Source organism: Oncorhynchus gorbuscha, linkage group LG23, assembly GCF_021184085.1.
Source record: "Oncorhynchus gorbuscha isolate QuinsamMale2020 ecotype Even-year linkage group LG23, OgorEven_v1.0, whole genome shotgun sequence".
NCBI classification, from domain to species: domain Eukaryota; kingdom Metazoa; phylum Chordata; class Actinopteri; order Salmoniformes; family Salmonidae; genus Oncorhynchus; species Oncorhynchus gorbuscha.
The window spans coordinates 21,518,418-21,639,480 of record NC_060195.1 but is presented as its reverse complement, the minus strand read 5'-3'; the positions used below and the strand labels follow the sequence as shown (position 1 = coordinate 21,639,480).

Here is a 121,063-nt window from a genome sequence, read left to right as displayed (position 1 = left end):
TCTACATGATGTGACTTGTCGAACTGGATCTACTGAGCAAACAGTACCACAATATGTAGCTTAAATGAGGAACCATTTAGACATGTTGAGACATATTCAATTATACAGTTTGATGTTAGGGAATGTTTACATCAGTTCAAAGTACAGATTTAGGATCTTAATTTGAGCCAATTTGCTACAGCAGGAAAATAATCCTGCAGCAACAGGAAATGTGAATTATAATGGACATTTTTTGTTACAACAAATCAAGACTGAAATTTTAAGGTGGAAATAAACTTTAGAAGCCTTTTTAAACCTCGAATACACTACAGGTTTGCATTTCCTGCTGTAAAGGAAAATTCTAAGCAACAAGAGTGATCAAATGAAGATCCTACATCTAAAGTGAAAAATATATGAAGGATTTTTTTAAATTACTTGTCCAAAGAAACATGAAAGGTTTGTCAAACTGGCTAAACTCAGGAAATAGATTGTTTTTAGTTTCAGACAGAAACTCTGTTGTTCTGCTGGGATGGACATTAAAATCTCAAAGGCACTTACCCTTTGGGAAAGTCAAGAGCACATTGTTAGAACTGTCAGGTAAGTGCAGTTGAGTGTCAGACAGTAGAGGTCAAGATTTTTGCCTTCAGCAAAAATGGTAATCTTGCGTTAAGCATACTGAGATGTCAGATAGGATTTTTGCCTTTGAAGGCAAGTGACCAAAGGGCAAGTGCCTTTGAGATTTTAATGTCTATCCTGTCAGAAACTAAAAACACTCTACTGCCTGGGTATAGCCAGTTTCAAACTTTTTGCGTTTCTTTGGATGAGTAAATTTGGTATGTTTGCTAAGGGGATTGGTCAAAAGCAGGCAAAGCAGCAATCTCCTAAAATGGCAGAAAAATTTGCCCATCATAAATAAATTGATGTCTCAAAAGACAAAGTTGGCCACTGCAGGCCAAGTGAGGGCTTGCATCAATTAGAACTATCAAATCAAATTTATTTATATAGCCTTTCGTACATCAGCTGATATCTCAAAGTGTTGTACAGAAACCCAGCCTAAAACCCCAAACAGCAAGCAATGCAGGTGTAGAAGCACGGTGGTAGGAAAAACTCCCTAGAAAGGCCAAAACCTAGGAAGAAACCTAGAGAGGAACCAAGCTATGTGGGGTGGCCAGTCCTCTTCTGGCTGTGATTATAACAGATTATAGTTAGATTATAACAGAACATGGCCACGATGTTCAAATGTTCATAAATGACCAGCATGGTCAAATAATAATAATCACAGGCAGAACAGTTGAAACTGGAGCAGCAGCACGGCCAGGTGGACTGGGGACAGCAAGAAGTCATCATGCCAGTTAGTCATGAGGCATGGTCCTAGGGCTCAGGTCCTCTGAGAGAGTGAAAGAAAAAGAGAATTAGAGAGAGCATACTTAAATTCACACAGGACACCGGATAGGACAGGAGAAGTACTCCAGATATGACAAACTGACCCTAGGCCCCCGATACAAACTACTGCAGCATAAATACTGGAGGCTGAGACAGGAGGGGTCAAGAGACACTGTGGCCCCATCCGAGGACAGGGCCAAACAGGAAGGATATAACCCCACCCACTTTGCCAAAGCACAGCCCCCACACCACTAGAGGGATATCTTCAACCACCAACTTACCATCCTGAGACAAGGCTGAGTATAGCCCACAAAGATCTCCACCACGGCACAACCCAAGGGGCGCCAACCCAGACAGGAAGATTACATCAGTGACTCAACCCACTCAAGAGGGACAGCATGAAAGAACACCAGTAAGCCAGTGACTCAGCCCCTGTAATAGGGTTAGAGGCAGAGAATTCCAGTGGAAAGAGGGGAACCGGCCAGGCAGAGATTTTGGAATGAGATGTTCGATGAGCACCCGCTCGTCGAACATCTCATTCCAAAATCATGAGCGTTAATATGGATTTGGTCCCCCCCCTTGCTGCTGTAACAGCCTGCATTCTTCTGGGAAGGCTTTCCACTAGATGTTGGAACATTGCTGCGGGGATGTGTAATGCAGCATTCATCGTTGTATCCTTGACACACTTGAGTTGGTTAAAAAAAGCAATATCCCAAAATTGTGTGTTTAGTTCACTTCTGCTGCTCCTCAGGGACCTCTGATAGGACTGTCTATATCCTGATTGGCCTCCCAACTGACTGCTAACCTGATGATTAATCTACTATTGCCTGAGACACAGGAGACTGACCTGATGATTAATCTACTGCTGCCTGAGACACAGGAGACTGACCTGATGATTAATCTACTGCTGCCTGAGACACAGGAGACTGACCTGATGATTAATCTACTGCTGCCTGAGACACAGGAGACTGACCTGATGATTAATCTACTGCTGCCTGAGACACAGGAGACTGACCTGATGATTAATCTACTGCTGCCTGAGACACAGGAGACTGACCTGATGATTAATCTACTGCTGCCTGAGACACAGGAGACTGACCTGATGATTAATCTACTGCTGCCTGAGACACAGGAGACTGACCTGATGATTAATCTACTGCTGCCTGAGACACAGGAGACTGACCTGATGATTAATCTACTGCTGCCTGAGACACAGGAGACTGACCTGATGATTAATCTACTGCTGCCTGAGACACAGGAGACTGACCTGATGATTAATCTACTGCTGCCTGAGACACAGGAGACTGACCTGATGATTAATCTACTGCTGCCTGAGACACAGGAGACTGACCTGATGATTAATCTACTGCTGCCTGAGACACAGGAGACTGACCTGCCAGAGGACCTCACCCAAATACAGACAGTCCACAGCTGGTGCGTTTGACACTCACTCACTATATATATATAATACTGTTATCTCTTTTTTTAATCACTTGTGTGTACTGTAGGTGCTGGCCCAGATGTAAGCACAAGGAAAGGACACGTCAAAAATAACCAAAATATTGATGTGGTAAAGGAGCATCACCTTTCAGAGGAGAACGCTGTATAAACCCAGATTACTGTATTCTATCTTATGATATGCCGCTCTGACATTGTTTGTCCAAATACGTATATACATATTCTTAATTCCTTTACTTTAGATTTGTGTGTATTGTTAAATATTACTGCACTGTTGACGCTAGAAACACAAGCATTTCGCTACACCCGCAATAACATCTGCTAAACACGTGTATGTGACAAATAAAATAATTTGATTTTCTTACTGGAGCACCCATTGACTTCTATAGAATCTTCAGGTGGTGTCACAGGAACCCTCAGCCCACAGCATGACAGGAATCTATTGTTGAAGCATGTGGAGAATTAAAAAAAATAATTGTGTGTGCAAGTTTTAATTTGTAAAAATGACTTAACATGCTTGTTTGAGGATGAGCTTCTTCGCTCTTGGGGTGTATGAGGGTGCTGCATGTGTTCTCCATGGCCTTCACCAGTGGTATTCAAGGTGGGGGTTGGGTCATGGGGGAATTGCAGTGGGGTCACCACATAAAAACAATTTCATTGTTAGGGAACAAACAATTAAGAGTACAGATTATTGTATGGGAAATATGCTAACTTTTTTTGAGAAACAATTTATGATTTTAGTTGAGTCAATGTCTTTATTGGTACTTTTCATTTTTGATTAGAGAAATGAACATGTAAGGAATTGAAGGTTATTTGTTAATATAAAAATATAAATTTGACAAAGTTGAAGGTTCTGTCAATATATTTGGGCTGGGTTCACCAGAAGTTCCTGCCAAAAAAAATGGTCTCCTCGCTGAAAATGTTTAAATCTACAGTGCACCCCCCTCTGCTGGTGAGATGCAGACTAACTATGTTCATCGTTGAAGGCCTGTTAATCCTTTATGTGAATTTAAAACATTCCACAGAGGTTATCAGATATAGGAAAAATGAACTGCCCTTTGTCAGTATGATGGAGAAAACAGGATCCAGGTGAAAGAAGAAACCAAATGGTGTTACTGGGAAATCAAGAGGTTGGGGATCCCTAGAGTTAGATTTGAACTGGGATGGAGACATGAAGCTGTGGTTGTGGTTAAGACCAGGGTTGAACTGGGACGTAGACATGAAGCTGTGGTTGTGGTTAAGACCAGGGTTGAACTGGGACGTAGACATGAAGCTGTGGTTGTGGTTAAGACTAGGGTTGAACTGGGACGTAGACATGAAGCTGGGGTTGTGGTTAAGACTAGGGTTGAACTGGGACGTAGACATGAAGCTGTGGTTGTAGTTAAGACCAGGGTTGAACTGGGACGTAGACATGAAGCTGTGGTTGTGGTTAAGACTAGGGTTGAACTGGGACGTAGACATGAAGCTGTGGTTGTGGTTAAGACGGGTTGAACTGGGACGTAGACATGAAGCTGGGGTTGTGGTTAAGACTAGGGTTGAACTGGGACGTAGACATGAAGCTGTGGTTGTGGTTAAGACGGGTTGAACTGGGACGTAGACATGAAGCTGGGGTTGTGGTTAAGACCAGGGTTGAACTGGGACGTAGACATGAAGCTGTGGTTGTGGTTAAGACCAGGGTTGAACTGGGACGTAGACATGAAGCTGTGGTTGTGGTTAAGACGGGTTGAACTGGGACGTAGACATGAAGCTGGGTTTGTGGTTAAGACTAGGGTTGAACTGGGACGTAGACATGAAGCTGGGGTTGTGGTTAAGACTAGGGTTGAACTGGGATGTAGACATGAAGCTGGGGTTGTGGTTAAGACTAGGGTTGAACTGGGATGTAGACATGAAGCTGGGGTTGTGGTTAAGACTAGGGTTGAACTGGGATGTAGACATGAAGCTGGGGTTGTGGTTAAGACGGGTTGAACTGGGACGTAGACATGAAGCTGGGTTTGTGGTTAAGACTAGGGTTGAACTGGGACGTAGACATGAAGCTGGGGTTGTGGTTAAGACTAGGGTTGAACTGGGACGTAGACATGAAGCTGTGGTTGTGGTTAAGACGGGTTGAACTGGGACGTAGACATGAAGCTGGGGTTGTGGTTAAGACTAGGGTTGAACTGGGATGTAGACATGAAGCTGGGGTTGTGGTTAAGACTAGGGTTGAACTGGGATGTAGACATGAAGCTGGGGTTGTGGTTAAGACTAGGGTTGAACTGGGATGTAGACATGAAGCTGGGGTTGTGGTTAAGACTAGGGTTGAACTGGGACTTAGACATGGAGGATTATACTAGGATATGGACATGAAGCTAGGGTTAGGGTTATACTGGGATATGGACATGAAGCTAGGGTTAGGGTTATACTGGGATATGGACATGAAGCTAGGGTTAGGGTTATACTGGGATATGGACATGAAGCTAGGGTTAGGGTTTGTCAGGACCCGGTTACGAACCCGGGTCTCCGGAGTGAGTCACTTAATCAACTGAGCCACGAATAGTTGGCAGAACCCAGAAGATGAGGCAGACACAGCAGTACTTGAGACGGTGTATTTAATGAAGTAAAAAGTGAAGTTCATCAGGAAAACATGTAACTCCACAACCTCAAAAGGAATTCCACAAGAACAAAGGTAATCCTCCAAGACAAAAAGATAAATCCACAAGGTGGAAGGTATAGCACAAAAAGCCTCAGAAAATACTCAAAAACAAACAAACAAACAAACAAGAACAAAAAACAGAATTCCACAAGAGAGTCCACCGGGATCAACAAGAGTTCACAGAGAACTAGGGCTGGGTGCTAACATACAAACACAGAGCAAAGGACTGAGGAAAACAAAGGGTTTAAATACAATCAGGGGAAACGAGGCACAGGTGCAAATAATAATGGGGATCAAGGGAAAACAAAAGGTCAAAAGGCACAATGGGGGCATCTAGTGACCAAAAACCAGAACAACCCTGGCCAAATCCTGACAGGGTTATACTGGGATATGGACATGAAGCTAGGGTTATACTGGGATATGGACATGAAGCTAGGGTTAGGATTATACTGGGATATGCACATGAAGCTAGGGTTAGGGTTATACTGGGATATGGACATGAAGCTAGGGTTAGGGTTATACTGGGATATGGACATGAAGCTAGGGTTAGGATTATACTGGGATATGGACATGAAGCTAGGGTTAGGGTTATACTGGGATAATGACATGAAGCTAAGGTTAGGATTATACTGGGATATGGACATGAAGCTAGGGTTAGGGTTATACTGGGATATGGACATGAAGATAGGGTTATACTGGGATATGGACATTAAATCTGGATAAGAGCGTCTGCTAAATGACTTAAATGTAAATGTAAGATAGGGTTATACTGGGATATGGACATGAAGCTAGGGTTAGGGTTATACTGTGATATGGACATGAAGCTAGGGTTATACTGGGATATGGACATGAAGCTAGGGTTAGGGTTATACTGTGATATGGACATGAAGCTAGGGTTATACTGGGATATGGACATGAAGCTAGGGTTAGGGTTATACTGTGATATGGACATGAAGCTAGGGTTATACTGGGATATGGACATGAAGCTAGGGTTAGGATTACACTGGGATATGGACATGAAGTTACCGTTAGGGGTTGAAGTTAGGGTCGTCTTGCTTTACTTGCAGTCTTCTCTTTGTACTGAACTCTTGTTCACCTTTTCTTGGAAAAGTACGTGATTTTAGGGGCAGAGATGGCAATCAATGTCATCTGATCACTTATTGTGCTATCATATCAGCCTGCTGTTGGCACTTTCTTCCTGATGGGATATCAATCCAGGTGTAAGCCTGTTTTTCTCACCACAGCTGTGAAATTTATACTATTTCCATATGCTCTTTATATCAGTGCCCTTTAGAGAGGAAAATCCAGGAACATGTCCAAGAGAAACCTGAACCTAGTAAGGGAAACAATATGTCACGATACACTACCATGGCATCCTGCCAAAAAGGCCTATCTGGGAGGTATTTTAGTTCTCTTTTTTAATCTGGTTTGAATCTGGCATGGACAGACATTTCACCCACTCACGCTTTACATATCAGGGGTAATAACACCATACAAGTGACAGATATCATCTGTTAAACCTTCTAGACTGTCATAAATCTGTCATATTTGTACTGTAGAGAAAGTTTGGGCTTTTGCTTCACTGTTTTCCCTTCACTGAATTCACTCACCTACACTGTAAGGACTGACTTGTCTACACTGTAAGGTCTTATCTACACTGTAAGGACTGACTTATCTACACTGTAAGGGCTGACTTATCTACACTGTAAGGACTGACTTATCTACACTGTGAGGACATATCTACACTGTAAGGGCTGACTTATCTACACTGTAAGGACTGACTTATCTACACTGTAAGGACTGACTTATCTACACTGTGAGGACATATCTACACTGTAAGGGCTGACTTATCTACACTGTAAGGACTGACTTATCTACACTGTAAGGTCTTATCTACACTGTAAGGGCTGACTTATCTACACTGTAAGGACTGACTTATCTACACTGTAAGGACTGACTTATCTACACTGTAAGGACTGACTTATCTACACTGTAAGGACTGACTTATCTACACTGTAAGGTCTTATCTACACTGTAAGGGCTGACTTATCTAGACTGTAAGGACTGACTTATCTAGACTGTAAGGACTGGCTTATCTAGACTGTAAGGACTGGCTTATCTAGACTGTAAGGACTTATCTAGTCTGTAAGGGCTTATCGAGACTGTAAGGACTTATCTACACTGTAAGGACTTATCTACACTGTAAGGATTTATCTAGACTGTAAGGATTTATCTAGACTGTAAGGACTTATCTACACTGTAAGGACTTATCTACACTGTAAGTTCTGACTTATCTAGACTGTAAGGACTTATCTAGACTGTAAGGACTTATCTACACTGTAAGTTCTGACTTATCTAGACTGTAAGGACTTATCTAGACTGTAAGGACTTATCTACACTGTAAGGACTGACTTTGGTCTAATCCGGTTGTGTGGGCAGTCTCACGTCTGTCTGATGCTCCTCGGGCTCATGACAACTGATCGCTGGCCTAGGTCAGGTGCAGGACCAAAAGGGACCAGCGTGTTGTAATACCCAAACCAATAGGGTTGCTCATAGGCTGACTTCGACCCCCCAAAAGTCAAGAGAGGTAAGGTGAGTTATATATGATTACCTCCCTCATATATGCCCAAGAACCATAGGACACGCGTTGAGTGCTTGAGTCACACAGAGTAGCCAAACTTAACTTCACTAGATAATGTTGTATAGGTGACAATGCACTGGTTTAATATACTGGTTTCCAATAAACACAATTAAAATGGACGGATGGGGTGCCAACCATTTCTTTAGGACAGTAGAGCTAGAATAGATATAAAAGTAGTTAATTTGCATATTCTCAATAAGTTTAGGGGTTTTGTTCATGGACAGCTACAGAATCTATTTTATAGGCCCTATGCCTGAACAGTGGTATTTTTGTCTGGTTGGCTGGCATCAGCTGCACTGTACAACAAGAAACAACCTTTACTCAAGTTTATCTGCGAACAGCAGCCTGCAGGTGGCGTAATAACACCTTGGAGGCCCGCCTGAGGATTTCTCCAAGGATTTTACCTTGCCTGTTGGAGAAAGATCACCGGTACCTTGAAATTGGACTCCCTGTGCTCGCAAGGTAAGAAGGGGTTTACCTTCAATATACAATAGGCGATGGCACGAGTTTGAGCGCGGTGCAGTAGGGACAGGTGTCCCACGAGATCGAATCCTCGGTAACCGTTCTCTGTTAGATTAAATTATTAGCTCCCAATTTGTAGTCGAATACGATACAATTCGCCCCGGGTTAACCAGGGTTGAGACGTGGATGTCATTTCGATTAATTGGAGGAGTACGTTCGACATAAAACACCAGACAGGTACGTTGCCTTGACGAGGCTGGATAGAAAAAAATAGGAGCTGTGCAGCCTACTGTGGAATGTGTGCTATGTCTTCGTTACAGAACAAAGTCGTCTGCCTAGCTACCCTACTCGGATTTATGTATAAAACGGAATGGTGTCATGTTTGATGTTGTTCATGACTTAACGTTCACGACTTAGGACAACTCGACAATGGAGTCTTTTCTGCAGATAGCGCCGCACTCCCTGGCCATCGTATTGACTCGGATCGGCAAGGGTGATTCGACTGGTGTGTCTGAGAGCGACGAACTGCCGCGCCATCACACCGGCTATGAGATTTTTGCGGATTTTAAAGCTGAGAACACACAGCACGTTTGGAATCAAAGAATATCGGACGCCATATCGGACACGTTTTTCCTGGGCTGGATTGACGAGCACGTGCTGTTGATCCAGGGTAAAGAGGATCACCTGGAGGTTCTCAGAGAGGGATGGATGAGGAGGTCTCTCAATCCTCCGCGAGGGTTCCACATCAAATATTTAGGTAAGCAAAATGATGGCATTGTGTACTTTAAAACAATGCCATCAGCAATATCATTTTATGTCTATGTTGTTGTGTTGTTATTGTTGATGCTATGCGGCACACCAGCATCAATACAATGCAGGCACATCAGAAGTGGTGTTAACCACTGTTTTGCCATTTTGGGCTGCATTCAAAATCTTCAATGTTCGCTTTGCAACACTTTTAGACAATTAATGTAACATGCCTAAGCAGGAATATACTTTATCGGGCCAAGGGCTATTTCAACATCTACCGACAAGCAAACATGAACTAAACAGAGGTCTTGCCATAGGAACCATAGCAATGTATTTGATATGCTCTTAGTCAGCTGTTTAAAGACATTGAATACACCTCGGAGGAGGAGAGCGACTTGTCTCAGTTTATGAATAGAATCATGCATGCCAATCACTCTGGTGGTGTAAGCTTACACACCCAGGCCTCAATTACTCATCCTATACATCAGGGATGGGCAACTGGCACAGATCAATTTCCAATATACATTGAGCTCCAAAGGTATTGGGACAGTGACAATTTTGTTGTTGTTTTGGCTCTGTACTCCAGCAATTTGGATTTGAAATGATATAATGACTGAGTTTAAAGCGCAGACTGTCAGCTTTGATTTGAAGGTATTTTTTAACCAAATTGCGTGAAACATTTAGAAATTACTGCACTTTGTACATAGTCCCCCCATTTTAGGGGACCAAAAGTATTAGCACAAATTCACTTATGTGTATTAAAGTAGTCAAAAGTGACGTATTTGGTCCCATTTTCATAGCACACAATGACTACATCAAGCTTGTGACTCTACAAATGTGTTGGAGGCATTTGCTGTTGGTTTTGGTTATGTTTGAGATTATTTTGTGCCCAATAGAAATGAACCATAAACAATGTGTTGTCATCCTGGAGACACGTATTGTAAATAGAACTTAGGGCACCCAAAAAGCTAGGACCGCCTCTGATGTGTTGGTGTGGATGTGGGTACACAGACCCATGAGCCACTGGCCTCTCATGATGAGTTCAGGAGTTTGAGCGGATGTTGGTTAATTAGTTTAATGGCTCAGCACTACATTCTGCCAAAGTCACTTTGTAGGTTGGCTGTAGATACATGGGAAATATATATATTTTTACATTTAGCCTATAACATTGTTATTACCAATGTTGTATTTCTCCAGACTACATTTTAGTGCATTTTCTACAGTAGAGAATGAGTGCTTTATCACAAACATTCCTCCTTTTATTCTCTCCAATCAGAGCAGAAACATCACACACATCTCTTTATTCTAGACAGGCCGACAGGCATGTTTTCAAAGTAGCAATAGAGTAGTGTTTACATCACTTCAGACCTCCTATCTGGTGTAGCCGAAGCCTATGTGGTAGAAAAGAAAATGGGGGAAAAAGAGCCCTATATGAGAAGTGGGAAATGTAGGCTGCATACAGTACGTTCAGGAAGTATTCAGACCGCTTGACATTTGGTTACTTTAGAGCTTTATTCTCAAATGTATTTAACACAATAACCCATAATGATGAAGCAAAAATAGGCATTCAGACATTTTTGCAAATATATTAGAAAAAACCCCCCATTTAAATACAGTGGGGCAAAAAAGTATTTAGTCAGCCACCAATTGTGCAAGCTCTCCCACTTAAAAAGATGAGAGAGGCCTGTAATTTTCATCATAGGTACACTTCAAATATGACGGGACAAAATGAGAGAAAAAAAATCCAGAAAATCACATTGTAGGATTTTTAATGAATTTATTTGCAAATTATGGTGGAAAATAAGTATTTGGTCAATAGGTACGGGCTCTGGTTGGGCCTCTCAAGGACATTCAGAGACTTCTCCCGAAGCCATTCCTGCATTGTCTTGGCTGTGTGCTTAGGGTCGTTGTCCTGTTGGAAGGTGAACCGTCACCCCAGTCTGAGGTCCTGAGTGCTCTGGAGCACGTTTTTCATAAAGGGATCTCTCTGTACTTTGCTCCGTTCATCTTTGCCTCAATCCTGACTATATACCCAGTCCCTGCCGCTGAAAAAATCCCCACAGCATAATGCTGCCACCACCATGCTTCACTGTAGGGATGGTGCCATGTTTCCTTCAGACGTGACGCTTGGCTTTCAGGCCAAAGAGTACAACCTTGGTTTCATCAGATCAGAGAATATTGTTTCTCATGGTCTGAGAGTCCTTTAGATCCCTATTGGCAAACGGGCTGTCGTGTGCCTTTTACTGAGGAGTGGCTTCCGTCTGGCCAGTCTACCATAAAGGCCTGATTGGTGGAGTACTGCAGAGATGGGTGTCCTTTTGGAAGGACCTCCCATCTCCACAGAGGAACTCTGGATCTCTGTCAGTGACCATCAGGTTCTTGGTCACCTTGCTGACCAAGGGACTTCTCCCCCGATTGCGCAGTTTGGCCGCGCGGCCAGCTCTAGGAAGACTCTTGGTGCTTCCAAACTTCTTCCAGTTAAGAATGATGGAGGGCACTGTGTTCTTGGGGACCTTCAATGCTGCAGACATTTTTTGATACCCTTCCCCAGATCTGTGCCCTCGTCACAATCCTTTCTCGGAGCTCTACGGACAATTCCTTCGACCTCATGTCTTGGTTTTTGCTCTGACATGCACTGTCAACTGTGGGACCTTATATAGACAGGTGTGTGCCTTTCCAAATCATGTTCAATCACTTAAATTTACCACAGGTGGATTCCAATCAAGCTGTAGAAACATCTCAAGGATGATCAATGGAAACAGGATGCACCTGAGCTCAATTTCTAGTCACATATCAAAATGTTTGAATACTTATGTCAATACGATTGTTTTTTATACATATGCAAAAATTACAAAAACTGTTTTCTTTATTATGTGTAAATTGCTGAAAAAAAGTATATTTAATATATTTTAGAATAAGGCTGTAAAGTAACAAAAAGTGGAAAAAGTCAAGGGGTCTGAACACTTTCTAAAGGTACTGTATCTACCTAACTGTTAAACTCCACAATAGTGAAGTGTTGCCCTGATGTGTTTTTCAGTACCAGCTGCTGTAGACTCTCTCCTTTCTGTAGGATAAAAGTGGGTTGGGGTTGGAGCGGTAAGAGATGAAGAAGCATTGCTGCTGAATCACATTGCATCAAGGACTGTATTGTGTTTGAGTCCCAGTGCGGAACACTGCCAACCACAGTGCAGCACTTGGGTCATCATTGATATCGAGTCCCAACATTCTCTAAGTGTTTGCTCTCAACCACGTGACAATGTTCCTTCCTCGCTATTATCTTTCAGTTACTGTACTTGTGGTCTCTGGTCTTTTATAGGGCATCAAGGCCCAAGGAAGAGCCATGCACCCTCACAAACTGTTACAGACCTATATCCATCCTGCCCTGCCCATCTAAGGTCTTCGAAAGCCAAGTCAACAAACAGGTCACTGACTATCTCGAATCCCACCGTACCTTCTCCGCTGTGCAATCTAGTTTCCGAGCCGGTCACGGGTGCACCTCAGCCACGCTCAAGGTACTAAACGATATCATAACCGCCATCGATAAAAGACAGTACTGTGCAGCCGTCTTCATCGACCTTGCCAAGGCTTTCGACTCCGTCAATCACCATATTCTTATCGGCAGACTCAGTAGCCTCGGTTTTTCGGATGACTGCCTTGCCTGGTTCACCAATTACTTTGCAGACAGAGTTCAGTGTGTCAAATCGGAGGGCATGCTGTCCGGTCCTCTGGCAGTCTCTATGGGTGTGCCACAGGGTTCAATTCTCGGGCCGACTATTTTCTCTGTATATATCAATGATGTTGCTCTTGCTGCGGGCGATTCCCTGATCCACCTCTACGCAGACGACACCATTCTATATACTTCCGGCCCGTCCTTGGACACTGTGCTATCTAACCTCCAAATGAGCTTCAATGCCATACAACACTCCTTCCGTGGCCTCCAACTGCTCTTAAACGCTAGTAAAACCAAATGCATGCTTTTCAACTGTTCGCTGCCTGCACCCGCACGCCTGACCAGCATCACCACCCTGGATGGTTCCGACCTTGAATATGTGGACATCTATAAGTACCTAGGTGTCTGGCTAGACTGTAAACTCTCCTTCCAGACTCATATCAAACATCTCCAATCGAAAATCAAATCAAGAGTCTGCTTTCTATTCCGCAACAAAGCCTCCTTCACTCACGCCGCCAAACTTACCCTAGTAAAACTGACTATCCTACCGATCCTTGACTTCGGCGATGTCATCTACAAAATTGCTTCCAACACTCTACTCAGCAAACTGGATGCAGTTTATCACAGTGCCATCCGTTTTGTCACTAAATCACCTTATACCACCCACCACTGCAACTTGTATGCTCTAGTCGGCTGGCCCTCGCTACATATTAGTCGCCAGACCCACTGGCTCCAGATCATCTACAAGTCCATGCTAGGTAAAGCTCTGCCTTATCTCAGTTCACTGGTCACGATGGCAACACCCATCCGTAGCACGCGCTCCAGCAGGTGTATCTCACTGATCATCCCTAAAGCCAACACCTCATTTGGCCGCCTTTCGTTCCAGTTCTCTGCTGCCTGTGACTGGAACGAATTGCAAAAATCGCTGAAGTTGGAGACTTTTATCTCCCTCACCAACTTCAAACATCTGCTATCTGAGCAGCTAACCGATCGCTGCAGCTGTACATAGTCTATTGGTAAATAGCCCACCCATTTTCACCTACCTCATCCCCATACTGTTTTTATTTATTTACTTTTCTGCTCTTTTGCACACCAATATCTCTACCTGTACATGACCATCTGATCATTTATCACTCCAGTGTTAATCTGCAAAATTGTAATTATTCGCCTACCTCCTCATGCCTTTTTCACACAATGTATATAGACTCCCCTTTTTTCTACTGTGTTATTGACTTGTTAATTGTTTACTCCATGTGTAACTCTGTTGTCTGTTCACACTGCTATGCTTTATCTTGGCCAGGTCGCAGTTGCAAATGATAACTTGTTCCCAACTAGCCTACCTGGTTAAATAAAGGTGAAATAAAAAATAATAAAAACATCTGTGTTTGACTAGTAGTCAGGGGTAGGAGGAGGCAGAAAGGGGAACCCCCTCACCTACCAGGACACCCATCCTTTAAACTGTTCCTTCATCTAGTCTGCCTCATCCACCTATCGTAACATGAGGTCTCTAGAGCCTTTGTAGTTGTAATTTGTCTGAGGATAAAATTACACCGTTATCAAATTACCCACTCCTGTGACACACACGCATACATCTACACACCTATTCCCGCAACACAATTACCGGTAGTTGAATTCATCAGATAAAAAAAAGAAACACCCTTTGTTTCTCTACAAAGATGAGCAGAAGAACAGCCCAGCAGCATTGAGGTGATAATGTAGCGCTCTGGTACTGTTCTGTTCCTCTACCCTGGCTCTGGCTGCTGTGTGGGGGAGTCAGTGGTGTGTACCGTGTGGACTCTGTCTCTGCAGGCAGGAGGAGGGCGCTACGTGTCGCAGCTCCTCGTAAATCTCCTCTTCTCTCTCATCAGACCACTGTTTCCCTGCCAGCTGGGTTGGGCTCTCACCTCCAGGCAGGTTGTTTCCTGGCCTCTCTTTCTCCCCCCCCTCCTTCTCTCTCATCAGACCACTGTTTCCCTGCCAGCTGGGTTGGGCTCACACCTCCAGGCAGGTTGTTTCCTGGCCTCTCTCTCTCTCTCTCTCTCTCCCCCCCTTCTCTCTCATCAGACCACTGTTTCCCTGCCAGCTGGGTTGGGCTCACACCTCCAGGCAGGTTGTTTCCTGGCCTCTCTCTCTCATCAGACCACTGTTTCCCTGCCAGCTGGGTTTGGCTCACACCTCCAGGCAGGTTGTTTCCTGCCCCCCCCCCTTCTCTCTCATCAGACCACTGTTTCCCTGCCAGTTGGTTTAGGCTCACACCTCCAGGCAGGTTGTTTCCTGGGCTCTCTCTCTCACCCCCCCCCTTCTCTCTCATCAGACCACTGTTTCCCTGCCAGCTGGATTGGGCTCACACCTCCAGGCAGGTTGTTTCCTGGCCTCTCTCTCTCATCAGACCACTGTTTCCCAGCCAGCTGGGATGGGCTCTCACCTCCAGGCAGGTTGTTTCCTGGCCTCTCTCTCTCATCAGACCACTGTTTCCCTGCCAGCTGGGATGGGCTCTCACCTCCAGGCAGGTTGTTTCCTGGCCTCCCCCCTTCTCTCTCAACAGACCACTGTTTCCCTGCCAGCTGGGTTGGGCTCACACCTCCAGGCAGGTTGTTTCCTGGCCTCTCTCCCCCCTTCTCTCTCATCAGACCACTGTCTCCCTGCCAGCTGGGTTGGGCTCACACCTCCAGGCAGGTTGTTTCCTGGCCTCTCTCTCTTGCCCCCCCCCCCTTCTCTCTCTCTCAGACACACACGTGTGTACACACACACAAAGGCATTTGAGTTTTTCCCTTCATCATTCAGTACTTCACTTGGTAATGTTAAAAAGAATGGTAGCTTACCTTTTTACAACAACCTGGTTCAGTGCTGCCACCTAATGAGGTTGGACTGCCTGTGTAGTGCCTTCTTGTTTCAACAAATACAGTTGTATTTTATTTCAGAGAATTATTTGGCCATATGTTTTATTATTAACATAAGGGCCTAATGAACATAAGGCCTCGATATATGGCTCAGATTGAGTAGGTATCAACATGTCTTAGACTTAGAATCCAGACACAAAACAGGTGAGCAGGACGGGATAACGCTCTCTCTCCCTCCCCCTCTCTCGCTCTTGATCTCTCTTTCTCTGACTCTCTGAGAGAAAGGTGGATCAGACTCAGGTGTAGACAATGCCTGTGAGAGTCATTATGTTGTGGTCATGGGGTTCCTTTCTGATCTCTGAAGTATTTCCAGTGGGGAAGGCACTCAAATCCTTTAAGCAGGATCATCCCCCAGTAATACTGCTTTTGGATAGGGGCAATCCCATGGTAACAGAATTGCACCGAGACTCTTAAAATGTATGCCAAACAAAAACCATTGATTTAAAAGTTGAACAACTGAAAAATTAAAGGAGAGACACACACTCTAGCAGCTCAGATGCAATAATTGAATAACCCAATAACCAACATTTGGACATACAAGCTGTCCTCTTCAGGGTACAATGACAAACACTGCAGGGTGACTAGTTTATATAGTGTCAAAGGACACTAATCATGGCCGGGTGTGGCCTGATATCATTGGTTAATTCTCAGATGTAAAAATAACATACCAAAAACATGAATGGATAGCATACGATCATAGATACAATGTGGCTACAAAGGCCTACAAACATTTACAATGACAAAATCACAGGAATCACAAGAATGGCTTCAGATCAAAGTCTACGTTGAGACTGAAGGGACAATTTATTGTTAAAACGAGAGGCTGCCTGGATCTTTAATTTAAAGAGTCTTGCTCCCTTCAGTAAATGAGGCCCGACGGGAGCAAGAGTCTTTTTAAATTAAAGATCCAGACAGCATTGTACATTTTTGTAGGCCTATGGAGCCACATTGTATCTATGATCGTATGCTATCCATTCATGTTTTTGGTATGTTATTTTTACATCTAAGAATTAACCAATGATATTAGGCCACACCCGGCCATGATTACAGACACCTGTGTGTGTCACACATTTACTGGTAGAATTGTGCAGATGCAAAGTTTGGTAACAGAATTTCTATAAAATCTCCCTCAGTTTTTCATGTGTCCATGTTTCTGCTCCAAATGAAGATTCAACATGTCTGCAGGAACAATGGGGTGTCTGCTGTGACATGACACCTTGACTTAAACAACAACAACAACATTTGGTTATTGAACCATAAATGTATGGTTCTTCTTTGCATATTTGGGTATTATTCTACACACGGGGTATTATTCTACACACGGGGTATTATTCTACACACGGGGTATTATTCTACACACGGGGTATTATTTTACACACGGGGTATTATTCTACACACGGGGTATTATTCTACACACGGGGTATTATTCTACACACGGGGTATTATTCTACACACGGGGTATTATTCTACACACGGGGTATTATTCTACACACGGGGTATTATTCTACACACGGGGTATTATTCTACACACGGGGTATTATTCTACACACGGGGTATTATTCTACACACGGGGTATTATTCTACACACGGGGTATTATTCTACACACGGGGTATTATTTTACACACGGGGTATTATTCTACACACGGGGTATTATTTTACACACGGGGTATTATTCTACACACGGGGTATTATTTTACACACGGGGTATTATTCTACACACGGGGTATTATTTTACACACGGGGTATTATTTTACACACGGGGTATTATTCTACACACGGGGTATTATTTTACACACGGGGTATTATTCTACACACGGGGTATTATTCTACACACGGGGTATTATTTTACACACGGGGTATTATTCTACACACGGGGTATTATTCTACACACGGGGTATTATTCTACACACGGGGTATTATTTTACACACGGGGTATTATTTTACACACGGGGTATTATTCTACACACGGGGTATTATTCTACACACGGGGTATTATTCTACACACGGGGTATTATTCTACACACGGGGTATTATTTTACACACGGGGTATTATTCTACACACGGGGTATTATTTTAATTAGCTCTGCCCCCCAAACAAGACCATGTGGTTGGTCCGGACCGGACCAAATCCGAGCCAATCATAGACGTCTATGTTTCATGAGTTTGGACATTAAAGTACAGAACAGTAGAGCTCAGTAGAGTGTAGTACATCATACTTCAGTACATTATAGTGTACTCAACTCTTGCATACTCTACTGTGCTGTCCAAACTTGGGAACCCAACTGTTGGTGTGACTACTATGACTTCCCATTGTAGCCAGTTCAATTGCAGAAATTCCGTTACCAATAATTTTTTCGGAAGTACAATTTGGTAACAGAATTTAGTTTTAATCTCTTAATAATACAGAAACAATTGATATCAGTTAAAACACTAACATATTTTTAGGTCTACCTTGTGTTATCTTTCATTAACTTAAAAGATGCAGATTTTGGGTAACAGACTTTTAAGGCACAAGGCAATGTTTCTTAAGCTTACCGAAGGCAGAACAATGTATCCAAAACGTAATAAGTGTTGATATTAGTTGGCAGGGTTCTGTACTTCTACATCATTGTGTTTTGATGTATTTGCGGCAGTTTTGTCTGGTAAATGTTGTCTAAGTCCCCTTTTCCATCTGTTTGACCACAAATCAAAGCCTTTGCTTATTCCACATTTTTAGGATGTAAAATGGTTGCAAAATGTGTATATGCCTTAATTTCTCAAGAATATAGACTTAGCTTTCATTTGACACTCAATTTGACATGCTTCTATAAACACTTCACATGTTGGTGCTCATGGGTCCTTTTACATGGAAATGACCATAGTTGACTCCAGTTGTAATACACTGGAATAACATAAGTCACACATCCGGCGACATCCTGTGGATGAGCTAGCTAACTTCTCAGTAAATATTCAGCGCTTAGCCTTGAATGTGCAAAAACATTAGTTAACTTCAAGCATCGGGACATACAAGTACCATTCAGTGTATTTCTAACTGTGATGCTTGAGTTGTCATTGGATGTCACTGCAATTCTGACTGTATTTTGTTGGACTTGTCTTTTGAATGCTCTTCAGGTAGGTTTGTTATGGTAACGACGTAGCCTAAGAAATGCAACAAAAGGTAACATCATTGTAAATATTTGACTTTTAAGCCCTTCTTTGTCCACTAGGTGCCACAGTTGCATAGCGAAGAATACCACCCCACCATTTTAATGATGTCCTCTTTATGGTCCACATACCAGTATCTGGAGCTATTTCAAGAGATAAGACAGGGAATTCATTTTTATCCATAGACATTTTTAGACTGACATGAATAACCGATCTGGTGAGTAAATAAGTATGGCCTGAAGCACAGGAATCAGATGTTGTAACACACTGTAATATGCACGGCTCGTGCAGGTGTTTTTTCTGAATGATTCTGCTAGCCAGCTAGAATGAGGTAGGCTAGAGGGACACATACCATTTGGGGCTCTTTGTTACCTTCCCTACAACACATTTGTAAGGCAGCTCCCATCCTGTTGCCTATTTGCAAAGAGCATGTTTAGTCTTGTTGTGATCTCTTGTCAGGTTAAGTCTACTCAAACTGACGTGTTCTGGTCTAATTGCGTAGTTTCAAGGGGGTTCTAAAGACGGCACCTGAGAACCATTTACTTTGAGTAAACACTATACTATACCAGTGGTCACTGACCTTTTCTGATTGAACATCACTTTCTGATTTAAAATGCAAGCTGAGATATACCACTCAGATTTGTTTTTAAACATGACTTTAAAAAATGTAAGCATATGCAACATTAACTCATTAAAAACAGTTCCGTTTTCAATGAGGTTTGTGCAGTAGGCTATTGGCCCAATACATTATCACTGCGTATTGGCCATGCCTGGTTTGCCCTGCCAATGCTGTTCTTCTCAAATTATATTTTCAAATTTTAGGTGTATGATCACACTGGTAACAGATAATTTGTTCTATTACTTATGAGGCACAGCTGAGTCCGCATAATATTATTCATATTTGTATTTTTACAGGAAGTCCAGAATCCAGTTGCAGAGGGAGGTGTTTATTCCCAGGGTCCTTAGCTTAGTGATGAGCTTTGAGGGCACTTTGGTGTTGAACGCTGAGCTGTAATTGATGAATAGCATTCTCACGTAGGAGTTCCTTTTGACCAGGTGGGAAAGGGCAGTGTGGAGTGCAATAGACATCGCATCATCTGTGGATCTGTTGGGGCGGTATGCAAATTATGGAGTGGGTCTAGGGTTTCTGGGATAATGGTGTTGATGTGAGCCATGACCAGCCTTTCAAAGCACTTCTTGGCTACAGATGTGAGTGCTATGGATCGGTAGTCATTTAGGTAGGTTACCTTAGTGTTCTTGGGCACAGGGACTAAGGTGGTCTGCTTGAAACATGTTGTTATTACAGACTCAGTCAGGGACAGGTTGAAAATGTCAGTGAAGACACTTGCCAGTTGGTCAGCGCATGCTCGGAGTACACATCCTGGTAATCCTTCTGGCCCTGCGGCCTTGTGAATGTTGACCTGTTTAAAGGTCTTACTCACATCGGCTACGGAGAGCATGATCACACAGTCGTCTGGAACAGCTGATGCTCTCATGCATGTTTCTGTTTTGCTTGCCTCGACCCGAGCATAGAAGTAATTTAGCTTGTCTGGTAGGCTCATGTCACTGGGCAGCTCGCTGCTGTGCTTCCCTTTGTAGTCTGTAATAGTTTGCAAGACCTGCCACATCCGACGAGCGTCTGAGCCGGTGTAGTAGGACTCAAACTTTGTCCTGTATTGACGCTTTGGCTGTTTGATGGTTCGACTGAGGGCATAGCGGGTCACTGCGTACGGTCACTGTGGGGATGATGTGGTATAGAGGTTGACCGATTATGATTTTTCAACGCCGATACCGATAATGATTATTGGAGGACCAAAAAAAGCCAGTTCCGATTAATCGGCCAATTGTTTGTTTTTTATTTGTAATAATGACAATTACAACAATACTGAATGAACACTTATTTTAACTTTATATAATACATCAATAAAATCAATTTAGCCTCAAATAAATAATGAAACATGTTCAATTTGGTTTAAATAATGCAAAAACAAAGTGTTGGAGAAGTAAAAGTGCAATATGTGGCATGTAAGAAAGCTAACGTTTAAGTTCCTTGCTCAGAAAATGAGAACATGAAAGCTGGTGGTTCCTTTTAACATGAGTCTTCAATATTCCCAGGTAATAAGTTTTGGGTTGTAGTTATTATAGGAATTATAGGACTATTTCTCTCTATACCATTTGTATTTCATATACCTTTGACTATTGGATGTTCTTATAGGCACTTTAGTATTGCCAGTGTAACAGTATAGCTTCCATCCCTCTCCTCGCTCCTACCTGGGCTTGAACCAGCAACACAATGACAACAGCCACCACCGAAGCAGCGTTACCTATGCAGAGCAAGGGGAACAACTACTCCCAAGTCTCAGAGCGAGTGACGTTTGAAACGCTATTTGCGCGCAACTCGCTAGCCATTTCACATCGGTTACACCAGCCTAATCTCGGGAGTTTATAGGCTTGAAGTCATAAACAGCGCAATGCTTGAAGCACAGCGAAGAGCTGCTGGCAAAACGCACAAAAATGCTGTTTGAATGAATGCTTACGAGCCTGCTGGTGCCTATCACCGCTCAGTCAGACGGCTCTATCAAATCATAGACTTAATTATAACACACAGAAATACTAGCCGTAGGTCATTAATATGGTCGAATCCGGAAACTATCATCTCAAACAAAACATTTATTCTTTCAGTGAAATACAGAACCATTTCATATTAATAAGTCAAAATATTGCTGTTACATTGCACAACCTTCAATGTTATGTCATAATTACGTAAAATTCTGGCAAATTAGTTGGCAAAGAACCAGGCGGCCCAAACTGTTGCATATACCCTGACTCTGCGTGCAATGAACGCAAGAGAATTGACACAATTTCACCTGGTTAATATTGGCTGCTAAGATGGATTTCTTTTAGCTAAATATGCAAGTTAAAAACATATACTTGTGTATTGATTTTAAGAAAGGCATTGGTGTTTATGGTTTAGGTACACATTGGAGCAATGACAGTCCTTTTTCACGAATGCGCACCGCATCGATTATATGCAATGCAGGACACGCTAGATAAACTAATAATATCATCAACCATGTGTAGTTAACTAGTGATTATGATTGATTAGTAACTTACCTTGGCTTCTTACTGCATTCGCGTAACAGGCAGGCTCCTCGTGAGGCAGGTGGTTAGAGCGTTGGACTAGTTAACTGTAAGGTTGCAAGATTGAATCCCCGAGCTGACAAGGTTCAAATCTGTCGTTCTGCCCCTGAACAAGGCAGTTAACCCACTGTTCCTTGGCTGTCATTGAAAGTAAGAATGTGTTCTTATCTGACTTGCCTAGTTAAATAAAGGTGTCATTTTTTAATAAATACCAAAAGCGGCAAAATCAGCGTCCAAAAATACTAACTTCCGATTGTTATGAAAACTTGAAATCGGTCCTAATTAATCGGTCGACCTCTAATATGGTGTACTCCTCAATGCCATCGGAAGAATCCCGGAACATAATCCAGTCTGTGCTAGCAAAACAGTCCTGTAGCTTAGCATCTGAGTCATCTGACCACTTCTTTATTGACCAAGTCACTGGTGCTTATTGATTTAGTTTTCTTATAGTCTCAGCTGCATGACAGTAACAACCTTTTCATCAACCGTTTTTCTGCACATCCATTTTACCTTGCTATTAGTTACCAATCACATTGTAACACTTATAGAGCACCAGCTGAATAAACAGGCCTTTGTTACACCAGGATCAACTTAGCCAACCTACAATTATGGTGGAGGCCACTGTGTTCTTGGGGACCTTCAATGCTGCAGACATTTTTTGGTACCCTTCCCCAGATCTGTGTCTCGACACAATCCTGTTTCGGAGCTCTATGGACAATTCCTTCGACCTCATGGCTTGGGTTTTGCTCTGACATGCACTGTCAACTGTGGGACCTTATATAGACAGGTGTGTGCCTTTCTAAATCATGTCCAATCAATTGAATTTACCACAGGTGGACTCCAATCAAGTTGTAGAAACAACTCAAGGATGATCAATGGAAACATGATGCAGCTGAGCTCAATTCCTAGTCTCATAGCAAAGGGTCTGTCCCATAGCAAAGGGTCTGTCCCATAGCAAAGGGTCTGTCTCATAGCAAAGGGTCTGTCCCATAGCAAAGGGTCTGTCCCATAGCAAAGGGTCTGTCCCATAGCAAAGGGAATGTAAATAAGGTATTTCTGTTTTTTTATTTGTAATAAATGTGCAAAAATGTCAACTGTTTTCGCTTTGTCATTATGGGGTATTGTGTGTAAATGGAATATAATTCAATCCATTTTAGAATAAGGCTGTAACGTAACAACATTTGTCATTATGGGGTATTGTGTGTAAATGGAATATAATTCAATCCATTTTAGAATAAGGCTGTAACGTAACAACATTTGGAAACAGGGTAGGGGTCTAAATAAATTATTCTAAAATACGTATTTTCGGATTCTGTCTTGTAAGATCATAGTTCATTGGTTTTGAGCCTCTCCCAGAAAGATATGTTCTGTAATTTTTTTTCTCTGAATTGTCAGATAATTCCTGATAGTTTAAAGCAGCAATTAGTAGTTGAAACAATAACAAAGCGACTGTTTCAGTAACAGGCTGTGGTACGGGGCTGGGGAAATGGAGCCACCCTCAAATTCATAAACCGAACTATGGGTGTAAGGACTGACTATCCATGATATCAACATTATAGTTTCAACCATGTTTTTAGGTTAAAGTAAGTTTTAAGTTCCTCGTCATACACATCACGGACAACCTGAATTGGTCCACCCACACAGACAGCGTGGTGAAGAAGGCGCAGCAGCGCCTCTTCAACCTCAGGAAGCTGAAGAAATTCGGCTTGTCACCAAAAGTACTCACAAACTTTTACAGATGCACGATCGAGAGCATCCTGTCGGGCTGTATCACCGCCTGGTATGGCAACTGCTCCGCCCACAACCGTAAGGCTCTCGAGAGGGTAGTGAGGTCTGCACAACGCATCACCGGGGGCAAACTACCTGCCCTCCAGGACTCCTACACCACCCGTTGTTACAGGAAGGCCATAAAGACCATGAAGGACAACAACCACCCGAGCCTCTGACTGTTCACCCCGCTATCCTCCAGAAGGCGAGGTCAGTACAGGTGCATCAGCTTCTATCTCAAGGCCATCAGACTGTTAAACAGCCACCACTAACATTGAGTGGCTGCTGCCAATATACTGACTCAACTCCAGCCACTTTAATAATGGAAAAATGATTGATGTAAAAATGTATCACAAGCCACTTTAAACAATGCCACTTAATGTTTACATACCCTTCATTACTCATCTCATATGTACATACTGTACTCTATACTATCTGCTGCATCTTGCCTATGCCGTTATGTACCATCACTCATTTATATATTTGTATGTACATATTCTTCATCCCTTTACACTTGTGTGTATAAGGTAGCTGTTGTGAAATTGTTAGGTTAGATTACTCGTTGGTTATTACTGCATTGTCGGAACTAGAAGCACAAGCATTTCGCTACACTCTCATTAACATCTGCTAACCATGTGTATGTGACAAATAAAATGGGATTTGATTTCGTGTTTGTTAACATTTACTTTGTTTACAAATATTGGGTAAAAAAAGCTTATTTCATGTTCTGATGGGGTATGACATTTGAACTAAGTTCATGAGGCATTTATATTCTTCAAGAATCAATGGGTACGTAGAATTAAATTATATGTCCAAAAATGAATGTAGCAACTGCTGATTTCCCCTTTAAAGCAAAGGGTACAGGTAACTGCCAAAATAAAGGAAACGCAAACATAAATGGTCTTAATAGGGCGCTGGACCACCACGAGCCACCAGAACAGCTTCAATGCACCTTGGCATAGATTCTACAAGTGTCTGGAATTTTTGGATGGATAAGACACCATTCTTCCACGAGAAATTCCATAATTTGGTGTTTTGTTGATGGTGGTGGAAAACGCTCTCCCAGGCGCCGTTCCAGAATCTCCCATAAGTGTTCAATTGGGTAGATATCTGGTGACTGAGACTGCCATGGCATATGCTTTACATTGTTTTCATGCTCATCAAACCATTCAGTGACCACTCACACCCTGTGGATGGGCGCGTGGTCATCCTGGAAGAGACCACTTCCATCAGGATATAAATGACTAGTTTACCTTGCCTTCCAAAGGGTTGAGAGGACCTAAACCATGGCAGGAAAATGCACCCCACACCAGAACCGAGCCACCGGAACCCTCATTTACTCATGTGTTTCCTTTATTTTGGCAGATACTTGTATAGTGCCACAAGTGTGACCCAGTTCCTGAAAATGGTCACTAAAATGCAGCATCTAATCAGAAAACACCACTCTAGTATTTAGAGAGGGAGGGGCATCCTTGGAGCTAAACATTGTTGTGTAGAAAGCAGTGGTGTGCTTTGTAATGTGGGCTAGTGTTACTGAATGGCTTGCCGCAGGGAGAGTTATTGCATAAAGCAGTTATCATTTTTCATAATGGGAAGCTAAAGTGTTTCTGAGGGCTTGCTGTTGTTATTGTGGTGAACGTTGTGTTGCACAAAGAGTGAGAGGTGTGTTTTGGTGATGTTTTGATGTGCGAGGAGGAATTAATATAATAAATATAATAATATATGCCATTTAGCAGACGCTTTTATCCAAAGCGACTTACAGTCATGTGTGCATACATTCTACGTATGGGTGGTCCCGGGAATCGAACCCATTACCCTGGCGTTACAAGCGCCCTGCTCTACCAACTGAGCTACAGAAGGACCAGAGGGGGAAAAAAATCTCTACAGCCAAATTCTCTTCTAACAATCACGATATAGTATATAGGCTATTGGGTTAGATAATGAATTACATAACATGCTTATAGCTAATGTAAACTCACATAACATGCTTATAGCTAATGTAAACTCAGCAAAAAAAGAAAAGTCCCTTTTTCAGGACCCTGTCCATCAAAGATAAATCGTAAAAATCCAAATAACTTCATAGATCTTCATTGTAAAGGGTTTAAACACTGTTTCCCATGCTTGTTCAATGAACCATAAACAATTAATGCACATGCACCTGTGGAACGGTTGTTAAGACACTAACAGCTTACAGACGGTAGGCAATAAAGCTCACAGTTATGAAAACTTAGGACACTAAAGAGGCCTTTCTACTGACTCTGGAAAACACCAAAAGAAACATGCCCAGGGTCCCTGCTCATCTGTGTGAACATGCCTTAGGCATGCTGCAAGGAGACATGAGGACTGCAGATGTGGCCAGGGCAATAAATTGCAATGTCTGTACTGTGTGACGCCTAAGACACACTACAGGGAGACGGGACGGACAGCTGATCGTCCTCGCAGTGGCATCACGTGTAACAACACTTGCGCAGGATCGGTACATCCGAACATCACACCTGCGGGACAGGTACAGGATGGCAACAACAACTGCCTGAGTTACACCAGGAACGCACAATCCCTTCATCAGTACTCAGACTGTCTGCAATATGCTGAGAGAGGCTGGACTGAGGGCTTGTAGGCCTGTTGTAAGGCAGGTCCTCACCAGACATCACCGGCAACAACGTCGCCTATGGGCACAAACCCACTGTCACTGGACCAGACAGGACTGGCAAAAAGTGCTCTTCACTGACGAGTCGGGGTTTTGTCTCACCAGTGGTGATGGTTGGATTTGCGTTTATCGCCGAAGGAATGAGCGTTACACTGAGGCCTGTACTCTGGAGCGGGATCAATTTGGAGGTGGAAGCTCCGTCATGGTCTGGGGCGGTGTGTCGCAGCATCATCGGACTGAGATTGTTGTCATTGCAGGCAATCTCAACGCTATGCGTTACAGGGAAGACATCCTCCTCTCTCGTGTGGTACCCTTCCTGCAGGCTCATCTTGACCCTCCAGCATGACAATGCCATCAGCCATACTGCTCGTTCTGTGAGTGATTTCCTGCAAGACAGGAATGTCAGTGTTCTGCCATGGCCAGCGAAGAGCCCGAATCTCAATCCCATTGAGCACTTCTGGAACTTGTTGAATCCGAGGGCTAGGGCCATTCCCCTCAGAAATGTCCGGGAACTTGCAGTTGCCTTGGTGCAAGAGTATGTTAACATCTCACACCAAGAACTGGCAAATTTGGTGCAGTCCATGAGGAGAAGATGCACTACAGTACTCAATGCAGCTGGTGGCCACAGCAGATACTGACTGTTACTTTTGATTTTGACCCCCCCCCCACTTTGTTCAGGGACACATTATTTAATTTCTGTTAGTCACATGTCTGTGGAACTTGTTCAGTTTATGTAGAAAAGTTCTGGGTCGTCTCCAGACTGGCTCCCTGTAGCAGGGGGACGTGTGTAGAAATGTTCTAGGTCGTCTCCAGACTGGCTCCCTGTAGCAGGGGGACGTGTTTAGAAATGTTCTGGGTCGTCTCCAGATTGGCTCCCTGTAGCAGGGGGACGTGTGTAGAAATGTTCTGGGTCGTCTCCAGACTGGCTCCCTGTGGCAGGGGGACGTGTTTAGAAATGTTCTGGGTCGTCTCCAGACTGGCTCCCTGTAGCAAGGGGACGTGTTTAGAAATGTTCTGGGTCGTCTCCAGACTGGCTCCCTGTAGCAAGGGGACGTGTTTAGAAATGTTCTGGGTCGTCTCCAGACTGGCTCCCTGTTTGTTTCACTCTTCCTTGCTCTATGTCACTCATTGCAATGTCTTTATTTCCAGGCTGAGATTTCTACATTTACTCAGACTAAACTACAGCCCACCCAGGCTGCCGCTGCCTTACAAAAAAGCTTTCAAAATAATCCCAGAATGGATACAGACAGTTCACCACGGCTCAAATCAAATCAAATTGTATTTGTCACATGGGCCGTGAAATGCTTACTTGTGCTGAGCTGAGCAGGGAATCCTACAGATGAACAACTAAAATGGAACAAGTGCCTAGTGCTTTTTCCAATGGCCTTTCAAATGTTTTGTCATTGTGTTTATATGTAACCAATATAAACACCACAACCGTAAATATCGCTGTGGTTTGCGAGTCTCAAGTTATAACATCACTGGCAACACTTGAAGTTGATATTGGAAAGTGGCCAATAGTTATCATGCTAGATCAAGCCATAGCTTGCACATAATCCAAGCCATTCAGCAAGGGCTCAACTCTGCTACAACAAACTTTGTTCCATTGGGTGGACTATAGAATGACAGAGTCATCAGGTTTTCATTAAGCGCTTTCATCCTACCCCCTTCACACATGGCGATGTCTTTTTAAATGATGCTGCATGGTGCTTTAGGAGTTGTGTGAATCCTTCGAATTTGGGGGTATTTGTGGGTTTTCTTTGCTGGGGTACACACACACACACACACACACACACACACACACACACACACACACACACACACACACACACACACACACACACACACACACACACACACACACACACACACACACACACACACACACACACACACACACACACACTTGGAGACAGGCAGTTGAGTGGGTCATAGCTGTGTTATTTTAGTTGATTGGAGAGTGATTGTGTCGTGTACCGGACACTTACTGTGCCAATTGGCTGGCGGGGATTGGCTGTTCTTGAGCAGGTCTTTCCACATGTGTGGACGGCAGGTCGACTTGTGTTCCATCACATCTAGAAGGAGAGGACGGCCCTAAACATTTAATCATGTCAATTGGTTAATTACCATGTATTCCTTTATCGTGCCTCAACTGCTAGAAGCAGGCCTTGTTAGAAACGGAATAAATCAGAATTTTAAGTGCTAACACGTTTTCACCACATTTCTGTAAAAACTGTGTTATATTATTTTAAATTCTGTCTGGACTTTTTCCTTACAGAACAGAAAAAGTTACCCCGCTGCCCAAATGGCAGGATTGTTGAGCTCCAAACCTCAAACTGTTCCGATCCAATACAGCCTCTTCCCTACTCTGTCTGGGAGACTTACAGCCAATGAGGGACTCTTTAATCTGATGAAATATTTCTGTCTGAAATCGTGGCAATGTTTTTGTCCCTGGGCCAGTGGCCAATGGCCCTGAACTGTGGAGAGGATACTGAATAGACTGTTCAACTGGAATGGTAGAAATATCAGAAAGTCAGTCACCATTGTGATTCATGCAACTGCTACACACAGACGACCATTGAGCAGAAGAAAAGGTCAGAGATCAAACCATCAAAAAGGGATTTGATTATCTGGAAGGTAGTGACAGCTTTGGTATTAAATGTACATGATTATCTTTAAAGATGTTCATTGGTGGCTGCTGTGTCCTACTAGGTAGGATGGGGCACCATGAGGAAGTTGGTTTTCCTCAGAGTTCCCTGTGTTGCCCCTGAAATCCCTGCTTCCACTCAGGTCCTCTCCCTGAGGACACAACCCCCCCTGTTATTCCATCTGATCTTCCCACAGTGCTCTCTGCCTGACCGGGGTCAGAGGCCGTGCAGAGGAGGAGAGGAGAGGGGGACCTGCACTCTCTCAGTCCGGGCCTACTAATGGTGTGGCAGCATGCAGAGAGCATGAGATCATTTTATTACCCAAACAGTGCTGGAGCTGCATTAAAAACGACTTGGTTGGGGATGAGGGGTTGTATGGAGGGGAGTGGGGGGTTTCGCTGGGGGAGCAGCTAGCTAGCTACCATTTTCAGAGCTCTTTCTGGCGCTAATTTTCAGAGCTCTTTTTCTTTCTGGGAAATGGAACATTGGTCAAATTAGGAAATGCAGAGCAGCAGCAGCAAAATATTAAATCCAGGAGGGCTGTGGTGATAGGGAGGAGGTGGAGGAGGGCTGTGGTGATAGGGAGGGGGTGGAGGAGGGCTGTGGTGATAGGGAGGGGGGGTGGAGGAGGGCTGTGGTGATAGGGGGGGGTGGAGGAGGGCTGTGGTGATAGGGAGGGGGTGGAGGAGGGCTGTGGTGATATGGAGGGGGTGGAGGAAGGCTGTGGTGATAGGGAGGGGGTGGAGGAGGGCTGTGGTGATAGGGAGGGGTGGAGGAGGGCTGTGGTGATAGGGAGGGGGTGGAGGAAGGCTGTGGTGATAGGGAGGGGGTGGAGGAAGGCTGTGGTGATAGGGAGGGGGTGGAGGAAGGCTGTGGTGATAGGGAGGGGGTGGAGGAAGGCTGTGGTGATAGGGAGGGGGTGGAGGAAGGCTGTGGTGATAGGGAGGGGGTGGAGGAGGGCTGTGGTGATATGGAGGGGGTGGAGGAAGGCTGTGGTGATAGGGAGGGGGTGGAGGAAGGCTGTGGTGATAGGGAGGGGGTGGAGGAGGGCTGTGGTGATATGGAGGGGGTGGAGGAAGGCTGTGGTGATAGGGAGGGGGTGGAGGAGGGCTGTGGTGATAGGGAGGGGGTGGAGGAGGGCTGTGGTGATAGGGAGGGGGTGGAGGAGGGCTGTGGTGATATGGAGGGGGTGGAGGAGGGCTGTGGTGATAGGGAGGGGGTGGAGGAGGGCTGTGGTGATAGGGAGGGGGTGGAGGAGGGCTGTGGTGATATGGAGGGGTGGAGGAGGGCTGTGGTGATAGGGAGGGGGTGGAGGAGGGCTGTGGTGATAGGGAGGGGGTGGAGGAGGGCTGTGGTGATAGGGAGGGGTGGAGGAGGGCTGTGGTGATAGGGAGGGGGTGGAGGAAGGCTGTGGTGATAGGGAGGGGTGGAGGAAGGCTGTGGTGATAGGGAGGGGGTGGAGGAGGGCTGTGGTGATAGGGAGGGGGTGGAGGAGGGCTGTGGTGATAGGGAGGGGGTGGAGGAGGGCTGTGGTGATATGGAGGGGGTGGAGGAAGGCTGTGGTGATAGGGAGGGGTGGAGGAGGGCTGTGGTGATATGGAGGGGGTGGAGGAAGGCTGTGGTGATAGGGAGGGGGTGGAGGAGGGCTGTGGTGATATGGAGGGGGTGGAGGAAGGCTGTGGTGATATGGAGGGGGTGGAGGAAGGCTGTGGTGATAGGGAGGGGGTGGAGGAGGGCTGTGGTGATAGGGAGGGGGTGGAGGAGGGCTGTGGTGATATGGAGGGGGTGGAGGAAGGCTGTGGTGATATGGAGGGGTGGAGGAGGGCTGTGGTGATAGGGAGGGGGTGGAGGAGGGCTGTGGTGATATGGAGGGGGTGGAGGAGGGCTGTGGTGATAGGGAGGGGGTGGAGGAAGGCTGTGGTGATAGGGAGGGGGTGGAGGAGGGCTGTGGTGATAGGGAGGGGGTGGAGGAGGGCTGTGGTGATATGGAGGGGGTGGAGGAAGGCTGTGGTGATAGGGAGGGGGTGGAGGAGGGCTGTGGTGATAGGGAGGGGGTGGAGGAGGGCTGTGGTGATATGGAGGGGGTGGAGGAGGGCTGTGGTGATAGGGAGGGGGTGGAGGAGGGCTGTGGTGATATGGAGGGGGTGGAGGAAGGCTGTGGTGATAGGGAGGGGGTGGAGGAGGGCTGTGGTGATAGGGAGGGGGTGGAGGAGGGCTGTGGTGATAGGGAGGGGGTGGAGGAGGGCTGTGGTGATAGGGAGGGGGTGGAGGAAGGCTGTGGTGATAGGGAGGGGGTGGAGGAGGGCTGTGGTGATAGGGAGGGGGTGGAGGAGGGCTGTGGTGATATGGAGGGGGTGGAGGAGGGCTGTGGTGATAGGGAGGGGGTGGAGGAGGGCTGTGGTGATATGGAGGGGGTGGAGGAGGGCTGTGGTGATAGGGAGGGGGTGGAGGAAGGCTGTGGTGATAGGGAGGGGGTGGAGGAGGGCTGTGGTGATAGGGAGGGGGTGGAGGAGGGCTGTGGTGATATGGAGGGGGTGGAGGAGGGCTGTGGTGATAGGGAGGGGGTGGAGGAGGGCTGTGGTGATAGGGAGGAGGTGGAGGAGGGCTGTGGTGATAGGGAGGGGGTGGAGGAAGGCTGTGGTGATAGGGAGGGGGTGGAGGAAGGCTGTGGTGATAGGGAGGGGGTGGAGGAGGGCTGTGGTGATAGGGAGGGGGTGGAGAAGGGCTGTGGTGATAGAAAGGGGGATTGGAGGGGGTGGAGGAGGGCTGTGGTGATAGAGAGGGGGATTGGAGGGGCTGGAGTGATATGAAGGGGGTTGGATGGGGTGGTGGAGGGCTGTGGTGATAGGGAGGGGGTGGAGGAGGGCTGTGGTGATAGAGAGGGGGTTGGAGGGGGTGGAGGAGGGCTGTGGTGATAGAGAGGGGGCTTGGAGGAGCTGGAGTAGGGCTGTAGTGATAGGAAGGGGGTTGGATGGGGTGGAGGAGGGCTGTGGTGATAGAAAGGGGGTGGAGGAGGGCTGTGGTGATAGAAAGGGGGGGTGGAGGAGGGCTGTGGTTATAGAAGGGGGGTGAAGGAGGGCTGTGGTGATAGAAGGGGGGATGGAGGAGGGCTGTGGTGATAGAAAGGGGGGTTGGAGGAGGGCTGTGGTGTTAGAAGGGGGGGTGGAGGAGGGCTGTGGTGTTAGGGGGGCTGTGGTGATAGACAGGGAGGTTGGAGGGGGGGAATGGCTGACAATTTAGACCATGTTTGGCTGAGCCTCGAGGAGCGCTGTCATGTATGTTATGAGATTCCACTGATAAAAGGCCAAAGTGGTCCAGGTTTATGTGATGGGGAGAAGTCTGCAGGAGCTGTTTGTCCCAGGAGGGTTTCTCAGGTCCTGGGAATGGAGGGGTGGTGGTGTTGGTGGGGGACAGAATATCTCAAACACGCCAAGACCCCAAGGAGAAGAATGATGGGGTGAGAGGGGGGCTGCGGTGGCTGTATCGTTGGCTGCTTACTGGGGTCACATGGTCAGTGTGGCTGTGCATGCCTGTCATCACTAAAAGGCCTGACATAGCACTCCCAGTAACATGAGCCCAAACTAATTCCGGAGGCCCAGGGGTCTGACTGGGAGATCACCACAGAGCCACCCCAACTAGGGATGGGTATGAGGAATCGAGGACTCGAACGAACTTCCAAGCTCGATCTTGGTCCAGAGATGACATTTTTTTCAAATACTGTAAAACTATTTTGTGGAATGTGCTTTGCGGCTGCCTGAAGGGGAAGTGAAGTTTGGTCATGGAGACGATGTTAATTTACCTTATACCATGGCATTGTTCAATACTAATTTCTGATTGGCTTGAAGGGCATTCAAGAGCGTGCATTATTTCCCTATAATGCATGGTATATCAGCTGGGTACAATTCAATGGCTATAGTTAATTCTTACTTGTTCTATATTTGCTTTTGAAAACAAAAGTCGAATTGAAAACATTATTGGAAATGTTGAATTCGATTTGCATTATAGCAAGCGAAGACTGATGGTTTGGTTACCAAGGCAACTACTGCAGCTATTTCAGTGGATGTTGTCGAACACATTTCTACCTGCAAATGAACACATTTCTAGCGTCAAATGTGTTAAATTATAGCCATGGTATGAAAGCTATAGTCAACTCGGGACTCAATGTATTCTCTGGAAAATAAAGCAACTCTGTTCCACTTGTTCATTATTTTCCAAAGAATGCATAGCCCCTCGTTGATCAGGCCTTACTTGACTATAGTGTTCCATTTGTACATGTGCATTTGCGGGGCACAACAAAAAACAAACTAAGCCAAGCATCACACTCTTCTCCCTAAATTCCCTTTCCCTTTTGTGTCTCATTCACTCAATTGCGTCCTGACCTCTCCCTCCACACACGCGTGCTGAGTGGGCACACAAGCTCCCGTTATGCCAGAAATAAACACCTATAAAACATAGCTGATGGGGCACACAAGCTCCCGTTATGCCAGAAATATATACCTATAAAACGTAGCTGATGGGGCACACAAGCTCCCGTTATGCCAGAAATATATACCTATAAAACGTAGCTGATGTGGCACACAAGCTCCCGTTATGCCAGAAATATATACCTATAAAACGTAGCTGATGGGGCACACAAGCTCCCGTTATGCCAGAAATATATACCTATAAAACGTAGCTGATGGGGTACACAAGCTCCCGTTATGCCAGAAATATATACCTATAAAACGTAGCTGATGGGGCACACAAGCTCCCATTATGCCAGAAATATATACCTATAAAACGTAGCTGATGGGGTACACAAGCTCCCATTATGCCAGAAATATATACCTATAAAACGTAGCTGATGGGGCACACAAGCTCCCGTTATGCCAGAAATATATACCTATAAAACGTAGCTGATGGGGTACACAAGCTCCCGTTATGCCAGAAATATATACCTATAAAACGTAGCTGATGGGGTACACAAGCTCCCGTTATGCCAGAAATATATACCTATAAAACGTAGCTGATGGGGTACACAAGCTCCCGTTATGCCAGAAATATATACCTATAAAACGTAGCTGATGGGGTACACAAGCTACATTCCTTGCCAAATGACGAAAGTGTTATCATCAATTCAAAATGGATTGGTTGATTTGAGGTTGGAAAGTACACTACATGACCAAAAGTAGTGGACACCTGCTCTTCAAACAGCTCTATTTAAAATTATAGGCATTAATATGGAGTTGGGCCTCCCTTTGCTGGTATCACAGCTTTCCACTAGATGTTGGAACATTGCTGCGGGGACTTGCTTCCATTCAGCCACAAGAGCATTAGTGAAGTCGGGCACTGATGTTGGACAATTAGGCCTGGCTTGCAGTCGGCATTCCAATTTATCCTGAAGGTGTTCAATGGGGTTGAGGTCAGGGCTCTGTGCAGGCCAGTCAAGTTCTTCCACACTGATCTCAACAAATTATTTCTGTATGAACCTTGCTTTGTGCATGGGGGCATTGTCATGCTGAAATAGGAAAAGGCCTTCCCCAAACTGTTGCCACAAAGTTGGAAACAGAATAGTTTGGTATGTCATTGTATGCTGTAGCTTTAAGATTTTCCTTCACTGGAACTAAAGGGCCTAGCCAAAACCAAGAAAAACAGCCCCAGACCATTATTCCTCCTCCACCAAACTTTACAATTGGCATTATGCATTCAGGCAGGTAGAGTTCACTTGGCATCTGCCAAACACCGACTCGTCTGTCGGACTGCCAGATGGTGAAGCGTGATTCATCACTACAGAGAGCGTGTTTCCACTGCTCCAGAGTCCAATGGTGGCGAGCTTTACACCACTCCAACCGACACTTGGCATTGCGCATGAAGATCTTAGGCTTGTGTGCGGCTGCATTTCATGAAGCTCCTGACAAACATTTATTGTACTGACGTTGCTTCCAAAGGCAATTTGGGACTCGGTAGTGAGTTTTGCAACCGAGGACGGACGATTGTTATGCTCTTTAACACTCTGCGGTCCCATTCTGTGAGCTTGTGTGGCCTACCACTTAGCGGCCGTGTCGTTGTTGCTCCTAGATGTTTCCACTTCACAATAACAGCACTTACAGTTGACCGGGGCAACACTAGTAGGGTAGAAATTTGACGAACTGACTTGTTGGAAAGGCGGCATCATATGACAGTGCCACGTTGAAAGTCTCAGTGAGCTCTTAATTAAGTAAGGCCATTCTACTGCCAATGTTTGTCTATGGCGATTGCATGGCTGTTTGCTCGATTTTATACAGATTTTAGATTTTCTATACCACACCGGGGTATACGGTATTGCCGAATGTGCACAGAAGGGGTATGTATATTTACTTTAACAAAACTATTTAGGCAACAGGGATCTTGATCCAGGAGGGGATTAAATGTCTCTGATGTAACCAAGAAGCTTGATCTTGACATCCAGCCACTTAGCTAGCAGGTTAGCAAACCAAATGCATAACTGGAGCCCTGAGCTGGATATAATTAATTTGATTTCTTATATTTATACTTTTAGTTGTAAGCAGTTGCGTAGCACGCTCCCACTCCCCCCGGGAAATATCGCCCAAGCCTATCGAACAGTCAAAACATTTCAAATGCTCATCCCTAACGCCAACCCCACCACCCCAATATGGATACATTGACTTCAGCAAGGATAACAACATTTATTAAACGAGTGGGTTGATGTTCCTCTTGGCTTGGTGAGTGGTTGAAAACCCACGCAGTTATTTATTACTGGCCCATCCTTTCAGAATACTAATTGGTGTGTAAGGCTGCAGTGTTGGGGGGAAGCTGAGGGTGAATGACATTGACCTTAGGCTTAGACAGGTTTTATCATGAGTTTTATCCCTCTGGGGCTCCATAGTGTCTCATTACAAGGAAATGTCATTTAAAACCACGTCTGCTTAGCATCAGCTCAGAGTCAGAGTTAGCCTATAACTCTTGAGGATGGAACGAGAGTAACGGGAGTAACGGGAGTAACGGGAGTTGCCTCATGGCTCGGAGCCAATCAAATGTTTTCTCTTGATATGAAAAGTGAAAAATCTGTCGGCGCTAGCTAACATTTACTGTTTCTAAATGATTTTTGTAGCACCAGTCTTGAATTTCAGTGGTTATTTTGCCATTTACTGGCCTATGTTTTGATTTTATACAGGTTACAGTGCCTTCAGAAAGTGTTCACACCTCTTTACTTATTCCATGTAAAGTGGGATTAACATGAATTTCATTGTCATTTTTTTGTCGATCTAAACAAAATACTCTGTCAAAGTGGAAGAAAAATTCTAGCATTTGAAAAACAATTATGAAAAATAAAACACTAATATAACTTAACTAGATAAGTATTCAAGATGTTAGATTCACCTTTTGGCAGCAAGTCTTTCTGGGTAAGTATCTAAGAGCTTTGCTCACCTCGATTGTGCAACATTTGCCCATTATTCTTTTCCAAAATCTTCAAGCTCTGTCAAGTTGGTTGTTTATCAATACTAAGCTATTTTCAAGTCTTGCCATCGATTATAAAGTCGATTTACACTACCGGTCAAAATCTTTAGAACACCTACTCATTCAAAGGTTTTTCTTTACTTTTACTATTGTCTACATTGTAGAATAATAGTGAAGACATCAAAGCTATTAAATAACTATGAAACATGGAATCATGTAGTAAAGAAAAAATTGTTAAGCAAAAATATAGTTTATATATGAGATTCTTCAAATAGCCACCCTTTGCCTTGATGACAGCTTTGCACACTCTTGGTGTTGTCTCAACCAGCTTCACCTGGAATACTTTTCCAAAAGTTTTGAAGGAGTTCCCACATATGCTGAGCACTTATTTGTTGTTTGCTGCTTTTCCTTCACTCTGTGATCCATCACATTCCAAACCATCTCAATTGGGTTGAGGTCGGGGGATTGTGGAGGCCAGGTCATCTGATGCAGCACTCCATCACTCTCCTTCTTCGTCAATTAGCCCTTACACAACCTGGAGGTGTGTTGGGTCATTGTCCTGTTGAAAAACAAATAATAGTCCCACTAAAGGCAAACCAGATAGGATGGTGTATCGCTGCAGAATGCTGTGTTAGCCATGCTGGTTAAGTGTGCCTTGAATTCTAAATAAATCACAGACAGTGTCACCAGCAAAGCACCATCACACCACCACCTCCATGCTTCACGGTGGGAACCACACATGCTGAGATCATCATTTCATCTACTCTGTGTCTCACAAAGACACAGCGATTGGAACAAAAAATCTCCAGTTTAGACTCCAGACCAAAGTACAAATTTCCACCGGTCTAATGTCCATTGCTCGTGTTTCTTGGCCCAATCAAGTCTCTTCTTTGAAAGGATCGATGCAGGAGATGAGAAGCAGGTACAGGGAGTGAAGGTCTAATAACTGACGGACATGAAACAGAACAGGAACAGCGTCTGGACAGGAACACATAACAACAATTAATTCGAACACAGGGAACATCACTGAGGAACAGACAGATATACAGGGGGAATCAACCACGTGAAGGTGTCCAGGTGAGTCCAATGAGCGTAGCTGCGCGTAATGATCAAATCAAATTTTATTGGTCACATACACATGGTTAGCAGATGTTAATGCGAGTGTAGCAAAATGTTTGTGCTTCTAGTTCCGACAGTGCAGTAATATCTAACAAGTAATCTAACACATTTGACTACCTAATACACACAAATTTAATATGAACATGTACATATAAATATATGGATGAGCGATGGCCGTGCGGCATAGGCAAGATGCAGTAGATAGAATAGAGTATATACAGTGCCTTGCGAAAGTATTCGGCCCCCTTGAACTTTGCGACCTTTTGCCACATTTCAGGCTTCAAACATAAAGATATAAAACTGTATTTTTTTGTGAAGAATCAACAACAAGTGGGACACAATCATGAAGTGGAACGACATTTATTGGATATTTCAAACTTTTTTTAACAAATCAAAAACTGAAAAATTGAAGTTAATACTTTGTAGCTCCACCTTTTGCTGCGATTACAGCTGTAAGTCGCTTGGGGTATGTCTATCAGTTTTGCACATCGAGAGACTGAAATGTTTTCCCATTCCTCCTTGCAAAACAGCTCGAGCTCAGTGAGGTTGGATGGGAGAGCATTTGTGAACAGCAGTTTTTAGTTCTTTCCACAGATTCTCGATTGGATTCAGGTCTGGACTTTGACTTGCCCATTCTAACACCTGGATATGTTTATTTTTGAACCATTCCATTGTAGATTTTGGTTTATGTTTTGCATCATTGTCTTGTTGGAAGACAAATCTCCGTCCCAGTCTCAGGTCTTTTGTAGACTCCATCAGGGTTTCTTCCAGAATGGTCCTGTATTTGGCTCCATCCATCTTCCCATCAATTTTAACCATCTTCCCTGTCCCTGCTGAAGAAAAGCAGGCCCAAACCATGATGCTGCCACCACCATGTTTGACAGTGGGGATGGTGTGTTCAGGGTGATGAGCTGTGTTGCTTTTACGCCAAACATAACGTTTTGCATTGTTGCCAAAAAGCTCAATTTTGGTTTCATCTGACCAGAGCACCTTCTTCCACATGTTTGGTGTGTCTCCCAGGTGGCTTGTGGCAAACTTTAAATGACAATTTTTATGGATATCTTTAAGAAATGGCTTTCTTCTTGCCACTCTTCCATAAAGGCCAGATTTGTGCAATATACGACTGATTGTTGTCCTATGGACAGAGTCTCCCACCTCAGCTGCAGATCTCTGCAGTTCATCCAGAGTGATCATGGGCCTCTTGGCTACATCTCTGATCAGTCTTCTCCTTGTATGAGTTGAAAGTTTAGAGGGACGGCCAGGTCTTGGTAGATTTGCAGTGGTCTGATACTCCTTCCATTTCAATATTATCGCTTGCACAGTGCTCCTTGGGATGTTTAAAACTTGGGAAATATATTTTTGTATCCAAATCCGACTTTAAACTTCTTCACAACAGTATCTCGGACCTGCCTGGTGTGTTCCTTGTTCTTCATGATGCTCTCTGCGCTTTTAACGGACCTCTGAGACTATCACAGTGCAGGTGCATTTATACGGAGACTTGATTACACACAGGTGGATTTTATTTATCATCATTAGTCATTTAGGTCAACATTGGATCATTCAGAGATCCTCACTGAACTTCTGGAGAGAGTTTGCTGCACTGAAAGTAAAGTGGCTGAATAATTTTGCACGCCCAATTTTTCAGTTTTTGATTTGTTAAAAAAGTTTGAAATATCCAATAAATGTCGTTCCACTTCATGATTGTGTCCCACTTGTTGTTGATTCTTCACAAAAAATACAGTTTTATATCTTTATGTTTGAAGCCTGAAATGTGGCTAAAGGTCGCAAAGTTCAAGGGGGCCGAATACTTTCGCAAGGCAGAGGTTGAAGTCAGAGGTTTATTTACACTTAGGTTGGAGTCATTAACTTGTTTTTTAACCACTCCACAAATTTCTTCTTAACAAACTATAGTTTTGGCAACTCGGTTAGGACATCTACTTTGTGCATGGCACAAGTAATTTTTCCAACAATTGTTTACAGACAGATTATTTCACTTATAATTCACTGTATCACAATTTCAGTGGGTCAGAAGTTTACATACACTAAGTTGACTGTGCCTTTTAAACAGCTTGGAAAATTCCAGAATATTATGTTATGGCTTTAGACACTTCTGCTAAGCTTATTGACATAATTTGAGTCAATTGGAGGTATACCCGTGGATGTATTTCAAGGCCTACCTTCAAACTCAGTGCCTCTTGGGAAAATCAAAATAAATCAGCCAAGAGCAATTTCCAAACGCCTGAATGTACCACGTTCATCTGTACAAAGAGTAGAACACAAGTATAACACCATGGGACCACGCAGCCGCCATACCGCTCAGGAAGGAGACTCATTCTGTCCCCTAGAGATGAATGTACTTAGGTACAAAAAGTGCAAATCAATCCCAGAACAACAGCAAAGGACCTTGTGAAGATGCTGAGGAAAACAGGTACAAATGTATCTATATCCACAGTAAAACGAGTCCTATATCAACATAACTTGAAAGGCCGCCCAGCAAGGAAGAATCCACTGGTCCAAACCGCCATAAAAAAGCCAGACTACGGTTTGCAACTGCACATGGGGACAAAGATCGTACTTTTTGGAGAAATGTCCTCTGGCCATAATGACCATGGTCATGTTTGGAGGAAAAAGGGGGATGCTTGCAAGCCGACAAACACCATCCCAACCGTGAAGCACGTGGGTGGCAGCATGTTGTGGGGGTGCTTTGCTGCAGGGGGGACTGGTGAACTTCACAAAATAGATGGCATCATGAGGAAAGGAAAATTATGTGGATATATTGAAGCAACATCTCAACACATCAGTCATGAAGTTAAAGCTTGGTCGTTAATGGGACTTCCAAATGGACAATGACCCCAAGCACACTTCCAAAGTTGTGGCAAAATGGCTTAAGGACAGCAAAGTCAAGGTATTCAGTCAATGTATTGGCCAAAATTCACCCAACTTATTGTGGGAAGCTTGTGGAAGGCCACCTGAAACGTTTGACCCAAGTTAAACAATTTAAAGGCAATGCTACCAAATACTAATTGAGTGTATGAAAACATCTGACCCACTGGGAATGTGATGAAAGAATGTGATAAAAGAAATAAAAGCTGAAATAAATCATCCTCTCTACTATTATTCTGACATTTCACATTCTTAAAATAAAGTAGTGATCCTAACTAACCTAAGACTAAATGTCAGGAATTGTGAAAAACTGAGTTGAAATGTATTTGACTTTGGTGTATGTAATCTTCTGACTTCAACTGTATGAGACGAGTAATGTAGGATGTGTAGACATGATTAAAGTGGTGTTATTTAAAGTGACTAGTGATACCTTTATTAAATCCATGTATTACTTTTATTTAAGTGGCCAGAGATTTGAATCTGTATGTTGGCAGCAGCCACTCTGTTAGTGATGGCTGTTTAACAGTCCGATGGCCTTGAGATGGAAGCTGTTTTTCAGTCTCTCGAACCCCGCTTTGATGCACCTGTACTGACCTTGCCTTCTGGATGATAGCGGGGTGAACAGGCAGTGGCTCGAGTGATTGCTCTCCTTGATGATCTTTTTGGCCTTTCTTGTAACATCGGGTGCTGTAGGTGTCCTGGAGGGCAGGTAGTTTTCCCCCGGTGATGCGTTGTGCAGACCGCACTACCCTCTGGAGAGCCTTGCGATTGTGGGCGGAGCAGTTGCTGTACCAGGCTGTGATACAGCCCGACAGGATGCTATCGTTTGTGCATCTGTAAAAGTTTGAGCGTTTTAGCTGACATGCCCCATTTCTTCAGCCTCCTGAAGTGGCGCTGTTGCGCTTTTTTCACCACGATGTCTGTGAGGGTGGACCATTTCAGTGTGTCCGTGATGTGTACGCCGAGGAACTTAACTTTCCACCTTCTCCACTACTGTCCCATCGATGTGGATGGGGTGGTGCTCCCTCTGCTGTTTCCTGAAGTCCACAATCATCTCCTTTGTTTTGTTGACGTTGAGTGAGAGGTTATTTTCCTGACACCACACTCCGAGGGCCCTCACCTCCTCCCTGTAGGCCGTCTGATGTTGACAGGTGCGTGTAAAGACGGGTAGCCTGACGCCCTCGAGCTCCAGGAAGGGGGAGCAGGCGTGACATTCTTCTTATTGGTGTCCTTTAGTAGTGGTTTCTTTGCAGCAATTCGACCATGAAGGCCTGATTCACACAGTCTCCTCTGAACAGTTGATGTTGAGATGTGTCTGTTACTTGAACTCTGTGAAGATTTTTTGGGGATGCAATTTCTGAGGCTGGCAACTCTAATGAACTTATCCTTTGCAGCAGAAGTACCTCTGGGTCTTCCTTTCCTGTGGCGGTCCTCATGAGAGCCAGTTTCATCATAGCGCTTGATGGTTTTTGCAACTGCACTTGAAGAAACTTTCAAAGTTCTTGAAATTTTCCATATTGACTGTCCTTCATGTCTTAAAGTAATGATGGACTGTCATTTCTCTTTGCTTATTTGAGCTGTTCTTGCCATAATATGGACTTGGTCTTTTATCAAATAGGGCTATTTTCTGTAACCGCCCCCCTACGTTGTCACAAAATTGGCTCAAATGCATTAAAGGAGGAAATAAATTCCACAAATGAACTTTTAACGAGGCACACCTGTTAATTGAAATGGAATCCAGGTGACTACCTCATGAAGCTGGTCGAGAGTGTGCAAAGCTGTCATCAAGGCAAAGGTTGGCTATTTGTTTACTACATGATTCAATATGTGTTATTTCATAGTTTTGAAGTCTTCACTATTATTCTATGTAGACAATAGTAAAAAAATTAAGAAATACTCTGGTATGAGTAGGTGTGTCCAAACTTTTGATTGGTGGTGTATGTCAAAACTGTAACTAGGCCACTCAGGAACATTCAGTGTTGTCTTGGTAAGCAACTCCAGTGTATATTTGCAACTCCAGTGTATATTTGTTTTTTGTTATTGTCCTGCTGAAATGTACATGTGTCTATTGGAAAGCAGACTGAGTGAGGTTTTCCTCTAAGATTTTGCTTGTGCTTAGCTCTATTCCATTTATTTGTATCATAAAAAACTCTGTAGTCGTTGCCAATGACAAGCATACCCATCACATGATGCAGCCAGCACTATGCGTACTCAGTGATGTGTTGTGTTGGATTTACCCCAAACATAACGCTTTCTATATTCAGGAATGAAGTTCCTTCTGTAGCTCAGTTGGTAGAGCATGGCGCTTGTAACGCCAGGGTAGTGGGTTCGATTCCCGGGACCACCCATACGTAGAATGTATGCACACATGACTGTAAGTCGCTTTGGATAAAAGTGTCTGCTAAATGGCATATATTATTATATTATTAAGTTCATTTCTTTGCCACATTTTTTGCAGTTTTACTTAAGTGCCTTATTACAACAGGATGCATGTTTTAATATAATTGATTCTGTACAGGCTTCCTTCTTTTCACTCTGTCATTTAGGTTAGTATTGTGGAGTAACTACAATATTGTTGATCCATCCTCAGTTTTTTCCTATCACTGCACTAAACTCTGTAACTTAAAGTCACCATTGACCTCTTGGTGAAATCACTGGGCGGTTTCCTTCATCTCTGGCAACTGAGTTAGGAAGATGCCTGTCTTTGTAGTGTAATTAATTACTTCACCATGGTCAAATGGATATTCAATGTCTGCTTTTATAAAATAAAAAAATACCATCTACCAATGTGCCCTTCTTTGTGAGGCATTCGAAAACCTAGCTGTTTTTTAGTTGAATCTGTGTTTGAAATTCACTGCTCGACTGAGGGACCTTTACAGATACTTTTATGTGTGAGGTACAGAGATGAAGTACTCGTAAAAAAACAGTTTAATCAAATGTATTTATATAGCCCTTCTTAGATCGGCTGACATCTCAATGTGCTGTACAGAAACCCAGCCTAAAACCCCAAACAGCAAGCAATGCAGGTGTGGAAGCACGGTGGCTAGGAAAAACTCCCTAGAAAGGCCAGAACCTAGGAAGAAACCTAGAGAGGAACCAGGTTATGAGGGGTGGCCAGTCCTCTTCTGGCTGTGCCAAGTGGATATTATAACAGAACATGGCCAAGATGTTCAAATGTTCATAAATGACCAGCATGGTCAAATAATAATAATCACAGTAGTTGTCGAGGGTGCGACAGGTCAGCACCTACGGAGTAAATGTTAGTTGGCTTTTCAAAGCCGATCATTGAGAGTATCTCTACCGCTCCTGCTGTCTCTAGAGAGTTGAAAACAGCAGGTCTGGGACAGGAAGCACATCCGGTGAACAGGTCAGGGTTCCTTAGCCGCAGGCAGAACAGTTAAAACTGGAGCAGCAGCACGGCCAGGTGGACTGGGGACAGCAAGGAGTCATCATGCCAGGTAGTCCTGAGGCATAGTCCTAGGGCTCAGGTCCTCCGAGAGAGAGACACTGTTATGCAACATATTATGTGACTTGTTAAGAAAATGTTTACTCCTGAACATATTTAAGATTGCTATAAAAAAGGGGTTGAATATATGTTGACTCAAGACATTTCACATTTTCCTTTTTAATGAATTTGTCAACATTTTGAAGAACATAATTCTACTTTGACATTATGGGGTATTGTGTTTGTGTGTGTAGGCCAGTGGGGGATTTAAAACATATTTTTTCACCATTTTAAGTTTGGGCTGTAACAGAACAAAATGTGGAAAAGGTCTAGGGGTGTGAATACTTTCTGAACACACTGTATTTTGATTCTTCCTTTAATCTGTGACTGTTCTTTTGGCTGTGGCTAAGTCAGTCACATTATTGTCCAGCTGGGCCATTCCTACAGAGGAAATATGGTGGAGAAGTTGTCTTTATTCCCAAACAGTGAACTCTGACCTCATCTTCATTGGACAAATTAGAGAATGAGATGAATGGTTGGCTCAGAGTAGGGCTGGGCGATATGGCTTAAAAATCATATCGGAATTGTTTTCTAACATATGGGCGATTCACGATATAGATCAACATTTTGAATGTTTTTGCTTTACAGGCATATCGCATAACAAACATCAATTCAAATTAATTCAATATATTGCCCAGTTCTAGCGCAGAGAGGAATATACCATTTCTCATGTTTCTTCAGTGGATTTCAATGAAACACAGACTATCCTGAAATCCAGGCTAACTCTGAAGTACCTCTTTCCCTGCCTGCACTTTATGTGAACATACGTGAACACAGTGCACTTTAGTGCATCTTGATTTATATTTAATGTATGTAGAATTTGTCTCCTGCCTCTCGCTAGCTGTCATCGTATTCCTGATGTGGAGAGCTTGTGGAGCGGAGGTGTTCTGCTCTCACTCTGAGCTGGTAGGCTGGCTGGAGTCTGTCTGAATGGAAACAAACGCCATCTCTGAGAGACAACCCATCGTCCTGAGGATGAGATATACTGATCAAGCTCACAGAGACGGGGAGAGAGAAACGAGTGAGAGCGAAACGAGGGAGAGAGAAACGAGAGAGAGGCTCCAATTCTTCCAGCCAGCCCACTCCACTCCCTGCCGCCTTGCTGTCGTGGAATTATCTCTCAAACTCTCATTCCTGAGGAATTGCTACTGCAGCTGTTGGACTGAATCCTAACGAGTGAGTGGAAATCATGGGGACCCTGCGGATGACCCTGAGCAGAGGAGGGAGGATAGGAAGAAGAGGTGGAACGAGAGCTCACAGAGTGGAGAGAAGGCAAATGCAGCAGGACAGTGTCTTTTAGCAGGAGCAGCCGATAAGAGTTTTCTTTCTCCTTCTGAGGTGGAAGAGGTTAAAACTTGAGGCAGAGTTTCTATAAATTGGACAGCTTTGTATGTAAATAACCATCCAGCTCTTCACTCATAGGCTGGGCTGGGAGCCAGGGGGGCTGTGGGAGCCTAAAGGGAGTTTCAACATTGAAATGCAAAGCCTGACAGGATCAGTGAGTCTAACTCAAGACAGCTCCTCCATTGGCATGGGACAGGGGGGCTGACTGACTTGCTTCCTGCTCCCCCCCTCCCTGCCTCCCTCCTCCCTCCCTGCCTGCCTGCCTCCCTCCCTGCCTGCCTCCCTCCTCCCTCCCTCCCCCCTCCCTGCCTGCCTGCCTCCCTCCCCCTCCCTGCCTGCCTCCCTCCCTCCCTCCCTCACCCACTCCTCTTCCAGAGCAGCCGGATCTGTGAGCAGAGTAGACGTTCAGGACAACAACACAGCCGGAGAGAGAGAGAGAGAGAGAGAGAGAGAGAGAGCTGTAAAGGAGAGCGAGAGACTGCTTTAAGAGAGAGAGCTGTAAAGGAGAGCGAGAGACTGCTTTAAGAGAGAGAGCTGTAAAGGAGAGCGAGAGACTGCTTTAAGAGAGAGAGCTGTAAAGGAGAGCGAGAGACTGCTTTAAGAGAGAGCGAGGGAGAGAGACTGCCGCACTGAGGGTTGGAGGAGAAAAACAGGAATACAAAGGAAAGGAGAAAGTCATTGCTTTCTGCTCATACACACTGGCTGGGTGGTTTTCCTCCCTGCGCGCCCGTGTGTTTTTCTTATCCTCGCTCATATGTATCAAGCTCCCATCCTCCATCATCCATCCACACACGCGCAGACAGAGCATAGATACGCTCGCTCACTACACACCCTTTCTGAAGGAGAGAGAGCTGTGGCCGTGGATGGACCAGTTTTAACAGGGGATCGCCTGCTACTGATGAAGAAGCGTTTATTTTTTTGCACTTTTGCTTCACAGATTTCCCTGATTGGATTTTGATTAGAGGAGAGGAGGGTTGGGGTTTTGTTTGTTCATGTGCTGTTTGGCTTGGCGCAGGGCCCACGGCACGGCACAGAGCTTCCCGTCCTTTTCTCTGGGAGTCCAGGGAGACGGTGAGTGACACTGGCTCTGGACAGCCCTCCCCTGGCTGCAGATCTCATCTGTTTGGCCTCTTTTGTGTTCGCGGCTCGTGGTTAGCCAAGCCCTCCCTCCCGCACTGAATTGAGCTATTGTCTGGATTTCGGGGTCTCTCACGCTGCCCCACTGCCCCAACCCCCCCCCCCCCCCCAGTGTTCGTTTGTCTCTGGTCACGCTGAAGCTGGAGGCTTGGAAGCCTGGATTAATGGCAGACGGAGGAAGGTAATGCATCGCTGGACGCTGCCTCTGCTTTTGGATCACTCAAGGAAAAGGAACGAGACCTTCCCACAGCATTCAGCCAAGCAGCTAGCGTTACCACGGTTTGTCTGTGAGATCGTGCCGTGAGTTTGTGTGTGTGTGTGTATGTGTGTGTGTGTGTGTGTGTGGCAGGGAGAGAGACGGAGGGAGAGTAATAGTATTCCAGTGATCTAGCTGCCTGCTTCCATGTCTCCAGCCTGACCTGGGCTGAGGTGTAGCCCTCCCTCAGGGTGGATGTGGGGACGGGTGTATCAACAACCCTCAGGAGGTCAGCCTAGCCCTCCCTCCCTCCCTGCCTCCCCATGAAGAAGACACAGAGCACCACCCTGCGTCGGGCCTGGCCCAGCTCAGATTTCTCGGACCGGGCCTCGGAACGCACCCGGTCCCGCAGCGAGAAGGACTACCGCCTTCACAAACACTACCCCCCTCAGTACATCTGCCAGTCCCCCCGGGGCTACATGACATCAGGTGGGTCTGTCAGTCTCTGCTCTGCTCCGTCGACATGGAGCTAGCTACTACGGCTCATTCTGTGTGTGTGTTGCTGTTTGTACTGTAGTAAGGTGTGATGATGTTGGAGTTTACATTTTTCCAGGCGAGGTACTTGTTTGTCTTGAAATATGTCAACCTATTATTTGCTTTACAAATTACAATGTGTCTCTGTTATTATAGATGGACCCAGCAATATTACATGATGACATCACTGTATTTTTACCACCATGATTTTTCATGATAGTATCTTAACGGCTGAACATCAGTCTGGAATGGTAGCATTGTGTCAAAAGGCTGAGTTAGTTGGTATGATTCAGCAGGCTGATCAGATCTAGGGTTGAATCAGACAGTGCAGAGGCCTTTGTCTGAATCTTGGCTGATGACAAACAATTGGACCGGGCAGGACCAGGGTCAGATGACACCAGCTAAACATGCTTGTAATGCTTGGGAAACAGCATTTAAAATGCAGGCAATCACCTGTGCCAGAGAGAAAATAGCCTACAATATGCAAGGGATATTTTAACCATAATGTTTCATTGTTGGTAAAACAGCTCATTTTGATAATGAAAAGAGAGAGAGAGAGAGGGCCCTATTGGCCTTGTCTGATTAATATTCAGCAGTAGGCCTCGTTCATGTAGCTTATCAAAGGAAAAAGACAACCTCCCGCGTTTCTTTTCAGCAGAAGATGTAGTCCCCCTGCTAACCACAAACCCCAGAATGCATTGGCACTCTACAACGCACAGTGCCAGGATGTTCTGTTTTGTTTCCTCCATCCTAATAATTTTTTAAACGTGCCTAACCTCAGAGTTGATTTAATGACTTGTTAATGTGGGGAGCAGAGCTGACACAAACCGATGGAGCTGGGATGTATGTTAGGGGGCCTGAGAATGTCTCCAATCAGTTTGCTTAGGCAGAGAAAAGGAGAGCCTGAGTATTTTCAGCCTGAACGAGCCCATAGAGAAAGGCTGAATGGAGGCTGAGCCGAGGACCGCCAAGACTTACATTGATTCAAGGCCTCTTCAAGTTTCCTAGCAACACAGCGGGTCAGAGGGTAAATGGCCATGGCCATTATTGGAAATGAATATGAATTGGAGGAAAAAGACCTCAAATTAGAATACATGCCCGGGGAGACAGAGCCAGAACCATTTTTGCTCAATTTTGTTGGTCGAGGGTTTTCTGTGTGCGTCAGCAGTGGACAGTCTGAGAGCCAGCAGCTACAGTAGCTTTTCAAATAGGAAGAATAGGCTTTACACAATACAACATCCTGGCAGCTGATCTACATGATGCCACTCCACAAAGTAAACAATAACAAGAGAATATTCACGCATATTAAACAAATAGGACCCTGTGTTTTGGTTAATCATGTCCCATAACCTGGATTTTAAACTTTATTTTAAACTTTTTCCAGAAATGACGATTGAAAGCAATTGTCTGAGGATGGTCCTGGACCATCTTACATAAAAAAGAAAAGGGGACAATTTGATGAAAAAGCTTTAAATAAAGGTTCAAATCCAGGTCATGTGACATGACTAGCCAAAACACAGGGCACTACAAAGGAATAATACATGATCATATATATGAATTTCAGCCATTTGGCAGAGTACTCCCGACTAAACTATTCCTTTGCGTATGAGGGCATCATATGAACCAGTGGTGGTAAGAAGCCGGTGGATTGTAGTAAGGGGCTGGCTGACTTATGGCCTTAACCATAGACCTTGTCTCATAGGCTGCAGCAGCATTAGAGGGTCAGTCACAATCACAGGCATTGTTTAGAGATAAACACCCTCCGCTTTGGGCTTCGTCCCACATGGCTCCCTATTCCCTATATAGTGCACTGCTTTTGAGCAGGGCTTATAAGGCTCTGGTCAGAAATACAGCTCTATGTAGGGTATAGGGTGTCCTTTTGGACATAGCCTTCGTGGCCAGAGGGGGAGCTGCAGCTAAGCTGGACCTTGTGCTCAGTCTTAATGTTCTCTAATGTCATTAGTTCTCTCATGGGTTTTACATGGGGACTAAATATCTGGTTCTGATAGTATCATGGTTCTCCATCCCAAAGCTCAAAGATTCCTGGGCAGTTGATTGGTTTGGTGCATTAATATTGGCTTGTTCCCTGGCCTTTCACTGCAAAGTAGAGGTCGACCGATTATGATTTTTCAATGCCGATACCGATTATTGGAGGACCCAAAAAAGAAGACACCGATTAACTGAAGGAACTGAATGAACACTTAGTTTAACTTAATATAATACATCAATAAAATCTATTTATCCTCAAATAAATAATGTAACATGTTCAATTTGGTTTAAATAATGCAAAAACGAAGTGTTGAAGTAGAAAGTAAAAGTGCAATATGTGCCATGTAAAAAAGCTAACGTTTAAGTTCCTTGCTCAGAACATGAGAACATATGAGAGCTGGTGGTTCCTTTTAACATGAGTCTTCAATATTCCCAGGTAAGACATTTTAGGTTGTAGTTATTATAGGAATTATAGGACTATTTATCTCTATAACATTTGTATTTCATATACCTTTGACTATTGGATGTTCTTATAGGCACTTTAGTGTTGCCAGTGTAACTTCCATCCCTCTCCTCGCTCCTACTTCGGCTCGAACCAGGAACACAACGACAACAGCCACCGTCGAAGCAGCGTTACCCATGCAGAGCAAGGGGAACAACTACTCCAAGTCTCAGATCGAGTGAATTTTGAAACACTATTAGCGCGCACCCCGCTAACTAGCTAGCCATTTCACATCGGTTACACCAGTCTAAACTCGGGAGTTGATAGGCTTGAAGTCATAAACAGCGCAATGCTTGAAGCATTGCGAAGAGCAGCTGGCAAAACACACGAAAGTGCTGTTTGAATGAATGCTTACGAGCCTGCTGGTGCCTACCATCGCACAGTCAGACTGCTCTCTCAAATCATAGACTTAATTATAACATAATAACACACAGAAATACGAGCCTTAGGTCATTAATATGGTCGAATCAGGAAACTATCATTTCAAAAACAAAACGTTTATTCTTTCAGTGAAATACAGAACCGTTCGGTATTTTATCTAACGGGTGGCATCCATCAGTCTAAATATTCCTGTTACATTGCACAACCTTCAATGTTATGTCATAATTACGTAAAATTCTGGCAAATTAGTTCGCAAAGAGCCAGGCGGCCCAAACTGTTGCATATACCCTGACTCTGTGTGCAATGAACGCAAGAGAAGTGACACAATTTCACCTGGTTAATATTGCCTGCTAACCTGGATTTATTTTAGCTAAATATGAAGGTTTAAAAATATATACTTCTGTGTATTGATTTTAAGAAAGGCATTGGTGTTTATGGTTAGGTACACGTTGGAGATAAACTAGTAATATCATCAATCATGAAGTTTTGGAATTGTTAGTTAGATTACTTGTTGGTTATCACTGCATTGTCGGAACTAGAAGCACAAGCATTTCGCTACACTCGCATTAACATCTGCTAACCATGTGTATGTGACAAATAAAATTTGATTTTGATTTGATTTGAATCATGTGTAGTTATAACTAGTATAACTATATTATGATTGATTAAGTTTAATGCTAGCTAGCAACTTACCTTGGCTTCTTACTGCATTCGCGTAACAGGCAGGCTCCTAGTGAGGCAGGTGGTTAGAGCGTTAGACTAGTTAACTGTAAGGTTGCAAAATTGAATCCCCGAGCTGACAAGGTAAAAAAAAAATTGTTCTGCCCCTGAACAAGGCAGTTAACCCACTGTTCCTTGGCTGTCATTGAAAGTAAGAATGTGTCAAAAAAATATATATATATAAATAAAAAACAGGCATAATCGGCGTCCAAAAATACCGATTGTTATGAAAACTTGAAATCGGCCTCAATTAATCGGCCATTCCGATTAATCGGTCGATCTCTACTGCAAAGAACATAAAAAATTCAAGTAAATGCATTTGTCATTGCTACGTAAACTATGAACATTCCACAGGCAGAAATGCATCCCAAGCTTTTATTGTGTGTCAGCTGAATTCAGCTTGAAGGGGAAAATTAGAACATGAACCCGAAGATTGAGGAAGTCAGGGTTTCCTTCCCTAGGTGAGACAGCCAGGTGAGATAGGAAGGAGCTATCATTCAACATTGCATTGTACAGAAAGACTATGGGGCATTTTTGGATATTGTCCCAAATCCATTAGCGAAATTGTGTGTCTGTCTCTGTGGGTGTATGTGGCAGACATACACTACATGACCAAAAGTATGTGGACACGTGCTCATCGAACATCTCATTCCAAAATCATGGGCATTAATACGGAGTTGGTCCCCCCTTTGCCGATATAATAGCCTCCACTCTTCTGGGAAGGGAAATATTCAGTAAGACCATTCTACTGTCAATGTTTGTCTATGGAGATTGCATGGCTGTGTGCTCGATTCTATACACCTGTCAGCAAAGGGTGTGGCTGAAATAGCCGGATCGCACTCATTTGAAGGGGTGTCTACATACTGCTGTATATATACTGTACAGTATGTCCTTGTCTCTGACCTGTATGCGTCTAGTGTAGAAGATAACCACAAAGGAAAAGCTGCCTGTCTTTTAAGCCTCCTCTTTCCTCATGGTTTTTAAACCTCCCCTATCCTCATGGTTTTAAGCCTCCTCTTTCCTCATGGTTTTTAAACCTCCCATATTCTCATGGTTTTAAGCCTCCTCTTTACTCATGGTTTTAAACCTCCCCAATCCTCATGGTTTTAAGCCTCTTTCCTCATGGTTTTTAAACCTCCCCTATCCTCATGGTTTTAAGCCTCCTCTTTCCTCATGGTTTTAAGCCTCCTCTTTCCTCATGGTTTTGTAAAGTAAACTTTTGACTGTGGGGAGAGCTTTTAAGAGCACTTGGCAAGTAAATGCCTCCCAATCCTTACACGGAACCCAAACTGGTGCGCGCATGCGCCATCGTGCATAAATTTATTTTGTCCCCCCCACACCAAACACGATCACGAAATGCAGGTTAAAATATCAAAACCAACTCTGAACCAATTACATTAATTTGGGGACAGGTCGAAAAGCATGAAACATTTATGGCAATTTGGCTAGCTAGCTTGCACTTGCTATCTAATTTGTCCTATGTAGCTAGGTTGCTGTAGCTAGCTAATTTGTCCTGGGATATAAACATTGAGTTGTTATTTTACCTGAAATGCACAAGGTCCCCTACTCCGACAATTAATCCACACATAAAACGGTCAACCGAATCGTTTCTAGTCATCTTTCCTCCTTCCAGGCCTTTTCTTCTTTTCTTTGAACTTATATGGTGATTGGCATCTAAACTTTCATAGTATTACCACGACGACCGACAACACAGTTTGCCTTTCAATCACCTACGTAGGTATAGCCAATGAGGAGATGGCACGTGGGTATCTGCTTCTGCAAACCAATGAGGAGATGGGAGAGGCAGGACTTGCAGCGCGATCTGCATCACAAATAGAACTGACTTCTACTTTAGTCCTTGGCAACACAGACGCTCGCAAGCAGAGTGAGTGCAATAATTAAATAATATAGATTTCAAAATTGATTTTGCAACGCTCGCACACGCGACGCGAGCAGTGTAGTCTGTGGGCTAGTGTGTAACGTTGATGTCTGCCAAAGGAAATCTACTACATGTAGTCTGAGAAACAGGAAAGATAGGGTGATATGATACCGCTTTAAGATGGGTAATGTTCCCAAGCTCCTGTTCTAGTCATTACATTGTATTGAAATGTATTCAACTTGGAGAGAAGAATCAACCCGCAGTACTCTGCTAGATATTAAGGCCAACAGGTAGTGGTTTAGAGTGTTCGGCCAGTAACCCATAGGTTGCTACTACGAATCCCCGAGTCGACAAGGTAAAAAATATATATTGATGTGCCCTTGAGGCACTTAACCCTAATTGCTCCAAGGTTGCCGTTGATAATGGCAGACCCTGGCTTGGACCCTACTGTCCAAGGGCGTCTCAGGGAGAGTTTTCCCCATTTTTGTTTCAGCCTTATTCTAAAATTGATTCAATTGTTGATTTTTTTTCTCAGCAATCAACACTCAATATCCCATAATTTTTTGAAATGTTAACAAATGTAGTAAAATAAAACCATAAACATCACATCACCTTTACTCAGTACTTTGTTGAAGCACCTTTGGCAGCGATTATAGCCTATTTTTTTATTTTTTTTATTTTTTTACCTTTATTTAACCAGGCAAGTCAGTTAAGAACACATTCTTATTTTCAATGACGGCCTGGGAACAGTGGGTTAACTGCCTGTTCAGGGGCAGAACGACAGATTTGTACCTTGTCAGCTCGGGGGTTTGAACTCGCAACCTTCCGGTTACTAGTCCAACGCTCTAACCACTAGGTATGATGCTACGAGCTTGGCACACCTGTATTTGGGGAGTTTCTCCAATTTTTCTCTGTAGATCCTCTCAAGCTCTGTCAGGTTGGATGGGGAGCATCACTGCACAGCTATTTTCAGGTTTTTCCAGAGATGTTCGGGTTCAAGTCCGGGTTCTGGCTGGGCCACTCAAGGACATTCAGAGACTTGTCCCAAAGCCACTCCTGCGATGTCTTGGCTGTGTGCTTAGGTTAGTAGTCCTGTTGGAAGGTGAAACGTTGCCTCTGTCTTAGGTCCTGAGCACTCTGGAGCAGGTTTTCATCAAGGATCTCTCTGTACTTTTCTCTGTTCATCTTCCCCTCGATCCTGACTAGTCTCCCAGTACATGCAGCTGAAAAACATCCCCACAGCATGATGCTGCCCCCACCATGCTTCACTGTAGGGATGGTGACAGTTTTCCTCCAGAGGTGACGCTTGGCATTCAGGCCATAGAGTTCAATCTTGGTTCCATCAGACCAGAGAAACTTGTTTCTCATGGTCTGAGAGTCCTTTAGGTGCCTTTTTGGCAAACTCCAAGCAGGCTGTCATGCCTGTTACTAAGGAGTGGCTTCTGTCTGGCCACTCTATCATAAAGGCCTGATTGGTGGAGTGCTGCAAAGATGGTTGCCCTTCTGGAAGGTTTTCCACATCTCTTGTTCAGTTTAGCCAGGTGGCCAGTTCTGGAAGAGTCTTGTTAGTTCCAAACTTCTTCCATTTATGAATGATGGAGGCCACTGTGTTCTTGAAGGCGTTCAATGCTGCAGAAATGTTTTGGTACCCTTCCTCAGATCTGTGCCTCGACACAATCCTGTCTTGGAGCTTTACGGACAATTCCTTTGATCTCATAGCTTGGTTTTTGTTCTGACATGCACTGTCAACTGTAGGACCTTTTATATAGACAGGTGTTTGCCTTTCCGACTGATGTCCAATTAATTGAATTTACCACAGGTGGACTCCAAGTTGTTGAAACATCTCAAGGATGATCAATGGAAACATGATGCACCTGAGCTCAATTTTGAGTATCATAGCAAAGGGTCTGAATACTTATCTAAATAAGGTATATCTGTTTTTAAAAATATATACAGTGGGGCAAAAAAGTATTTAGTCAACCGCCAATTGTGCAAGTTCTTCCACTTAAAAATATGAGAGAGGCCTGTAATTTTCATCATGGGTACACGTCAACTATGACAAACAAAATGAGAGAGAAAAAATCCAGAAAATCACATTGTAGGATTTTTTATGAATTTATTTGCAAATTATGGTGGAAAATAAGTATTTGGTCACCTACAAACAAGCAAGATTTCTGGCTCTCACAGACCTGCCTCTTTAAGAGGCTCCTCGTTACCTGTATTAATAGCACCTGTTTGAACTTGTTATCAGTATAAAAGACACCTGTCCACAACCTCAAACAGTCACACTCCAAACTCCACTATGGCCAAGACCAAAGAGCTGTCAAAGGACACCAGAAACAAAATTGTAGACCTGCACCAGGTTGGGAAGACTGACTCTGCAATAGGTAAGCAGCTTGGTTTGAAGAAATCAACTGTGGAAGCAATTATTAGGAAATGGAAAACATACAAGACCACTGATAATCTCCCTTGATCTGGGGCTACACGCAAGATCTCACCCCGTGGGGTCAAAATGATCACAAGACCGGTGAGCAAAAATCCCAGAACCACACGGGGAGACCTAGTGAATGACCTGCATAGGGCTGGGACCAAAGTAACAAAGCCTACCATTAGTAACACACTACGCCGCCAGGGACTCAAATCCTGCAGTGCTAGAAGTGTCCCCCTGCTTAAGCCAGTACATGTCCAGGCCCGTCTGAAGTTTGCTAGAGAACATTTGGATGATCCAGAAGAAGATTGGGAGAATGTCATATGGTCAGATGAAACCAAAATATAATTTTTATGTAAAAACTCAACTCGTTGTGTTTGGAGGACAAAGAATGCTGAGTTGCATCCAAAGAACACTATACCTACTGTGAAGCATGGGGGTGGAAACATCATGCTTTGGGGCTGTTTTTCTGCAAAGGGACCAGGATGACTGATCCGTGTAAAGGAAAGAATGAATGGAGCCATGTATCGTGAGATTTTGAGTGAAAACCTCCTTCCATCAGCAAGGGCATTGAAGATGAATCGTGGCTGGGTCTTTCAGCATGACAATGATCCCAAACACACCGCCCGGGCAACGAAGGAGTGGCTTCGTAAGAAGCATTTCAAGGTCCTGGAGTGGCCTAGCCAGTCTCCAGATCTCAACCCCATAGAACATCTTTGGAGGGAGTTGAAAGTCTGTGTTGCCCAGCAACAGCCCCAAAACATCACTGCTCTAGAGGAGATCTACATGGAGGAATGGGCCAAAATACCAGCAACAGTGTGTGAAAACTTTGTGAAGACTTACAGAAAACATTTGACCTCTGTCATTGCCAACAAAGGGTATATAACAAAGTTTTGAGATAAACTTTTGTTATTGCCCAAATACTTATTTTCCACCATAATTTGCAAATAAATTAATTAAAAATCCTACAATGTGATTTTCTGGATTTTTTTTCTAATTTTGTCTGTCATAGTTGAAGTGTACCTATGATGAAAATTACAGGCCTCTTTCGTCTTTTTAAGTGGGAGAACTTGCACAATTGGTGGCTGACTAAATACTTTTTTGCCCCAATGTGTGTATATATATATAGAGAGAGATAATAAAAAATTTAAAAATGCTAATCCATTTTCGATAAGGCTGTAACGTAACAAAATGTGGAAAAGGGGAAGGGGTCTGAATACTTTCCCAATGCACTGTATGCACACTTTTACATGTGTGAAATAGGATAAATATAAGCACACACCAAATTATATATTAGTCTCCTTCCTCTGAAATCAATATTATTTTTGGATGGACAGATGAGTGGAACATGAATTTGTAAAAGACTGACCTACAAATGATATGATATGTCACCATTCCTCCCGCTCTCCCTCCCTTCTCTATCCCTCTCTTCCTTTTAATATCTAGTATGCACCTCTGTGGGATTTCTCTCTTTCTCTCCCGCTCTCCATTTCCTCTCCATTTCCCTCGCTCACTTTCACTCGCTCACTGAATCGCTCGCTCACATACACTCGCACATGTAATCTCTCTCAGTGCACTGCACACACATTGTGCCAGCTAAAAATAAACAGTCACCTTCTGGAATCCCAGATGCTGACATCAGTAACCCTGCTCTGCCAGATTAACTCTAGATGATGGGGAAGCAGCATTATAACTAGATGACAGGAAAGCAGCATTAGAACTAGATGACGGGGAAGCAGCATTAGAACTAGATGACGGGGAAGCAGGATTAGAACTAGATGACGGGGAAGCAGCATTAGAACTAGATGACGGGGAAGCAACATTAGAACTAGATGACGGGGAAGCAGCATTAGAACTAGATGATGGGGAAGCAGCATTAGAACTAGATGACGGGGAAGCAGCATTAGAACTAGATGACGGGGAAGCAACATTAGAACTAGATGACGGGGAAGCAGCATTAGAACTAGATGACGGGAAGCAGCATTAGAACTAGATGACGGGGAAGCAACATTAGAACTAGATGACGGGGAAGCAGCATTAGAACTAGATGACGGGGAAGCAGCATTAGAACTAGATGACGGGGAAGCAGCATTAGAACTAGATGACGGAGAAGCAGCATTAGAACTAGATGACGGGGAAGCAGCATTAGAACTAGATGACGGAGAAGCAGCATTAGAACTAGATGACGGAGAAGCAGCATTAGAACTAGATGACGGGGAAGCAGCATTAAAACTAGATGACGGGGAAGCAGCATTAGAACTAGATGACGGGGAAGCAGCATTATAACTAGATGACGGGAAAGCAGCATTATAACTAGATGACTGGGAAGCAGCATTAGAACTAGATGACGGGGAAGCAGCATTAAAACTAGATGACGGGGAAGCAGCATTAGAACTAGATGACGGGGAAGCAGCATTAGAACTAGATGACGGAGAAGCAGCATTATAACTAGATGACGGAGAAGCAGCATTATAACTAGATGACGGGGAAGCAGCATTAGAACTAGATGACGGGGAAGCAGCATTAGAACTAGATGACGGGGAAGCTGCATTAGAACTAGATGACGGGGAAGCAGCATTAGAACTAGATGACGGGGAAGCAGCATTAGAACTAGATGACGGAGAAGCAGCATTATAACTAGATGACGGGGAAGCAGCATTAGAACTAGATGACGGAGAAGCAGCATTAGAACTAGATGACGGGGAAGCAGCATTAGAACTAGATGACGGGAAGCAGCATTAGAACTAGATGACGGGAAGCAGCATTAGAACTAGATGACGGGGAAGCAGCATTAGAACTAGATGACGGGGAAGCAGCATTAGAACTAGATGACGGGAAGCAACATTAGAACTAGATGACGGGAAGCAGCATTAGAACTAGATGACGGGAAGCAACATTAGAACTAGATGACGGGGAAGCAGCATTAGAACTAGATGACGGGGAAGCAGCATTAGAACTAGATGACGGGGAAGCAGCATTAGAACTAGATGACGGGGAAGCAGCATTAGAACTAGATGACGGGGAAGCAGCATTAGAACTAGATGACGGGGAAGCAGCATTAGAACTAGATGACGGGGAAGCAGTATATAGCAGGCGTCTCCAACAGGTGGCGCTACAGCAGGGTCTCCAGCAGGTGCACTGCTTCTTGACACAATGCTCGCTTAACCCGGAAGCCAGCCTTACCAATGTGTTGGGGGAAACACCATACACCTGGCAACCGTGTCGGCGTGCATTGCACCCAGCCAGCCACAGGAGTCGCTAGTGCGCGATGGGACAAGAACATCCCTGCCGGTCAAACCCTCCCCTAACCCGGGTGACGTTGGGCCAATTGTGCGCCGCCCCAAGGGTATTCCGGTCACGGCCGGCTGTGACAGAGCCTGGACTCGAACCAGGATCTATAGTGGCATAGCTAACCTAGCGATGCAGTGCCTTAGACCACTGCACCACTCGGAGGCCTTCAATTGTTTCTCTATTAATAATTGTAAATTTGAGAGGGAAAAAATGATTTTTAAAAAATAAAAAATTATCGGACATTCATGCCAAATACCGTTTATGAACCATTATTTTACCAGGTCTATTGGCAGAAAACACATCTCTTGTGCACCAAGGACCCGGGGAAGACTTGCTGGGAAGAGGAGAAGAGAAGAATATGCCTATTTGAAAGCTATAAAAAAGGATAGCTCGCAACGTGTTCCTTTTTTTTTTGAAGTAGCTCTCATGCTAGAAAAGGTTGGAGACCCCTGAACTATAGCTTATACCCTTAGCTGTTTTCTGCAACATAAGCTTGTAATGTCACGGAGCCATGCCAATCATATAGCTAAGGCCTAACAAAGAATTTAAAGAAACTAAACCAAATCCCCACCCTCTTTGAAAGACTAGTTTTGTCAAAATACCTCAACAGTATCATTCATGAAAAAGCATCTCTTTAAATGGTTTGAATGACATCTGCATGTCTTGACTTGATGTTTTGGTTACCGTCCTGACAGAGACGATGCGTTTACTGACATTCCCTCGGGGAGAAGAACTCGTGGCACAGAATGTCTGTAGAAAGAGAAATACCACCTAAAGCTTACTACTTATTCTGTCTTTTTGTTATAGGGTAAGTTGAAAGACTATTTATTTCATCAAACATAATCAGTTGACATTATTAAAATCAATGAATGGTTCAGCAATTTCCCTCCCAAAAAATTATATGAAATTAAACACTGTGTATACATTTGAAGTTGTTGGCCTGAAACACTAGTATTTCTTGATCTCAGATGTTATCTTGGATCACAGATCCTCAGAGAGCCCAAGTGGTTGTGACTGCAAGTTATTTTGATAACTTGCTCAGAGTTTTGTTCTGCCTGTAGTGGTTGTGACTCCCAAGTTAGTACTAGCTGGAGATACTCAGCAAGTCAGGCCCAGCACGTTTTACCAAAACTCCTCTCCTTCCCTCCTCCCACTTAGCCCACATTTCCATTATCCCAGGTCGGTTAGAGTTTCTTATTTTTCCCTCACTGACACATTTCAGTAAACTGTTGAAATCTTGGCCCTCTCCCCAGACCCTCCCCCACATCAGACTACCTCACCCTCCTCTCCCCCTCGTCTCAGCCCCCCTTTGGCTGTGTGTCTCCCCGGCCGGCTGGAAGTCATTTTAAGCGTCCGCTCAGTTACCATTGGACTTGTACTGACATCGCTAGTGGTTGATATTTTCTCGACCTTCAGAGGCATGCGGATGTGTCCCTCACACAGCTCCTAAGAAACGTGACTGTGTCAGGTTCCTACCCATATCCTCTGTAGTGGTCATTCACTCACTGTTTTCCTGCCCCGTGCACGCACACACTCTGAACTTTTACCCCGTTGTCTGACTGTCAACCTGCAAACGGCTCTCACGTCATAAATCATACCACTAGGGCCACTAGGACGGGGGTGTAAAAGTCATTTTGATGTATCGCTCCTGGACTGCCACCATTTGTAAATTGAGCTGGTATCGTGTTTTATCTGTGTTGAACTTAATGGATGCCGCGGAGGCACTTTGGGTTTCCAGGTTTCAAGATAAGCAGCGTTGAAGCCCCATGACCTTACTTTAACGTCCACACAGTGTCCTGTACATGCAGTACCACACAGCTCTGTTGTAAACCTGGCCTTCACACCTTCCTCTGCAAGGTGCTGTGTGTGTGCGGCCCAGTGGGAGAGCACAGCGCTCCCCTCCTTCCCCTCTGTCAGTCCAGACCAGGCAGGCCTGCCCGGCAGGCTGGCCTGCTGCTAAGCTCTACTATTTCTACTTCAAATTTACAGAAAGACTTGCTGCTTCCTCTCAGAGCTGCTACTCTGAACCTGCTGGCTGGCTAGACTGCCTGCATCAATCAGGGCCCAGAGCCCACTGTGCAGGCTTACTGTTACAGAGTTAATGCATTGGGAGGGTTTCTGCATTTTTCATTATCAGGAAGTGGTAATGTTACTATGGCTGTGTCAAGGATGAAGGGTCAGTATGTGAACAGCTTGACTTTGGTGACCTTGTGAGGATTGTCGCCTCAAACAAAGCCATTGTGTAACTTGTATTATCTACATTTTTACATTTACATTTTAGTCATTTAGTAGACACTCTTATCCAGAGTGACTTACAGTTAGTGCATTCATCTTAAGATAGTTTGGTGAGACAACCACATATCTCAGTAGAAAACTATATTTTTCATCAATAAAGAAGGTATAATGGCAGATTAGCCTAGTGGTTAGAGTGTTGGACTAACAGCCGAAAGGTCGCAAGTTCAAATCCCGAAGCTGACAATGTACCAATCTGTTGTTCTGCACCTGAACAAGGCAGTTAACCCACTGTTCCTAGGCCGTCATTCAAAATAAGAATTTGTTCTTAACTGACTTGCCTAGTTAAATAAAGGTCAAATGTAAAAAATTATAGTTACATTATATTTAAAAATATATATATATTGATAAAAATGGTACCATGTCCCATACATGTAGCCTAGGCAAATGTGATCCATTTGATCCCTAGTGAATGGTATTGACTCTATATGATGCATGACATGCATTTGATTTATTTGTATCAAAGGCTCTCTTTTTATAGTAATAATAACTGGGTGAAATGAGAACAATTGACGCTATAACCAAGCTGACCCCACGTGCCTTTGTGCTTATGTTTACAGTAGGTGAAAGAAAAAGTTGATAAACTGCACAGTATGATTTTGTACTTGTGTTCTATCCAGTGGTCCTCTAGTCTGACATTATCTGGCCTCTAGTCTGACATCATCTGGCCTCTAGTCTGACATCTTAGATCCAAGATGGCATAGCAGTGAAGACGTGTTTTGTTCGTGTCTCGTGTATTTTTGTATTTTTCGTATTTATATTTCAACTTTATTTTCAATCTCCTTTCGATTTTTAATTCGATTATACCTTCCGGTAACCTGCCTCATCCAATGTGATACGGTATCGCTATTATTTTTACTTTTTTAAACTTTAGAACACATTCTAGAACCTCCAGAAGCTAACCAGCTAATTAGCTACAAGCTATTTATTAGTCATTGTTAGCAACTGCTAGCGGCTTTTACCTTCTGCACAGATACCAGCCCTGGTTTTAGCCTGGATAATACATAATACTCGCCAGTCTAGCAGTATCGGACTGCCTCTCCACAGCAACGCCGGATTCCTGCCGTAATCCCTGGACCACTACTTCTGATCTTCACAGCTAGCTTGCAGCTAGCTAGCTCACAGCTAGTTTGCACTCAACGTGGCATCCAGTGTCGAAGCAATCCCTGAGGCCCACCTCCCGGCCTACTCAGCTGTTCACCCGAACCCCACTCATACACGGCTAGAGCCCAATACTCCACCGGATCCTTGCTGTATACTCTGGACCTTGGCACCGGTTCACCGCTGCTACCGATTGGCTATAGTGGTTAACGCCACTGCCACAAAGCTAGCACCAGTTAGCCGTGAGCCAGGCGCATCTCCCGGCTAGCAAACTAAATTCTACAATACCTCTTTCGCCATCTCGCTTGGATTCTGTCGACACGGCGCCCCGCCGCACCACCACAACTGGTCTGCCGACGAATACTCCATCCGCTGTGCCTTCATCCAATCTCCGTCAGAGCAGACGCTACTAACTTTAAACACCGTGTCGCCCAAGCGCTAGCATAGTGGCGGCTTCCCTGTTCCATCTACTGCTGCCCTCTGGACACTATGATCACTTGGCTACATAGCTGATGACTGCTGGACTGTCCAGTAATCACGGTACTCCATTCTGTTTATTTATTTTTTATCTGGCGGCCCCAGCCGCGAACTCCGGCTCTGTGTGTAGTTGATCCGACCCTCTCTGCCTAGTCATCGCCATTTTACCTGCTGTTGTTGTGTTCGCTGATTAGCTGTTGTCTCACCTGTTGTTTTAGCTAGTCTCCCAATCAACACCTGCGATTACTTTATGCCTCGCTGTATGTCTCTCTCAAATGTCAATATGCCTTGTATACTGTTGTTCAGGTTAGTTATCATTGTTTTAGTTTACAATGGACCCCCTAGTTCCACTCTTCATACCTCTGATACCTCCTTTGTCTCACCTCCCACACATGCGGTGACCTCACCCATTACAACCAGCATGTCCAGAGATACAACCTCTCTTATCATCACCCAGTGCCTGGGCTTACCTCCGCTGTACCCGCACCCCACCATACCCCTGTCTGCGCACTATGCCCTAAATATATTCTACCATGCCCAGAAATCTGCTCCTTTTATTCTTTGTCCCCAACGCTCTAGGCGACCAGTTTTGATAGCCTTTAGCTGCACTCTCATACTACTCCTCGGATGATGTTGTGGTAAACCCAGGCCCTGCATGTCCCCAGGCACCCTCATTTGTTGACTTCTGTGATCGAAAAAGCCTTGGTTTCATGCATGTCAACATCAGAAGCCTCCTCCCTAAGTTTGTTTTACTCACTGCTTTAGCACACTCTGCCAACCCTGATGTCCTTGCCGTGTCTGAATCCTGGCTTAGGAAGGCCACCAAAAATTCTGAGATTTCCATACCCAACTATAACATTTTCCGTCAAGATAGAACTGCCAAAGGGGGCGGAGTTGCAGTCTACTGCAGAGAGCCTGCAAAGTAATATCATACTTTCCAGGTCCATACCCAAACAGTTCGAACTACTAATTAAAAAAATTACTCTCTCCAGAAATAAGTATTTCACTGTTGCCGCCTGCTACCGACCCTCCTCAGCTCCCAGCTGTGCCCTGGACACCATTTGTGAATTGATCGCCCCCCATCTAGCTTCAGAGTTTGTTCTGTTAGATGACCTAAACTGGGATATGCTTGACACCCCGGCAGTCCTACAATCTAAGCTAGATGCCCTCAATCTCACACAAATCATCAAGGAACCCACCAGGTACAACCCTAAATCTGTAAACAATGGCACCCTCATAGACGTTATCCTGACCAACTAGCCCTCCAAATACACCTCCGCTGTCTTCAATCAGGATCTCAGCGATCACTGCCTCATTTCCTGCATCCGCTACGGGTCCGCAGTCAAACGATCACCCCTCATCACTGTCAAACGCTCCCTAAAACACTTCTGCGAGCAGGCCTTTCTAATCGACCGGGTATCCTGGAAGGATATTGACCTCATCCCGTCAGTTGAGGATGCCTGGTCATTCTTTAAAAGTAACTTCCTCACCATTTTAGATAAGCATGCTCCGTTCAAAAAATGCAGAACTAAGAACAGATATAGCCCTTGGTTCACTCCAGACCTGACTGCCCTCGACGAGCATAAAAACATCCTGTGGCGGACTGCAATAGTGTCGAATAGTCCCCGCGATATGCAACTGTTCAGGGAAGTCAGGAACCAATACATGCAGTCAGTCAGGAAACCAAAGGCCAGCTTTTTCAAGCAGAAATTTGCATCCTGTAGCTCTAACTCCAAAAAGTTCTGGGACACTGTAAAGTCCATGGAGACAAGAGCACCTCCTCCCAGCTGCCCACTGCACCAAGGCTAGGTAACACGGTCACCACTGATAAATCCATGATAATCGATAACTTCAACAAGCATTTCTCAACGGCTGGTCATGCCTTCCTCCTGGCTACTCCTACCTCGGCCAACAGCTCCGCCCCCCCTGCAGCTACTCGCCCATGCCTCCACAGATTCTCCTTTACACAAATCCAGATAGCAGATGTTCTGAAATAGCTGCAAAACCTGGACCCGTACAAATCAGCTGGTCTTGACAATCAGGACCCTCTATTTCTGAAACTATCCGCCTCCATTGTCGCAACCCCTATTACCAGCCTGTTCAACCTCTCTTTCATATCGTCTGAGATCCCCAAGGATTGGAAAGCTGCCACAGTCATCCCCCTCTTCAAAGGGGGAGACACCCTGGATCCAAACTACTACAGACCTATATCTATCCTACCCTGCCTATCTAAGGTCTTTGAAAGCCTAGACAACAAACAGATCACGGACCATCTCGAATCCCACCGTACCTTCTCCGCTGTGCAATCTGGTTTCCGAGCCGGTCACGGGTGCACCTCAGCCACGCTCAAGGTACTAAACGGTATCATAACCGCCATCGATAAAAGACAGTACTGTGCAGCCGTCTTCATCGACCTGGCCAAGGCTTTCGACTCTGTCACCATATTCTTATCTGCAGACTCAGTAGCCTCGGTTTTTCTAATGACTGCCTTGCCTGGTTCACCTACTACTTTGCAGACAGAATTCAGTGTGTCAAATCGGAGGGCATGTTGTCCGGTCCTCTGGCAGTCTCTATGGGGGTGCCACAGGGCTCTGTATATATCGATGATGTTGCTCTTGCTGCGGGTGATTCCCTGATCCACCTCTACGCAGACGACACCATTCTGTTTACTTCTGGCCCTTCCTTGGACACTGTGCTTTCTAACCTCCAAACAAGCTTCAATGCCATATAACACTCCTTCCGTGGCCTCCAACTGCTCTTGAACGCTAGTAAAACCAAATGCATGCTTTTCAACCATTCGCTGCCTGCACCCGCACGCCCGACTAGCATCACCACCCTGGATGGTGCCGACCTACAATATGTGGACATCTATAAGTACCTAGGCGTCTGGCTAGACTAAACTCTCCTTCCAGACTCATATCAAACATCTCCAATCTAAAATCAAATCTAGAGTCTGCTTTCTATTCCGCAACAAAGCCTCCTTCACTCACGCCGCCAAACTTACCCTCGTAAAACTGACTATCCTACCGATCCTCGACTTCGGCGATGTCATCTACAAAATAGCCTCCGATACTCTACTCAGCAAACTGGATGCAGTTTATCACAGTGCCATCCATTTTGTTACTAAAGCACCTTATACCACCCACCACTGTGACCTGTATGCTCTAGTCGGCTGGTCCTCGCTACATATTCGTCGCCAGACCCACTGGCTCCAGGTCATCTACAAGTCCATGCTAGGTAAAGCTCCGCCTTATCTCAGTTCACTGATCACGATGGCAACACCCACCCGTAGCACGTGCTCCAGCAGGTGTATCTCAGTGACCATCCCTAAAGCCAACACCTCATTTGGCCGCCTTTCGTTCCAGTTCTCTGCTGCCTGTGACTGGAACGAATTGCAAAAATCGCTGAAGTTGGAGACTTTTATCTCCCTCACCAACTTCAAACATCTGCTATCTGAGCAGCTAACCGATCGCTGCAGCTGTACATAGTCTATTGGTAAATAGCCCACCCATTTTCACCTACCTCATCCCCATACTGTTTTTATTTATTTACTTTTCTGCTCTTTTGCACACCAGTACCTCTACCTGCACATGACCATTTGATCATTTATCACTCCAGTGTTAATCTGCAAAATTGTCATTATTCGCCTACCTCTTCATGCCTTTTGCACACAATGTATATAGACTCTTTTTTTCTTTTCTACTCTGTTATTGACTTGTTTATTGTTTACTCCATGTGTAACTCTTGTGTTGTTGTCTGTTCACACTACTATGCTTTATCTTGGCCAGGTCGCAGTTGTAAATGAGAACTTGTTCTCAACTAGCCTACCTGGTTAAATAAAGGTGAAATAAAAGAATCTGGCCTCTAGTCTGACATCATCTGGCCTCTAGTCTGACATCATCTGGCCTCTAGTCTGACATCATCTGGCCTCTAGTCTGACATCATCTGGCCTCTAGTCTGACATCATCTGGCCTCTTGTCTGACATCATTTGGCCTCTAGTCTGGCACCCATCATCTGTCCCTGACATGTGGACTGTCACAGTCCCCACCCAGTGTAGTGAGGAATCACAGGACCAATCTCTCACTCACTGTCGCTCACTCATCCATAGCTGACTTCATGCAGGGATTGTGTGAACTTGTTAACCCTGCCTCATGGCTCCCTCTCTGCCTGGCTGTCTGATTCAACGCTCCACCCCCTCCCTGCATCGCTCTCCGTTCACACGCACTGCTGATCAGACACGCCCCCTCTCCTCTCTGTCCCAGGATGCCAATCACCACATAGCATCATCATTCTTCCCCGCACCTACAAGACCCTCCCCTCCCATACCAGACCCACCTCTATTAGACCCTCCCATTCTCTACTAGACCCTCCCCTTCCCTACTAGACCCACCTCTATTAGACCCTCCCCTCCCCTACTAGACCCTCCCCTACTAGACCTACCTCTATTAGACCCTCCCCTCCCCTACTAGACCCACCTTTATTAGACCATCCCCTACTAGACCCTCCCCTCCACTACTAGACCCACCTTTATTAGACCATCCCCTATTAGACCCTCCCCTCCACTACTAGACCCACCTTTATTAGACCATTCCCTACTAGACCCTCCCCTCCACTACTAGACCCACCTTTATTAGACCATCCCCTACTAGACCCTCCCCTCCACTACTAGACCCACCTCTATTAGACCATCCCTATTAGACCCCTCCCCTACTAGACCCTATCCCTCCCCTACTAGACCCATCTCTATTAGACCCTCCCCTCCACTACTAGACCCACCTTTATTAGACCATCCCCTACTAGACCCTCCCCTCCCCTACTTGGCCTTCCCCTCCCCTACTAGACCCTATCTCTCGCCTACTAGACCCTATCCCTCCCCTACTAGACCCACCTCTATTAGACCCTCCCCTACTAGACCCCTCCCCTACTAGACCCTATCCCTCCCCTACTAGACCCATCTCTATTAGACCATCCCCTCCCCTACTAGACTCACCTTTATTAGATCCTCCACTACTAGACTAGAGGTCGACCGACAAATCGGAATGGCTGATTAATTAGGGCATAGTATTTTTGGGCGCCGATAAAAAAAAAAGAAGGTATATATGTATATATATACCTTTATTTAACTAGGCAAGTCAGTTAAGAACACATTCTTATTTTCAATGACGGCCTCGGAACGGTGGGTTAACTGCCTTGTTCAGGGGCAGAACGACAGATTTTCACCCTGTCTGCTCGGGGGATCCAATCTTGCAACCTTACAGTTAACTAATCCAACGCTTTAACCACCTGCCTGTCATTGCTACACGAGGAGCCTGCCTGTTACGTGAATGCAGTAGAAGCCAAGGTAAGTTGCAAGCTAGCATTAAACTCATCTTATAAAAAACAATCAATTAATCATAATCACTAGTTATAACTACACATGGTTGATGAAATTACTAGTTTATCTAGCGTGCCCTGCGTTACGTATAATCGATGCAGTTCTCATTCGCGAAAAAGGACTGTCGTTGCTCCAACGTGTACCTAACCATAAACACCAATGCGTTTCTTAAAATCAATACACAGATGTATATATTTTTAAACCTGCATATTTAGCCAAAATAAATCCAGGTTAGCAGGCAATATTAACCAGGTGAAATTGTGTAATTTCTCTTGCATTCATTTCATGCAGAGTCAGGGTATATGCAACAGTTTGGGCAGCCTGGCTCTTTGCGACCTAATTTGCCAGAATTTTACGTAATTATGACATAACATTGAAGGTTGTGCAATGTAACAGGAATATTTAGACTGATGGATGCCACCCGTTAGATAAAATACCGAACGGTTCCGTATTTCACTGAAAGAATAAACGTTTTGTTTTCGAAATGATAGTTTCCGGATTTGACCATATTAATGACCTAAGGCTCGTATTTCTGTGTTTTATTATATTATAATTAAGTCTATGATTTGATAGAGCAGTCTGACTGAGCGATGGTAGGCACCAGCAGGCTCGTAAGCATTCATTCAAACAGCACTTTTGTGCATTTTGCCAGCAGCACTTCGCAAGCACAGCGCTGTTTATGACTCCAAGCCTATCAGCCTAGTGGCTGGTGTAACCGATGTGAAGTGGCTAGCTAGTTAGCGGGGTGTGCGCTAATAGCTACCACCCTCCCCTCCCTTACTAGTCCCACCTCTATTAGACCGTCCCCTCCACTAATAGACCCTCCCTCTCCTACTAGACCCACCTCTATTAGACCCTCCCCTACTAGCCTCCCCCGTACTAGAACCACCTCTATTAGACCCTACCCTCCCCTATTAGACCCACCTCTATTAGACCCTCCCCTAATAGCCTCCCCCGTACTAGACCCACCTCTATTAGACCCAACCCTCCCCTACTAGACCCACCTCTATTAGACCCTACCCTCCCCTAGTAGACCCTTCCCTACTAGACCCACCTCTATTAGACCCTCCCCTACTTGACCCACCTATATTAGACCCTCCTCTCCCCTACTAGACCCACCTCTATTAGACCCTCCCATACTAGACCCTCCCCTACTAGAACCACCTCTATTAGACCCTCCTCTCCCCTACTAGACCCACCTCTATTAGACCCTCCCCTCCCCTACTAGACCCTCCCCTCCCCTACTAGACCCACCTCTATTAGACCCTCCCCTACTAGACCCACCTCTATTAGACCCTCCACTACTAGACCCTCCCCTCGCCTACTAGACCCACCTCTATTAGACCCTCCCCCTCCCCTACTAGACCCACCTCTATTAGACCCTCCCCTACTAGACCCTCCCCTACTAGACCCACCTCTATTGGACCCTCCCCTCCCCTACTATACCCACCTCTATTAGACCCTCTCATCCCCTACTAGACCATTCCCTCTCCTACTAGACCCTCTCCTATTAGACCCTCCCCTCACCTACTAGACCCTCCCCCACTAAACCCTCCCCTCTCCTACTAGACCCTGGCCCTCTCGTTCTAGACCCTCCCCTCCCCTACTAGACCCTCCCATCCCCTACTAGACCCTCCCTTCCTCTACTGGCACAGCCCTCACAGGCGTTTGCCCCGCAGGAGGCTTGTGCTATTTCTGTTCTTTTTCACATTGTGGCACGTTTGTTTAATGATGTATGAGAATCCTAAGCAGCTGTGTGTGTGGTGGTGGAGAGGCTGTGTTTTTGAGCATAAATGTGAGGGAGAGAGCGAGTACTAGTACACTGCGGCTTATAAACATTAAAAACAAATCTCTCAACAGCATTCACTTTGCACTGATAAAGTAGATCATCTTTGCAGTGAACTTCAATGAGGCCTTATGCACATCCTGGCTTTTAATGCACTTGGCTATTCTTTGATTGTTGCCTATTCAGGCCTCAAGGCAGAGTTCATCAAAACCAGGAAGCATTGGTAGCCCGGATTAGTGGGCTTTATAATCCAAAATTCTGGAACAAAATAAATTAGTCTAAAGCATAAAGTTATGGCTTATTAACAATGAATAAAATGAGATGACAGAAGTTTTGTGCCTTTCAACACCCCCACCCCGTACCCACTAGCTTTGGTTAAGCCCATTATACACTAATGTTGTTGTTTGTGGTGGGTGTTTTTTTGTTTGTTATTCTGAGCTGTTGGAACTAAAGAGTGGAACTGTTGGTCAGGCCTTTCACCGACCTCTGTATCTGTAATCTATCTTTCTGACAGACAGTGTTTGGTGATGGGGTGAAAGGAGATGGAAACCGGCTGTGTTGTGTCAGAGAGGAGGTTGATTAATGATATTAACAGATCTGAAGCCTGAGGTTTTTTTTAAGGGGGTCGACGAAACAAAACTTAACCCTCTGTGTCTCCTCCGTGCTGTAGTAAGTGTGACCCCACTGCCTCACAAAGGGAGGGGGTCAAACATTTCTCCCCCACCACGTCTGCCTTTCCAGTTTCCTCAGCCATTTAGGCCTAATTTGTCAGCAGGGCAGCACTACTGTTTGGCTAAGGCTATAGGCTGGTAGTGGTAGGAAATGTGGAGTTGGGTGAAACATTCCAACCTCAACAACCTCTTCGTCTTTCCAGAGCTCAGCTGAGGGCTGTAGCGTCAGGAAGATCAGAGGGTGTCAAAGTCTGTGTTCCAAATGGCACCCTATTTCCTTTGTGATACACTATTTTTGACCAGGGCCCGTAGTGGGATGTTTTGGAGATGTGGGTGCCAAAGAGCGGATTTTTTTAAATTTTTATCTGGGCCAGTCCTGCACAGAGCTGGGCTATCTATCTATCTGAGGAAGCCTCCCTTTCATCTCTCTGGGTAACTGGAGAGAACATAGCCAGATGCCGATCGAGCCCTTTGAACCTAGCCAGATTAGAAGCACGATGAATGAAATGTAAACTTGCTGTGTGTTTGCTCAGGGTGAGAAGGATAGGCCCTTGGTGTAAGTCGGGATGGATCCTCTGTCTGTCCAATGCTGTCAACTCCAAGGGAGCTTGGGTCTCTTCCTTTCCCCTTGTTGAAAGGACAGGGTGGTAGTGGTAGGAGTAACCACTATGCTATTACCTCATACTTGCTGTATGGAGTTTCTGCTATACTAAACATTTCTAGTGACTTCCAAATGTGAACCTGCAGTTCACAACAAGAGGCTCTGAATTCTAGAGAGGGCAGCAGCAGGACGTTCCAACATAGCTGCTATTCAGGAGAGAGAGGGAGGGAGCACTAACCGGCAGAAAGTAGGACGCCAGCACGATGCTGCCACTTCACCATCTGGTGTGTGTGTGTGTGTGTGTGTGTGTGTGTGTGTGTGTGTGTGTGTGTGTGTGTGTGTGTGTGTGTGTGTGTGTGTGTGTGTGTGTGTGTGTGTGTGTGTGTGTGTGTGTGTGTGTGTGTGTGTGTGTGTGTGTGTGCATGCGTTATACTGAGGCAAGCTCTGAGCACTTTTATATCATGTACCACATGCTACTACTACTACTAGTCACAGGAAGTTGGTGGCACCTTCATTGGGGAGAATGGGCTTGTGTTAATGGCTGGAGCGTAATAAGTGAAATGGTAGCAAACACATGGTTTGATTCCATTACATTAGCTCTGTTCTGGCCGTTACTATGAGTCGTCCTCCCTTCAGCAGCCTCCTGTGCTACTTGTAGTACTACTACTACTAGTGTTGTGCTAATAGATTTATATATATATTTATATATATATATATATATATATACAGTGGGGCAAAAAAAGTATTTAGTCAGCCACCAATTGTGCAAGTTCTCCTACTTAAAAAGATGAGAGAGGCCTGTAATTTTCATCATAGGTACACTTCAACTATGACAGACAAAATGAGAGAAAAAAATCCAGAAGATCACATTGTAGGATTTTTAATGAATTTATTTGCAAATTATGGTGGTGGTGGTGGGGATAGTAGTAGTAGTGGTGGGGGTGGTGGTGGTGGGGATAGTAGTAGTGGTGGTGGGGATAGTAGTAGTAGTGGTGGGGATAGTAGTAGTAGTAGTGGGGATAGTGGTGGTGTTGGTAGTAGTGGTGGGGATAGTAGTAGTGGTGGTAGTGGCGGGGATAGTAGTAGTAGTAGTGGTGGGGATAGTAGTAGTAGTAGTAGTAGTGGGGATAGTAGTGGTGGGGGTGGGGATAGTAGTAGTAGTAGTGGGGATAGTAGTAGTAGTAGTGGTGGGGATAGTAGTAGTAGTAGTGGGGATAGTAGTAGTAGTAGTGGTGGGGATAGTAGTAGTAGTAGTGGGGATAGTAGTGGTGGGGGTGGTGGTGGCGGGGATAGTAGTAGTAGTGGGGATAGTAGTAGTAGTAGTAGTAGTGGGGATAGTAGTAGTAGTAGTAGTGGGGATAGTAGTGGTGGTGGTGGGGATAGTAGTAGTAGTAGTGGGGATAGTAGTAGTAGTAGTAGTAGTAGTAGTGGGGATAGTAGTAGTAGTAGTAGTAGTGGGGATAGTAGTAGTAGTGGTGGGGATAGTAGTAGTAGTAGTAGTGGGGATAGTAGTAGTAGTAGTAGTGGGGATAGTAGTAGTAGTGGTGGGGATAGTAGTAGTAGTAGTAGTGGGGATAGTAGTAGTAGTAGTAGTGGTGGGGATAGTAGTAGTAGTAGTGGTGATAGTAGTGGTGGGGGTGGTGGTGGCGGGGATAGTAGTAGTAGTGGTGGGAATAGTAGTAGTAGTGGTGGGGATAGTAGTGGTGGGGGTGGTGGTGGTGGGGATAGTAGTAGTAGTGGTGGGGATAGTAGTAGTAGTAGTGGGGATAGTAGTAGTAGTGGTGGGGATAGTAGTAGTACTAGTGGGGATAGTAGTAGTAGTAGTAGTGGGGATAGTAGTAGTAGTGGTGGGGATAGTAGTAGTAGTAGTAGTGGGGATAGTAGTAGTAGTAGTAGTGGGGATAGTAGTAGTAGTGGTGGGGATAGTAGTAGTAGTAGTAGTGGGGATAGTAGTAGTAGTAGTAGTGGGGATAGTAGTAGTAGTGGTGGGGATAGTAGTAGTAGTAGTAGTGGGGATAGTAGTAGTAGTAGTAGTGGGGATAGTAGTAGTAGTGGTGGGGATAGTAGTAGTAGTATTGGGGATAGTAGTGGTGGTGGTGGTGGGGATAGTAGTAGTAGTAGTGGGGATAGTAGTAGTAGTAGTGGGGATAGTAGTAGTAGTGGTGGGGATAGTAGTAGTAGTATTGGGGATAGTAGTGGTGGTGGTGGGGATAGTAGTAGTAGTAGTGGGGATAGTAGTAGTAGTAGTGGGGATAGTAGTGGTGGGGGTGGTGGTGGCGGGGATAGTAGTAGTAGTGGTCGGGATAGTAGTAGTAGTAGTAGTGGGGATAGTAGTAGTAGTAGCAGTGGGGATAGTAGTAGTAGTGGTGGGGATAGTAGTAGTAGTAGTGGGGATAGTAGTAGTAGTAGTGGGGATAGTAGTAGTAGTAGTAGTGGGGATAGTAGTGGGGATAGTAGTAGTAGTGGTGGGGATAGTAGTAGTAGTATTGGGGATAGTAGTAGTAGTAGTAGTAATGGGGATAGTAGTAGTAGTGGTGGGGATAGTAGTAGTAGTATTGGGGATAGTAGTAGTAGTAGTGGGGATAGTAGTAGTAGTAGTAGTAGTGGGGATAGTAGTAGTAGTAGTAGTGGGGATAGTAGTAGTAGTAGTGGGGATAGTAGTAGTAGTAGTAGTGGGGATAGTAGTAGTAGTGGTGGGGATAGTAGTAGTAGTATTGGGGATAGTAGTGGTGGTGGTGGGGATAGTAGTAGTAGTGGTGGGGATAGTAGTAGTAGTGGTGGGGATAGTAGTAGTAGTAGTAGTGGGGATAGTAGTAGTGGGGATAGTAGTAGTAGTAGTGGGGATAGCAGTGGTGGGGGTGGTGGTGGCGGGGATAGTAGTAGTAGTGGTGGGGATAGTAGTAGTAGTAGTGGGGATAGTAGTAGTAGTAGCAGTGGGGATAGTAGTAGTAGTAGTAGTGGGGATAGTAGTAGTAGTGGTGGGGATAGTAGTAGTAGTAGTGGGGATAGTAGTAGTAGTAGTAGTGGGGATAGTAGTAGTAGTGGTGGGGATAGTAGTAGTAGTAGTAGTAGTGGGGATAGTAGTAGTAGTGGTGGGGATAGTAGTAGTAGTAGTGGGGATAGTAGTGGTGGGGGTGGTGTGGCGGGGATAGTAGTAGTAGTGGTGGGAATAGTAGTAGTAGTGGTGGGGATAGTAGTAGTAGTGGTGGGGATAGTAGTAGTAGTAGTGGGGATAGTAGTAGTAGTGGTGGGGATAGTAGTAGTGGGGATAGTAGTAGTAGTAGTAGTAGTGGGGATAGTAGTAGTAGTGGTGGGGATAGTAGTAGTAGTAGTGGGGATAGTAGTGGTGGGGGTGGTGGTGGCGGGGATAGTAGTAGTAGTGGTCGGGATAGTAGTAGTAGTGGTGGGGATAGTAGTAGTAGTAGTGGGGATAGTAGTAGTAGTAGTAGTGGGGATAGTAGTAGTAGTAGTAGTGGGGATAGTAGTAGTAGTAGTGGTGGGGATAGTAGTAGTAGTATTGGGGATAGTAGTGGTGGTGGTGGGGATAGTAGTAGTAGTAGTAGTGGGGATAGTAGTAGTAGTAGTAGTGGAGATAGTAGTAGTAGTAGTAGTGGGGATAGTAGTAGTAGTAGTGGGGATAGTAGTAGTAGTAGTAGTAGTGGGGATAGTAGTAGTAGTAGTAGTAGTGGGGATAGTAGTAGTAGTGGTGGGGATAGTAGTAGTAGTAGTAGTGGGGATAGTAGTAGTAGTGGTGGGGATAGTAGTAGTAGTATTGGGGATAGTAGTGGTGGTGGTGGGGATAGTAGTAGTAGTAGTGGGGATAGTAGTAGTAGTAGTAGTGGGGATAGTAGTAGTAGTAGTAGTGGGGATAGTAGTAGTAGTAGTGGTGGGGATAGTAGTAGTAGTATTGGGGATAGTAGTGGTGGTGGTGGGGATAGTAGTAGTAGTAGTAGTGGGGATAGTAGTAGTAGTAGTAGTGGAGATAGTAGTAGTAGTAGTAGTGGGGATAGTAGTAGTAGTAGTGGGGATAGTAGTAGTAGTAGTAGTAGTGGGGATAGTAGTAGTAGTAGTAGTAGTGGGGATAGTAGTAGTAGTGGTGGGGATAGTAGTAGTAGTAGTAGTGGGGATAGTAGTAGTAGTGGTGGGGATAGTAGTAGTAGTATTGGGGATAGTAGTGGTGGTGGTGGGGATAGTAGTAGTAGTGGTGGGGATAGTAGTAGTAGTGGTGGGGATAGTAGTAGTAGTAGTAGTGGGGATAGTAGTAGTGGGGATAGTAGTAGTAGTAGTGGGGATAGCAGTGGTGGGGGTGGTGGTGGCGGGGATAGTAGTAGTAGTGGTGGGGATAGTAGTAGTAGTAGTGGGGATAGTAGTAGTAGTAGCAGTGGGGATAGTAGTAGTAGTAGTAGTGGGGATAGTAGTAGTAGTGGTGGGGATAGTAGTAGTAGTAGTGGGGATAGTAGTAGTAGTAGTAGTGGGGATAGTAGTAGTAGTGGTGGGGATAGTAGTAGTAGTAGTAGTAGTGGGGATAGTAGTAGTAGTGGTGGGGATAGTAGTAGTAGTAGTGGGGATAGTAGTGGTGGGGGTGGTGGTGGCGGGGATAGTAGTAGTAGTGGTGGGAATAGTAGTAGTAGTGGTGGGGATAGTAGTAGTAGTGGTGGGGATAGTAGTAGTAGTAGTGGGGATAGTAGTAGTAGTGGTGGGGATAGTAGTAGTGGGGATAGTAGTAGTAGTAGTAGTAGTGGGGATAGTAGTAGTAGTGGTGGGGATAGTAGTAGTAGTAGTGGGGATAGTAGTGGTGGGGGTGGTGGTGGCGGGGATAGTAGTAGTAGTGGTCGGGATAGTAGTAGTAGTGGTGGGGATAGTAGTAGTAGTAGTGGGGATAGTAGTAGTAGTAGTAGTGGGGATAGTAGTAGTAGTAGTAGTGGGGATAGTAGTAGTAGTAGTGGTGGGGATAGTAGTAGTAGTATTGGGGATAGTAGTGGTGGTGGTGGGGATAGTAGTAGTAGTAGTAGTGGGGATAGTAGTAGTAGTAGTAGTGGAGATAGTAGTAGTAGTAGTAGTGGGGATAGTAGTAGTAGTAGTGGGGATAGTAGTAGTAGTAGTAGTAGTGGGGATAGTAGTAGTAGTAGTAGTAGTGGGGATAGTAGTAGTAGTGGTGGGGATAGTAGTAGTAGTATTGGGGATAGTAGTGGTGGTGGTGGGGATAGTAGTAGTGGTGGTGGGGATAGTAGTAGTAGTGGTGGGGATAGTAGTAGTAGTAGTGGGGATAGTAGTAGTAGTAGTGGGGATAGCAGTAGTAGTGGTGGGGATAGTAGTAGTAGTGGTGGGGATAGTAGTAGTAGTAGTGGGGATAGTAGTAGTAGTAGTGGGGACAGTAGTAGTAGTGGTGGGGATAGTAGTAGCAGTGGTGGGGGTGGTGGTGGCGGGGATAGTAGTAGTAGTGGTGGGGATAGTAGTAGTAGTAGTGGGGATAGTAGTAGTAGTAGTAGTGGGGATAGTAGTAGTAGTAGTAGTGGGGATAGTAGTAGTAGTAGTGGTGGGGATAGTAGTGGTGGGGTGGGGATAGTAGTAGTAGTGGGGGTGGTGGTGGCGGGGATAGTAGTAGTAGTGGTGGGAATAGTAGTAGTAGTGGTGGGGATAGTAGTGGTGGGGGTGGTGGTGGTGGGGATAGTAGTCGTAGTGGTGGGGATAGTAGTAGTATTGGGGATAGTAGTGGTGGGGGTGGTGGTGGTGGGGATAGTAGTAGTAGTGGTGGGGATAGTAGTAGTAGTAGTGGGGATAGTAGTAGTAGTAGTGGGGATAGTAGTAGTAGTGGTGGGGATAGTAGTAGTAGTAGTGGGGATAGTAGTAGTAGTGGTGGGGATAGTAGTAGTAGTAGTGGGGGTGGTGGTGGCGGGGATAGTAGTCGTAGTGGTGAGGATAGTAGTAGTAGTGGTGGGGGTGGTGGTGGTGGGGATAGTAGTAGTAGTGGTGGGGATAGTAGTAGTAGTGGTGGGGATAGTAGTAGTAGTGGGGATAGTAGTGGTAGTGGTGGGGTGGTAGTGGCGGGGATAGTAGTAGTAGTGGGGATAGTAGTGGTAGTGGTGGGGTGGTAGTGGCGGGGATAGTAGTAGTAGTGGGGATAGTAGTAGTAGTGGTGGGGATAGTAGTAGTATTGGGGATAGTAGTGGTGGGGGTGGTGGTGGTGGGGATAGTAGTCGTAGTGGTGGGGATAGTAGTAGTAGTGGGGATAGTAGTGGTGGTGGTGGTGGGGATAGTAGTAGTAGTGGGATAGTAGTAATAGTAGTAGTGGGGATAGTAGTGGTGGTGGTGGTGGGGATAGTAGTAGTAGTGGTGGGGGTGGTGGTGGGGGGGATGTAGTAGTAGTAGTAGTAGTGGGGATAGTGGTGGTGTTGGTAGTAGTGGTGGGGATAGTAGTAGCGGTGGTGGTGGGGATAGTAGTTGTGGTGGTAGTGGTGAGGATTGTAGTAGTAGTAGTGGTGGTGGTGGTGGTGAGGATAGTAGTAGTTGTGGGGATGGTGGTGGGGATAGTAGTGGTGGTGGGGATAGTAGTGGTGGTGAGGATAGTAGTAGTGGTGGTGGTGAGGATAGTAGTAGTTGTGGGGATGGTGGTGGGGATAGTGGTGGGTGGTGGGGATAGTGATGGGTGGTGGGGATAGTAGTTGTGGTGGAGATGGTCGTGGGGATAGTAGTTGTGGGGATGGTGGTGGGGATAGTAGTAGTAGTGGTGGGGATAGTAGTAGTAGTGGTGGGGGTGGTGGGGGTGTAGTAGTAGTAGCGGGGATAGTGGTGGTGTTGGTAGTAGTGGTGGGGATAGTAGTAGCGGTGGTGGTGGGGATAGTAGTTGTGGTGATAGTGGTGGGGATTGTAGTAGTAGTAGTGGTGGTGGTGGTGGTGAGGATAGTAGTAGTTGTGGGGATGGTGGTGGGGATAGTGGTGGGGATAGTTGTGGGGATGATGGTGGCGATAGTGATGGGTGGTGGGGATAGTAGTTGTGGTGGTAGTGGTGGGGATTGTAGTAGTAGTAGTGGTGGTGGTGGTGAGGATAGTAGTAGTTGTGGGGATGGTGGTGGGGATAGTTGTGGGGATGATGGTGGGGATAGTGATGGGTGGTGGGGATAGTAGTTGTGGTGGTAGTGGTGGTGTTGGTAGTAGTGGTGGGGATAGTAGTAGCCGTGGTGGTGGGGATAGTAGTTGTAGTGGTGGTGTTGGTAGTAGTGGTGGGGATAGTAGTAGCGGTGGTGGTGGGGATAGTAGTTGTGGTGTTTTTGGGGATGGTAGTAGTAGTTGCGGGGATAGTGATGGTGTTGGTAGTAGTGGTGGGGATAGTAGTAGTAGTAGTGGGGATAGTAGTAGTAGTGGTGGGGATAGTAGTAGTAGTGGTGGGGATAGTAGTAGTAGTAGTGGGGATAGTAGTAGTAGTGGTGGGGATAGTAGTAGTAGTAGTGGGGGTGGTGGTGGCGGGGATAGTAGTCGTAGTGGTGAGGATAGTAGTAGTAGTGGTGGGGGTGGTGGTGGTGGGGATAGTAGTAGTAGTGGTGGGGATAGTAGTAGTAGTGGTGGGGATAGTAGTAGTAGTGGGGATAGTAGTGGTAGTGGTGGGGTGGTAGTGGCGGGGATAGTAGTAGTAGTGGGGATAGTAGTGGTAGTGGTGGGGTGGTAGTGGCGGGGATAGTAGTAGTAGTGGGGATAGTAGTAGTAGTGGTGGGGATAGTAGTAGTATTGGGGATAGTAGTGGTGGGGGTGGTGGTGGTGGGGATAGTAGTCGTAGTGGTGGGGATAGTAGTAGTAGTGGGGATAGTAGTGGTGGTGGTGGTGGGGATAGTAGTAGTAGTGGGATAGTAGTAATAGTAGTAGTGGGGATAGTAGTGGTGGTGGTGGTGGGGATAGTAGTAGTAGTGGTGGGGGGGTGTAGTAGTAGTAGTAGTAGTGGGGATAGTGGTGGTGTTGGTAGTAGTGGTGGGGATAGTAGTAGCGGTGGTGGTGGGGATAGTAGTTGTGGTGGTAGTGGTGAGGATTGTAGTAGTAGTAGTGGTGGTGGTGGTGGTGAGGATAGTAGTAGTTGTGGGGATGGTGGTGGGAATAGTAGTGGTGGTGGGGATAGTAGTGGTGGTGAGGATAGTAGTAGTGGTGGTGGTGAGGATAGTAGTAGTTGTGGGGATGGTGGTGGGGATAGTGGTGGGTGGTGGGGATAGTGATGGGTGGTGGGGATAGTAGTTGTGGTGGAGATGGTCGTGGGGATAGTAGTTGTGGGGATGGTGGTGGGGATAGTAGTAGTAGTGGTGGGGATAGTAGTAGTAGTGGTGGGGGTGGTGGGGGGGTGTAGTAGTAGTAGCGGGGATAGTGGTGGTGTTGGTAGTAGTGGTGGGGATAGTAGTAGCGGTGGTGGTGGGGATAGTAGTTGTGGTGATAGTGGTGGGGATTGTAGTAGTAGTAGTGGTGGTGGTGGTGGTGAGGATAGTAGTAGTTGTGGGGATGGTGGTGGGGATAGTGGTGGGGATAGTTGTGGGGATGATGGTGGCGATAGTGATGGGTGGTGGGGATAGTAGTTGTGGTGGTAGTGGTGGGGATTGTGTAGGATAGTAGTAGTTGTGGGGATGGTGGTGGGGATAGTTGTGGGGATGATGGTGGGGATAGTGATGGGTGGTGGGGATAGTAGTTGTGGTGGTAGTGGTGGTGTTGGTAGTAGTGGTGGGGATAGTAGTAGCCGTGGTGGTGGGGATAGTAGTTGTAGTGGTGGTGTTGGTAGTAGTGGTGGGGATAGTAGTAGCGGTGGTGGTGGGGATAGTAGTTGTGGTGTTTTTGGGGATGGTGGTAGTAGTAGTAGTTGCGGGGATAGTGATGGTGTTGGTAGTAGTGGTGGGGATAGTAGTAGCGGTGGTGGTGGGGATAGTAGTTGTGGTGTTTTGGGGGATGGTGGTAGTAGTAGTAGTTGCGGGGATAGTGGTGGTGTTGGTAGTAGTGGTGGGGATAGTATTAGCGGTGGTGGTGGGGATAGTAGTTGTGGTGTTTTGGGGGATGGTGGTAGTAGTAGTAGTTGCGGGGATAGTGGTGGTGTTGGTAGTAGTGGTGGGGATAGTATTAGCGGTGGTGGTGGGGATAGTAGTTGTGGTGTTTTGGGGGATGGTGGTAGTAGTAGTAGTTGCGGGGATAGTGGTGGTGTTGGTAGTAGTGGTGGGGATAGTAGTAGCGGTGGTGGTGGGGATAGTAGTTGTGGTGTTTTTGGGGATGGTGGTAGTAGTAGTAGTTGCGGTGTTGGTAGTAGTGGTGGGGATAGTAGTAGCGGTGGTGGTGGGGATAGTAGTTGTGGTGTTTTGGGGGATGGTGGTAGTAGTAGTAGTTGCGGGGATAGTGGTGGTGTTGGTAGTAGTGGTGGGGATAGTAGTAGCGGTGGTGGTGGGGATAGTAGTTGTGGTGTTTTTGGGGATGGTGGTAGTAGTAGTAGTAATGGTACAGTAATTCTAGTCATGATAAGATGGGGGTGCTCCACTGTAATGCTCTGTAAAATAGGATGTCAATTCATTTTATGCCTCTAAAAGAGCAACAACAGAAACATGTTCCAACTTGAGCTGTCAGGGGAGATTAAGTGAAAAGACTGTTACTGCCTCAGCCTAGATCTCTCTCTGATTAGGCCTAAATGCAACAGTTTAGGAAAGAGAAGCAAAACAAAAGCACTTTCACATGGAGATTTCACTCACTCACCGCTTCCTCAGAAGTTAATTCAGTATGCCTACTACATTCCCTGTTTTGACATTGTGATAGGGAGCCAGCCATACTCTTACCCCCATCTAGTGTTAAGGCATGCAATGCAGCCTAACACTGTTGACCACATGGTGCCTTCAGTTGTTTGTAGGTGGTGTAATAGTGTCTCTGGTCAGTGTAGTCCTCATACTTCTGTTTGGTTTGTGTTGTGTAACAACTTGATTCTTGTCACCAGGTGTATAGGCAGGGTAATGGGTTGGCAGGGTCTGGAATTGTCACTTCTGCTGACCTGAAGGTCATTGGTTGAGAGCCTTGTCCAGTGACCCTCTCTAGAGAAAAAGAACCGGATGCTTTTGTCAATCAATGTTTTAGTTTGTGAATATGAACAATTCCTGAAAACCTGTTCCTGAGACTTTGTAGTTTAGTCCTTCAGAATATAAATATTGAGGTTGCACTTTACAGAATCTAGTAGTAGACCTAATAAGTGTTGTGATGTAATGTGCTACCAGTATGGGTGTGAAATGTTGCTACCACTCTTTGTGTGGTCTCCATTGTACTTCTCCCAGGACCTGCAGTGTGGTGAATGAATGTACATTTCTAACAGTAGCACCGGGACACTGGTCTCATGTTTCAGTTGGGGACGTGTTGATGGCAACAACCATGTGATTTAAAGGCAAATCTCTCAGATCAATAGTTTTGTCTAAACGTGGAGGTAATATGGAGAACCTCTCCTAAATAGGCCACTTCGCTCGGGAAAATACTTTCTGATTTGGAATACTTGCATCGGATTTTTCTAGTCGACTGGTCGATTGGCTGTTCGTCGACAAAGATTTATTTTGTCGGACACCTTTCTGATTCACGTCTGTCTGAGTGGATTCGTCCATTGCAGAATCCTCGGGGATGCACACCAGTATCACCAGTAGTAAATCTACCTTTTAATTAGTGGTCCTTCTGTAGCTCAGTTGGTAGAGCATGGCGCTTGTAACGCCAGGGTAGTGGGTTCGATCCCCGGGACCACCCATACGTAGAATGTATGCACACATGACTGTAAGTCGCTTTGGATAAAAGCGTCTGCTAAATGGCATGTATTTAATTACCAGAAATGATCATCTACAATGTTTGTTTGGTTACGGTATTTCTGTTAATGCATTAAATATGTTTTTATTCCAGTCTCATCGTTGTCATTGTAGGAGTGGACACGGTGTTTGCAGAACACACAACCTCGGCTACACTTGGGAGAAAAGTTTTGCTTTATTATTTCATTCCATTTACGAATTGTCAATTTATGAATTGTCTTTTGTTTGGCGCGTTCCTGTCAATCTTGTGTAAGGACACGCACCTGATTACGCATAGAAGTAGGCCTATAAATGTTCCCATTTGGGGATCTGATGTAACTACCAATTGGATACCATGAAATTTGGGGTAAAAAAAAAATATATATATATATATATATACACACACTTTTTTTCTTTGCCTCAAACAGCAAGTAAACAAAGTCTGTTTTTACATACATTGAGAATGACCATAGTTCCTTAACAGCCTATTTGAAGAATCTGTCCAGCTCTCTCCTTCTACATAACCACTCAGCATGAAAGGGGAAGAAAATGTCATGCTCATACAATAGGCCTACCTGATTACTTCTTATCCCTTGTGTAGAAAAATGTGTCTGTCCGGCACAGGAAACTCTTAGGACACAGAATATTTTATACAATGTTGCAAGTCTGCTAGCATGACCTTTGGGCCAGACCAAGTTACCTGGGGCGGCAGGTAACCTAGTGGTTCGAGCGTTGGACTAGTATCCAAAAGGTTGCAAGATTGAATCCCCGAGCTGACAAGGTAAAAATCTTTCTTTCTGCCCCTGAACAAGGCAGTTAACCCACTGTTCCTAAGCCGTCATTGAAAATAAGAATTTGTTCTTAACTGACTTGCCTAGTTAAATAAAAGTTCAAAACAGGCCATGCATAACCACTGTGATTTATAGGATATTTATTTTTATCCAAATATTTTCGACCTGAAGGCTGCAATGTTTTTATTTGTTGGCTTTATGTAGGCTATTATTACGTATTGGCAATGGCAATAGAAGTTACTTTTATATTTGTATCATTTTAATTTAGAAATCATTTTTTATTAACCACATGACATAGATTTTTAGATATGAAGACTTTTTATTATAAATTAAATTAAACTGCTCCACAAAAATGTGAATATGAAAATTGTAACTGGCACCAGATCAGTAGAAATGGTACCATAACTTGGCACTGCAAATGTAAACGGTTGCCGACCGCTGGTGTATAGCCTATTACCGGCAGCGGAACTTAAAGGCAGAAAGGGCAGCGGCAGGAGAAGTGTTGGGTCGGGAACACTTTTTTTCTTCTTCTTTTTTTCCTGCTTCGACTATAATGATCTCTGACTCCCTCTGTGTCTTTTAAATTTTTTTTACGGCAGTGCTTAAAGCATCAGACAAGCCCAGTAGCCTACATATAGTTGATTTTATTGAAACATAGGGTGTGTCTATATATGGAAATATACACGTTTTTCCATTTCTACCCATCGATTGACGATTCAGTCAACAAAGATTATTTTTTGTCTGGGACAGCCCTAAATTTTGCGTCAACTCGAGGGCCCTTTTGTGAGACACAGGAGGCCCCTATGAATGTCCACCCCTCCCCCACTCACATATAATGACCCCACATCTCCTCCTCTCTCACCCACTCAGCAGGTTTATATCAAGTTCTCCACTACATCTGTGCCAATGGAGACCCACTTCCTTGGCAGCATGAGAAGGCCAGGCACATAGTCATTCATAGTGACACATTGTGTTTCGACTACATAACATTGTGTTGGGTAAATACCCTTTTATTTGCTTATACAAAAAAACCTGCCCTATATCTTAGATTTGACTGCAAGCCTCCTGAAATTGAGCTATCTGGGCTGTCCTTTTCTAATTGGGTCACAGAGAATCCCCCCTCACACACACACACACACACACACAGAGAGAGAGAGAGAGAGAGAGAGAGAGAGAGAGAGAGAGAGAGAGAGAGAGAGAGAGAGAGAGAGAGAGAGAGAGAGAGAGAGAGAGAGCTGTGTGGAGAGGAGAGCAGCAGATCACCCATTTTATCTGACACATGACTGGACGTGCTTCTGAGCCCAACCTGCAGTGAGCAGCACTTAAGTTTTCATTGGAGAGGAGGGAGAGAAGGAGAGAGAAGGAGAGAGAGGGAGAGATATAGAGGGAGAGAGATAGAGGGAGAGAGATAGAGGGAGCCATGAAGAGGGGGGAGGGAGAAAAAGCTTGCAGAACAGGCGTTGGGCGCAACTGGGGATGCGTTGCCATAACAACGCGTTCGGCAGGCCGCCCACAAGCTTGTATGTCAGTGGGCATTAAGGGGAGGGAGCTAGGAGAGAGAGAGGGCGGGAGCAGAGAGAGGGGGAGGGAAGGCAGGTGCAGAGAGAGGGGGTGGGAGGGCGGGAGCAGAGAGAGGGGGAGGGAGGGCGGGAGCAGAGAGAGGGGGGAGGGCGGGGGAAGGCGGGAGCAGAGAGAGGGGGGGGCAGAGAGAGGGGGAGGGAAGGCAGGAGCAGAGAGAGGGAGGGTGGGAGCAGAGAGAGGGTGGGAGGAGGGAGGGCGGGAGCAGAGAGAGGGGGAGGGAGGGCGGGAGCAGAGAGAGGGGGAGGGAAGGCGGGAGCAGAGAGAGGGCGGGAGCAGAGAGAGGGGGAGGGAAGGCAGGAGCAGAGAGAGGGGGAGGGAGCAGAGAGAGGGAGGGTGGGAGCAGAGAGAGGGGGGAGGGAGCTAGAGAGAGAGAGGGCGGGAGCAGAGAGAGGGGGGAGGGAAGGCAGGAGCAGAGAGAGGGGGGAGGGAGGGCGGGAGCAGAGAGAGGGAGGGTGGGAGCAGAGAGAGGGGGAGGGAGGGTGGGAGCAGAGAGAGGGGGGAGGGAGGGCGGGAGCAGAGAGAGGGGGGAGGGAAGGCAGGAGCAGAGAGAGGGAGGGTGGGAGCAGAGAGAGGGGGGAGGGAGGGCGGGAGCAGAGAGAGGGGGAGGGAGGGCGGGAGCAGAGAGAGGGGGAGGGAAGGCGGGAGCAGAGAGAGGGCGGGAGCAGAGAGAGGGGGAGGAAGGCAGGAGCAGAGAGAGGGGGAGGGAGGGCGGGAGCAGAGAGAGGGAGGGTGGGAGCAGAGAGAGGGAGGGTGGGAGCAGAGAGAGGGGGAGGGAGCTAGGAGAGAGAGAGGGCGGGAGCAGAGAGAGGGGGAGGGAAGGCAGGAGCAGAGAGAGGGGGAGGGAGGGCGGGAGCAGAGAGAGGGAGGGTGGGAGCAGAGAGAGGGGGGGAGGGAGGGTGGGAGCAGAGAGAGGGGGAGGGAGGGCGGGAGCAGAGAGAGGGAGGGTGGGAGCAGAGAGAGGGGGAGGGAAGGCAGGAGCAGAGAGAGGGAGGGCGGGAGCAGAGAGAGGGGGGAGGGAGGGCGGGAGCAGAGAGAGGGGGGAGGGAGGGCGGGAGCAGAGAGAGGGGGAGGGAAGGCGGGAGAAGAGAGAGGGCGGGAGCAGAGAGAGGGGGAGGGAAGGCAGGAGCAGAGAGAGGGGGAGGGAGGGCGGGAGCAGAGAGAGGGAGGGTGGGAGCAGAGAGAGGGAGGGTGGGAGCAGAGAGAGGGGGAGGAGTTAGGAGAGAGAGAGGGCGGGAGCAGAGAGAGGGGGAGGGAAGGCAGGAGCAGAGAGGGGGGAGGGAGGGCGGGAGCAGAGAGAGGGAGGGTGGGAGCAGAGAGAGGGGGAGGGAGGGTGGGAGCAGAGAGAGGGGGGAGGGAGGGCGGGAGCAGAGAGAGGGAGGGCGGGAGCAGAGAGAGGAGGAGGGAGGGCAGGAGCAGAGAGAGGGAGGGTGGGAGCAGAGAGAGGGGGAGGGAGGGCGGGAGCAGAGAGAGGGGAGGGAGGGCGGGAGCAGAGAGGGGGGGAGGGAGGGGGCGGGAGCAAAGGAGGGAGGGCGGAAGCAGAGAGAGGAGGGAGGGAGGGCGGGAGCAAAGAGAGGGAGGGCGGAAGCAGAGAGGGGGAGGGAGGGCGGGAGCAGAGAGAGAGGGAGGGAGGGCCGGAGCAGAGAGAGGGGGAGGGAGGGTTGGGGCAGAGAGGGGAGGGTGGGAGCAAAGAGAGGGGGAGGGAGGGCGGGAGCAGAGAGAGGGGGAGGGAGGGGGGAGCAAAGAGGGGGGAGGGAAGGCAGGAGCAGAGAGAGGGAGGGTGGGAGCAGAGAGAGGGGGAGGGAGGGCGGGAGCAGAGAGAGGGGGAGGGAAGGCAGGAGCAGAGAGAGGGGGAGGGAAGGCAGGAGCAGAGAGAGGGAGGGTGGGAGCAGAGAGAGGGGGAGGGAGGGCGGGAGCAGAGAGAGGGAGGGTGGGAGCAGAGAGAGGGAGGGTGGGAGCAGAGAGAGGGAGGGTGGGAGCAGCGAGAGGGGGAGGGAGTTAGGAGAGAGAGAGGGCGGGAGCAGAGAGAGGGGGAGGGAAGGCAGGAGCAGAGAGAGGGGGGGAGGGAGGGCGGGAGCAGAGAGAGGGAGGGTGGGAGCAGAGAGAGGGGGAGGGAGGGTGGGAGCAGAGAGAGGGGGGAGGGAGGGCGGGAGCAGAGAGAGGGAGGGTGGGAGCAGAGAGAGGAGGAGGGAGGGCAGGAGCAGAGAGAGGGAGGGTGGGAGCAGAGAGAGGGGGAGGGAGGGCGGGAGCAGAGAGAGGGGGAGGGAGGGCGGGAGCAGAGAGGGGGAGGGAGGGGGGAGCAAAGGAGGGAGGGCGGAAGCAGAGAGAGGGGGAGGGGGAGCAAAGAGAGGGAGGGGGCGGAAGCAGAGAGAGAGGGGAGGGAGGGCGGGAGCAGAGAGAGGGAGGGAGGGGGAGCAGAGAGAGAGGGGGAGGGAGGGTTGGGGCAGAGAGGGGAGGGTGGGAGCAAAGAGAGGGGGAGGGAGGGCGGGAGCAGAGAGAGGGGGAGGGAGGGCGGGAGCAAAGAGAGGGGGAGGGAAGGCAGGAGCAGAGAGAGGGAGGGTGGGAGCAGAGAGAGGGGGAGGGAGGGCGGGGAGCAGAGAGGGGGAGGGAAGGCAGGAGCAGAGAGGGGGAGGGAAGGCAGGAGCAGAGAGAGGGAGGGTGGGAGCAGAGAGAGGGGGAGGGAGGGCGGGAGCAGAGAGAGGGGGAGGGAAGGCAGGAGCAGAGAGAGGGGGAGGGAGGGCGGGAGCAGAGAGGGGGAGGGAGGGCGGGAGCAGAGAGAGGGGGGAGGGAGGGCGGGAGCAGAGAGAGGGGGAGGGAAGGCAGGAGCAGAGAGGGGGGAGGGAAGGCAGGAGCAGAGAGAGGGGAGGGTGGGAGCAGAGAGAGGGGGAGGGAGGGCGGGAGCAGAGAGAGGGGGAGGGAGGGCGGGAGCAGAGAGAGGGGGAGGGAAGGCAGGAGCAGAGAGAGGGAGGGTGGGAGCAGAGAGAGAGAGGGTGGGAGCAGAGAGAGGGGGAGGGAAGGCAGGAGCAGAGAGAGGGAGGGTGGGAGCAGAGAGAGAGAGGGTGGGAGCAGAGAGAGGGGGAGGGAGCAGAGAGAGGGGGAGGGAAGGCAGGAGCAGAGAGAGGGAGGGTGGGAGCAGAGAGAGGGGGAGGGAGGGCGGGAGCAGAGAGGGGGGAGGGAGGGCGGGAGCAGAGAGAGAGGGAGGGTGGGAGCAGAGAGAGAGAGGGTGGGAGCAGAGAGGGAGGGTGGGAGCAGAGAGAGGGGGAGGGAGGGCGGGAGCAGAGAGGGAGGGTGGGAGCAGAGAGAGAGAGGGTGGGAGCAGAGAGAGGGGGAGGGAGGGCGGGAGCAGAGAGGGGGGAGGGAAGGCAGGAGCAGAGAGAGGGGGAGGGAGGGCGGGCAGCAGAGAGGGAGGGTGGGAGCAGAGAGAGAGAGGGTGGGAGCAGAGAGAGGGGGAGGGGGGCGGGAGCAGAGAGAGAGAGGGTGGGAGCAGAGAGAGGGGAGGGAGGGCAAGAGCAGAGAGAGGGAGGGTGGGAGCAGAGAGAGGGGGAGGGAGGGCGGGAGCAGAGAGAGGGGAGGAGGGCGGGAGCAGAGAGAGGGAGGGGGGCGGGAGCAGAGAGAGAGGGGGAGCAGGAGAGGAGGGAGGGAGGGCGGGAGCAGAGGGAGGGTGGGAGCAGAGAGAGGGGAGGGAGGGCAAGAGCAGAGAGAGGGAGGGTGGGAGCAGAGAGGGGAGGGAGGGTGGGAGCAGAGAGAGGGGGGAGGGAGGGCGGGAGCAGAGAGGGGAGGGAGGCGGGAGCAAAGAGGGAGGGCGGAAGCAGAGAGAGGGGGAGGGAGGGCGGGAGCAGAGAGAGAGGGAGGGAGGGCGGAGCAGAGAGAGGGGGGAGGGAGGGTTGGGGCAGAGAGGGGAGAGGCGGGAGCAAAGAGAGGGGAGGGAGGGCGGGAGCAAAGAGAGAGGGAGGGCGGAAGCAGAGAGAGGGGGAGGGAGGGCGGGAGCAGAGAGAGGGGGAGGGAGGGCGGGAGCAGAGAGAGGGGGGGGGGAGGGCGGGAGCAGAGAGGGGGGAGGGAAGGCGGGAGCAGAGAGAGGGAGGGTGGGAGCAGAGAGGGAGGGTGGGAGCAGAGAGAGGGAGGGTGGGAGCAGAGAGAGGGAGGGTGGGAGCAGAGAGAGGGAGGGTGGGAGCAGAGAGAGGGAGGGTGGGAGCAGAGAGAGGGAGGGTGGGAGCAGAGAGAGGGGGAGGGAGGGCGGGAGCAGAGAGAGGGGGAGGGAAGGCAGGAGCAGAGAGAGGGGGAGGGAAGGCGGGAGCAGAGAGGGAGGGTGGGAGCAGAGAGAGGGAGGGTGGGAGCAGAGAGAGGGAGGGTGGGAGCAGAGAGAGGGGGAGGGAGCTAGGAGAGAGAGAGGCGGGAGCAGAGAGAGGGGGGAGGGAAGGCAGGAGCAGAGAGAGGGGGAGGGAAGGCAGGAGCAGAGAGAGGGGGAGGGAAGGCAGGAGCAGAGAGGGGAGGGAGAGGAGGAGCAGAGAGCAGGGGGGAGGGAAGGCAGGAGCAGAGAGAGGGGGAGGGAAGGCAGGAGCAGAGAGAGGGGGAGGGAAGGCAGGAGCAGAGAGAGGGGGGAGGGAAGGCAGGAGCAGAGAGAGGGGGAGGGAAGGCAGGAGCAGAGAGAGGGGGAGGGAAGGCAGGAGCAGAGAGAGGGGGAGGGAAGGCAGGAGCAGAGAGAGGGGGAGGGAAGGCAGGAGCAGAGAGAGGGGGGAGGGAGCTAGGAGAGAGAGAGGGCGGGAGCAGAGAGAGGGGGAGGGAAGGCAGGAGCAGAGAGAGGGGGAGGGAGGGCGGGAGCAGAGAGAGGGAGGGTGGGAGCAGAGAGAGGGAGGGTGGGAGCAGAGAGAGGGAGGGTGGGAGCAGAGAGAGGGGGAGGGAGCTAGGAGAGAGAGAGGGCGGGAGCAGAGAGAGGGGGAGGGAAGGCAGGAGCAGAGAGAGGGGGGAGGGAGGGTGGGAGCAAAGAGAGGGGGGAGGGTGGGAGCAGAGAGAGGGGGAGGGCAGGTGGGAGCAAAGAGAGGGGGAGCGTGGGAGCAGAGAGAGGGTGGAGGGAGGGTGGGAGCAAAGAGAGGGTGGGAGCAGAGAGAGGGGGAGGGAGGGTGGGAGCAGAGAGAGGGGGGAGGGAGGGTGGGAGCAGAGAGAGGGGGAGGGAGGGTGGGGGCAGAGAGAGGGGGAGGGAGTGAGGGTGGGAGCAGAGAGAGGGGGGAGGGTGGGAGCAGAGAGAGGGGGAGGGAGGGTGGGAGCAGAGAGGGGGAGAGGGAGGGTGGGAGCAGAGAGAGGGGGAGGGAGGGCGGGAGCAGAGAGAGAGGAGGGAGGGCGGGAGCAGAGAGAGGGGGGAGGGAGGGTGGGAGCAGAGAGAGGGGGGAGGGAGGGTGGGAGCAGAGAGGGGGAGGGAGGGTGGGAGCAGAGAGAGGGGGAGGGAGTGAGGGTGGGAGCAGAGAGAGGGGGAGGGTGGGAGCAGAGAGAGGGGGAGGGAGGGTGGGAGCAGAGAGAGGGGAGAGGGAGGGTGGGAGCAGAGAGAGGGGGAGGGAGGGCGGGAGCAGAGAGAGGAGGGAGGGTGGGAGCAGAGAGAGGGGCGAGGGAGGGCGGGAGCAGAGAGAGGGGGAGGGAGGGTGGGAGCAAAGAGAGGGTGGGAGCAGAGAGAGGGGGAGGGAGGGTGGGAGCAGAGAGAGGGGGGAGGGAGGGCAGGAGCAGAGAGAGGGGGAGGGAGGGAGGGCAGGAGCAGAGAGAGGGGGAGGGGGCGGGAGCAGAGAGAGGGGGAGAAGGGAGGGAGCACAGAGAGACAGAGAAGGGAGGGAGCACAGAGAGACAGAAGGGAGGGAGCACAGAGAGACAGAAGGGAGGGAGCACAGAGAGACAGAAGGGAGGGAGCACAGAGAGACAGAAGGGAGGGAGCACAGAGAGACAGAAGGGAGGGAGCACAGAGAGACAGAAGGGAGGGAGCACAGAGAGACAGAGAAGGAGGGAGCACAGAGAGACAGAAGGGAGGGAGCACAGAGAAGGGAGGGAGCACAGAGAGACAGAGAAGGGAGGGAGCACAGAGAGACAGAGAAGGGAGGGAGCACAGAGAGACAGAGAAGGGAGGGAGCACAGAGAGACAGAGAAGGGAGGGAGCACAGAGAGACAGAGAAGGGAGGGAGCACAGAGAGACAGAGAAGGGAAGGAGCACAGAGAGACAGAGAAGGGAGGGAGCACAGAGAGACAGAAGGGAGGGAGCACAGAGAGATAGAGAAGGGAGGGAGCACAGAGAAGGGAGGGAGCACAGAGAAGGGAGGTCCTCTGTAGCTCAGTTGGTAGAGCATGGCGCTTGTAACGCCAGGGTAGTGGGTTCGATTCCCGGGACCACCCATACGTAGAATGTATGCACACATGACTGTAAGTCGCTTTGGATAAAAGCGTCTGCTAAATGGCATATATTATTATCATATATATTATTATATTATATATATTATAGGGAGCACAGAGAGACAGAGAAGGGAGGGAGCACAGAGAGACAGAAGGGAGTTAGCACAGAGAGACAGAAGGGAGGGAGCACAGAGAGATAGAGAAGGGAGGGAGCACAGAGAGATAGAGAAGGGAGGGAGCACAGAGAGACAGAAGGGAGGGAGCACAGAGAGACAGAAGGGAGGGCGCACAGAGAGACAGAGAAGGGAGGGAGCACAGAGAGACAGAAGGGAGGGAGCACAGAGACAGACGGGAGGGAGCACAGAGAGACAGAGAAGGGAGGGAGCACAGAGAGACAGAGAAGGAGGGAGCACAGAGAGACAGAGAAGGAGGGAGCACAGAGAGACAGAGAAGGAGGGAGCACAGAGAGACAGAGAAGGAGGGAGCACAGAGAGACAGAGAAGGAGGGAGCACAGAGAGACAGAGAAGGGAGGGAGCACAGAGAGACAGAGAAGGAGGGAGCACAGAGAGACCGAGAAGGGAGGGAGCACAGAGAGACAGAGAAGGAGGGAGCACAGAGAGACAGAGAAGTAGGGAGCACAGAGAGACATAGAAGGGAGGGAGCACAGAGAGATAGAGAAGGGAGGGAGCACAGAGAGATAGAGAAGGGAGGGAGCACAGAGAGACCGAGAAGGGAGGGAGCACAGAGAGACAGAGGAGGGAGCACAGAGAGACAGAGAAGTAGGGAGCACAGAGAGATAGAGAAGGGAGGGAGCACAGAGAGATAGAGAAGGGAGGGAGCACAGAGAGATAGAGAAGGGAGGGAGCACAGAGAGACAGAAGGGAGGGAGCACAGAGAGACAGAAGGGAGGGCGCACAGAGAGACAGAGAAGGGAGGGAGCACAGAGAGACAGAAGGGAGGGAGCACAGAGACAGACGGGAGGGAGCACAGAGAGACAGAGAAGGGAGGGAGCACAGAGAGACAGAGAAGGGAGGGAGCACAGAGAGACAGAGAAGGAGGGAGCACAGAGAGACAGAGAAGGAGGGAGCACAAATGGACAGAGAAGGAGGGAGCACAGAGAGACAGAGAAGGAGGGAGCACAGAGAGACAGAGAAGGGAGGGAGCACAGAGAGACAGAGAAGGAGGGAGCACAGAGAGACCGAGAAGGGAGGGAGCACAGAGAGACCGAGAAGGAGGGAGCACAGAGAGACAGAGAAGTAGGGAGCACAGAGAGACATAGAAGGGAGGGAGCACAGAGAGACAGAGAAGGAGGGAGCACAGAGACAGATAGGGAGGGAGCACAGAGAGGGAGGGAGCACAGAGAGACAGAGAAGGAGGGAGCACAGAGACAGATAGGGAGGGAGCACAGAGACAGATAGGGAGGGAGCACAGAGACAGATAGGGAGGGAGCACAGAGACAGATAGGGAGGGAGCACAGAGAGACAGAGAAGGAGGGAGCACAGAGAGGGAGGGAGCACAGAGACAGATAGGGAGGGAGCACAGAGACAGATAGGGAGGGAGCACAGAGAGACAGAGAAGGAGGGAGCACAGAGAGGGAGGGAGCACAGAGACAGATAGGGAGGGAGCACAGAGAGACCGAGAAGGAGGGAGCACAGAGACAGATAGGGAGGGAGCACAGAGACAGATAGGGAGGGAGCACAGAGACAGATAGGGAGGGAGCACAGAGACAGATAGGGAGGGAGCACAGAGAGACAGAGAAGGAGGGAGCACAGAGACAGATAGAGAGGGAGCACAGAGAGGGAGGGAGCACAGAGACAGATAGGGAGGGAGCACAGAGACAGATAGGGAGGGAGCACATAGAGACAGAGAAGGAGGGAGCACAGAGAGGGAGGGAGCACAGAGACAGATAGGGAGGGAGCACAGAGAGACCGAGAAGGAGGGAGCACAGAGACAGATAGGGAGGGAGCACAGAGAGACAGAGAAGGAGGGAGCACAGAGAGACAGAGAGGGAGGGAGCACAGAGAGACAGAGAGGGAGGGAGCACAGAGACAGATAGAGAGGGAGCACAGAGAGGGAGGGAGCACAGAGACAGATAGGGAGGGAGCACAGAGACAGATAGGGAGGGAGCACATAGAGACAGAGAAGGAGGGAGCACAGAGAGGGAGGGAGCACAGAGACAGATAGGGAGGGAGCACAGAGAGACCGAGAAGGAGGGAGCACAGAGACAGATAGGGAGGGAGCACAGAGAGACAGAGAAGGAGGGAGCACAGAGAGACAGAGAGGGAGGGAGCACAGAGAGACAGAGAGGGAGGGAGCACAGAGACAGAGAGGGAGGGAGCACAGAGACAGATAGGGAGGGAGCACAGAGACAGAGAGGGAGGGAGCACAGAGAGGGAGGGAGCACAGAGAGGGAGGGAGCACAGAGACAGATGGGGAGGGAGCACAGAGAGACAGAGAAGGAGGGAGCACAGAGAGACAGAGAAGGAGGGAGCACAGAGAGACAGAGAGGGAGGGAGCACAGAGAGATAGAGAAGGAGGGAGCACAGAGAGATAGAGAAGGAGGGAGCACAGAGAGGGAGGGAGCACAGAGACAGATAGGGAGGGAGCACAGAGACAGATAGGGAGGGAGCACAGAGAGACAGAGAAGGAGGGAGCACAGAGAGACAGAGAGGGAGGGAGCACAGAGAGATAGAGAAGGAGGGAGCACAGAGAAGGATGGAGCACAGAGACAGATAGGGAGGGAGCACAGAGAGAGAGGGAGCACAGAGAGGGAGGGAGCACAGAGACAGATAGGGAGGGAGCACAGAGAGGGAGGGAGCACAGAGAGACAGAGAAGGAGGGAGCACAGAGGCAGTTAGGGAGGGAGCACAGAGAGACAGAGAAGGAGGGAGCACAGAGAGACCGAGAAGGAGGGAGCACAGAGACAGATAGGGAGGGAGCACAGAGACAGATAGGGAGGGAGCACAGAGACAGATAGGGAGGGAGCACAGAGACAGATAGGGAGGGAGCACAGAGAGACAGAGAAGGAGGGAGCACAGAGACAGATAGAGAGGGAGCACAGAGAGGGAGGGAGCACAGAGACAGATAGGGAGGGAGCACAGAGACAGAGAAGGAGGGAGCACAGAGAGGGAGGGAGCACAGAGACAGATAGGGAGGGAGCACAGAGAGACCGAGAAGGAGGGAGCACAGAGACAGATAGGGAGGGAGCACAGAGAGACAGAGAAGGAGGGAGCACAGAGAGACAGAGAGGGAGGGAGCACAGAGAGACAGAGAGGGAGGGAGCACAGAGAGACAGAGAGGGAGGGAGCACAGAGACAGAGAGGGAGGGAGCACAGAGACAGATAGGGAGGGAGCACAGAGACAGATAGGGAGGGAGCACAGAGAGGGAGGGAGCACAGAGACAGATGGGGAGGGAGCACAGAGAGACAGAGAAGGAGGGAGCACAGAGAGACAGAGAGGGAGGGAGCACAGAGAGACAGAGAGGGAGGGAGCACAGAGAGATAGAGAAGGAGGGAGCACAGAGAGATAGAGAAGGAGGGAGCACAGAGAGGGAGGGAGCACAGAGACAGATAGGGAGGGAGCACAGAGAGACAGAGAAGGAGGGAGCACAGAGAAGGATGGAGCACAGAGACAGATAGGGAGGGAGCACAGAGAGGGAGGGAGCACAGAGACAGATAGGGAGGGAGCACAGAGAGGGAGGGAGCACAGAGAGGGAGGGAGCACAGAGAGACAGAGAAGGAGGGAGCACACAGGCAGTTAGGGAGGGAGCACAGAGAGACAGAGAAGGAGGGAGCACAGAGAGACAAGAGGGAGGGAGCACAGAGAGAGGGAGGGAGGGAAAAAGCAGAGTGCATACTGAAGCAAGACGTGATTGGTCACACCCCCTTGTCTTTGTGTGGAGTGGAGCATGCTGGGTAAGGCCCTTGAGTGAATGCTCATTGAGTCTGAAGGCTGCAGCTAAAAGAGCTGCCTCTGAATCTGTTTGGATTCAAGTGGAGGAGTCAACGGAATCAGCCAAGGTACTGCCCATCTCATTCCTCTTTCTCTCCACCTCTCTCTCTCACCCTCTCTACCGTTTCTCCTGCTTTAGATTGTGTAGCATAGCTTTGCCGGAATGAATCACAAAAGAAGGGGGTGGGGTTAAGCAGGAGGTGCGTGGACAAAGGACACTGGCTGGCTGTGTGAATTGTTTACTACCACTGCAGCAGGCAGGCAGGCAGGCATGAGAGAGAGATACCACTCTCCTCTGTCTCTCCCAGAGGACAGCTTCCATGTTAATGGAGGGAAGAACAGCTCTGTAGAAAACCAGCTCTGCTCTAACAGATACACAATCAAGTACTGTAGTTCAATAATTGTAACAATGTATGTTAACACTATTCTGTCCTTACAGTGGTAGAATACAAGCAATCTCTCAGATAGTTCACGACTAAAATGGTTTCACTGATACTAGCTGAGCTAATTTCTTGAAATAAAATACTGTACAAAGGCAAAGCCCAGGGTCGCTAGCATATTGTAATGCTCCACTTTATGCTGTCGGTCTTTCACTCTCTTTCTAAGCAGGCGTCTCAAGGCTTTCTCTCTTTTCTCTGGATTGTCACGCTCCATTTGTACCCAGCTCGTCTTTCATAAAGGCATGCTCTTCCATTTAATACGTGTGGAGTTGGTGTGTGTGTGTGTTGGGGGATGGGGTTAGTAGGTTCACTCTATGGTCTCCCTCTTCATGGAAGGAGGGCTGCACATTTGTTGGCTGAATCTGTTCCCACTAGGTCTTTGCAGCTGTGATTTCTCTCTCTCTTCCCCTCCCAATCGCTCCCTCTCTTTCACTCCTCTCCTCTCTCCTGAAACAACCCCCTTTTATCTGTGCTCGCTGTGACACTGCAGCAGGGAGACAGGCAGTCAGGGAGGGAGACAGGCACGGAGACAGGCAGTCAGGGAGGGAGGGAGACAGGCTGGAGACAGGCAGTCAGGGAGGGAGGGAGACAGGCTGGAGACAGGCAGTCAGGGAGGGAGGGAGACAGACAGGCACGGAGACAGGCAGTCAGGGAGGGAGGGAGACAGGCTGGAGGCAAGCACGGAGACAGGCAGTCAGGGAGGGAGGGAGACAGGCAGACAGACAGGCACGGAGACAGGCAGTCAGGGAGGGAGGGAGACAGGCAGACAGACAGGCACGGAGACAGGGAGGGAGGGAGACAGGCTGGAGGCAAGCATGGAGACAGGCAGTCAGGGAGGGAGGGAGACAGGCAGACAGACAGGCACGGAGACAGGCAGTCAGGGAGGGAGGGAGACAGGCTGGAGGCAAGCACGGAGACAGGCAGTCAGGGAGGGAGGGAGACAGGTTGCAGGCAGGCACAGAGACAGGCAGTCAGGGAGGGAGGGAGACAGGCAGACAGACAGGCACGGAGACAGGCAGTCAGGGAGGGAGGGAGACAGGCTGTAGGCAGGCACGGAGACAGGCAGTCAGGGAGGGAGGGAGACAGACAGGCACGGAGACAGGCAGTCAGGGAGGGAGGCAGACAGGCAGTCAGGGAGGGAGGGAGACAGGCAGACAGACAGGCACGGAGACAGGCATTCAGGGAGGGAGGGAGACAGGCTGCAGGCAGGCACGGAGACAGGCAGTCAGGGAGGGAGGGAGACAGGCTGTAGGCAGGCACGGAGACAGGCAGTCAGGGAGGGAGGGAGACAGGCAGACAGACAGGCACGGAGACAGGCAGACAGACAGGCACGGAGACAGGCAGTCAGGGAGGGAGGGAGACAGGCAGACAGACAGGCACGGAGACAGGCATTCAGGGAGGGAGGGAGACAGGCTGCAGGCAGGCACGGAGACAGGCAGTCAGGGAGGGAGGGAGACAGGCTGTAGGCAGGCAGTCAGGGAGGGAGGGAGACAGGCAGACAGACAGGCACGGAGACAGGCAGTCAGGGAGGAAGGCAGACAGGCAGTCAGGGAGGGAGGGAGGCAGGCTGGAGGCAGGCTGTAGGCAGGCAGCAGGGGAGATGTGACAGCCCCTTGTTGATTTCTTCAGCCATCCTCTCTCTCTCTCTCTCTGTATTTCTCAATCTGTATTTCTCTCTCTCTCAATACATATGGGTATATGGGAATGAGGTCAATTCCTCCACTCCCCATCAGAGGCTCAGCAAGATCAACTCAGAATATCACATTGTCACATGCTTCATAAACACAGGTGCAGACTAAAAGTGAAACGCTTTCTTACGAATCCTTTTCCAACAATGCAGAGTTAAGATGAAGATAAGAAATAAAATGCCAAATTTAAGTAATGACATGAGAAATAAATACAGTGAATAACAATAACAAGTAAAAGTAACATGGCTATATACAGGAAGTACCAGGTACTAACATGGCTATATACAGGAAGTACCTGGTAGCAACATGGCTATATACAGGAAGTACCAGGTAGTAACATGGCTATATACAGGAAGTTCCAGGTAGTAACATGGCTATATACAGGAAGTGCCAGGTAATAACATGGCTATATACAGGAAGTACCAGGTAGTAACATGGCTATATACAGGAAGTACCAGGTAGTAACATGGCTATATACACTGAGTACCAGGTAATAACATGGCTATATATAGGAAGTACCAGGTACTAACATGGCTATATACAGGAAGGACCAGGTAATAACATGGCTATATACAGGAAGTACCAGGTAGTAACATGGCTATATAGAGGAAGTACCAAGCAGTAACATGGCTATATACAGGAAGTTCCAGGTAGTAACATGGCTATATACAGGAAGTACCAGGTAGTAATATGACTATATACAGGAAGTACCAGGTAGTAACATGGCTATATACAGGAAGTACCAGGTAGTAACATGGCTATATACAGGAAGTACCAGGTAGTAACATGGCTATATACAGGAAGTTCCAGGTAGTAACATGGCTATATATAGGAAGTCCCAGGTAATAACATGGCTATATACAGGAAGTACCAGGTAGTAACATGGCTATATATAGGAAGTACCAGGTAATAACATGGCTATATATAGGAAGTACCAGGTAATAACATGGCTATATATAGGAAGTACCAGGTAGTAACATGGCTATATACAGGAAGTACCAGGTAATAACATGGCTATATATAGGAAGTACCAGGAAGTAACATGGCTATATATAGGAAGTACCAGGTAATAACATGGCTATATACAGGAAGTACCAGGTAATAACATGGCTATATATAGGAAGTACCAGGTAGTAACATGGCTATATATAGGAAGTACCAGGTAATAACATGACTATATACAGTGAGTACCAGGTAATAACATGGCTATATATAGGAAGTACCAGGTAATAACATGGCTATATACAGGAAGTACCAGGTAATAACATGGCTATATATAGGAAGTACCAGGTAATAACATGGCTATATACAGGAAGTATCAGGTAATAACATGGCTATATACAGGAAGTACCAGGTAGTAACATGGCTATATATAGGAAGTACCAGGTAATAACATGGCTATATACAGGAAGTACCAGGTAATAACATGGCTATATACAGGAAGTACCAGGTAGTAACATGGCTATATACAGGAAGTACCAGGTAGTAACATGGCTATATACAGGAAGTACCAGGTAATAACATGGCTATATACAGGAAGTACCAGGTAGTAACATGGCTATATATAGGAAGTACCAGGTAGTAACATGGCTATATATAGGAAGTACCAGGTAGTAACATGGCTATATATAGGAAGTACCAGGTAGTAGCATGGCTATATACAGGAAGTACCAGGTAGTAATATGACTATATATAGGAAGTACCAGGTAGTAACATGGCTATATACAGGTTTATATCCATTTCACTGGTTTACATTCCCAATATCCGTCTCAAAAGGATATTCAAGCAGGATCTGGAGTGTTCACCTTTTTATGACTTAACAGTAATGTTTGCCTTGGTATTTATTGTAATGAGTTAGGATATGTTTCACCCAAAGTCAAATTAGGATTGCCATCCTCTATGCATACCACCTGAGATTAGATCTGGGTCCCAAATGGTACCCTGTTTTCTAAATGGTGTAGGGTGTCATTTGGGACACATCAGTGCTTGGCTTGCATTTGCCCTGTTCTACCCTGTTATGATGCCATGGTGTGAGTTGCTCTCCTGCAGAAGAACAAGCTGTGTTTTGCATAATCTCTCAATAGATAGTGGACGGGGACTTTTATGCAGGTTCATTTAAATACATCTGACCATAACTCTATCCTCCTGATTCCTGCTTACAAGCAAAATCGAAAGCCGGAAGTACCATTGACTCGCTCAATACGGAAGTGTTCAGATGACACAACTCTGCTGGCCTTCCCTTCTCTCTGCTGGCTCTCCACAGGCAGGACCTTCCATTCTCTCTGCTGGCTCTCCACAGGCAGGGCCTTCCCTTCTCTCTGCTGGCTCTCCACAGGCAGGACCTTCCATTCTCTCTGCTGGCTCTCCACAGGCAGGACCTTCCATTCTCTCTGCTGGCTCTCCACAGGCAGGGCCTTCCCTTCTCTCTGCTGGCTCTCCACAGGCAGGGCCTTCCCTTCTCTCTGCTGGCTCTCCACAGGCAGGGCCTTCCCTTCTCTCTGCTGGCTCTCCACAGGCAGGGCCTTCTCTTCTCTCTGCTGGCTCTCCACAGGCAGGGCCTTCCCTTCTCTCTGCTGGCTCTCCACAGGCAGGGCCTTCCCTTCTCTCTGCTGGCTCTCCACAGGCAGGGCCTTCCCTTTTCTCTGCTGGCTCCCCACAGGCAGGGCCTTCCCTTCTGTGTGCTGGCCCAACACAACTCTGCTGGCCTTCCCTTCTCTCTGCTGGCTCTCCACAGGCAGGGCCTTCCCTTCTCTCTGCTGGCTCTCCACAGGCAGGGCCTTCCCTTCTCTCTGCTGGCTCTCCACAGGCAGGGCCTTCCCTTCTCTCTGCTGGCTCTCCACAGGCAGGGCCTTCCCTTCTCTCTGCTGGCTCTCCACAGGCAGGGCCTTCCCTTCTCTCTGCTGGCTCTCCACAGGCAGGGCCTTCCCTTCTCTCTGCTGGCTCTCCACAGGCAGGGCCTTCCCTTCTCTCTGCTGGCTCTCCACAGGCAGGGCCTTCCCTTCTCTCTGCTGAGCTACAGGACTGTTTTGCTTCCCTTCTCTGTGCTGGCCCAACACAACTCTGCTGGCCTTCCCTTCTCTCTGCTGGCTCTCCACAGGCAGGGCCTTCCCTTCTCTCTGCTGGCCCCCCACAGGCAGGGCCTTCCCTTCTCTCTGCTGGCCCAACACAACTCTGCTGGCTCCCCACAGGCAGGGCCTTCCCTTCTCTCTGCTGGCCCCCCACAGGCAGGGCCTTCCCTTCTCTCTGCTGGCCCCCCACAGGCAGGGCCTTCCCTTCTCTCTGCTGGCCCCCCACAGGCAGGGCCTTCCCTTCTCTCTGCTGGCCCCCCACAGGCAGGGCCTTCCCTTCTCTCTGCTGGCCCCCCACAGGCAGTGTCAAGGAAAGGAGTGATGGGAGGGAGCCAGGACCTACTACTGCTCACTTATTACCCTCCTGACCTTTCTGAACCAGCCTCCCCCTCACCCCAGACAAAGCCAGCAGCCTCACCCTACCTCACCCCAGAACCAGACAAAGCCAGCAGCCTCCCCCTCCCCTCACCCCAGAACCAGACAAAGCCAGCAGCCTCCCCCTCCCCTCACCCCAGAACCAGACAAAGCCAGCAGCCTCACCCAACCTCACCACAGATCTAGACAAAGCCAGCAGCCTCACCCAATCTCACCCCAGAACCAGACAAAGCCAGCAGCCTCACCCAACCTCACCCCAGAACCAGACAAAGCCAGCAGCCTCACCCAACCTCACCCCAGAACCAGACAAAGCCAGCAGCCTCACCCAACCTCACCCCAGAACTAGACAAAGCCAGCAGTCCCCCCCTCGCCCAACCTCACCCCAGAACCAGACAAAGCCAGCAGCCTCCCCCTCCCCTCGCCCCAGAACCAGACAAAGCCAGCAGCCTCACCCAACCTCACCACAGAACCAGACAAAGCCAGCAGCCTCACCCAATCTCACCCCAGAACCAGACAAAGCCAGCAGCTTCACCCAACCTCACCCCAGAACCAGACAAAGCCAGCAGCCTCACCCAACCTCACCACAGAACTAGACAAAGCCAGCAGCCTCACCCAATCTCACCCCAGAACCAGACAAAGCCAGCAGCCTCACCCAACCTCACCCCAGAACTAGACAAAGCCAGCAGCCTCACCCAACCTCAACCCAGAACTAGACAAAGCCAGCAGCCCCCCCCCTCGCCCAACCTCACCCCAGAACTAGACAAAGCCAGCCTCCCCCTCGTCCAACCTCACCCCAGAACTAGACAAAGCTCGCAGCCTCCCTCTCGCCGCCCTCACCCCAGAACCAGACAAAGCCAGCAGCCTCACCCTCACCCAACCTCACCCCAAAACTAGACAAAACCCACAGCCTCCCCCTCGCCGCCCTCACCCCAGAACCAGACAAAACCAGAAGCCTCCCCCAATATTCCCCATTAGTGATGGGGGTGGATTGATACACAATATTACTTTTTATGATTTGATATTAATACTGACTTTAAGTATGGGTTCTTTATAAAACGTAATGTTAGGTAGTGCTAGTCAGCTGTACCTGCGCCAAAACCGGTATTTCTCATTTTATGGCTTGTTCTCCGTCTTCTCTCTAAATGGGGAGCCGACATGTTTTCAGGACTTGTATTTCTTTATTTTTATTTTGGTTTCTCATTTTGTCATGGGTCTCTTTTGCCCCTCTGCAGCAACATAGTCCAATGGTAAAAAAGTAAGCAATAAATGTCAATATTGAATGTCACGGTGAGGTCCCTGGCAATTCCCGGCCTTGTAATCCCTATATAGCGTAATAGCTTTGACCAGGGCACATTTGAAACTTGACCATTTTACTTTTCTTTTTCTATTGGAGCTGTTCCATCGACATTTTCAGTGAACTCAATGTTTTGTGATATTTACATGGAACTGTGTGTTTGACCTTTGATCTGGTACTGTAGTTTGACCACCCCTCTGAGCCTGGTTCCTCTCTAGGTTCCATCCTTCTAGGGGATCCTAGTCACTGAGCTTCTACCTCTGCTTGCCCTCTGGGGTCAAGGCTGGGTAACTGGAAAGCACTTTGACAACTGCTGATATGAAAATGTGATTGATTGATTGTGTGACCTCTGTGCTTCCTTCCCTCCTCTCTCAGGTGATGTGTCTCCCATCAGTATGTCTCCCATCAGCCAGTCACAGTTCATCCCTCTGGGGGAGGTGCTGTGCCTGGCCATTTCGGCCATGAACTCAGCCCACAAGCCTGTCACCCAGGAAGCCCTGACAGAACACCTGGCAACATGTTTCCCAGGTAAAAACTATACAACGTCAGTGTCTATATGTTACAGCGAACACCAGAAATGTTTATTCTGCTACGTTCTCAACCACCCCAGGTAGCACACATAAAGGCAATGCTGCACCGCTGTAAACCTAACCCCTGCAGCTGTGTGTGTCATTAAAGCCGGGGGGCGTTTCCTGACCTCTGGAAAAACTCTGGGTCATTTAGTGCTCTGTCTGAATTCATTTCCTCACATTTTACTGTCACCAGATGGAGCCGACTAAATGGAGCAGCTCTTCCTCAGCCAGAGACATCTTTATGTAACCTGAGAGGAGTTATATTGCCAGCATATACAAATTAAAACAAATCTCACACAACTGTGGATATTAAATCATGGGTGTAGGGGCTGATGAGAAGTTGAGAGGCTGTGTGACGAGGGATACATCGTTCTACAGCTGACAGTACACGTGGAAACTTAATCAGGAGTTTGGCCTGTTTTTACCTCACCATTGTAAAATGCTAACGATTATTATAATCATGGAAAACTAGCTCGGAGAAGAGCTTAGTGAGATGAAGTTCACAACAATCAGTGTTGTTTTGTGAAGTGTCATTTTTATAACGGGTTAGCCTATAGTTTTCCATTACACTTGCAATAATACTGCCATTTCTCATGAAATAGCTAGTAAAGCAGTTAAATAGTTGATAACTATTGGCACTTAAATCAAATGGAATACAGTCCGGTATAAGGCCTATCTGGTTATTTCAGCTCAAAAATACTTGAAAATATGTTTTCTGTTCTCATTCAAACTAGGCTACATCACGCTGTAGTAGCATGTACAGTTCTATAACAAATATTGATCTGCTTTTTCCCTTAGTTAGCCTGTATGTCTATTACACAGACACAAGTGCTGGGGGTCAAATGAATGCGCTCCATGCAAGCAAGGGTATTCACTCCTCATCTGTGTCCCAAATGGCACCCTATTCCCTACAGTATACAGTGCACTACTTTACACCATGGTTCATGGGGCTCATATGGTTCATGGGGCCAATAGGGTTCATAGAGCCCACAGGGTTCATAGGGCCCATTGGGTTCATAGGACCCATAGGGTTCATAGGGCCCATAGGGTTCACAGGGTTCATAGAACCCACAGGGTTCATAGGGTCCACAGGGTTCATAGGGCCCACGTGGTTCATAGGGCCCACATGGTTCATAGGGCCCACAGGGTTCATGGGGCCCACGGGGTTCATAGGGCCCACGGGGTTCATAGGGCCCACAGGGTTCATAGGGCCCACGGGGTTCATAGGGCCCACGGGGTTCATAGGGCCCACAGTGTTTATAGGGCCCACGGGGTTCATAGGGCCCATGGGGTTCATAGTAGTGTGTGCTGGGGGCCTCCCGAGTGGTGCAGAGGTCTAAGGCTCTGCACCGCAGTGCTAGATGCTTCACTACAGATCTAGGTTCGATCCCGGGCTGTGTCGCAGTCGGCCGCGACCGGGAGACCCATAGGGTGGCGCACAATTGGCCCAGCGTCGTCCGAGTTTGGCCGGCTGGGATGTCCTTGTCCCATCGCACTCTAGCGACTCCTTGTGGGGGGCCAGGCGCATGCAAGCTGACTGTTGTCGCCAGTTGTACGGTGTTTCCTCCGACACATTGGTGCGGCTGGCTTCCGGGTTAAGTGAGCAGTGTGTCAAGAAGCCGTGCGGCTTGGCAGGGTCGTGTTTCGGAGGACTCTTGTCTCTCGACTTTCGCCTCTCCCGAGTTAGTACGGGAGTTGCAGCGATGGGACAAGACTGTAACTACCAATTGGATATCATGAAGTTGGGAGTAAAAATACAAATAGTGTGTACTAAATAGGAAATAGGGTTCAATTTGCGACGTACCCTCAGTCTGCTCCAGAAGATATTATGGAAAGGTCATTGGGGAAGGTTGTTACAGATGGGGACGAGCCTACTTGGGACAGAACTGTGACTGTTTAATGCCGGGCCTGGTTCAACCGGGCCACCTCTCTATGTATCACTGGAAACTAAAGCATGTGATGCACGCTGAGGTAATTGAATTGCCTGCACTTAATTGTTGCACATGACTGCATCTCTGGGCAGATATGAAGTGCAAACATTAGATGTGTAGGACTGAAGCTTTAAGCAGGAGGCTCCCCTAGTCTCTTGGTATGCTGTTTTGTATACACTGATGGACCTAAACATGATCCACGCCAGCTTGACACTGGAACAACAAAGGTCATGCAGACATTTTTAGTGGGGCTGCCCATTCAGCAGATCTTCCACCAATGGCGTGATGGCATATTGTGTTTATTTATTCTATATATTACATTCTGCAACGTTCAGAATATTGGATCCCGTGCTGAATAAGCCTCTAGCCCATCTGCCTCCTCCTTGACCATCCAATCATGCCCCTCTCCCCTCCCTTCCCTAGTCCCCACCTCTGTGCTGAGTAAGTACCTTGTGTTCCAGCACCCTGCGCCCCCCCCCCGACACAGTCTCTCTCTCTCTCTCTCTCTCTCTCTCTCTCTCTCTCTCTCTCTCTCTCTCTCTCTCTCTCTCTCTCTCTCTCTCTCTCTCTCTCATGCTCTCTCTCCCTCATGCTCTCTCTCCCTCATGCTCTCTCTCTCTCTCTCTTTCTCTCTTCTCTCCCCCCCGCTGGAAGGTCAGAGCCAGTGCTGGAAGGATTAAAATGAGGAGGAGCTAATCTAGTTAGCTGTTAACTCAGTCTCAGTCCTCCCTCTGTCTGTCTCTCTCTCTCTCTTTTCTCTCTAGCACGGTTTTTATTTTATTTAGCCATTATGGCCCCTCCCTCCAACCCGCTTTATGGCCCCTCCCCCAACCTGCTTTATGGCCCCTCCCCCAACCTGCTTTATGGCCCCTCCCCCAACCCGCTTTATGGCCCATCCCTCCAACCTGCTTTATGGCCCATCCCTCCAACCCGCTTTATGGCCCATCCCTCCAACCCGCTTTATGGCCCATCCCTCCAACCCGCTTTATGGCCCATCCCTCCAACCCGCTTTATGGCCCATCCCTCCAACCCTCTTTATGGCCCATCCCTCCTACCCTCTTTATGGCCCATCCCTCCAACCCTCTTTATGGCCCATCCCTCCTACCCTCTTTATGGCCCATCCCTCCTACCCTCTTTATGGCCCATCCCTCCAACCCTCTTTATGGCCCATCCCTCCAACCCTCTTTATGGCCCATCCCTCCTACCCTCTTTATGGCCCATCCCTCCAACCCTCTTTATGGCCCATCCCTCCAACCCTCTTTATGGCCCATCCCTCCAACCCTCTTTATGGCCCATCCCTCCAACCCTCTTTATGGCCCATCCCTCCTACCCTCTTTATGGCCCATCCCTCCAACCCTCTTTATGGCCCATCCCTCCAACCCTCTTTATGGCCCATCCCTCCTACCCTCTTTATGGCCCATCCCTCCAACCCTCTTTATGGCCCATCCCTCCTACCCTCTTTATGGCCCATCCCTCCTACCCTCTTTATGGCCCATCCCTCCAACCCTCTTTATGGCCCATCCCTCCAACCCTCTTTATGGCCCATCCCTCCAACCCGCTTTATGGCCCCTCCCCCCAACCTGCTTTATGGCCCCTCCCCCCAACCCGCTTTATGGCCCATCCCTCCAACCTGCTTTATGGCCCATCCCTCCAACCCGCCTTATGGCCCATCCCTCCAACCCGCTTTATGGCCCATCCCTCCAATCCGCTTTATGGCCCATCCCTCCAACCCGCTTTATGGCCCATCCCTCCAACCCTCTTTATGGCCCATCCCTCCTACCCTCTTTATGGCCCATCCCTCCAACCCTCTTTATGGCCCATCCCTCCTACCCTCTTTATGGCCCATCCCTCCTACCCTCTTTATGGCCCATCCCTCCAACCCTCTTTATGGCCCATCCCTCCAACCCTCTTTATGGCCCATCCCTCCTACCCTCTTTATGGCCCATCCCTCCTACCCTCGTTATGGCCCATCCCTCCAACCCTCTTTATGGCCCATCCCTCCAACCCTCTTTATGGCCCATCCCTCCAACCCTCTTTATGGCCCATCCCTCCTACCCTCTTTATGGCCCATCCCTCCAACCCTCTTTATGGCCCATCCCTCCAACCCTCTTTATGGCCCATCCCTCCAACCCTCTTTATGGCCCATCCCTCCTACCCTCTTTATGGCCCATCCCTCCAACCCTCTTTATGGCCCATCCCTCCTACCCTCTTTATGGCCCATCCCTCCTACCCTCTTTATGATTCAGTTTGGACCCTCAGCACAGGTGTGTGCGTGACTGTGTGCTGGCATCCTAGACACAGAGGTACAAAGGTTTATGTGGGGGAGTTTAAGTACCGCTTCATAATGGCAAATGTCATGTTTTGTCAATGTCAAGCAGATATGGGTGGTGTCCTAAACAGCACCTTGTTCACTTCACAGTGTACTATTTTGAAATAGGGAAAAGAGTTGCCTTTTGAGATGCACCCTTATTCCTCCGTTACTACCCCTTCATTCAGACACTTGAGTCACAAGAGCAGGGCTTCCCTCCTATCTTCAGAGGAATAAGAGGAAGTTGCGTCACTTTGGTCTGCAACTAAACCCGTATGATGTAATGGCAGGCAACCTCAACCCCTAAGGCTGATCTGTCATGCAGACATATGTGTAGGCGGGTAACGGTCTGTCTGCCTGCTTGCCAGTTTATCAATTTACACACTACAATATACAATCACCTGTCCCCTCAACTTACATACCACAAAACCTGTCCCCTCAACTGACACACCGCAAAACCTGTCCCCTCAACTGACACACCACAATAACATGTCCCCTCAAGTTACACACCACAATAACCTGTCCCCTCAACTTACACACCACAATAACCTGTCCCATCAACTTACACACCACAATAACCAGTCCCCTCAACTTACACCACAATAGCCTGTCCCCTCAACTTACACCACAATAGCCTGTCCCCTCAACTTACACCACAATAGCCTGTCCCCTCAACTTACACCACAATAGCCTGTCCCCTCAACTTACACATCACCATAACCTGTCCCCTCAATTTACACACCACCATAACCTGTCCCCTCAACTTACACACCATCATAACCTGTCCCCTCAATTTACACCACAATAGCCTGTCCCCTCAACTTACACACCACCATAACCTGTCCCCTCAACTTACACACCATCATAACCTGTCCCCTCAACTTACACACCATCATAACCTGTCCCCTCAACTTACACCACAATAGCCTGTCCCCTCAACTTACACATCACCATAACCTGTCCCCTCAATTTACACACCACCATAACCTGTTCCCTCAACTTACACACCATCATAACCTGTCCCCTCAATTTACACCACAATAGCTTGTCCCCTCAACTTACACACCACCATAACCTGTCCCCTCAATTTACACACCACCATAACCTGTTCCCTCAACTTACACACCATCATAACCTGTCCCCTCAATTTACACCACAATAGCTTGTCCCCTCAACTTACACACCACCATAACCTGTCCCCTCAACTTACACACCATCATAACCTGTCCCCTCAACTTACACACCATCATAACCTGTCCCCACAACTTACACACCACAATAACCTGTCCCCACAACTTACACACCACAATAACCTGTCCCCTTAACTTACACACCACAATAACCTGTCCCCTCAACTTACACACCACCATAACTGGTCCCTTCAACTTACACACCGTCATAACCTGTCCCCTCAACTTACACACCACCATAACCTGTCCCCTCAACTTACACACCACCATAACCTGTCCCCTCAACTTACACACCACCATAACCTGTTCCCTCAACTTACACACCATCATAACCTGTCCCCTCAACTTACGCACCACAATGACCTGTCCCCTCATCTTACACACCACCATAACTGGTCCCCTCAACTTACACACCATCATAACATGTCCCCTCAACTTACACACCAGCATAACCTGTCCCCTCAACTTACACATTACCATAACCGGTCCCCTCAACTTACACACCAACATATCCTGTCCCCTCAACTTACACACCAGCATAACCTGTCCCCTCAACTTACACATTACCATAACCGGTCCCCTCAACTTACACACCAACATATCCTGTCCCCTCAACTTACACACCACAATGACCTGTCCCCTCAACTTACACACCACCATAACCTGTCCCCTCAACTTACACACCACCATAACCGGTCCCCTCAACTACCACACCACCATAACCTGTCCCCTCAACTACCACACCACCATAACCTGTCCCCTCAACTAGCCTTGGTTTCTCAAATGACTGCCGCGCCTGGTTCACCAACTACTTCGCAGACAGAGTTCAGTGTGTCAAATCGTAGGGCCTGTTGTTCGGACCTCTGGCAGTCTCTATGGGGGTGCCACAGGGTTCAATTCTCGGACCGACTCTTTTCTCTGTATATATATATGATGTCGCTCTTGCTGCGGGTGATTCCCTGATCCACCTCTACGCAGACGACACCATTATGTATACATCTGGCCCATAATCTGCTAAATTGTAATTACTTCGCTACTATGGCCTACTTATTGCCTACCTCCTCATGCCATTTGCACACAATGTTCATAGACTTTCTTTTTTTCTATTGTGTTATTGACTGTACGCTTGTTTATTCCATGTGTAACTTTGTGTTGTTGTTTGTGTCACACAGCTATGCTTTATCTTGGCCACGTCGCAGTTGTAAATGAGAACTTGTTCTCAACTGGCCCATCTGGTTAAATAAAGGTGAAATCAAATAAATAATTTAATAAATAATTAGACACAGTAGGTGCCTTTCCCTATCACATGCCAAATGTGGGTCCTTCTGTAGCTCAGTTGGTAGAGCATGGCGCTTGTAACGCCAGGGTAGTGGGTTCGATCCCCGGGACCACCCATATGTAGAATGTATGCACACATGACTGTAAGTCGCTTTGGATAAAAGCGTCTGCTAAATGGCATATATTATATTATTATTATTATTAAATATTGTAGTGAAGCTATTCTGTGTGTGTGCACGTGTGTGTGTGTCAGAATGGGAGCAGGTTTTGTTGGTATGGGAAGAGTGTAGTCATGGTGGGGCGGTCTGCTGCGTGTGTGTCTGAGGTGGGTATGACCGCTCGCTGCCTCGCCTGCCTGTGTTTTGCTGCAGCCTCAGCCTGCATATGCGGCTGGCTGTCTGAGTGGCTGGCTGGCTGGCTGAATGGCTGACTGGCTGAATGGCTGGCTGAATGGCTGGTGGGATTGCATCACGCTGGCCAGTCTGAAAGGGCACCATGATGTAACTGTGAGTAATACTACCTCCAGTGAAGTGAAGCAGCTCAGCACTGGACTATACTGTACTATACTATACTGTACTATACTGTTATATACTATACTGTACTATACTATACTGTACTATACTGTTCTGTTCTATATTGTACGATACAAAAATATACTATAACATACTGTACTATACTGAAATGTACTATACTATACTGTACTATACTGTACTATACTGTACTAGACTATACTGGACTGTACTGTACTGTACTATACTGTACTATACTGTTCTGTTCTATACTATACTGTACTATACTGTACTATACTATACTGTTCTGTTCTATATTGTACGATACGAATCTATACTATAACATACTGTAATGTACTATACTATACTGTACTATTCTATACTGTACTATACTGTTCTGTTCTATATTGTACGATACGAATCTATACTATAACATACTGTAATGTACTATACTGTTCTGTTCTATATTGTACGATACGAGTCTATACTTTAACATACTGTAATGTACTATACTATACTGTACTATACTATACTGTACTATACTGTTCTGTTCTATATTGTACGATACGAGTCTATACTTTAACATACTGTAATGTACTATACTATACTGTACTATACTATACTGTACTATACTGTTCTGTTCTATATTGTACGATACGAATCTATACTATAACATACTGTACTATACTGTAATGTACTATACTGTGATGTGAATGACATGTGGATGGGGAGTTGCTACTGCTGCACTCTCTATGTGTGTCCCAAATGGCACCTTATTCAAATATAATATAAATAATATATGCCATTTAGCAGACGCTTTTATCCAAAGCGACTTACAGTCATGTGTGCATACATTCTACGTATGGGTGGTCCCGGGGATCGAACCCACTACCTTGGCGTTACAAGCGCCATGTAGTGCACTATATAAGGAATAGGGTGCCATTTGGAACGTAGCCCGTGTCACCGGCTGACTGGTTCCCAACAGGGCTGATCAGACAGTGAAGACATGTTTTGTATACCAATAACAAGTTATAACAACACGTAACAAGCGGTAACAAGCTACAAATCAAATCAAATTTGATTTATCACATAGAGGTGTTTAGCAGATGTTATTGTGGGTGTAGCGAAATGCTGTAACAAGCTGTAACAACCTGTATAGTCAGATTACCATCAGACAGGTCCACATCCGCCATACGGTTGATGTATTGAGAGAATGACAGTTTTCATGATCGATGGATTGGTTTATACAATCATAGCTCATCCGTAGCGGAGTAATGAACATTCAATGCTGTTATACAGTGGGGCAAAAAAGTATTTAGTCCGCCACCAATTGTGCAAGTTCTCACACTTAAAAAGATGAGAGAGGCCTGTAATGTTCATCATAGGTACACTTCAACTATGACAGACAAAATGAGGAAAGAAATCCAGAAAATCACATTGTAGGATTATTAATGAATTTATTTGCAAATTACGGTGGAAAATAAGTATTTGGTCACCTACAAACAAGCAAGATTTCTGGCTCTCACAGACCTGTAACTTCTTCTTTAAGAGGCTCCTCTGTCCTCCACTCGTTACCTGTATTAATGGCACCTGTTTGAACTTGTTATCAGTATAAAAGACACCTGTCCACAACCTCAAACAGTCACACTCCAAACTCCACTATGGCCAAGACCAAAGAGCTATCAAAGGACACCAGAAACAAAATTGTAGACCTGCACCAGGCTGAGATGACTAAATCTGCAATAGGTAAGCAGCTTGGTTTGAAGAAATCAACTGTGGGAGCAATTATTAGGAAATGGAAGACATACAAGACCACTGATAATCTCCCTCAATCTGGGGCTCCACGCAAGATCTCACCCCGTGGTGTCAAAATGATCACAAGAACGGTGAGCAAAAATCCCAGAACCACACGGGGGGACCTAGTGAATGACCTGCAGAGAGATGGGACCAAAGTAACAAAGCCTACCATCAGCAAGGGCATTCAAGATGAAACGTGGCTGGGTCTTTCAGCATGACAATGATCCCAAACACACCGCCCGGGCAACGAAGGAGTGTCTTCATAAGAAGCATTTCAAGGTCCTGGAGTGGCCTAGCCAGTCTCCAGATCTCAACCCCATAGAAAATCTTTGAAGGGAGTTGAAAGTCTGTGTTGCCCAGCAACAGCCCCAAAACATCACTTCTCTCGTGGAGATCTGCATGGAGGAATGGGCCAAAATACCAGCAACAGTGTGTGAAAACCTTGTGAAGACTTACAGAAAACGTTTGACCTCTGTCATTGCCAACAAAAGGTACATAACAAAGTATTGAGAGAAACTTTTGTTATTGACCAAATACTTATTTTCCACCATAATTTGCAAATAAATTCATTAAAGATCCTACAATGTGATTTTCTGGATTTTTTTTCTCATTTTGTCTGTTATAGTTGAAGTGTGCCTATGATGAAAATTACAGGCCTCTCTCATATTTTGAAGTGGGAGAACTTGCACAATTGGTGTCTGACTAAATACTTTTTTTGCCCCACTGTATATGATAATATCACTAATGATGCATACACCAGATGATATAGTGCACTTCACAGGCAATACGGTTCCATTTGGGACGCATCCAGAATGTTATGTTTGACATTTCTGACATGTTCCTATCCGTGTCGTTGTCTAGGTGTGCCCACGCCGACGGCTGAGATTCTCCATCACACGCTGAGTATGCTGGTCCGGGAGAGGAAGATCTACCCCACACCAGAGGGCTACTTCATCGTCACGCCCCAGACCTACTTCATCACGCCCTCTCTCATCAGGACCAGCTCCAAATGGTACCACCTGGATGAGAGGATACCTGACCGCCAGCAACAACAACAACAACAACAACAACAGTGTACCTCCCCCCTCTCTGGAACCATCACCCCTTCCACTTCTGGCTGTGTCAGAGACAGGGCCCATCCTAAGAACCATGGAGACTCCTATAATAGTTACCGTGACGACCCCCCCAGCCACCACACGACCCTCACCAGGAAGTCCCCTAAGGAGCACCGAGAGGCCTACTCTCCCCACTCCCCTCACTCACCTCACTCCCCTCACACACCCACACAGCCCCAGCCCCAGCCTACCTCCACGGAAAAGACCCGGAGCACCCTGAGCTTCCCCTTCAAGTCGGACACCCTGACCAAGCACCGTGAGGGGGGCAGCAGCGGGGAGAAGCAGTCCAAGAAGTTTGGCCTCAAGCTGTTCCGGCTGAGCTTCAAGAAGGACAAGACCAAGCAGCTGACCACCTTCTCAGCCCAGTTCCCCCCGGAGGAGTGGCCTCTGCGGGACGAGGAGACGCCCACGGCCGTGCCGCGCGACGTGGAGATGGAGATCATCAGGCGGATCAACCCGGACCTGACGGTGGAAAACGTGGCGAGACACACAGCTGTGATGAAGAGGCTGGAGGAGGAGAGGGCTCAGAGGAGCAAAGCCAGCTCGTCAGCCCAGCACAGTGCACGCAGCAGGAGGAGCCGTGGACACCGCAAGCCCCAAGGTAAGCCGTCACGCTCCCACAGTAAGACCCGCGCCTCCCGGGGAGACCCCTCTGAGGGATCCAACCTGGACCTGGGGGCTGAGAGGGACTACCGGGCTTACAGCTCCTCCCTGGCGCGCTCGCCACGGGACACCTCCTTCTCCATGGAGCGCAGCCGTGCCCGACACCTAGCCCACAGCAACCCAAACATCATGGAGTCCCACCTGCCCATCACCCCGGAGTGGGACGTGTCGGGAGAGCTGGCCAAGAGGAGGACGGAGATGCCCTTCCCCGAGCCCTCACATGGGCCGTCCCACTCCAAGGTGCACCGCAGCCACAGCCACACGCAGGAGAGGAAGTCGCGCAACGAGCGCTCGGACAACAAGGCCAAAGAGCGGTCCCGCTCCATGGACAACTCCAAAGGGCCCCTAGGGGCCGGGCAGATTGGGCCCCCGGACTACTTTGAGCGCAGCCCTGATGAGAGGGACAGAGACAGGAGCCGCTACTACACCGATGATGGGACCTTGAGGGCCTCAGCCCAGGCCTCCCAGTACTCCCACTCGCGGGCCACGCCCCCTGCTGCTAAGTTAGCCTCTGACCCCTGTGGGCCCGACGGAGGGAGAACACTTGAAAATAACAAAAGTAGAGACCGTTTACCTGCCTACGACAGCCAGAAGGCTTATTCTCCTAAACACATGGCTGATGACTATTTCCAGTGCAATGCATCCACTGAGGCGGTCCTCACTACCCCTAGCCCCTTAGGAAAACCCAATCACGATAACTTACCTAAGGTGAAGATAGGCTGTTCATCCGACAGACAGACCCCTCATCCCCCAGAATACAAAGAGGACACTACAAAGGGACAGAACGGTGTTAGTTTGCCCATGCCCTGCCAGATGCCTGAGCCTTTGCCAAATGGCCGTTCAGTACAGCACCACAACACCAACTCTGGTAGCATGGACAGGAGGAAGGACATCTTCAGCAAAGACACTCTATTCAAACCTCCGCCCAACACGCTGCCCAGCGGCTACGGGGACGGAAGCTACTCCAGGTCGAGCACATTGAGGAAGACCCCGGTCATGTCGTCGGCTGAGGTGCTGGACAGCCAGGAGCACTTTGAGCAGCCGGGCCCCCTGCTAGCTGTGCCCCGGCCCCCCTCTTCTGGCCCCTCAGGGATGGAGCAGGCTGGCTCATGCCCGGCCGGGGAAGCCTCCTTCGACTACTACAACGTGTCTGATGATGACGAGCTGGAGGACGCCGCCTCAGCCAAGCAGGCAGAGCAGGAGCCAAAGTCCCCTGAGGGCTGTGGTGGGGTCGGTGGGGGAGGGGGGGGTACCATGCAGTGGCTGCTGGAGCGGGAGAAGGAGAGGGACCTCCAGCGCAGGTTTGAGAGGAACCTGACCTTCCCCAACCCCAAGGAGAGTGACCACAACAACCAGAGCCAGCAGTCAGCCCACTCAGCCAGGCTGGACAGCATGGACAGCAGTAGTGTTACAGTGGACAGTGGATTTAACTCTCCACGGTAAGCCTCGTCGGGTGACAACAACACACTCACTCACACAGCCTCTCTGTTTGTGTGGTCGGTGGTCATGAGAGGGGATGGCTTCTTATTCTGTGAATAGACTAATGGTGGGATTATTGTTCTCACATGAGAACATAATGGACTGGTAATATTATTCCATATGGTGCTGTTGATTCTAGTGAATCTGAAGTACAACCTATCATGGTTATAGCCCTGTAGAAGAGACAGAATAGGAGTTTCCAATGTTCCCCAATTCCATAATTGCCTCTCATCCGTGTGAACTTTTGCTTTTCTGTTTACAAAACAACATTTTTGCTCTGAGTGGATTTGGTTTGCTTTGTTTGTTTCTTTCTTTCTGATGTCTGTGCTTCCCTCAATGATTCACGTTCATTTGGACTGTGGTATTCTTCTGAGTGTCTTAGTGAATCACTTGAGCGTAAGCAGACATCTGTGTTTTTGTGGAGTTTTTTTTCCTCGTGATACATGGTGTCTGTCACTGAAATATGTCCATTACGGCAACTATTCACATGGCTTTACCTTCAGCCGACAAAATAGGACCTTTTTTGGTCCCATAAGCAACATACAGTCTGGAGGTTTTGGAGGATTTTGATATTCATCAGTGGTAGAGGGAGAAAGAGGGAGTCCCTCAGCTCAGGCCTTCCTCTGTCATGGTTCATCTGTCGGGTCACAACTGTCTCAGCTGACACACAGCTCTCTCTTCTCATAACAGAAAAGTTGAGCCTCTAAATCCTAAAAGCCATAACTATAAACAAAGACTTGTTCAAAATGTGATTAAGTCATTATTGCAGGCCTGAATCTACTTTACCGCAAAGAACGGACCTCACCGTTTTTTAATGTACTTTCAAATTGTGTGAATAATTGTATTCCGGCTGTTTTTAAAGACTATTGAACTGTGGTCTTAAATTATATAGATAGCAACCCCCAAAAGCTTTTGTGCATTACAAACTGCCTGTTTTTGCTAAATCCTTTTCACCCGGGCCCCTCTGGCATAGTGGGAGTGTGTGACGCTTCATTAGGGTCACATGTGTCTTCCTGTGTCTAACCCCGACCACATGCTCTAGCCTCTAAACAAGATGGATGCCCGCGCTAGCGCCGCTCGTCTTTGATTGGTTTGTATCACGCTTAGGTTTGCAGTTCAGAACCTCTGGGACCATCGGCTCATTTGTTTTCGGGCTGAGTTTCCCCTCCCCTCAGCCCCTACCATGTTTCCAGCCACGGCCTCCCGCTCTCCCCCGGGGCCAGTAATGGAAAATAATGTCTCTGTATTCAGCAGACGTTTGGCTGTCTCTAGATAATGCTCCCCAGCAGACGTTTGGCTGTCTCTAGATAATGCTCCTCAGCAGACGTTTGGCTGTCTCTAGATAATGCTCCTCAGCAGACGTGTGGCTGTCTCTAGATAATGCTCCTCAGCAGACGTTTGGCTGTCTCTAGATAATGCTCCTCAGCAGACGTGTGGCTGTCTCTAGATAATGCTCCTCAGCAGACGTTTGGCTGTCTCTAGATAATGCTCCTCAGCAGACGTTTGGCTGTCTCTAGATAATGCTCCTCAGCAGACGTGTGGCTGTCTCTAGATAATGCTCCTCAGCAGACGTGTGGCTGTCTCTAGATAATGCTCCTCAGCAGAGGTTTGGCTGTCTCTAGATAATGCTCCTCAGCAGAGGTTTGGCTGTCTCTAGATAATGCTCCCCAGCAGACGTTTGGCTGTCTCTAGATAATGCTCCTCAGCAGACGTTTGGCTGTCTCTAGATAATGCTCCTCAGCAGACGTGTGGCTGTCTCTAGATAATGCTCCTCAGCAGACGTTTGGCTGTCTCTAGATAATGCTCCTCAGCAGACGTTTGGCTGTCTCTAGATAATGCTCCTCAGCAGACGTGTGGCTGTCTCTAGATAATGCTCCTCAGCAGACGTTTGGCTGTCTCTAGATAATGCTCCTCAGCAGACGTGTGGCTGTCTCTAGATAATGCTCCTCAGCAGACGTTTGGCTGTCTCTAGATAATGCTCCTCAGCAGAGGTTTGGCTGTCTCTAGATAATGCTCCTCAGCAGAGGTTTGGCTGTCTCTAGATAATGCTCCTCAGCAGAGGTTTGGCTGTCTCTAGATAATGCTCCTCAGCAGACGTTTGGCTGTCTCTAGATAATGCTCCTCAGCAGACGTTTGGCTGTCTCTAGATAATGCTCCTCAGCAGACGTTTGGCTGTCTCTAGATAATGCTCCTCAGCAGACGTTTGGCTGTCTCTAGATAATGCTCCTCAGCAGACGTTTGGCTGTCTCTAGATAATGCTCCTCAGCAGACGTTTGGCTGTCTCTAGATAATGCTCCTCAGCAGACGTTTGGCTGTCTCTAGATAATGCTCCTCAGCAGACGTTTGGCTGTCTCTAGATAATGCTCCTCAGCAGACGTTTGGCTGTCTCTAGATAATGCTCCTCAGCAGACGTTTGGCTGTTTCTAGATAATGCTCCTCAGCAGACGTTTGGCTGTCTCTAGATAATGCTCCTCAGCAGACGTTTGGCTGTCTCTAGATAATGCTCCTCAGCAGACGTTTGGCTGTCTCTAGATAATGCTCCTCAGCAGACGTGTGGCTGTCTCTAGATAATGTTCCTCAGCAGACGTTTGGCTGTCTCTAGATAATGCTCCTCAGCAGATGTTTGGCTGTCTCTAGATAATGCTCCTCAGCAGACATTTGGCTGTCTCTAGATAATGCTCCTCAGCAGACGTTTGGCTGTCTCTAGATAATGCTCCTCAGCAGACGTGTGGCTGTCTCTAGATAATGCTCCTCAGCAGACGTTTGGCTGTCTCTAGATAATGCTCCTCAGCAGACGTTTGGCTGTCTCTAGATAATGCTCCTCAGCAGACGTGTGGCTGTCTCTAGATAATGCTCCTCAGCAGACTGACCTGCCTCCTCAGCCAGCTTATTCAAACAAGATGGGCAACCTTTTATGGAAGTGATTATGGAACTGGAAACAGTGACCGCTGCAGATTTGAAATGGCTTGGAGTTGGAGTGGTGGCCCTTCCTTGTAGATTCGGTTGCCTATTTCACAGCCTCTAACGACCTTGTCATTTTATTTTCCTGTGAAGAACGGTGATAAGAAGTGTGATGTGGTTTTCCACTCTGTTGGGTTGGGATCACACTAGTGATCATGTGGAGCTCTTCAGGACAGATGTCACTAATCTCCTGTGTGACTGAAAGGGGATTGGTCCACATATGTACAGTACTTGGTCTTTTGGCCCCTCCCTCCCAGTTAGCTCTGCTCCACCCCTCTCTCCCATAGTCGTGGCCTGCAGATGGAGCCAGTGAGGAGAACCACATCCACCTTTCATGGGTGACCTGGTCTAGCTGGCAGTGAAAAGATAGAAACAGGCACGATCAGACATTTTTGACATGCTGTTCCTCTCTAAATCAGTAAGACACCATTCAAAACAACTATCTTGTCATACAGATATTACTACCTTAAATATTATCAGTAATGTAATGTTACAAACAATTCCATTGTAGAGAACATCAGACGAATGACTTTATAAGTGTCTATATCTGCCAGAGGATATGAATCTTACATGACTCTTCTCTCATTCGTTCTTCTTGCTATACCCATCTTTTCTTCTCACCTTTTGTATCCCCCCCCCCCCCCGCCCTCTCAGGACAGTGGTTACAGCAGTTACTGGTTAACATGGAGAGGATATCAAGTTTTGATTTACTTGAAGGGAACTCCCTAACCTCTAAGTGCTGCCTATAGCTGGAAAACTTTATAGACAACATGTGTCAACAATCAATCGGATACTTTCTGCTCTCACACTATTCCACACAAACAAGGGAAGGCAGCATAACATGCTTCTGTGTTCGGACTCTCTCCTTCTTTCTCCTCATTCTCTTCATCATTCTATTGTTCTCTTTTTGTTCTTTCCCTTCCTTTCCTCTTCTTCCTGGCTCAGCACACGAGAGAGTCTGGCCTCAAACACCTCCAGCATCGTGGAGAGCAACAGGCGTCAGAACATGGCTCTGAGTCCCGGACACCTGGGAATCGCCACGGGCAACGGTCCACCTTTCACCTTCCGGACCATTCCAGAGCCGCCGCCTACCACCCAACCCGAGAAACTCCAGAAACCCTCAAACTGTTTGGCCTCCATCACCAGTGTGTGACAGTGGCAGGAGAGGGAGATCAAATGAAGAGGGAGGTGTTGGGTTTGGATGAGTACAGCTCCTCCACCTCACTGGGGCTGTTTTAGTATCCAGACTGGCTGACACAACACACACAAGCCCGTTCAGCGACTGGTATTACATTGTCAATCTGTCATGCAATGGTTTTGGTTTAGTTTTCCTCATCTTCTGTTTGTTTTTTTCACAAATGTTTGAATTTGTGCTACTCACTACTACATTGTAACACCACTTCTCACAAGAGTACATTTCTAAAAATATTTAAAGGCATTGATCTTTTTCAATCCCATTCTAAACCTTGGAAGAAAAAAAAAACGTCATTCTACAGGTCCTTTTAGGTTTTTGTTTTTACTGAGCAGTTTTAATTTATTTCATGTGACTGATTTGACTTTGACCTGCCAGTTGACATTCTGTCACTTATTTTGGTGTCAAATGTATAATTTTATAATCTCAGGTCACTCGTAATTACATTTTTTTGGCTATGTGTGGCTGTTGAGCTTTTTAAACATACTCTTTAGCCCCCTCTGCTGGCTCACATGAGGCTCTGACACAATGCGATGCATGCATAGCCCTGCTTGCTAGACTTTACCTGACCCCTCTGCCATAAGGCCTACATAATGCTGTCATGATAATATAACATGCAATAAACCGTTATGTCAGCTCATGATGACTGATTTACAGCTGCCCTAACAGAAACCGTTGTTTAGGCTTGTTAATTGTCTGGCAATACATCTAGACAATTAGCATACCTGAGTAATGGTTTGTGTCATGTCTGTGTCAAGTGACATAAGCAGCTGTCATTATGGTTTATAATGCTATGACGTTATTATGACAGTCTTACGAAGGGTTCAAGTGACATGTTATCCTAGTGATGTTAGGAGTGCAACATGTCCAGTCCATCTAACCTCTCTGTAGGGTACTATTGGTGTACCAGAGTAGCCCTCTGTTCCGTGGTACTGAACCCAGCCCTGACGCTGCTGTAGTCTAGATTTAAAAATCCAAGTGTTTGAACTGGGCTCTTAGAGCTAATGTTTACATAGAATCAGGTCTCTCAGCACATTTTGGTACATTGTAAATACAGATTAAGGAAAGGCCTCAATGCCCGACAGGGATTGAGTTTCTAAGCAGAGTACCACACGGCAGTCATGGCCAACAATGGAAAAACCTAACTTGTATTGTTATTGGATGAAAAATGTCACACTATTCCTGGTGCTGTTGAAGGCATTCCATGTTCAAATTAACAACAAGGGACTTTTGAATATGGACAACGTCGAAAACCATCCCCTTTATTGAGGCAGATAAGGTCAGTCCTCTCTTTTATTGAGGCAGATAAGGTCCTCTCTCCCCACCCCTCTGAGTTGTTTTGATATTTGACCCTATGTTGTCAGATTCTCTCTAGTACAACTACCTCCACAACAGTAGAGTAGTGGCTCTCCTCTTACAAATCACTGTCATCAGCCTGTATCCTGTGAATGTCAATGTTAAAGCCCTAGAAATGACTCACACACAAAGACCATGTCAAAGTGCTGGACTGACTCTCTCCTATTGTCATTCTCACGACAACAGAGCTCACATGTATGCGCTACTTGACTATTTAGCCCCTCTCTCTGTCTGAGTTTATTAGAGGTGTTCTTCTCACGCAATTCTCACTTTTTGACTCTCACTTCCCCCAACAGAAATGTAATCATTTCTGTGCAGTTTGATTATAGGGGAGGGGGGGGGGGTTCTCCTCTCCTCTATTTAATGATGTTAAGGATATCAAAGGTGACCTCATAGCACAGCATTTCCGTAGGATACATCACCGTCCTCTCAGCACTGTGTACCATCAGTATCCATGTCTCATACAGTGTGATGATGAGCCTATGAAGGGAGTGGTGTCAACCTTGTCACTTTGGTAGTACAGTTCCAGTCCAATGACAACGCATTGAAAAGGTCCATTTTCAGTTTTTGTGAGCTCTTTTCAAATAATGATCAACATCATCAATTCCCTCTGAAATCAAAAGGGAGAATTGCAGCCAAGACTGCCTTGTATTGTCATGTTTGCACTGAAATAAATGCCTGTTCTCTGGTTGCTGTAAAAGCCATCCAAGAAGGATGTTCTGTTTATATTGAAAATATTTCATATGAAATTCTGACAGTCCATGAAATGTCTTCCCTTAACATTGCGGATTTATAATGGAGTTCAACAACGTTGTTTCTAATTGTGACGGTATGTCATACTGTAGATGATCTTGGTCTGTCATGCTTAGTAAAATAATGTCAACAATAAGAGGGATTTTTTATGTCTATAATATCTAAGTCCCTTTTTGTGTAGTCATGGTGTTTACTGTTGTTCTAGTGTGTGTGATATAACCTTTGGGGATTGTTACTTTTTAAGATAATAAAATAACATGTTTGGTTATATGTCTTGAATGTCTTTATTTAATGGAAGACCAGGGGCTGGATATATCAATGGCCTCGGAGTAGGGCTGCTGATTCGGGATCAGTTTAGCCTTTTAGATCACAATGAACAAGATGATATGGACCAGGGGGACCTGATCCGAGATCAGCATTGCTACTCTAAGAGGCTTGATAACTTGTTTTCACCGGTAGATGACGCTAAAGCACCTCCAACCCACATCTGAGCTGCAATCTATCTCCACTAGATGGAGTTCTTGCCTCTATTTGGCTACAACAACAAAACTAGTTCTTCTCAGCAACCTCCATCCACTTCACATATGAGTTCCTAAATAGTTCATAAGACAGGTACACTATATATACAAAAGTATGTAGACACCCCTTCATATTAGTGGATTAGTGGATTCGGCTATTTCAGCCACACCCGTTGCTGACAGCTGTATAAAATTGAGCACACAGCCATGCAATCTCCGTAGACAAACATTGGCAGTTTTAATGTTCTTTCTGAAGAGCTCAGTGAC

The 121,063-nt window shown here is 47.4% G+C and overlaps 1 protein-coding gene across 4 annotated transcripts; it reads left to right on the top strand.

Annotated features, from left to right (window-relative positions):
• The first annotated feature begins 8,507 nt into the window (after nucleotides 1-8,507).
• On the top strand, nucleotides 8,508-120,540 carry LOC124010793 (storkhead-box protein 2-like). 4 transcript variants are annotated; one of them, XM_046323457.1, is made up of 5 exons: nucleotides 45,881-46,924; nucleotides 47,059-47,330; nucleotides 101,550-101,702; nucleotides 111,621-113,976; nucleotides 117,923-120,540. In XM_046323457.1, exons 2-5 carry the CDS (start codon nucleotides 47,165-47,167, stop codon nucleotides 118,128-118,130), a joined length of 2,883 nt encoding a protein of 960 aa, XP_046179413.1. In that variant the 5' UTR covers nucleotides 45,881-46,924; nucleotides 47,059-47,164; the 3' UTR covers nucleotides 118,131-120,540. The 4 variants fall into 4 exon arrangements, with proteins under 4 accessions (XP_046179411.1, XP_046179413.1, XP_046179412.1 ...); XM_046323455.1 differs by lacking the exons at nucleotides 45,881-46,924; nucleotides 47,059-47,330 and adding an exon at nucleotides 8,508-9,309; XM_046323456.1 differs by having other exon boundaries at nucleotides 45,881-47,330.
• Nucleotides 120,541-121,063: the final 523 nt, after the last annotated feature.

Bases quoted from the DNA above. Each gene is read 5' to 3' on its own strand.
- LOC124010793 (XM_046323455.1), top strand. From the start codon at position 8,982: ATGGAGTCTTTTCTGCAGATAGCGCCGCACTCCCTGGCCATCGTATTG. The intron at 9,310-101,549 runs GTAAGCAAAATG...CTCCTCTCTCAG, and splicing joins GTTCCACATCAAATATTTAG to GTGATGTGTCTCCCATCAGT. The intron at 101,703-111,620 runs GTAAAAACTATA...GTCGTTGTCTAG, and splicing joins CCTGGCAACATGTTTCCCAG to GTGTGCCCACGCCGACGGCT.